This window comes from Simochromis diagramma, unplaced genomic scaffold (genome assembly GCF_900408965.1).
Source record: "Simochromis diagramma unplaced genomic scaffold, fSimDia1.1 OVJJ01000271.1, whole genome shotgun sequence".
In the NCBI taxonomy this organism is placed as follows: domain Eukaryota; kingdom Metazoa; phylum Chordata; class Actinopteri; order Cichliformes; family Cichlidae; genus Simochromis; species Simochromis diagramma.
This window is the reverse complement of record NW_024386909.1, coordinates 288,973-410,868: the sequence shown is the minus strand read 5'-3', so window position 1 is coordinate 410,868 and position 121,896 is coordinate 288,973. Positions and strand designations below refer to the sequence as shown.

The 121,896-nt window shown below is 41.4% G+C and overlaps 10 protein-coding genes across 19 annotated transcripts; 5 read left to right on the top strand and 5 right to left on the bottom strand.

Annotated features, from left to right (window-relative positions):
- The first annotated feature begins 1,865 nt into the window (after positions 1–1,865).
- On the top strand, positions 1,866–9,290 carry LOC120736220 (crystallin J1C-like). Its single transcript, XM_040036205.1, has 10 exons — positions 1,866–1,981; positions 2,506–2,572; positions 3,023–3,202; positions 3,870–3,968; positions 4,505–4,597; positions 4,676–4,832; positions 4,910–5,025; positions 7,218–7,295; positions 8,205–8,344; positions 8,936–9,290. Exons 2-10 carry the CDS (start codon positions 2,506–2,508, stop codon positions 9,032–9,034), a joined length of 1,029 nt encoding a protein of 342 aa, XP_039892139.1. The 5' UTR covers positions 1,866–1,981; the 3' UTR covers positions 9,035–9,290.
- A 1,965-nt stretch (positions 9,291–11,255) lies between these two features.
- On the top strand, positions 11,256–20,904 carry sh3glb1a (SH3-domain GRB2-like endophilin B1a). The gene is made up of 9 exons (XM_040036204.1): positions 11,256–11,477; positions 11,897–12,038; positions 12,664–12,792; positions 14,174–14,307; positions 14,687–14,779; positions 17,417–17,506; positions 18,512–18,612; positions 19,113–19,347; positions 19,694–20,904. Exons 1-9 carry the CDS (start codon positions 11,415–11,417, stop codon positions 19,799–19,801), a joined length of 1,095 nt encoding a protein of 364 aa, XP_039892138.1. The 5' UTR covers positions 11,256–11,414; the 3' UTR covers positions 19,802–20,904.
- Positions 20,905–24,485: 3,581 nt separating this feature from the next.
- On the bottom strand, positions 24,486–30,734 carry nrros (negative regulator of reactive oxygen species). Its single transcript, XM_040036203.1, has 3 exons — positions 30,408–30,734; positions 28,976–29,090; positions 24,486–27,834 (listed from the first exon to the last, which is right to left on the bottom strand). The coding sequence occupies exons 2-3, from the start codon at positions 29,075–29,077 to the stop codon at positions 25,879–25,881; spliced, it is 2,058 nt and encodes a 685-aa protein (XP_039892137.1). The 5' UTR covers positions 29,078–29,090; positions 30,408–30,734; the 3' UTR covers positions 24,486–25,878.
- A 5,987-nt stretch (positions 30,735–36,721) lies between these two features.
- fbxo45 (F-box protein 45) lies at positions 36,722–39,679 on the bottom strand. The gene is made up of 3 exons (XM_040036197.1): positions 38,824–39,679; positions 37,830–38,186; positions 36,722–37,741 (listed from the first exon to the last, which is right to left on the bottom strand). Exons 1-3 carry the CDS (start codon positions 39,148–39,150, stop codon positions 37,556–37,558), a joined length of 870 nt encoding a protein of 289 aa, XP_039892131.1. The 5' UTR covers positions 39,151–39,679; the 3' UTR covers positions 36,722–37,555.
- Positions 39,680–39,897: 218 nt separating this feature from the next.
- Positions 39,898–44,492, top strand: fam168b (family with sequence similarity 168 member B). Its single transcript, XM_040036198.1, has 7 exons — positions 39,898–40,024; positions 42,014–42,105; positions 42,210–42,293; positions 42,599–42,741; positions 42,840–43,038; positions 43,122–43,246; positions 43,330–44,492. The coding sequence occupies exons 2-6, from the start codon at positions 42,036–42,038 to the stop codon at positions 43,232–43,234; spliced, it is 609 nt and encodes a 202-aa protein (XP_039892132.1). The 5' UTR covers positions 39,898–40,024; positions 42,014–42,035; the 3' UTR covers positions 43,235–43,246; positions 43,330–44,492.
- Positions 44,493–45,280: 788 nt separating this feature from the next.
- On the top strand, positions 45,281–51,577 carry rbbp8 (retinoblastoma binding protein 8). 4 transcript variants are annotated; one of them, XM_040036188.1, is made up of 19 exons: positions 45,281–45,408; positions 45,863–45,989; positions 46,101–46,143; positions 46,240–46,335; positions 46,658–46,749; positions 46,965–47,037; positions 48,375–48,556; positions 48,645–48,728; positions 48,809–48,885; positions 49,004–49,071; positions 49,178–49,466; positions 49,581–49,746; positions 49,862–49,950; positions 50,280–50,388; positions 50,477–50,614; positions 50,735–50,774; positions 50,873–50,960; positions 51,043–51,184; positions 51,338–51,577. In XM_040036188.1, exons 1-19 carry the CDS (start codon positions 45,406–45,408, stop codon positions 51,433–51,435), a joined length of 2,004 nt encoding a protein of 667 aa, XP_039892122.1. In that variant the 5' UTR covers positions 45,281–45,405; the 3' UTR covers positions 51,436–51,577. The 4 variants fall into 4 exon arrangements, with proteins under 4 accessions (XP_039892122.1, XP_039892123.1, XP_039892121.1 ...); XM_040036189.1 differs by having other exon boundaries at positions 48,375–48,559; positions 48,636–48,728; positions 49,217–49,466; XM_040036187.1 differs by having other exon boundaries at positions 48,375–48,559; positions 48,636–48,728; positions 50,738–50,774.
- An 88-nt stretch (positions 51,578–51,665) lies between these two features.
- Positions 51,666–55,653, bottom strand: LOC120736211 (transmembrane protein 241). 5 transcript variants are annotated; one of them, XM_040036194.1, is made up of 15 exons: positions 55,385–55,653; positions 54,932–54,978; positions 54,667–54,744; positions 54,491–54,572; positions 54,312–54,389; positions 54,188–54,213; positions 54,047–54,098; positions 53,924–53,972; positions 53,673–53,718; positions 53,508–53,543; positions 53,161–53,195; positions 52,655–52,733; positions 52,294–52,387; positions 52,114–52,178; positions 51,666–51,871 (listed from the first exon to the last, which is right to left on the bottom strand). In XM_040036194.1, the coding sequence occupies exons 1-15, from the start codon at positions 55,454–55,456 to the stop codon at positions 51,808–51,810; spliced, it is 903 nt and encodes a 300-aa protein (XP_039892128.1). In that variant the 5' UTR covers positions 55,457–55,653; the 3' UTR covers positions 51,666–51,807. The 5 variants fall into 5 exon arrangements, 4 of the variants coding, with proteins under 4 accessions (XP_039892128.1, XP_039892127.1, XP_039892130.1 ...); XM_040036193.1 differs by having other exon boundaries at positions 54,188–54,216; positions 55,385–55,647; XR_005696437.1 differs by having other exon boundaries at positions 51,819–51,871; positions 52,663–52,733; positions 54,188–54,216; positions 55,385–55,645.
- Positions 55,654–56,189: 536 nt separating this feature from the next.
- nsmaf (neutral sphingomyelinase (N-SMase) activation associated factor) lies at positions 56,190–71,760 on the top strand. 2 transcript variants are annotated; one of them, XM_040036184.1, is made up of 31 exons: positions 56,190–56,319; positions 58,820–58,906; positions 59,897–59,975; positions 60,277–60,338; positions 60,647–60,683; positions 61,558–61,608; positions 61,974–62,045; positions 62,147–62,194; positions 62,532–62,584; positions 62,758–62,887; positions 63,009–63,080; positions 63,180–63,288; positions 64,360–64,536; positions 64,658–64,737; positions 64,819–64,909; positions 65,321–65,384; positions 66,651–66,702; positions 66,793–66,913; positions 67,001–67,132; positions 67,219–67,261; positions 67,349–67,515; positions 67,921–68,032; positions 68,361–68,419; positions 68,605–68,672; positions 68,767–68,834; positions 68,921–69,044; positions 69,501–69,584; positions 69,810–69,960; positions 70,264–70,366; positions 70,452–70,561; positions 71,118–71,760. In XM_040036184.1, the coding sequence occupies exons 1-31, from the start codon at positions 56,282–56,284 to the stop codon at positions 71,210–71,212; spliced, it is 2,739 nt and encodes a 912-aa protein (XP_039892118.1). In that variant the 5' UTR covers positions 56,190–56,281; the 3' UTR covers positions 71,213–71,760. The 2 variants fall into 2 exon arrangements, with proteins under 2 accessions (XP_039892118.1, XP_039892119.1); XM_040036185.1 differs by lacking the exons at positions 68,921–69,044; positions 69,501–69,584; positions 69,810–69,960; ... (1 more) ...; positions 70,452–70,561; positions 71,118–71,760 and adding an exon at positions 68,875–68,899 and having other exon boundaries at positions 68,767–68,819.
- A 137-nt stretch (positions 71,761–71,897) lies between these two features.
- cngb3.1 (cyclic nucleotide gated channel subunit beta 3, tandem duplicate 1) lies at positions 71,898–79,001 on the bottom strand. 2 transcript variants are annotated; one of them, XM_040036192.1, is made up of 15 exons: positions 78,559–79,000; positions 78,160–78,459; positions 77,869–78,077; positions 77,737–77,787; positions 76,449–76,535; positions 76,292–76,356; positions 76,096–76,218; positions 74,658–74,799; positions 74,411–74,570; positions 73,839–73,936; positions 73,565–73,648; positions 73,300–73,418; positions 72,915–73,067; positions 72,632–72,764; positions 71,898–72,522 (listed from the first exon to the last, which is right to left on the bottom strand). In XM_040036192.1, the coding sequence occupies exons 1-15, from the start codon at positions 78,746–78,748 to the stop codon at positions 72,502–72,504; spliced, it is 1,935 nt and encodes a 644-aa protein (XP_039892126.1). In that variant the 5' UTR covers positions 78,749–79,000; the 3' UTR covers positions 71,898–72,501. The 2 variants fall into 2 exon arrangements, with proteins under 2 accessions (XP_039892126.1, XP_039892125.1); XM_040036191.1 differs by having other exon boundaries at positions 71,898–72,764; positions 78,559–79,001.
- A 3,014-nt stretch (positions 79,002–82,015) lies between these two features.
- Positions 82,016–98,734, bottom strand: LOC120736230 (cyclic nucleotide-gated cation channel beta-3-like). The gene is made up of 16 exons (XM_040036220.1): positions 98,630–98,734; positions 98,162–98,216; positions 96,619–96,775; positions 93,163–93,323; positions 92,509–93,020; positions 92,380–92,430; positions 92,209–92,295; positions 92,041–92,105; positions 90,547–90,669; positions 88,832–88,973; positions 87,940–88,099; positions 87,682–87,779; positions 87,501–87,584; positions 84,924–85,042; positions 84,638–84,790; positions 82,016–82,709 (listed from the first exon to the last, which is right to left on the bottom strand). The coding sequence occupies exons 1-16, from the start codon at positions 98,732–98,734 to the stop codon at positions 82,385–82,387; spliced, it is 2,397 nt and encodes a 798-aa protein (XP_039892154.1). The 3' UTR covers positions 82,016–82,384.
- Positions 98,735–121,896: the final 23,162 nt, after the last annotated feature.

The following is a 121,896-nucleotide window of genomic DNA, read 5'->3' as shown; positions in this document are numbered from 1 at the left end:
ACTCCTGTTTTAGCCATCCTGTATGTGTTACTCCGTGCTGTCAGCATTCACACCCCTTACATATTGACACTTAGCTAATATTGACATCTGCTAACTGAGTGGCATCTCCTCCACTCCCCACTGTCTTGCCAGATGATCAGAGCACCCAAGCTTTAGCAGTACCCCGAGCATGCGGGCGTTGCAGCGTTGTTCACACTCTATCAATATCATCTTGTCCGCCTGTAAATTATGGCGCTTCAGCCCTCTCACTGTGTCACTTGATCTAGTGACAGCATGTGATCTGTTATGTGCAGCTCTTGCATCCCCTCTGTGAAAGGTGTGCTAGCTCCCTGACAGAGAAAGCGAATGCTCTCCATTTGCCTTCTGAAGATTGATCTATCTGTGGCTCAATATATTTACATGAATTCAAACGGGCTGTATGTGTTCATTAAACCGCCCTTGTTTGAAGCCTCTTATCTGAGTGAATGTTTTACTATATGCAATTCCTCATTTCATTCACTGTATAAAAGGTACATTTAAACTTACTTCAATGATTTCCAAATCTTATAAGCTCCCACTATTACACAGATGTTGTGTTGTAATGGTGAAAATGAGATATTTCACAATTTCATGAAAATATTTGATGATATATAATATATATAAATAAAACTGAGTTGAATTGAAAACCTTTGTAGTAGAAGAGTCCCGGTGCTGAACTGGCCTGTCTGCAGTCCGGAGCAACTAAAAACATCTGGCACATCATGAAATGAAAAACTATAACAAAGAAGACCCAGGACTACGGAGCAGCAAGAACAAGAACACTAATATCCAAAATATCCAGCAGCTGGTCTCCTCAGTTCCCAGATGCTCACGGACTGCTTTTAAAAAAAGAAGAGGGGACGCTACACAGTGGTAAACATGGCCCCATCCCAAGTTCTCTGAGACATTTCATATGGTTTCTCTATTCTATTGCGATTACATTTTACACAGCGTCCCAGCTCTTTTGGAATTGGGGTTGTATAACCCAGAGGTAACACTGAAGGCGACCGTAACAACGGCGGCAACTGTAACTGGTATTGATTGTCTGACCTTACCCTTAGCACTCTATTTTGCTGTTTTAGGAGGCCAGAAGAGAAATCAATGCCCTGGGATACCCATGAGAGGTCTGGGATAAATGGAGACCGGCCAGGCTTTACTGCAGCAGTGCAGCGGAGAGGATCAGCTGGGAAAGTGTCAGAATGGAGGCAATGGAGTGGAAGATACATAGAAAAAGAGCATACCAAATCAAAGTGACAAAGAGAGTCTATGAGGGCTATTTTCTGCAGGGAGCAATTTGCCAGGCGGTATTGGAGTAGAGTTTATTAAGTGCAAGTTAACCAAAAAGAAAAAAAAGAGGTTATTCAAACAGTTTTGAGTTTAAACACATGCAGTCAAATGAGGAAACTCTATGCGTGATAAAAGAGCCAGACTGAGACGATGAAGGGTGTGACCCCCAGTGTTAGGTCTGCAGAATGTGAAATGTGTGTTTCCTTCCTCTGAAAGTGTACTCTCACTTCTCCTTAAATACAAAATGACCATGGACTCATGAGATGAACCCAAATTATTCAAGGTTGTCTAGTTTTTAATTGTGTGAAGTAACTGGATGGCTTGCTGGAGATATTTGTAGTTTAGTGATTCTCACTATATGTACCATAAACTCGACATTTGTGCAGCTCTGTAAGAAATCAGTCTGTCTATCTATAATGGCTGGATGTTTTACAGCAATCTTATTAAATGGCTATCTTAGACTCTCATCTCATTTGATAATGTCATTAGAACTGATGACATTATCATCAGCCTCCCCGTGTATTCCGTTTATACTTTTCTTTGCATTTCAACGTCCAGTTGGCCTCCAGTTTTCTTGAGTTGCCATGTGCTTATCATTGCCCTCCCCTTATCCTAAACTGTCAGTGACACAAGAGCACTTAAAGCGGTATGGCAAAGGGAGAAGACTGGACGTAAGGTAGGAACCAATAAAACATTTTCTTGTTATTAACAGAAGTTATACTTTATGATGCAGCATATACAGTAAATGCATGCTCTCCCTATAGATATAAAGTCTGGAATAGACATGAATACCTCTAATCTTTTCACCAGACGTTACATAATCACATATAGTCAATGCTGTGTTGTGTAAGTTTACATGGTAACGTCTTGTTCTTGTCAAAATAGGTGGCATTTAAGTCCATGAAGGCAAGTTTGATCCCATTATAAAAGATCTATTTGTGCATCTGGATTTTCAATAGCAGCATTACCCACCGAAAGCAGGGAATTAAAATTAAACATGTCAAAGCATTTTAGTTGCTGGCAACATAAAAGCATTTCCAACGTCACGGAGAAACATTCCTGTTTCTTTAATGAAAATTACAGACATTTCAGACAAGAGTCGCTTTTTATGGCTTATGCTTTATTATCATAAGAATAACCATTTTATATAAGAATGCAGCATTTCCTGTTTATACTGCTGTTTGGCTGTAATGAAAGCAGATGTCCTCGAGTGTTGCAGACAGAGCCATTGGGGCCATTATCGGGGCAGCAGTGGCAGATGCAGCAGGTAAGATAAACCGAGTGCAGATACCGGGAGTGAGTTAATTAGCAACAGAGTTTTACATATTGCAGATCTTTCTCTTTTAGTCCCCCGAATCCTAATAATTCATAGGCCTGATACTTTCACAGGGTTCATGTTGAATTCATGTTTATTTCTTAGAGTAAAACTGAGAAGCCTTTATACGTCACATTTTCTCCCTTGTTTGGTGTTATGACATTTCATATCAGTACAATTAAGCAACATCTGTATTGACTGATAAAGCACAGGGGTGGTGCCTGGATGTCATCTTCACCCATGATGTTATGGAACCAGAGTTTCTGCATAGCAACCAAACACCACATGCTGCCGTTTGCCATTGTTAAAACATGCTTGTTATTGTAATGCATTAGGATGTCTGTATTTTCAATAACTCTGGGAAATAATATATCCATTACTGAATGTTCCACACACATACAGCCCAGCCCATGCACTGGATCTACGACCTGGACAAACTGAAAGAAGTGCTCCGTGATCTGGAGCCCTGTCCAGAGTTTCGGCCTCAGTCAGCGAATCCGTTCTACCGCAGGACGACGGGCGAGCAGACCTGCTATGGAGACCAGGCATACGTCCTGCTGGAGTCGCTGAGTCGGTGTGGAGGTAGTGAAAGTCGCTCAGACAGGCGGCAACTGTGTGTCATACACCTGCCAGCGTGTTTAATTTAGAATTTAGAATAAGATGGTAACAAATCACGTTTTTACTGTAAGTAAATGTAGGTAGTGTGCAAATACTTTTAAGTGATCATTAATAATTTTATATAGTGTATGGGTAATTTTAAGTTCTGCATAACTTGAAAGTCTCCTTTCCTGTAAAACACCTGCAATTTAGACGAGGTAAACCATAATATGAAAATTTAGCATACTTATGATGTCATATGGGGAAATATTACGAGGAAATTATGCAACATTTAAGATTACTTAAATAATATATTTCTGCCCCCTTTCTTGTAAAAACCCAAAAGTCATGTACTACTACTTAAACAAAAATGACTTACATACTACTTAGATTTTCCTCACAGTGTAATTATGTCTTTGTTACCCTCCTTGTCTAGTGTGCCTACCTTTAAGTATTTATAGGTAACATAATTGCAAATACATTTAAATTCCTTTTAATTATTGGGGAATTGTGCCCTCAGTCATCAGCTGTGTTATAAAGTGTTACCCAACATTTATATTATTAGATTATAACATTGTTAAACCATGACCTTTTAACGTGCAGCCTGTGACAACTACTTACACTGACGCAGAGTGTTGCCCTGTTTCGACAGGCGTTAATGTGGAAGACTTGACCAAGCGCTTTCATGAGTTCTTTGGACCGGGAACGGTCTACGATCTGCCCCTGAATGATCCATACAGAAAGAAAGGAGGTACTGTGCTTGTGTGGCTGCCATCTATCAATTTTGCAATTTCCATGAGTTAATCACCAGCTTAACAGGTGGTGATTAACTTTGTGGGAGCCTGTGTTTCTGGATGATAACTCTGTGCGTGCTGTTTTTCCTCCTGCTGATGGGGGCATTCCCTTTCCATGAAAATGTTCCACAGTCAGACTTCCTTTTTTCTTCTTTAGTTGGTTTTTGTCCAGCACTTTGAATATTGGCTGTTTTTTCTGCTGTCAGGGTGTCGTATAAATATTGTTGTGCAGTAAATTGCCACAGCACCACGGGGCACTTTGGGTACAATGAACTGCAGATGGTTTTATGTCTTCTTGGAATAGTATAAGAAGAGCTGTGTCATCATGGCCAGCGATAGTCATCATGACTGAACAGAGAACAGAGCTCCACCTGCAGAAACTTAAACAGCTCCATCAGGACATCCAAGGGAATGTTTCTTTTCCTCTTCTTCCTGCTGTATATCTACCAATTCTTCCCTCCCTCATAAAGCAGCTGTTTGTTGCATTTGATAGGCCCTAAGGCAATTCTCCCCATCGATGGCCCATGGAGGAATGCGAGCCTGAAGGCTTTCATCAGAAATGTCGATGCTGGCAAAGAAGAAACTGGTAAATATCACAACTGCGCAAAGACTTTTCCATGCCCTGATTTACAAGGTTGTAATCGTCATGTGTTTCGTCTTTGAGGCTGTGACGTGGACTGTCAGATAGACGGTGTCACTAAAATCGCTCCTGTGGTGGCTATGTACGCCGGGCGACCTGAGATGCTGGAGAAAGTGGAAAAAGCCATTCGCGTGACCCAGAATAATGACATGTGTGTGGCTGTCACACTGGCTGCAGCGAGGTAAGTGGATACGTCATGGCAGGCTAGGGAATTGCAAGCCTCTATCCATCTGTCTGACTTTGTTTGTGCAACATTAGGTTTTTGGAGCATTTCATTGTGAATGGTCCAGATCCCAACGCTCTGGATGCAGTTCTGGCTCAGCTGAATGACCCCGATAGACCGACTCCTCAAGAGCTGGACAAGGCTGTCATTGGTAAGGGTTTGAAGACTCATTCAATATGGAATTTAAAGGAATAATGCAAGAAGAATACAGGAGAAGATTGATGCTACTCTTAAATAGAAGGATCACTATAAAAAACAAGAATGTTCTGGGTGAACCTTTCTGGGTGGATTTTAGCATGTTCTCCCAGTACCTGTATGAGTGTTTCTGGTTGACTCGTGAGTCTAAATGGCCTTAGCTCTGAATGACTGTCCTTGTTAACCATGTGATAGGCTCTTGTCCAGTGACAGCTGTGATAGGCTGCAGGTTACTCTTGAACAGGAGAAGCAGCCGTGAAAACAGACGGATGTAAATATAAAGCTAGAACCAAAGTTTGATTAGCCTGCTTTGGTTTGGCATATGAGGGAAATGGCTAGCTCAACTCTCACTAAATCTTATAAATGGCCCAAGAGTGAGCAGTTTAAACAAACAACTAATGAGCTATAGAGCTGCTGATTAGCCGATGTTTTTAACCCTTGGACAGAGACAGTATAAAAGAGCTACAGCAAAATCAGCCATTAGTTTCCAAGTCCTGCTTTGAAGCCTCGAGATAAGTGTTTCATCTTTGTTGCACAAAAGGGAAAAAAATGAATGTAACAGTGAGAGGAGGATCTGGCTATAAATTTTGACTGTAAACATTGGCTAATGACTAAATTCTTAGCCAACTAGTGTGTAGTTTCATACCATATTTCAAAACAAAGTATAACTTAGATTTGTTCAATTTTTACTTAGCATAGCTTAAATTGAGTGACTGAGCCAGGGAAATCATCCAAAAAGTGTTCACAGAGAGCGAGACACAAATAAATTTCCCATAGATTTCTATAGGACGTTTTTGCCACCAAAGCATATCGCCATCTGGTGGCCTTTACATAGAATGCATTGGCTTCATTTTTCTGACTAGAAAGCTAAGTCCATCTTTGATACTGTCTAAAGTTTCCCTTTAAGCCTTTATGTTAAACCAAGGTTAGCAGTTTCTAGCTTCATAGCTTTAGATTCAATCAACAAATGTTTGAGTGGCATCACTTTTCTATTTGACAGTTAACATTTCACAATAAAATGAAAAGGTAGTAGCATATTTACTCATAGAAAATCACAAAATGTCAAGCTAGCTTTGACTCAGAAGCTAGAAAAAGGATAAAGATATTAAGCTTTTTGTCCATATGTACCAGTTAGCTTAAGCTTACTGGTGCATCTGTTAGTTTATGCTAACTGGTGCATCTGTCTTAACTACTAATATTAACACACAGGATGGACTGTCTTTAAATCCTTTACTACAGCAAAAGTGCTTATGCCTCACTTTAATCATACTTTACAATAATTGCATTCACAAACTTAACAGGAAAAAGTAGAAAACATTATTAGCATGTGAATTTAAAGTATGCTGCATTCATGGTTTTGTTGTATTTGACTGCTTTATTTATGTTTACAGATGTTTTAACTGCTTTAACTGTGAGAACCACATTCCTATAAAGTCAGCTTCCATGAGCTCAAAAAATAAAAAGTCTTGCTTCAGCTTTATCGCATTTTGCAGCTAATCCAAGAGGGTTATGAAATATTTTGTTTAACTTAAGTTTCCAAACCCATGAAAAAGCACCAAATGATTCAGTTTATCACAAACATTCATAATCACCGCATTTGGAGATATCCAGCTTGCACTGGGCAGAAATGGCATGAAAAGAGTGATAAAACTGCATTAAATCAAACCTTAAGTTTGCACTTAAGTGCAGTGATTAATTGTAGCATTAGTCACAGTCCACCACTATCTTGACATAAGCTGCATTTATCTTTTATAGATATGATTTGGTAGGACAGTATAGACATGGTCAGGAAGGAGGCAGCACACTGTTATGTGGTGTGATCTGTAGCCATGAACAAGTCCAAGGTCACAGCTGACTGAAGCCTGTACATTGCATACCTGTACATACAGTCCATGTAAGGCACTATCGTAGGTTTTGTTACAAAAAAGCTGCATATTGGTGGTTCTCTTTGCATTACTTCTCCATTATGTCCTTTAAATAAGCATGGCGACAGAAATCAACTTTTCCTTTAAGACTTGAAGATATTGCATACCAGGACACGGTTACATTTAAAATTGTCAGTTTGTATTTCAGAGTCAAAAGTAATTTGTTACAAGAAAAACAATAACAAACAAAAATCTCATCTCTGTTCCCGTGTCTCCACTCAAGCTCATATCAGCCAGGTGAAGGACAACCTCACCAAGACATCCCAACAGCTCATACCTGCCGTGTTCACAAACACATGAGGTAAGCTAGCAGGCAGCAGCAGGACCCTTCCTGTCAGTGTAGCGCTCCAGTCTTTGATCTCCTGACTAATGGTCTCCCTCCTCCTGGCTTTTCATTCTCCCGTTCCCGCTGAGTTGAGTGTCTCAGGTTTTACAGGGCTAAAAGGGTTCAGATACTTAATGCACACGTGGAAAGTTCTGCTTGCCAGTTCACACCATTAATATAATGCACATTTTAAGTATACTGTAAAGCCGCTAAAGACCTCATAGTATCTTAATATGCTAACAGGGCACTTCACTCTCAGACTGCAGGCTAACTTGTGGTTCCTAGGGTATTTAAAAGTAGACTGGGAGGGAGAACCTTCAGCTTTCAGAGCCTTTCTCTTTGGAACCAGCTCCCAGTTTAGAGTCAGGAAACAAACTCTGTCTCTATTGTGATAGAGCTTTTACAGTTAAACCCTCCCTTAGTTACGCTGCTGGAGGCTTCCCACGATGCACCGAGCTTTTCTTCTTCACTTCCTGTGTGCTTTTATACCACTGCTGTACTTAACTATTATCAAACTCTGTCTCTTTCTTCCATAGTGTGCCTTTTGTCCTGTCTCTCTCTCTGCTCTCTTTTCCCTCCCTTCTGGTTCTACCAGAGGTTTCATCCTGTTAAAACATAGTTTTTCCTTCCCACTGTTGCCAAGTGCTTGCGCACAGGGGGTCGTCCAATGGGGTTCTATCTAATATTGCATTGTTATATTGTCTTTACTTTACAATATAAAGCATCTTGTGTTGACTGGCTGATGGGAATTGGCACTATATAAATGAAACTAATTTGAACTGAATTACAGCATAGTGTGGCGTCATAAGGAAGAGTAAAAACATTAAAGAGCCCAGTAACGTGGATATTACAACCATGTGCCATTCATACTGGATCTGTTTCCAGCTTTGCCCGGTGCGTTCCAGGGAGCGCTTCATAGAGTCCTGACACTCAACCAGCTGGACGAAGCAGTCAGAGACACCATGCGCTGCGGGGGATGCACCGCCAGTCGAGCCTCCTTCATTGGAGCCTGTTTTGGGGCACAGGTACTGTAGGAACATGGTTGTTGGATACGTAAAAAGAGCCATGGGTCACTTATCCAAATTAGTGTATGACTAGAAAAAAAGTGTTTACATTCAACACCGACACTTTTTACATGTTGCTCATTGAAAAGATAAGGCAACATGGAGTAAGTGGATACTGTTGCTACTTTTGTACAAACAAAATCAGCAAAGTCAGAATCGGGAAAAGACATTAACGGCACCTCATACAGCTGTGACACCACCAGAATGTGAAGACATTCAACTGCGAGCTCGTCAGCCAGACGACATTGAACCAATACCAATATTTGCACAGCTGTAGGTGGGATATCACCAGCGTCAGAATAGCCACAAGCTTCCAGCACAGATGTGAGGTATACAGCACTAATGGGAGAAAATATTCTACTTGTTTATTGCCATCAAGCACAATCCAGTCCAAATGTATCTACTCTGCAAGAGACGTGAAAATCCATCCTTTGTTGCATGTTGTTCTGTGCACTCCTGGAGCTCCTTTGATGAGTTTCACAGTGAGCTCAGATATTCGGAGAGCTTTGTGCTTGCTTGATACTTTCAGCTGTCATCTCGATGTGCTTTCAGACCGGCCTCCGGGGAATCCCAGAGTCTTGGAGGAAGAGGACGCTCAGATACCCTCTGCTGTTGGAGCTAGCTGACAAAGTGCTCAAAAAGATTCAGTAATCATAGTTCAGTTTTAATTTTTTTGCCCCCATAAATTCATCATCTATGTAGAATTTGTGGATAATTGCATTTTAAGAGACTTTCTCAAGTTGCAGATGTACTTTGGCACAGCCATCCATGACAGTTGCATTCTAAAGTCTTGCGCTGAATGAAACTCGAATCTATTGGCTTGGTCGAAGCTGCATCATGTAAAAAATAAATAAATAAATAAAAGCTTGTGTAACCTATTCTCAAATAAAAACTTGTGTTACTGAGACGTTTGTATTTGTCTGCTGTTTGCTTTCCTGCGGAGTGGAAAGTAGGGATTTCCTAATCTCAGGAAGCATGTCTGATGAGAGAGAGTAGTTTTGCTGAACCATCAGAGTTAAGACAGAAGTTTCTGTCTTCTTACTCCTTTGAGAACTTTCTGTTATTGTGAAGTGAAAGAGCAGATACACTTTACTTACTACTGGAACACGCAGAGACTGCCACTTATTTCTCTCTCACAGGAGCTGTTCTGCCTTCTTGAAAGTGCTGACATTAATATTCACATGTTTAATGCACCCGCCCCAACACTTCTGAAAGTTAGCCAAACATAAGGCAGTGCCAAATCCTTGATATCTTTGACATGGGGTGGGTTTAGTTAAGAAAGAAATCTGAGTGTAGGCTGCCGTTGGAGACTCTGGGTTGCTTTTCCAGTCAAAGTTTTACATTCAGAGATTGACTGGTTAACGCAGTCAGTCAGTGTATTTAAACTGGTACTGTTTGTTATCTTAGCAAAGAAATAAAGGGAGCTATGTGTGAATTTAAGCTATGTTTCCTAAACACTGACTGCACTAATGTTTGGATGAAGAAATCTCAGAGCCAAGGCTTTGGTGAGTGGAAAGGTTGAGGCTGACTGTGCGTTGGTAGCCTGCAAGGGGAAGTCATTTGATGTCTCCCTCTGCCTGACTTCCTCCCACACAGCAGGTAACAGGCTCACTTTGGCATAATCACATCCAGACCTGAAGAGTGTTTTTGTTATTCCAAATTCTGCTTTTGTTAAGATGTTTTTGGAGAAAGGGCTGATGTTTGCAAAAGATATTGTGTTACTGATGGGGTACAGCACATGTGTCAGCAGATTTTATGGAAAAAGTGTACTTAACAGTTCTGTGTGTGCACTAATGTGCACTTTACTTTCAGTGGAATTGCAAATTAATTTATAGGAGGCAAATGAGCCTCCACAAACCCAAACAACACCACCTCCTCCTGTTGATGTCAAACATAGAAATAATGTATCCTTAAATAATAATAATAATAATAATAATAATCATTATTATTATTATTATTATTATTATTATTATTATTAACAACAATCTTTTGTATTTGTATTTATGGTATAATAACGAAAGATTCACAGAATAGTTTCACACAGTTACCAAAGGCACATGAGAAAGTAAATGGCAAAGGCCTTAAAAAAGAAATAAGGTTTTTTTTCCTTACTGTTAGCACCCTGATAAAAACTTGCCCGCGTTAAAACTGGATTTTTTTTCCCACATGTCTAGCTTATATTGAAATGTTTACAGAATGAGTGAGAAGTATAAAATGAAAAAGTTGTTATAGTTTAGAAGATAAAAAATAGTTTATTTTTCCCAAAGGCTGGGACATTCCTGTGTTGCAGGAGAAAATTAGAATAAGTAAATAAAATAAAAGGAAATCGGGCTCAGTTAAATTAAAAAGCAGAATTTAAAAAAAAAGACAAAAAATTAAAAATTCGCTTTTTTTTAAGGAGTACGAAATCAAAATAAATACAATGGCGGCTAATGTTTCCGTGTGACGTGAATGCATCCAAAGATTACTTGTAAAGCAAGAGAGAAATCTCTTACTCGCTACTGTATTCCTTTGGTCATACGGCGACCTTTGAATATTCAGGGTACTGTTTGGCTGTTAGAACAAAAATCACTTGCTTCAGCAGTTGCATATAATTTCAGGCAAGTGCTGTCCCTCGCATCGTATCACGATAACACTTTCGTTTCTTTTCATAACATCTAAACTGCATTTTCAACGTCCCCACCCATCGTCGTATATTATTATGCGCATTGGCAATATCCACTGACAAGTTAGAGAAGGGCCCTGCGACAGACTGGCGACCTGTCCAGGGTGTACCCCGCCTCTCGCCCTATGACAGCTGGGATAGGCTCCAGCGCCCCCCGCGACCCTGAAAAGGATAAGCAGAAGCGAATGGATGGATGGATGGATGGAAGGGAGCATCTTGTCACTATACTATCTTTGCCTGGCTCAACAGCTGGGTGGAACTTGGACAAAAAAAAAGTTGCTTCAATGACATTTTGTATAGTGATGGCTCTTTGAGGGCGAGACAAGCCAGTTGTTAACATTAAGTGTTTATTTTCGCTGCTGTGCCATGGATTTTAATGTAAAACGGCTAGCCGCAGACGCCGGTACTTTTCTGAGCCGAGCGGTACAAGTAAGTCTCATTTAGTTCATAGGAATTGTTGCTAGCCAACGTTAGCCACTGTGAGGTAACCTTAGCTTCCTTGCTAAAGAGCTAACGTTACCGTGATTGTTACTTTGTAGCTTAGCAGTTACACCTAATTGTAACTTAATTTCTATAATTTGCATTGTAGGATGTATTTAAAAAGCACGTGCGTCACCCAGGTTGTGTTAACACTAAGCTATTTGTTCAACTTAACTATCATTGAAGGCCTCAACACCGTCACATGAAGCTATCAACAGCAGCTGGCAGATAGCGCTAACCTTTATTTTCCGAGCTTAATAACGTTGCTTAGCTCTTTACTCTCAGTCATCTTGTGTGTATCTTTGAATACATCTGTGAAAGCTACAACTCACATGCGCAATGTAAACGCATATTTTTTAATTTTTCAGTTTACAGAAGAGAAGCTTGGTCAGGCTGAAAAGACAGAATTGGATGCCCATTTGGAGAAACTTTTGATCAGAGCTGAGAGCACCAAGCAATGGACAGAAAAGATTATGAAGCAGACAGAAGTCTTACTACAGCCCAACCCCAGTAAGATCACTCTTTTTGACTTTCGAAGGACTGACACTGACATCTCTAAGCAGCACAGGGCACCCACCCACACAATGTTCTTATAGACCTGCAACCTGATATTCAGGAATCAGGAATTCCCTGAAGAGCAGCTCAATAAAGATGAAAGATTTGTCGCTGCCACTAAGGCTCACATTAAAAGCTTTACTTCTCAGAGAGGGTGTTTGACTTCCACGGGTATGTAGGGTGCCTGTGAAGTCTGTAAACTCAGCTGTGCATCCTCCTCACTTCACACCATGATGTCGCATCTCTGCAGCCGAACACCAGCATAGGCACAACAAACACAGACCGACCATCTGGCGGTTGCAGTCTTGTGCAACCGTCATAGACATGGTAAACGGGATTTTACTGTGTTCACGTTAAACACAGCACAGATAATCTTTCACGTGATGTAGTAACATGAAACAAATTACAGCGGTTTCCGAGAGACGCTGGCTTGTAGTTTGTCATAGCTGTCACAATGAAAGCTTTCAGTGTGGGTCTTTAAGTCGGGCTGTCTGAAGCATACTAAAGTCACTCCCTGCATTTGGCTCGCTCACTGTAGTCCTGTGACTTTGTAATTGAGTTTTCCCCTTGCGCTCTGCAGATGTCCGGCTAGAAGAATTTGTTTATGAGAAACTGGAGAAGAAGGTCCCCACACGTATGAACAATCATGAGCTGCTGGGACAGTCCATGATTGAATCAGGGAATGAATTTGGTCCTGGAACTGCCTATGGTGAGTGCCACGGTGAAACACTAACAAGTACTGGGGCTGTAGTCGTTCAAGAAGTCTGTCTTTGCTCAGGGAAAGAAAGTCTGCACATTACCTCCAGATTAAATAAATCAGCTACAGAGCGGCTAGCCCAGTTAGACTGCATGAATTATAAATACGCATAAAAACCTAATATTTGCACCATATTTAATGATTTTCACTTTGTTTTTTTGTATTAAAATGGGAAAAGACTTTGAGCCAGGTACTCTGCACTTGCACATAGTCTCATGATATCTGAATAATGCTAATAATAATGCTAATAGGCCTGTCTCAGCTGTGGCTGGATGCATCTGCCGTTAGAAAGCCGATAGACCAAAGCTACTCTGGCTTTGATTTGTTCACTCACAAAGCTTCATACATTAAACAGCAAATCTGGCAGAAAAACCTAAATCATGCCCCAGTTTTCCCAGGTAGTCTGTTCCTTTTCCAGAAATAATTAGCTACTATTGATTGAGATTTTTTTTTGTCCTTCTTAAAGTAATGTTGTTGTGAGTTTAATGAGAATTTGCACAGTCGGAGCAATCAACCTGAGATAACCCCAGTCCTACTGGGAACACCAGCTGAGCTGAAACTTTGTGGTCTTTATTTTGCTGATTTGAATCTTTAACAAAAAATTAGTTTAAACCCTACAAAGGCAACTAAAAGAGGCCTTATAGCAACTCAGGTCAGAGTAGCTGTTTGATCATTAGCAAGCCTCCTGACATTACACAATGGACAAAAGACTAAAAGAAATTACGGTCGCTCTAGATGTTCAGTTGTTAATAGAATATAAATGCACGATTGACAGTGGGAAGGAAAAACACCCTTTTAACAGGAAGAAACATCCCACAGAACCAGGCTCGGGGGAGGCAGTTACTTGGTTAGCAGGGAGGGGAGGGAAACAGGACAAAAGACACACTGTGGAAGAGAGCCAGAGATTAATAATAACTACTGGTTACATGCAGGGTGGTGTGAACAAAGAGGAAATGCAGTGCATCATGGGTCGCTCCCAGTAGCCTAGGTCTGTTGCAGCATCACTAAGGATCCAGTCACCTGGTCCAGCCCTAACTATAAGCTTTATCAGAAGGAAAGATTTTTAAGCCTAATCTTAAAAATCTCTAAATATTTCTCAAAACATCATCAGCTTGTTTGGTATTCCAGTATTCTGTCTCATGAAGACGTGTAAAACAGAGTTAAACTCTGGTTTGTTTGCTTTAAAGAACATTTTGATGATTTGAGAACCATCTTCTGCTATTTTCAGTCCCAGCCAGGCCCTTTATCAGTGTCAAGCTGAAACAATATCACCATTCTCCCTCCCAGGTTTTCTGCTGGCACTAAACTTTCCTTTTGCTGCTGACCATTGTAGGAAACGCTCTGATAAAATGTGGAGAGACGGAGAAGCAGATTGGTGGGGCAGAACGGGAGTTCATCCAGAGTGCCGCCATCAACTTCCTGACACCGTTCAGAAACTTTTTAGAGGGCGACTTCAAAACTATTCTGGTGAGTTGGACCCGCAGGCTACCTGTCCTGAATCACTTTCGCTTTTTCCCGGACTTTGACCTTTAAATCTGGATCTCATTCACAACAGTGACGGCTGCAGAGGGTCAACGAGTATAGCTTTAATGATTATAGCCATTATTTTACAAAGTACTGAAAGATCCTGTTGAAGTCTGTACTTTATGCTCACTTTAGTTTAGAGTCTAGTGTTCAGACTGTCAGGTGTGGGCAAACTCACACTGTGATTATAGAAAACAAGCCCTTATAATCGTGTTATAATCTAAAGTAAACACCTGATGAATGAAGTAGAAGCCTTGTTTACACTGTGCTGTGTCCATGTGTCGTTTATCTGTGAGACCTTTGTGTTGTGATTTGTGTCCAGAAAGAGAGGAAGCTGCTGCAGGTTAAACGCCTGGATCTGGATGCAGCCAAAACCAGACTAAAGAAAGCCAGGATGGCTGATGCAAGAGCTGCGGTAAGGACACACACACACACACACACACGCTGATAGAACAGCTTAGTGAATTCTGCTTTTAGTACATTCACTGGCTAACGTCTTCGCTGGGGAAGAAAATCTATCGGGCGTGTCCCACTGTCACTCTGTCTGAAGTCACACAAGTACTGCCTGACACACTATGTTACACAACACAAGGCTGACCATTTTATTTCTTGTGACATGCAAAGAGTCACATGAGCCACCATGGGAAGTTTTAGAGTTCCCTTTTCTTAATTTAATCTCATGCTTTGTGTTCATGTTCTTCAGACAGACTGTTGAAACTCTTGATTAAACCAAGTGTGGCAACAAAGCATGTCCTTATTCTGGTTGTGAGGTGGCCAGGTGTGTGTGGGTGTAGGTGTGTGTGGGTGTGAGGAGCATGTATTTGTCCTTGTACCACATGGTGTGCCACAGTTTGCGCGTAAAAGCCTTGTTTAATATATAAGCTCACTGGCCAATTGATTAGGTACACATTGTTAGTATTAGGTTGGACCTTCTTCTGCCATCATAACCTCCTTAATTCTTCCTGGCAAGCATAAAACAAGGAGCTGGAAACAATCTTCAGAGATTTTGGTCTATAATGCAAATCCACAACATCCCAAGGATGCTAGTTTGGATTGACATCTGATAACTCTGTGTGAGATATGGTACGTTATCCTGAGCCATGTTAAAAAAGGTCACTGAATAGTTTTAATGCTCATTTTAATGCTCTGTTTGAACTTCAGCGAGGCTATAAGCCATCAGCTATGTGATTGGCTGATTTAGGTTTGTGTTAATGAGTGGTTGAACCTAATAAACTGTCCAATGAATGAAATATGAGTGGTGATGTGTTTAAAAATATTTTTTTACATATTCGCTCTTAGTAGAAACTGTTGTGTTCTTCTCCACTGTTGTCACATAATTGCGAATTAACAATATAACATTAAACCGTATATGAGGAGTGCATATTTGGCTGTAATGTCCTGTAATGTGTGTATTACTACAAATTCAAAGCTGCCCCTATTGTTCTCTGCTCTCCCACTCAAACTGAGCTCAGAAAGTTGTTTAAACATTTAAGTTATTAAGTGCTAAATATAATGGTATGTATTCATTTTTAATCTACGTGCATAATGTGTAGTGCTCAACTGTTTTTGTCTACAAGCAAAAAGAGTTTTCTGTAATGTTAATGGGTATTTATATGCTTTGATTTTGTTTAAGGGGATATGACTCTCACAGCTGAGACTGTCTGAAGATGGTCTCACTAATGACCTCAGTTTTTTTTATCATCTAAGGCTTGACTTAGGCTTGAATTATTTTCAGCTTGCATCTAAAGCATTCAGGTTGTCAGTAAGGAAATAGGTTAGATGTGTCTGAGCCGGTGTTGCTGTACAAATACTGAACAGAAGCAGTACAGTATCATGTAAGAGCCGTAGATGACAGTATCCCAGCAGTCCCAGTCTTCAGTGTTTCCAGAAAACATTCGTATCTTTTGCTCACAGTTTCCCTTGGGAAGAAACAATCTCACTGAAACAGAGTGAGCATAACTTCCTCCTCCTTATGATCGTCTGTTCTATTATCTCTTGTAGGATATTTAAAGTGTTTTAATGTAGCATTTTCAAACAGCACAGTCTAGTGAGTACTGTTGCTTTAATTGTGTGTTAAATCTCTAAAAACAGCTTTTTGTATCCACATCATCTGAGTAAACATGTTCACTCATGAGTGAGAACACTGTAAACTAAACATGTGAGACGTAAATAGTCGTTTCTCTAATCTTCAGCTGAATCATGGTGTGACATAAGGAGGGTAGCACACAGATCAGCGGGCGTCTGAGGAGAAACAGTTGATGTGCTACATGATCACGGTGCGGTTTTGTCAGAGCATGCCACTGTTGCACTTTCGCACAAACGCAGTGTGTACGCTTGTTTTGTGTTGGCTGTGGCTGTGCAGCAGCTGGAGCTCTAACTACTGTGTCACTGTTTTTAAAACGCAAAGCAGCAGATGTGAGCAGAGGAAGTGACAGAGGTGAGTGGAATGTTGGAGCCATCTTTGAATTGAACACACACGCACAGACCAAGCCTCCTGGTAGTAGTGTCAACAGCTGCTGTCGATTTCTCCATCTCCTCCATCACACATGCTGTGATACCTCATGGAAATGAAATCCTTGCAGACAAACCTGACAGGGACCAAACACTGCAGAAGCTTCCATCCTCCACAGCTCTCCCTCAGCCTGTGAAGTAGGCTGTGGCGCGCGCAGGACAGCGAGGCCATTGTCCACATGTTTATCGGACCTCTTAGCCATCCCAGCAGACCTCATATTGAATTGGCTTGCTCAGTATACGGAAAAGGAAACGTCATGTTCAGCTGTGTCTTTGTCCCTGTTTATCCATACTGCAAATCGTGTTATTTTTCCTTTTTTTAAAGACATCTGACTCATTCCATAAAAGTCGTATATTGTGAAAAGCACAGATCCACACTCTGCCAACTAAACCCATCTTTTTTTTTTTTTCATCTTTAAATCATATTTCCTTTAGCCTCGCCTACGCTTTTCCTTATCTGTGTCATCTTTGTCATCCATAGCCTTGAAAGTTTTGAAATGAGGTTTTTCTGTATATTATAGTTTCCTTTCTTCATTCACAGGCAGAGCAGGAACTCAAGATGACCCAGAGCGAGTTCGACCGGCAGGCAGAAATCACCAGACTGCTGTTAGAAGGCGTCAGCAGCACCCATGTATGTAGTAAGGATGTTCCTGGTGACTGATTTCTTAGTTCTTAATTAAACTGACTGACTAGTTAGTCTACAAACACTCAGATATCAAGTTAGGTTTCAGGATTGAAGGATCCTTTCATGTACAATGTCTGTCTAAACAAATCCATTTGAAACCATTAACCACATTCTTCAGTAATGAATCCTAGTTTCAGTGCTGGTACACTGTGTGGCACCTCACACTGTGCATAAGGAACGTTGCACATTGTGAACATTTCACATAGACGATGAAGAAGAAAAAAAAACCTTGGAAAAAAACTGATGTTAAACTTGATATGAAGCCCAGACCTCGCTCTCTACAGCCATCTCCTCCAGCTTATCTGGGGGGAACACAGAGGCGTTCCCAGGCCAGCTGAGAGATGTGTTTTCTGCAGCGTGTCCTGGTTCTACCCCAGGAGGAAACCACCTCAACTGGCTCCTTTCAATGTAGAGGAGCAGCAACTCTACTCTGAGCCCCTCCCGAATGACTGAGCTCCTCAGCTTATCTCTAAGGCAGAAGCCAGCCACCTTTCGGAGGAAGCTCGTTTCCACCGCTTGTATCATGATCTCATTTATTTGCGTTCAAAATAACTAACAATAATAGGCTTAACAAATATTTATGGTGTTTTTTTTTTTCCTACAACATGTGGAGGCTGCAGCTCCATCTTGTGGAAGATGGAGCCATAACTTTTAGGACACAACAATTTACCAGCATTGGGCTTCAGTTAAAATGTTAACAATTAGATTACACGACTAGTACATGTGGTACCTACTAGTAAGAATGGCAACGATTAGTCGACGTGTGGCGTACGGCCCTAATATGTAGCCCAGCTAACACTGTTACTGTGTTATAGTGCTGCTTTCTGTGCTGCTGCCTGTCTGAAAAATGAAACCAAGTAAATAAAACATTGTTTAACACTGGGAGGACTGCACTCTTCTTTTCCTCTTATTGATGTTTCACTAATGCCGTCTCACCTCGTGCGTTTCTAGGCACACCACCTACGCTGCTTGAATGACTTTGTGGAGGCCGAGACTACTTACTACGCACAGTGTTACCATTACATGGTGGATCTCCAAAAGCAGCTTGGCAGGTGAAATACTACTGCTACGTTTCATTCCTTATGTCAAGAATATATCTTACTCTGCTGTTAGAAAACATGAGGTTTTTGATATCAGCGATGATACGTAGCTGTTCTGAACCACACGACTGGAGCATCTGTGAAAAGTGCACAAGCAATCCTCATCAGTATTTTTCAAACGGAACCTGTGTTTTGTTATTACTCATAATAGTTTTAATGTACTCTGACTGTAAAGAAGAGGAGTCATTTTGATGTTATTCACTTTTAGAGCCTGACTCATCAAACAAAAGTGTTTTAACGATGTTTTTGTCATTTGTGTTTGTTAATATCTAAGTTAGCAAGTCTGAGGAGGGTTGCAAAAAATTTCCTCCCTTTGAACTGTAAAAAAATGAAAGAGTAATGCTGACAAATTTAATTGAGAGAGATAACACTGAACTTGAACTCAAACACTCATTGTGGTTCTGGGGTTCCCCAGCAGTCCACAGTTGCTTATCGTCTCCTCCTCCCTCCAGTTTCCCCACATCATTCTCTAACAACAACCAATCGTCAGTGTCGGGCGGGGCCAGCATCTCAGTGCCCACCATACCAATGTCCGCCTCCCTGCCCAGTGTGTCTGCAGGCCGCAGCAGCTCCTCGGCTTCAGGTGGATTCAGTGAATTGCGCAGCTCCAACGGCAGCCGGAAAGCCCGGGTCCTTTATGACTACGATGCTGGCAACAGCAGTGAGCTTTCCCTGCTGGCTGATGAGGTGAGGATGAAATATTCACTGTTCCTTCTCAGTTTAACTTCATGCAAGAATCCAGAAGATTGAGAAGCCTATTTTATAGTCATTTTCTTCACGTGTCTTTAACCACATGGTCCTGGAGCAGTTCCTCTATCATAACCTCTATTCAGCAGAACATAGGCCACTCCTCTTCCTTGCGGTTGAGTAACCATGAAGCAAGATTACCTTATTTTACATTCAGAAAAAACCCCAGTCTGACGCTGCAATTGTGAGCTAACGTTGCAGCCTGAGCCGCCTGAAAATAACACTATCTATAACAAATGTGCATCAGATGTGATCATTTAATGCAGTTTTGCATTTGTGCTTCCAGGTGATTGTAGTCAGCAGCGTCCCAGGCATGGATTCAGACTGGCTCATGGGCGAGCGAGGCAGCCAGAAAGGCAAAGTGCCAATCACCTACCTGGAGCTGCTTAACTGAGACCCACAGTCCCTTCTCTCTCTCTCTCTCTCTCTCTCTCTGCCCCTCTATCTGTCCAGCCCTCAGTAATCAGCTGTGATCTCATATTTATATGCAGGGGCAGGCGTCATTTTCTCCTCCATTCAGCCGTTTAGAATGAGTTTTATTTGCAGGAAGGAGGCGTGCCACTTGTTGCAGACATGAATTGGGATGAATAAAATGGAGAGAAGGGAAAGCAAACTGACCCATCCTCTCATGTGTATGCCATACATTTGTAAAACCTGCTTCCTTGCCTTTTTTTTCTCTTTGATGCCATACGACCTGAAACATGTGCCAGAACATCTCCCAAACTGTAACTTTGGAAAAACAAACTTTGTTTACAGCATATATATATCTCAGATGGTGACCGTCATGTTTTTCCCTTGCATTTTTGTTCTTGTGTGTAAGTAGTGATACAGAGAAGACTTTAATTTGGTAAAGTAAAAAAAAAAAAAAAGCACTTCAGTTTGAAGTGATGCTGATCTTCTTAAAGTCTTATTTTATAAATGATCTTGTGATGCAGTAGCAGCTGTTGTGGTTTAGCCTGAATATGAATTGTTTTTAACAGTGTTGTCAGTCAGCTTTACTCACACGGAGCCTCGAGACAACATGTGCCCTCTCACAGTCAGTGCCTTTTTGCAGCTAAACCAGCAGTATTGAGGCTGTCAGATAAGCCTCCTCTACAAGTGTTCAATCCTGATATTTGTACTCGGCTCATGCACAATTTAGGTCGAATATTTATCATCCACAAACAGCGACTGCGTTTGACACATTGGTGATTTTGGTCAGCTTGGTGTTTGATTTTTTTATTTTTATTTAAAGGCCTGAAAGAAAACATTTAATTTAACATTTAATCTACCTTTTTTCCATTACTAACATCCCTCATCAGTTTCCCATAAACATGCATTTCAAACTATTATGTAGACAATTTCTCCAAAATATTTTGTTACATTCTGGGAGATTTCAGTATGCTATCCCTCGGCTGCTTTTTTTGTTTTGTGCGTGTAACTGATAAGATGACACAGTTGTAAAAAAGGAAAAAAAACCCCAATAAGATGCATAAAATAAAGTGTTTAGAGACTGGATGCGTGTAAATTTGCTCCCCTCACTCTCGAGTGTTCATGTTTACTGATGGAACCACCAGAGGGCAGGACGAGCAGGGAACACACACAGTCTCGAATCAGCTGGATGATACATTTGTAGCAACTGCTTCCTTCTTTTATGTGCAGAAGAACATACTAAACAGATTTTTGTTGAAGTAAAAATTCAGACATCGGAAGACTTATTTCAAAAGCGTTCTTTGGTTTGAACACGTGCTACCGCAACAGTATTTACAAGGCAGTTACTGGGCCACAACTGGGAGGAGAGGTTGAACCCGAGGACTAAAATAAATTCATAATGTCCACTATACTTTAGAGCCAGCTGTTTCGATCACTGCAGAGATTTTGTTAATGTAAAACTGACCCCACTGATTCTCAGTATGCTATATTTTCAAATTAAAGTAGCCTATCTTTACCCCGGTGTTTGGGCTCTCTCCTGACCTATTCTCCGGTGACTTCCACATCTCCCAGAAGAGCCTCATGCTGCAGCGCTAGCAGCTGTGGACCACAAACCTACCTACAAATCCCCAGATAATAACTGACCCAGCTGGACATAATCTCTTTATCTGAAGATGATTTAACAGGTTAGCTAAATCCTCTTGGTCTGTGTACATTAATCTGTGTTGTAGTTTTTGCCTTTTTGACCTTAACATGTCACAGTAATTTCATTAAATGAGCCTGTAAAGTTGTCTCTAGCTTCTGTTAGCCAGATAATCAAGAAAGCTCTTTTCTAGCTCAACAGTAAGTCCAGCACAAAGGGGCCTCATCCTGGCCTTTCAGAGGAGCAGGAAGGGTTAAGAGGAAGTGGAATTTTGCAAACTGCCTGTTGACTAAGAAGTTGCCTCAACATTAATATACACAGGGCAATATTTTCATTTTCCAGCATGCACTCATCAGCGAAACTTCAGACATTAACTGCTTCCCTTTGGCCTCAGCAGCCTTCAGTAGCACTTACCGAAAGGGTTTTTTGAGTGTATTGTTAACACGAATTACTTAAACGGTGAAGGAGAAAATCTTCTGACAGTAAGAATAAGATCCGTTGAATCATGTGAACTCTGAACTGAAGCAGCAGCCTGACAGTGACTCACTGGCCCCAGTAAAACCACAGCAGTTACATTAACTCGTCGGTTGCGCAGCGCTCAGTGCTCCCTAACTCTGCATTTATGTTTTTCCAGATCTTTCACAATTCATATTGTTGCCTTTCTAAAAATAACCCACACACTTCATGCAGATGATCAGATGAGTGATAGCCTGCCAGAGAAGAGGCATTTCCTCTTTCATCCGTCCTTATTGACTTTCAGATGCTGCACTAAAAGCACTTGTTAACATCTGCCATTTCAGCAGTGGATCTCAGCTTGACATCAGACGGTTTCATCTTTTTGACAGATGCCTCGACAATATCCTGTATAGGGGCAACAATGTTTTTCGAAGTGCAAAAAGTCACGTATTTGTCTGTTTTTATTGGCAAAGGTTGGCGCAGGAAAAATCAGGGTGAAAATGTGAAGTGTGATAACCTGAAATGCACCGATGCTCATCTGGTACATCTGCTGAATAAGCCAGTTCAGATATGGCAACATCTTGGCCACATGTTTTTGCCACGCAGCAGCTAAATCATACAGATTGGAAGGGCAAGTCAAGTGCACGAACCTTCATGAGATCTCTCCTGGATGTGTCAGAGCAAAAATATGTACAAAGGTTATATCTTATCTACTTTCGCTGCTGACGTTTATGACTTTGAGTGACAATAGCTGCAGATACTGAATAGATTAGTCAAATGTGACGCAAATTTTTGTTTTCTGGATAAAATGGAAATGTCTGTGGTGATTCTTAAAGGTTTCTTCTGGTGCCACACCAGGTCAAATGCTCATTGTTTTAATTAACCAAAGACCTGAAAACAACCTTACTGTCAGTTGCCAAGGAAGTCTTGCCACTCGGGGCATCCTGGTAATTTCTCTGGGCATTACCTTTGAAACCTGTATATAAATGAAATGTGATAGAGACATAACTGTAATTGGTCACGAGTTAATAAAATGGTATACAAATGGTAAACTAGCTAAAAGAAAGCTTCTAACACACATCCGTCCTCTAATGGATACATCAGGGGTTGTAGAATTGATAAACTGCAACAGTAACTCAACTATTCACTCCTTACTTGTATGAAGAAGAACTTATCTGAAAGCACAACACAGTGAACCTCGAAGCAGATGGGTTACACAAGCAGATGACCCCAGCTGGTGCTGCTCTGCTGAGAACAGAAAACAGAGGCTACAATTCTCGCAAAATTAGAAAACAAAAGACTGGAAAAATGTTGCCTGGTCTGTTGAGACGTACAGATAGTAGGTTTGGAATTGCTGTAAACAACATGTAAGCATAGATCATCATCTTGCCTGGTATCACTTTTTCAGGAATGTTTCCTGCACTTTGTTGAATCTGTGCAATAAAGCCTTGAGGCAAAAGGAGGTGCAACCCCGTACTGCCAAGGCGTACCTAATAAAGAGGCAGATAATTTTCTATTTGAATGTTGATTGCTGGTTCAGCCTTTGGAGAGAGAGACAGACAAATCCCACCTTGGTGCCTATCGATTCCTATTGAGGATGCAATTATAGGACGTTTTACATTACCTTTGCCAAACACCAATAAGTGTTAAAAGTATTAAATATTAGAGTTTTGTATCAACTATTGTATCAAGCTGTATCAAGTTCAGATTAAGAGTGCAAAAAGTGGTAAAAGGCAATTAAAGCAGCAGTTATAGGAAAGGAAATTTTGATGGGGCACATTGAATTATTCATCTGGGAAGACTGATCTATATGACTTTGGCTTAAATTCTGTTTGTACTGTTTACTTGCTCAACTTATCTGTGACATTTGAATTGTTTCATGATTTGTGTGGCAGTTAACAACTGGAAAGAACTACTTGGGTTTTTTTAAAACTTTTTTTGCAGTGTTATTTCTGCAACAACTCAACAACAACGAAGAATATCAAAGGATTATTTGATAGTCCCTCTCTTATAATAGTTTCTCTGCTTCTGTTGGCCTGCAAAATCTAAAAAACAAACCCCCCAAATCTATATGCATACTCTATGTTTAGCATGCTTGCTAAAAGCGCGCCAAACATGCTAAAGTCAGCTTGCTATTTGTTTAGCATGCTAAACAGGCTAAAGATGTGAAGCCTTTAACTGAAAATGCTATACCTATATGTGACAGTGTGCACACCTGCATTAGCCCAATCCAGTCACGTGTCACTTCTCTTTTCACATTTCCATTGATTAATCTGCAAGAAACTATGACTATGAGAGAAGAAATAAACACACGGCACTTTCACTAATTCACACTTGCTTGCCCGTGTGACGTACATTTGGCAACTTACCTCAACTATGGACCCCGTAACCACAGCTGAGCTGTTTTGCAAAGAAAACGCAGCTGCATGAATGCGTGTTTGGCAGCTTTGTAGTATGGTACATGCCTGTGGCTAACCTGATTTCATATACTGTATATGTGGTCTGAACATGTCTTAGAAAACTGAGTCTAGCTGCGTTTGTGAATGCCCCCTTTAACCCCCTTTTTTTCCCTGTCCTTTAACTTTTAAACTGTTATAGCTGAGTAATCAAATAAAGTTCCTCTTGGTCAGCAATCTGCAACCAGTGCCAAAGTGCCTTCCTCAAATGTATTTTTCAGTGTAATCCAGCCCTTAAGCCATTTTGTCAGCCCAGTTTAACCACTTCATCATGGAAGCAGGAAGGTCTACTTCCTGCTTCCATGGAGATGATACATCACTGCTATACAGGAAATATATAGGTTTAATTGGCATTCCTAAAGTGTCTGTCAGTTTTGAGTTCCAGATACCTGTGGAAATTAGTTTGGAAATCCAAGAGAAGTCGTTGTTCCCAACCATTATCTGTGACTTAATGACATTCAAATGAAAAGCCTTCGAGTAATGAATCTCTCATCAACGACTTCAGTTCTTAAAGCTTTGCATATCTTAAACCAGTTTTCATCAATTCAAATGAACAACAAAGGAAATAAAAACTTCATTCAGTTTCTCTGCAACTGATTTACTGGCAACTTCATATCATAGAAGATATGTCAATATTAATAACATTTCGAGGCTTTGACAAGGCTTTACTCTGGTTTCTCTTCTTACGTTCCAACCACCATGACCCTGAGCATCACCACAGCGGTATTTTGGTTACTTTCTGGTTAGGCCTCCAGCACGCTGTACAGCTACACAGTAATCTACCAGCCTTCCCACTCCTACGCCCCTGAGTACTTACATAAAACTCGAAGAAAATGCGTTAAATGCATTGCACATATATATATAAATATGTGTGAATGTGCGTGTGTCTGTGAAGGCGTATGCATGTTTGTGTGTTTGTGTGCACCCATTTGTACATGTGTGTGTTTGTTCGTGTGTGTACGTGCTCCCAGCACAGTAAACTGAATCAGTCGTGTGAATCAATCATTTTTGGGGGGGGTCCAAATCATTTCCTGACTTACTGGAATTTCACACTGATGATGCTTCTTGGTCTCACTGATAGGAAGGAAACCTCAAACCCCTCCTCTTTGAGATACAAAACTGGGCAGTTGCTGCACATCTTAGCAAAACAGGAAATTTCATGTTTCCTCTGCTGCTTATAGCAACAGCTTGCATCACAGTACTTCTGCATATCTTCACATACAAACACACATACACATATACGCCCACACACGCTCACACACTCACCAAGTCAAGTCCCAGAGCGCAGCCACATTTTTTACATTGGGTTATCAGGATGAGGGCCTTGTTTTAAACCACACTTCACTGAACCGAGCAATCTAAAAAAAAAAAACAATTGACCTTTTTCTTTTTTAGATACTTCATTATCATATACTCACACACCTTTTCGGTAAATGTATTTATTTCAGATATGTATTCGGCTACATTTCTAAATAATGTACTGGACAAAATACAGTTATGGTGACATCAGTAAGACGTTGGCTTCAAACACTTCTTTTTGATGGACTTTTGTAGCAGTGTGGGCTTAAAGGTGAGGAGAACAATGATAGAGACTCCTGTGAAAAAAAGAAAGACCGGGACCAACAGCAGAATGTACCAAAAGATCGACTCCCCGTCATCAAAGCACAAAAACGACTGTGGATTCTCCACTCTGTGTGTCCTTAGGAAGAGATCCTTGCATGTGATGGCTGACTGTTCGACCATGTGGATGGTGTTTGTTGCTTCAAATGTCCTGAACCATTCGGTCTGGCAACAGTTGAATTGATTTCCTGTGAGGAAAATAGTCTGCAGCTTTGGGGCTAATGCATTAGCCTGACCAGAGGGGATGGTAGAAAGTCTGTTGTCCCTCAGATCAAGCACTTTCAGGTTGAGGTTTTGAAGTGAATGGGGAAGATGTAGCAGAAAGTTCTTTGAAATGTTTAAAGACTTCAGACTCTGGAAATGGGAGAAGTCAATGTCTTGTATGTGAGTGTTCCCTAAACCTAGATGCTGTAATGTTGTGCTAAGACTTTGTATTGATTGATGGATGGTTACTCCGGGGTTATCGGATAGCTCCAAGTGCGTTAGCGACAACCCCGCAAATGCAGTGTTTGGAATTATTTTAAGGTTGCATCCCTTAAGGTAAAGCTGTCTCAGGGACATAACATTCTTCCAATTCATGCAAGTTGAATTAGTGTGCATACTGATCTCAGCTTCCTCAGAAAGGCAAATGTCAATGTTGTTGTAGCTGAGATCCACCGACCGGATGCTTTGCAGTGAGGAAAATAATCCCATGGGTACCCACTTAAGACCATTCAGGCTCAGGTTAAAGTATGTCAAATTGCCAAGAGTGGTCAGAGTAGCTTTATCCGCTGAGATCTGGCTTAGTTCATTGTTGCTAACATCCAGCTCATACAAGCTATGAGAGAACTGCTCAGATGTTAGATTTAAGGTTCTCAGGCAGTTTGTGTGCATTTGAAGTCTAGACAGGGTGGGCATTTTCTGGATGAATCCTTTAGGGAAATACTCCACAGAGTTCCCTATCAGATCTAAAGTCTCTAGAGAGGATATATCACCGTGAAGGTTTTCGTCCCACAACTGAGCGGTCACATTATTGATGTCCTTGTTAAAGTTGTAGAATTCCACAGTTTTTGTTGAGTTTGGGAACATATCGTTGTCTGCTAAGTGTTCGTAGAATTTAATGGCGTTGTGAGACAAGTAAAGGTACCTTAAATTACTCTGGCTGGGCAGGAAAGGAAAGAAAAGGAGTTTGTTGTCTGATAAGTCGAGAGTCTCTAGCTGGAAAGTGTCGTTGAGGTCTTGCCTTGAGATGAACCACTCAATGAAGTTGTGGCTGACATTGAGGACCTCCAGCTGAATCATGTGGAAGTCAGTGAGACAGGGCAGATAGTTAAAGGCCAAGTTGAGTCGCTGTAGCTTTGGACTGCTGTCAAAAGCATTATCAATCTCAAAAATCAAATTCCTTTGTAGGTCAAGTTCTTTAAGCTGGTGCAGATCCCTGAATGAGGCCTCATCCACTCTCAACAAAAGATTCCCAGAAAGATTGAGGTACTCTAGTGACGTGAGATTTTGAAGAAGCAAGGCAGCCATTTCATCTGTAAGCTTATTCTCAGAAAGATCTAGCGCTATAAGACCTGATAGCTTTCTTAATGCAAGGCTGGTTTCTTCGTAGCTGTTATAAAGACTGTTGTTTGCTAGATTGAGGCTTTTTAAAAGTTTTGAGTCTTGAAAAGTGTTCAATTCTATTTTACTCAAATTGTTGCAAGCTAAGCTCAGGGCGGTTAGTGAAGGGTAACGGAGAAGAGAGCCATTCTGTAGTGTTTCAAAGAGGTTGTAGTTGAGCTGAAGCTCTTCGATGTTTTCTGGAAGTCCTTCAGGCACAGATGTGAGCTGACCATTATTGCAGCAAGCCGTTTGTTGTATCTGCAGAGGGGGTAAAAAAGCACATGCTTTAACACTTGCATACTGGTTGCCACTTTGCAGTGTTTCGGCTTTTTAAAAATCTGGCAGACGCTGGATTTCTTTCTTGCACAGCAGATACATTTTAAGATCGTCATGAATAATATCCATGTGCACTTAAAATATTTTATTGTGGGAAGATTACCCTCTTAAATTACTTCTCGTGTGGTTATTTGTAAACTATGCTAGCATGCTAAACTAAGTTAATGAGCATTGCCTGCAGTACATTAGCATCTTACTGTTAGTGGAAGCATTTTAGCCTTCCTGTGTTTCGGGATTTAACTGAAAATACTGTTACCCACTGTACAGGCTCACAGAAAAACATGGTGGGCTGTAGTTTCTTATTCTGGTAGGTCATACCACAGCTTACCAAAACTTCATTATTTCCTTGACAGATCACTTTTCCATTAGCATTCTGAGTCACTGGACCACTCTAAAAATACTTTCTGGCTATACGCCTTTAAAAAAAAAAAATTGAAGTTTTCAGTTTAAATAACTTATCATTTTTCCCCTCTAGGAGTTTTATTGGTTTTATTGCTTTAGATGTTTCATTTCTAGAATCATTCATATTTATATTAATTTATATGACTGATAAACACTCAACAAGAGAGATTTAATTTCTTTCTCATAATCGACATCCGCTTCCAAAACCCTGCATCAGATATTAATATTCACAAGTTTAGACTTTTTGTGGCTTATTGAAAAGTCATTAAATCATTAATACAGTGTAGGAATGTGCCAATGGATTTAATCTGGATGGATTTTGATCTAACTAAAGTTATAAACCACATATACAGCGTGCTTTTAGAAGGTGGGTCCTATTAGGGACTGGATCTTTGGTAATAATACAGAACTTTCCATATTTCAGTATCATTACTTGATGCTTTTCTTGTTTACACATTTATGTTTGAGTGCCTTAGGAATAACTTTTTTCTTTTTTTTTTTAGAAATTTTAGCTTTGTAGTTGTCTTACCAAAGTCTCTTTTTAGTTTTAACTAAGCCAAACATGAAATCGTTTGGCCTTTTCCATGTGATACATTGTGAAATTTCCTCAATATTCCTGAAACTTGCTCGGGAAAAGCTAAATGAAAGAAGAGCGTCTTACCAACTGACATCGACGGTGCTGCGGATGACTCGAGACTGGCGTCAGCGTTCTCCACATATGCAACAAGCAGAGAAGGATGGGTGTGAGCCTGTGGACTGGCATTTTCTCATCCTTACTGTTGAGAACACAGAAGAAGAAGAAACGCGTGAGCCTGTTTGTGTCACATACTTTTAGATTTTTTCCCCTTTGCTGAAGTGAGCAGGAGCTGGTTGTTCGATATAGGCCTGACAACGAGCTGTGATCTTCCTCTGTTTTAAACCATAGTTATTACTATTTGTATATGGTGAAAAACCTTGTATGAAAAAAATGTGTCTTTATAAACTTTGTCTTAAAATGAATATTTGTGTCTGAAAATGGACGAAAGCAGCTTGACATTAAAATGCTGAAACAGACAGAAGGTCAGAGAGCAGACAGGGAGTTTACAAATTCAACTTTAATAGCCGAGATTCATTTTCACAATTATTTGAAAAGCTTTGATAGTGTAAAAGTCTATAAGACTATATTTGACTGTCTCAGGTGAGAGTGGAGCTCATCACTTTTTACAATCTACTCATATCTAAATTAAAATTTCTGTAAATAGTAAGTACAGTAATATAATCCTTACAGCGTTTACGTCAACGTCATGTACTCGGTTTCATTTTTATTATATGTGAATAACTCTGATTTTTAATTTTTGACTTACAGTCTGTCTCCAGATGTTGGAAGCGATGGCATATTTTATCCTGAAAACATCTGCTGTGTACATTTTGCAAAAATTTCCCAGATTTCAAATCAGACCACTGCGTGACTCACTGCATGATGAGGCCGTGCGTTTCTTTTTGGCTTGCATGTGTTGTTGGCCTATCCATTATAACGCAAGCATGGTTTCTAAAGAACACAAAGGTTTTCTTGAACATTTTTTATGTTTCTTTATTCATCTAACCGATTTATTACCATTTTTATTTTGCATCTGCGTAGCTCACATTGAGTAACTGTGCCACCACTTTCATTATGATTTCTAAACTATGTTCCTGGGGAAGAAGTTAAGCTCATGGAAGAACATATATTTGCAGAATCTTGCTTTCTCTATCTGATGCAGCCTATTTTTTTTTTATTAATAAGACCGTGCACTGTGTTAAAAAGACACGCACACTTACTTTGCGCTTGCATTTATGCGCACTATATGTTTACATTCATCAGGCAACATCTAAATGACTCAAACATGGTCTGAAAGCTGTTATGCTGCGCTCACATTCGTTTGTCAAAGCGGTGCGCTGGTGTATGCACACATAACACTCAGAAAATGGAGCGTATTCAGAAACAGATGATCGTTAAAGTATCTTGCTCAAATGCACCGACTGCAAAATGACTTTAAATTAGGAATTCCTCATTTAGGCGATGCGCTTTGCTTCATGCAGCAGAACACCGTGCAGTACAGAGTTCATTTACTTACACTGGTGGTTAGGTGTGGATTTGCCAAGCCACTGACGGTTGCTCCCCTGACCATATCGCTGGTTGATTCGCTGTTGCAGAGTGCGTTCACATGTGTGTCAAGTTCAGCTGCTCTCCCCTGCACTGACTGAAGCACAGATGCCCCTTCTTTACTATTCACGGAAGTAGGCAGGCAACGGAAACCGAGTCACATGGACAAGCTGCAATCAGGCAGGTTCTCAAGCTCGGGGCCACAGGAAGGCGAGTGCAGGCTCAACAGCTCTTAACCACCACTGCGCAAGTGTTTTCTTTCTCTTCTTTTTTTTTTTTCTTTTTCTGCTTCACAGCTTCACAGCAGAATAACGTTATTATTCAGACAACTGATACTGGTAGCACAACTGCTACCACAAAAACCCAATGAGAACACACCCTTCACACCCTCTGCTCGTGCTGATCAGCCAAGCTCTCAAGAGGAAACCACTCAATGCACACACCCTTCCTGCCTTATTTTCGGCCTGTCACTGCAACAGACAAAACACACACACACACACATATATATGTATATGTAAATATATATATATATATATATCTACACACACACATAAACGGACATTTAGCGCTCTTTATAAAAACATACCTTCAACAGTTACAGGGATTCTGAGTCAGATAAGGCACAAGGGCTCAGAGCATAACTGCAGAAACTAAGCAATCTACTCTGTTTGGCTTTACTGATTTTATTTTCATTCTCCAGCTAATAAATGTACTAAGGTCGCTTTCAACATTTGTGAAACTCCAGCTGTTAGCTTGTATCTTATTTGTAATGATGAGTGGGTGCAAGAATGGGGAATTAGGAATCAGGAAGTGATGGTGCCTTCTGTGGAGAGTTGATTGGTCAGGCATTCCTTCCTGTTTTCACACAGGACGTCTCACTTCTGACTCTGTTGCAAGGTTGGGTGGCAACAAGATTTTCTGATCCATATGAGTATGTGTGGGTGCTGACTTTGTTGTTTGTTTGACACTCGTAAAATCGAATAAGGTGGCTGCTTATGAACTACGAGAAGCTCCCACAGGGCACCTTTAAAAGTTACATGTGATGCATAAAAAAAGAGATTTAAGACTTGTTGTTCTTACTACAGAAACGCCTTTGCAGTTGAGATGAAATCTATTATACATTCACTGGCCATTTCATTAGGTACAGCTTGCTAGTGCTGCGTTGTTGCCTGCAGTGCAGCGTTAATTCTTCATCACACTGTTGCTGCACATCCATGATGTGAATCCCAAAGGTGCTTGGTTGAACTGAGATCTGGTGACTGTGGAGGTCATTTGAGTACATTGTACTCACTGTTATGTTCAAGAAAGCAGTTTGAGATGATTTGAGCTTTGTGACGTGGTCACAAAGGTCACATGGTCAGCAGCAATATTCAAAAAGGCTGTGACAGTCAAACCATGCTCAACTGACAGTAAGGGGCCCAAAGTTGTCTGATGTTGGGGAACCCGTGTGAATTGTAGCCTCAGTTTTCTGTTCTTAGCTGTGAGGAGTGACACCCAGTGTGGTCTTCTGCTGCTGTAACCTATTTGCTTCAAGGTTAAAGGTGCTGTGCGTTCAGAGATGCTCTTCTGCATACCTTGGTTGTAACAACACCTTCCTATCAGCTTGAAGCAGTGTAGCATCTCTGCAAACTCTATAAACCCTAGAGATTGTTGTGTGGGAAAATCCCAGTTGATAATCAGCCACCAACAACCATACCAGCTTCAAAGTCACTAAAACAGCCTTTGTTCTCCATGGCGATGCTCAGTTGAACTGAGTTGAGCTCAGTGAACTTCGGCGGCTCGTCTTGACCGTGTCCGAATCCCTGCGTGCACCGAGTTGCTGCTGCAATTGACTAATAAGATATCTGCACAGGTGTACCTAATGAAATGGCATGTGTGTTCACCTGTTAGCGACGTGACCTACAGTGGCTTTAGGTGCATCTTTACATGTGGCCTTGCTCACGTTCAGTTGTTGCAGCGTGCAGTGTGAGGCAGTGTGTGTCAGTCTAAGCACACTGGGTGAGAGCAGCTCCTGCACTACACTCACACAGTGTTGTGAACACGTGCAGTGCAGTGTGTGAGCACTGGTTTTTTTTGTCTGTTTCAGCAGCTGAAGCCATTTTAAGACATGGCACACTACTGATATTTGCATTCTATTTTTGAGAGCTGCAAAAGGGTTCTAGCAGCGGTGGTGTAAAAAAAAAAGTCCCACGAGTGTGTGTGTGTGTGTGTGTGTGTGTGGGGCAGGGTAGAGGGGGGATGTGGGCAGTTGCTATTTGACGAAACAAAAGGGATGGAGACTTAAATGTAAACACTAGAACACTTTCTTAGTTTTTGAGAAAGTTTTTGTTTCTTTTGTTTCTTTGCTTAATTTCTTTAGATATTAAAAACAGCTTCTATAAATATTCACACAATTCCCGTCTTCCTGTTAACGCCTTCAGAGCACACGGCGCATACATCAGCGCACCTCAGTCTTCTGTTTAAGGCTGTAGGTTGTGAGAACAGATACAAGCAGCAACAACAGTTGACGTTACACTAATGTGGGAAACCTCTATCCTCTCGAGAGGCTTTGCTCCATATCATCAGGCTTTCTCTGTGGTGAGACGATATTTGCATTGCATGCACAAAACCGTCACTGCCCTCTTGTGGAAACATCTCGAGGATCAGCGGCGTTTTCGTGGGCCCTTAAATCTCGGCTCTGTCGAGGTCTCCCACCAGTCAAACATTGCATCGGAGGGATTTAGAAACCTTTGAGAAGGTGTAGATGTTACTCATATTGCTAAGTTATACGTGTAAATGCAACTTTCCTTAAACCAAGGGAAACAGAGATTTACATCAAAGTGAGGCACTGGCATCCACCAGGATTTAATTTCTATTGTTGAACTGATTTTAAAGGTTTTCATTCTCACAAAATCATTCCCACTTTAATTTAGTTCAGAAGTCCAACTTTTATTTTGACATTTAAGTTAATTCAAATGTTTATGTTTTTTCACATCTAGTTTCAGTTTGTAGTTTAGTTTTAGTTAACTATGATAACCTTGACTTTTAAGTTTTGGAGATGTTTTAAAGGAAATATTTGACAAATGGAAAGGTGCAGTACAGACACTCCTATAAGTCTATGCATTCATTTTAGTGACTGAAATTCCAGTATTTCATTATTATGTTAATGGCTGTACTGTCAATAGGCAGCAACTAAATAAAGATTTAAAAATGAATTAAAAATAAATTATATATAGTCAGTATCCTTTTTCAGATTCCCTATTAGATTATGTGTGGACAAAACCAAGGTTAAGCAGTTATACAGCAGGTTTGATGGTGAACGGGAGGATAGCAGCCCTGGATACAGACAGTGAGACGTGCAAAGTAAAAGTATCAAGGATGGAGAAAGTGACTTTGATAGACAGTCCGGCAAACAGACATTCAAGGACAGAACAGAAAGTGGGGAGTATTAGCAGGTACTCTAACAGGCAAGCTGTAAACTGGAGCCACAAATTGGCAGATGCGAAGCAGCCAATCTCTTTGCCTTGGCATTACATAGACAGTCAATCATTCAATGAATTCTCTCCTTCACTGCTGAGACGCTGTCCAGCACTGAGAGGCTTTTCCCCTGAGTCACGCTGAGCTGATTTTAGTGCATTGCAAAACAATTTCTGTTGGCACTTTTTGAGATGTAAAATGTATCTTTTATTGCAGAGTTGCCTTTAAATAAATACTGACAGAGAGCAGGAAGGCAGAACTCGACATCGCTGTCATGTCAGGTATGTTAGCGATGTGAAAACAGCATTTCACACCTTTACATTTACAAAAAAGAGAAAAGTCAAGCTTGAAAGGTTTTGTTTTGGATGAAACTCTCAGAGGAGGTCAGCTGAGGTTATGAGCAGTGCATTGTGGTCTTTAAAGATATTTCACTAGCCGGGCCCACGTCCTCATTTTAGGTTTGACGGCGTTTTAGTAGATAAAGGTGAATGCTTGGACATGAATTGAGCTGCGGTTTGGGGAAGGCCTCGAAGGGGACTGGCGACGGCTCCCGGGCCTGACAGATCCCCGTGTACTAAATAGGAATGAAGAAGTTAAAGAATTGAGAACAAGGAGGGAGGGTGGGGCACGTAAACGAGAATGAACAGTTTGCAGAACTGGGGGGAACTTATATAGATGACAACCGGAAAGAGCGTGTTTGGAGGCATGGTCCCGCTCCTGAAATTCCGATACATAATCTCCAAATCCCAACTTTCCCTTGGATATGTTGCTGTTTGTCTGAGGCCTTTTGCATGTTGAAATTTGAAATGTGCATGTTGTTCACTCACTAGCTAGACAGACAAGACCAAAGTGGTGCCTCAAAGTAAATCAACATGTTTAAGACATTACTCACACACTTCTCTTGAGATCCCACCACAGCATTTCAATCAAGTTGAGGTCTGGACTTTTTATTCTTTTGCTGCCATTCTGGTGTAGATTTGCTGCTGTGCTATAAAACATTGTGATTTTGTCTCATCTTGTTTCATGTTTGACTCTAGAACACTTTGACCCCTCGAGGTGTTCATGGTTGACACAATGACAGCAAAGTGCTCAGGTCCTGTGGGTGCAAAACAAACCCAAATCTTCACTCCTCCACCGCCGTGCTTGACAGTTGGTGTGAGGTGTTTGTGCAGATATGCTGCGTTTGGTTTTCTCCAAATGTGCTGCTGTGCAGTAGAGGCAAACCATCTCCACGTTGGTCTTGTCTGTCCAAAGGATATTGTTCCACGGGTCTTGTGGTTTGTTCAGATGCAACGTTGGAAGCCATGCTGCTATGTTCTTTTCAGAGAAGAGGCTATTTCCTGGCAACCCCTCCAAAAAGCCATACATGTTCAGTCTTTTTCTAATTGTACTGTCATGAACTTTAACAGTTAACATGCGAGCTGAGTCCTGTAAAGTCTGAAATCCAACTCTTATGTTTTTTTGCAGTTTCACTGCGCATTGCACAGTCTGCTCTTTAGGTGAACTGGCTGACAGGTCAACTCCTGGGAAGATTGGACTACACCTAAATAGTCCAGACATGCAAACCACTAAAACTTCTGCTTTTATAGAGCTGCTCATACGTACTGATCACTGATGATCAGCTAAAAGAGTGCATTTGATTAGCGTCACCTAGCTAATACTTACCTCCCCGATTCCTGTAGAAGCAGTTAGGATAGTCCTAGTTTTTCACAGGAATGGATATAGCCATGTGGAGTTTTGTGTCCCCACATGATTGTATGTTTTGTTTTTCTTATTTTGCTAATAATTTATTGCATAACCAAGTCATTAATCCTGGTAAAATGTTTTGTATTTATAATGGTTGATCTTGTATACTGGATATTGTCTTTGCAGCTTGTACCACATACTAATCAATAATACAGTTGTTATGGTAATTACCTGGCTCTTGTTAAAAAACAGAAGAAGAGCCAAGTTTTTAGATTTGCAACAACACTTTGTGAAATAGTCCAATGGTAATAAAGCAATCAAACTTAATAATTTAAATGTATTGTTGTTTATTGTTAGCAGCTGAGTCTTTTGTATAAAAATCCAAGAAATCTGATAAAAGGATTTCCAGAGCGAACCAGCAGATTTTATTTAAACAGTTACTTTAGCACATTTAATGAAGCCTTGGAAAATTTTACTTTCATCAAAGTATATAGCCCAGCATCACAGTATATTATCATTTCAATAGCAAAACTGCTCAGGTTTAATGTCTGTGATGCAAAGTAACTGGAACAGGGCACGTGCCAAGTTACTGTGGATGATTGATCTATTTTGTTTTTTTGACGAGTCGCTAGATAGAAACTCAAGTTTGGGTTCATATCCCCATGAGTGGTTGGTTAAAAACAACTTAATAGTACATGAAAGGTTTCCCTTTTCCCATGTTTTGATACCAGGCTTATCTTCTAAACCATGAATGAAAATCCACTTTTTCTTCAAGCAATATTAGCATAGCTTCTTTAAATATATAAGTTATTGTTCTAAAAAGCTGATTCTAAGAGAAATGTTTGTTTTTTAATGGAATAGCCCAGATATGCTAGTCTGTGCATCATAATCATACAGTTCATGGCTGAGCTTGGCAGCATGAGCAAGATCCTCTTGTCCAAGTTCCCTTAAAAAAAAAAAAAAAAAAAAAAAAAAGGCCAACAATTATAAAGCGCTTTGAGTACTCCGGGAGAGTAGAAAAGCGCTATATAAGAATCAGTCCATTTACCATTACCAGTTGATCAATAGCTGACAGTGTGGTGATGGTCAATCTTTCAGACCACCTGCACTCTCTTCACTTATGCAAACAAACATCAAACCGTCTTTACTGTAGGAGTGGCACCATGTAGACTTTATTTTCAGGCTTTAAAATCACACAGTATCTATAGTACCATAGATAAAACCAGGAAATAAATAAATCGTAATACTACAGTAGCACATTAAAAAGACACATTTCATGTTACAGGTTTAGTTTCCACCGTTACTGAGTAAGTACTTGAAAGGGGGAGATGTTTCAGTGCATACGCAGCACAACAGTGCGCATGCATGGACTGCCACACACGTGCCATGGACGTGGCCTATGTGTCCTTGAGGTTTACCTACGCCAGAATGTTACAATACATCTCACATGTTTCATTTCACTGTAATGCAGTCATTCCACAATGCGTTTGTCCATTAACTCACATGTTAACGACTGTGTCACATGTTAAAAATGTTGCGTTAAAGTATTCGCCACTTGGTTTAGAGTAGCTTAGGCCTCCTTCAAGCAGACAAAATCTCAAGTAAATCTTCAGCACGAGTCCAAAATGCGTGACATTAAATTAAGTTTCCCCTGTAAGGTGAATAATAGAGTTCAGCAGCTAAACTGTAAAAGTGGACTTCTCCACGTAGATACACAAACAGTCCCTGCACATTCCTTTCCCCCTGTTGTTTGTCCAGTTTGAAGAAAAAAAAAAAACCTTCGCTTTTTTTTGGTGAGTCGAAGTAGATTGCAGATTGTTCTCTGTGTGCTTATGGAAATAAGGTTACTGTGTTTGGAAGAAATGTGACCATTTACCCTCCAAAACCTTAAAACATTACAATAGGGAGGGAATCAGCAGTCTGTCTGCACTTGACAGGAACGTGTATGATTTCAGGGTGGCACAGGCTGATCTGCATCTAGCCGTCCAGAGGTTTTCCCAGGTACACCATGGTGACTTCAGTGTTGCCGTATACTGCAGACACAGCAGGGAACAGGCAGGTTTTGGGCAGTCCACGGAAAGCCACTCCGAGAAACTCAAAACCTCTCTCAAAGGCTAACGTCTTGTCATCCATGTCTAGAATCACTCGTATTCTCTCCCCGATCTGTGGACAGGCACGGTCACATCAGGAGTTATAATCATGTTTTCACTTGTACTCTTTACACAATTTCCTTTCGAATCTCGACTCCTACCTGATATTTAGGTGCATTGTTACACTGGGGGAAATTCCCGTTGACTTCTCCGTTGTGAAGCAGGTTATTGTCGACCAGGTTCCAGCCCCAGCTCTGGTCATCGCTGCCCAAGAGGGCTACGTAGCCCTGGCACTGCATCTGCGCCCGCTTCGTAGCGATACCTATCACTGCCACGGTGCCCAGGGGGCCCTCCCACCAGATTTCCCAGGCATGTCGCCCTTCCGAAAAGCCGATTTTGCCCCGCGCGCCGTCTGTGCTCTGGGCAATAGGGTTGCGGTGCAGAGTGAAGCCGTTCTTCTTCACGTAAACGTTGCGGGAGCAGTCGTGGGAGCTCAAAGCATGCTGAAAGGCCTTGAGCTGCACAGGAAGACAGTTACAGTTAACAAAATCACAGACACTTGCTGGGAAATCTAAATATTTGTAAGGGGAAAAAAGTTCTGTGAAGCATGGATACAGAAGAAGAGACATGCTACTCCACTTTCCATCTCGCAGGACGCTCATTGCACCATTCAGAGGTGCAGAGCTCAAATATTTTTCATAAGAATGTAGGTCGTGTTTCTAAAAACACTTTGGAACAAATGAATGAGCGTCCTTAGATTGGCATTGGACACAGACAAGTTGTTCTCATTCAAACCTTACTTTCATGTCATCAACACTCCTATAAACAGTCTCCATACACAGACTTAGAACAGGTTTTGTTCTATTATGCAACAATAGACTGGAGAGTCAATTCAATATGGACTCCAGTGATAAGCCCAATGGCAACAAAACATCTGCTCTATACCTGCTCAGTGTGATCACCAACTGAAAGACAATAATACAACAAGCAGGATTCAGTTTTATGCCCATTTATGTCTTATATTTCATTGAATACGTTAAAAAGCACTAGATTACGCTGACATTCAGTAATGTTTATGGCTACACTGTCCCTTTGTGTAAAGGCATAATCAAACAGGTAACCCCAGGATAGAGGGATGTGTACTGGTAAACCTACTTTGCCCTTGTAGGTGGGCAGGTTACAAAGGATGTCAGACCGCAGAGCCTCGTCGCTCAGAGTCCGGCTGCAGAGGCTGCGCCACACCTCGCTGTTTTCATCCGCCAGGATATTGTTCCAGTGCCAGCAGACCAGCGAACACCGCATCAGGTCAGTCAGCTCCAGGTAGGAGAAAACATGCTCCAAAACCCTCGCTGGTAGCCTCCCCGCCACCCCTGCGCCTCCTCCGGCTGCAGCCGCATATGGAGAGCCGGTGGAGCTGCAACTGGCTGCCGCTGCTGCGCCCAAGCAGGAGGAGCCTCCTCCCCCACCCGCCGCTCCAGACATTATACCCCTGCTCTTCACCGACGACGCCAGCTGAGCGAGTAGTTTCACCGTACACCGCAAGACGGTTCCTAATATGAGCTCGGCAGCAACATTTTTAACCGGTGAAAAACCCACACGTAGGTCGCGCTAAAACCACAACAGTATACGGACCCGACTCTTCCCACTTCAATGGCTGAATGGAAACGATGCGTCAAGGTCCTCAAAGGGCACGAAGCACTAATTGCCCCGTTGTCACAGAAACGCGAAAATTATTTCGGAAGAAACAGTGGTCAGTTTAAGAAGTAAGCAAAGTCTCCCGAGTCCGGAGACGACGAGATATTAGATAAAGCAACAGTCACGCTCGAGTCAAATAAATTTTACCGCCTGCAAGGACCGCAGAGCCGACATAATGAGTTCAAGGAGGGTTGCTACACAGTACTGTTGCAGTGTTGCGATACTGGACGTTACACCGCTGCAACGTCAAAAGTGTTGTGATTGTGTCGCAAAAAATACGAACCGTATTAAAAGACGATGCAGTTGTTTACCAATAAAAGGCGTTATCTGACCTGTTACGTCATGTTGGTTGGATTTGATAATTTTTTCAGATCGTGTTTGACGGAAAACTAATGATAATAGTTTAAAAAGAACTACTGGTGTTTTCATTGTTTAACATGGGATTTACACGTTGTTGAAAGAAAACAAAACCGGCATCTTATATAAAGTAGACTATATTATTTTATTTTTTAATTTGTATACCACGTGACACCACGGAAGTGACGCGGGGTGCTCAAAAGAGTTAAGCAAAGCATCTGGGAGCAAAACAGCAGTTAGCTTTATTTCATTTTAACCCACAAGACCGGAGAAGGTGACTAACTGACGGTCAAAGCAGCTAACAGTAAGTTGTTGTGGGTTTTTGTTATCGGGACATAAAGATATGCGTGTTATCTGGTAACGGGACAGGCTGCACCGCTTGACACAGCTGTCTGGCTGCCTGCCTCCTGTGCTATGCGGCCTGCTTGACGAGCTGTCCCCCATCTGTCTGCTGTCCGGGGACACTCCGGCGGCTTCGCGCGGTCAGACAGGTGATTAGCGGGTCAGCGTGTAAAGCAACGCTCACCTACGGCGCCAAACAGGCTAGGCTAACTGCAGGTGGTGGAGATCGTGAAGCTTGTGAGCTAAGCTAGCTGATGGTAACAAAGCCCCGCTGCGTTCACCTTTCCAAATTCTTCTACTTCAGGTTGCCATCTTAATTTTTGCAGGCGACGTATCGAACGTCATGTTTTGAGAGGGCACATGTTACTGCCGAGGGTTTGTGCTTGGAAGGCGAAAGCAGCCTTTAAGACTTACCGATGAGCAGCACGTATTTAGATTTTAGTCTAAGAAAACCTCCAGGAAAAAAACAAAAAAAACAAACAAACAGAAACGCATAGCTTCACACCTCTCTCGCCCCTGTCGTCCACTGTGTTTGGGTGAAAGAGTATAGTTAAAGTAACACAAATAAAGCCGAATTGCTAAATGATGTTGTTCCTCTCTCTCTCTTTGAAAATTTGAAGTTTTGATTAATTTCAGTTTCCTATAGAGTCAGCCTATCAAATAAACTGGCGTTAAATCTGGATTCAATTGTAGCGTGACTGTGCTTATAGCAACCCGAGTAAGTGTAATTGTGAATTTATATTTACCAGAGTCCATTCACTTTGAATGAGCACCTTGTAACGAGGTGGAAAGGGTTTTTTTGTGTTTTTGTTTTTCATGCTTAAGTTTTTATTTTAGCTACCGCTAGGTGGAAGCACAGATGCATTAAAATCAACCCAGGGACCGTCATGGGAAGCAAAAGTCATGGTTTCTTCGGGAAATGCGCTAAGAAAGCTGTAAAATGTAATAACAATAGTGATGCATTTTGTTTCAGGCGCCTTTCAAAACACTCAAGGTCACCTTACACACGGTTTAAAGAGATGTTCTGATGCGAGAGGGAGTTAGTGATATGGATATTTGCTGGGAGGGAATTCTAGAGGCCGAGAGCAGAGCCAACTCATGATCGAGACCCCATGGTAGAAGGAAGAGGAGGAGATAGCATCATGTTAACGTGGAGTAACATCTCTGAGGAATGTTTATAGCACCTTGTTAAATTTAAGGTTTGACCCGAACAACAGAATGGCATCAAAAATGCAAAATGAAAGGTCTAGCTGAGTGTATTAATTTTCCAAAAATGTCTTTTACAAACTGCTCACGAACATTGTACAATGACTAGTTGCGCTCATCTCTTTCTGCTTTAGACAGTGCTGAGAGCATTAGGAACCATGTTGACACCATTTTTAAAAATAGCGCAAGCACCTTCTCTGCGTTATGTTTATTATCAAACAGAATATATAGTAATGCCAATACAACTGTAATAGGTGCACGTCAGCACACAATGTCAGAAAATGCTCATTAGTCTAGTCTTTGCTTTTTTGTTACCGTGACCTTGCAAGGTCATATCATGCAGACCGCTGTCAGTCAGCTGTGTCGTTGGGTAAAAGTAGTAGTTTGTGCACATGCGATGACATATAAACGTAATGAAATGTGACGAATGGGAAAGCTACAGTAACAGCAGTCTAATAAATGGAGAGTATGTCAAAGTCTAAGCTCTAAAGAAAGCACACCAAACCAGTTGACATGCTTAAGGTTTCTGAAAGCAGAACTGAAGGTTTTGTTTAAACATTCTGAGGAATCTTTTCACAATCACTGTGCTGTTTTTGGAACAACAGGGTCACAATCGACAGCAACAGAAAGCTTCATATTCTCATGTCCATCCTTTCCACAAGAGCTCTGCTGGCACACAGATCAGCAGTTGGTTTCCATGCATGATTGCATCATTCCAACCTGTCTGTGCTTCTCTTATTTACAGCATCTGCAAGTAGACAGCCACAATGAACCCAGTATACAGCCCTGCACCAACAGGGGTCCCCTTTACCAACACTAAGGGTATAGGTTATCCAGGTAACCTGAAGCATAGTGGTTTAAGAAACAAGCATAATTACAAGAAAATATCTCCCAGCATTGAGAATACTATTATATTCTTGTTTTGTTTCTGGTTTTGGCAGCTGGATTTCCTCTAGGATACGCAGCAGCTGCTCCAGTGTACACTCCCAACATCTACGCAGGAGCAAACCCAGGCTTCCCTAACGGTGAGAAGAAAGTAACGATGAAATCTGCCGGAGTTTATCTGATAGATCTTGAAACACATCTTCCTGATGCACTTCAAAAGAGTCAAATTGTTCCAGCTGACTTCTTGATTTGAATTAATTATAAACATAACGTAATAAAGAATAAAAGTTCCAAAGAGACTCTTAATAACCCTAAAAAGTGTGTGCGCTTCTCTTCTATGAGGGTCCTGTTTTACTGAGCTGCACAGCCAGTGTTTCTTCCAAGCTTCAGCTATTTTGTCCCAGAACAAACGGCCCTAATATGAGCCGTCTTCCTCCCTCTCCAGGCTATGCTCAAAGTGCTCCCTTCAAAGTGTCCTGCTCTCCCAGCACAGGGACCGTCCCACCGTACTCATCCTCCCCAAACCCCTACCCAACTGCTGTGTACCCTGTCAGGAGCACCTACCCCCAACAGAACCCCTATGCACAGGTCAGTCCTTGCTGTATGTGTATATTTTTAATAACACGCTGCCCCTCTTCATCCAGTCTCAGTGCTTGAGCTGTAACGTGTGGTTGTTTGTCCACCAGGCACTAATACCTTCACAACAACAAGGCCCTTACTACACACAGGCTCTGTATGCTCCACCGCCTCATGTCATCCATCACACGACAGTGGTCCAGCCCAATGGGATGCCTGCAGCGATGTATGCCCCGCCTATCCCTCCTCCCCGCAACAACGGTGTCGCCATGGGCATGGTAGCCGGCACCACTATGGCCATGTCAGCTGGTGAGCTGCAGCAGTTTATTGAATCTTATCCAGGATACAAATGTGTTCGATTTGTAGTTTTACCTGTGGCTTTCACTCCTCAGGAACTTTGTTGACAACTCCATCACCAGCGCCCGTCGCTCCCCACCCAGTCACGATGCCCACATATCGGCCTCCTGGCACACCCAGCTACAGCTACGTGCCCCCGCAGTGGTGAAGAGAGAGAAGTGTGAGTATGTTTTAAAAGCATCACAAGTTTGGTCAAAGGTGCAGATTAAAGGTTTACGTTTACACCCGGTGTTCTCTCTGCAGGTCCGGAAGATGGTAGATATGCATTCACACTCCAGTGTTTTTCTCTCGTGGTGACGACCTGCCCCGCCCTGGCAGCGTCCGCTACCAATTCTTCTTCTTCCAGCATAATGTGAATCTAAAACCCAACTACATAGAGTCCCATTTGGATAAGCAGGGGGTGACAAATAGGCCCATCCCCACAACCCCTATTAATGGAATAAGGCTGCATTCCATACCCCCACACCCCCACCCCCTCAACGCCAGCACCTCTACAAACCTGCTGCATATCTCACATCAAACTGCAAAGCCTCCATGCAAACTCTATGTGGACTCTCATGCAGGTTTTTATAGCTTAAATTCGTATGTAGTGAAAAAGGAGTTTGGAATAGTTTTTTTCTCTTTAATTTGGGGGATTAAATATGATGTTGAATGCATGTGTATATATAGATTTACAAAGTAATGCTAGCTCAATTCTCCCTGCTGTGACAGATGCAAATTCAATAAAAGGCACAAATCCAAAGGAACTAAGAAAAAAAAAAAAGAGTAATAATCTGCAATGCTGAATCACCAGTGACTATGTCTTAAATGTGAAAGAAAAAAAAAACAGACGAGAAACGTTTATTCATGCAAAAACATACCTGCGCCGTCCATCGCGGGCCAAACTGTACTATTTTTCACCGCTTTGTGTTTAGGTAAGTGGTTTTATCGTTTTCTTTCAGTGATGCAGTGTTTGCATAATGTCTTACCATTTTTGTATTGTAGGAACAAAAGATGGGACTTTGAGTTTGTGCCTCTGTGACTGGTGGCCATTCCAACACTTTTACTGGCCTGTTAAACTTCCTTTTTTTTTTTTTTTTTTTTTTTTTTTTTTTTTTTTCTTTTAAACAAATGGTGTTTCAGTTTCTTTTTTTCCCCCAAAAGTCTGAAGCTGCTCCTGCTTGGGTGATATATGATGTATTCACTTATTTTAGCCAGAAGTGTTCTTGGTGGGGAACAAGTATAGGAAGTTATTAGAAGTCAATTGCACCCATTTAATAAGAGTGGATGAGCAGGAAGTGTGTGTGTGTGTGTGCATGTGTGTGAAAGCGGGACTCGAACGGAAACCATTCTGAATGGTGCCATACAGTGCAACATGCTTAGAATTTTAGACTTACATGTCACTCTAATGAATTTACTCTTAGGCAGATTTGAAGCACTACATCATTAAATCACCGCTCAACGTGGACATGTTAGGGCACCGTAATGATATTAAACTCCATTTGTGAATAGCACTACTGAATGAAGGCACTAATTCCAAACGGTTTGTAAAAGGTATTTGACTTTTTCCGACATCGCTCGCTGTCTTACCTCAAGTCTCCAGGCTAAAAATCCACCAATGTCACTGTTTCAGACATGCTTTTCTATGTTGCCTCGGTCACCTCAGTTAAACATGTTTTGTAAATGTTATTTTTGTGACTTTGGTTGCTGTTTTGTATTCTAAAGAAAGACCAAAAATAAAAACAAATATAAGAATAACCTGTGTTGTGCATGTCTTCTCACTGGGTGTGTTGGGGCAGCCAGAAATGATGACAAAATAAAGAAGAACATGAAACAAAATATATGCTGGACGATTCAAACCGGTTTGAAAGGCAATATTTGGTATGACAATTTTTTTACGACCACATGACATGCCACATTTTCAGGTAATGGCTCTTTGGGAATTTGTATTTTAAACCTGGAACTCAAAATATAAAGAAAAAAGGGCCGACTCAGGACTTTTACACAGTTCTGATTATGATATTGTACTGTAGTCCCCATGGCTCTGTTCTATATTATAGATTTTAGACATTTTATTCTTAAAGCTACTCATTGGTAATTGAGGTCAAGTCAAACAACTTTCTGTAACTTAATTTCATAAAACAATATTTTAAGTATTCTCATTATTGTTGTTGTTTGGAGAGAAGTAGTAGCATAAACCACTGGCTGCTGTTTAACAGAGGATGGCGTCAAAGCTTTCCTACCTCAATTGGAAAACGAAGAAGAAGATTTCCCAGCTTGCAGTTCGGCGCGCGAATTTGGATTTTGTTATGGTCAAGCCGTAGCCTGTATGGCTCAAACATGGTACTGTACTGTTAAACGTTACTCTAACCATTTTTCTCTTTGACAGAATATCCTAGTTTTTATTCTTTAGACGTGTCGGTGTAAGTCTGAGTCTGTTTGTGGCTGTTTTCTCGTGAGCTCGTGTCATTAAGTCTAAACTTTGCATTTATTTCTTAATTGTAGTCTAAGTGGTTATTGGGAGAACAAGCCAAAAGACAGAGGTGAAGTTTTATTAATGCTTGTTCTGAAAGCCAATAAACAATAAGTAGTAAACATTTGAGTGTTGAGGGGGTGAAAGTTATTATTACTATTTAGCTAATTAGCACTAAGTTTATGCGCTCGTCTGCGCGCGCCATGTAGCAAAGCTAAAGTAGGCTTACATTGACAAGTGCGAATTAACATTAAGCAACACTAAAATGAGCTGAAAGAATTAATTTATTGTTGTGAGGCAAACACGGTTGATTTGCGTTGGCAGGAAGCGAGCAGAGATACGCTGACAGATAGTTTTGGAAACGACAGGAGCAGCGGGACAGCCAAATCAGCTGATCGCTTTCAAGACTTGTGGAGGCAACTTGGAGAGTGTCACCAAAATGCACTTCAGGGTAACTGACAGTTTGATGTCACCACGTTCATGCTGGCTTTCATATCTATAATATGAAGTTCAGAAGCTAAATGAAAACACATGTCATCATTGCACTTGTTGCTGTTTCTAGAATTGGAAGCAAAAGTAAGCAAGCTGAAAAAGGAACGTTGCCTGTGAGTATGTTGTGTCACTTTGCGTTTAATGAGAAAGACACTTGAGTCTTAGTAAGTTATGTATGAAGGGTAAAGTGATGTGTTTGTCCTCTACAGAGATGCGCAGAGGCTTGAAGTGTTTTACAGTCGAAACCAGCAGCTCAAGGAGCAAAATAAAAACCTGCAGGATGCCATGGCTCTCCTGGAGGAAAGGTAAATTACCCAAAGATGAATGCACGTGCACTCCACTGTTATTCCCTTTGTAGCAAATGCTTGTTTGTTTGTTTGGAATATATGTGTCTCGTTGAACCTGTTAAATTCTAACTATAACTTAGGATGGGAGAGCTGCAGTTTGGCACTGATGTGGGATTTCTAATTAACTGGAGCAACATGATACCAAAGACAAGAATAACCTTTTCTGATTCATTGTATGGATGCTTCAGATTCCCCCCAGACTGAAAGTTAACAAGATTTAATGTGTTGCATTAAAACGGTGTGAAACATAAAGATTGCCAGCAGTGCTTTCCCTTTCCAGGCTTCGAGCAGCAGAGTGTGATCGATGCTCCATCTTAGAGGAGAACATGAAAAACGGTCAGCAGCAGAATCTGCGTCTTCTCGAGAAACTAAGTGAGTGTTTTCATTTCAGTTTCCAACGGCCATTAATAGCCCTCTCTGATGTGCATACGCATATGCAGATGCAATCTTTCACAACAGTAGTATGTTATATAATATGACGAGTAATATACTAGAATAAATGTGAAAAAACCCTAAAATTTCTTTAAGATTCTCAGTTTGTTTAAGAACAGAGAAAAACATGTTCTTTGCAAACCTTTGTTCCTCAGAAAATGAAAGAAACCTGCTGGAGGATGAAAACAATAAGCTGCGAGCTGAGCTGCAAAAACTGAAGAGTTCTCGGTAAGCTGTGTTGCATTAATGTTTTTGTTCACGAGAAAAATATGAGAAATGTTTTAAAAAGTTAAAGCAATAACTTAAAGTACTTTGAAGTTTATCAGTATCTCGCATCATGGAGGAAGTTTGACTCTTTACAGACTTGCTTCAGTTCATTGAGGTCTGGATTTTGACTGGGCCATTGCACAACACCCTGACTCTTCTGTTTTTCAGCCATTCTGTTGAATGTAGATTTGCTGCTTTGATTCAGATCATTGTCTTGTTGCATGAGCCTGTTATTGCCAAGCTTTAGCCGTCAGATGGATGACTTAGAATACTTTGGTATATATGGGAGTTCTTGGATGACTCAGACACATCAAATCATCACCACTCCACCACCGTGCTTTGTGGTGATGTATTTGGGTTTTGCCAAACACATCCCTCTGCATTATACGTACACGTCTTCAGTTTGGTCTCATCTGTTCCAGAGGTCTTGTGGTTTGTTTGTGAGCCTAAGCTTTGCCTTCATGTTCTTTTTAGAGAGAAGCAGCTTTCTCCTGAAAATAAGCCATCCCTGTTCATCGTTTTCTGACTGTGCTGTCATGAACTTTAACATTTACACACTGAGACCTGTAGAGTCTGAGATGTAACCCCTGCTTTCTTATTTTATTGTATTTCTTTTTACAGTTTAAGCAATTGCGCAGTCTACTCATCAAGGTGTCTCTTGACATTGATACATCTGTCTCACAGAGACTGTTCTTCATTTGGTTAGATATTGTGAACGGGTTTTTCTTAGCCAATCATCCACTGCGCTCATGTACTTAAGATGTCTTCAGCTGTCTTTCATGTGTTTTGGTGTTGCTGAGCCTGGTTTGTGCATTTATTCTTTTTACAAATGCAAGTTTATTCTACTGCTCCGATAGGTTTATTTTGGTTTTATGGCTTCTTCCGTTTGCGCCCAGATTTTAATTAATTAATTTTTTAACCTCATATTAAAAGTTCCAGTGAAAAGATACTTAATAGATTTTAAATATTTAAAATGGGGGACTGTGTCATGATTCCTGCAAATAGCTGTAAACAGTGCAATACTTTTGTTAAACCTCTTGAATTAAAGCTTCTATAAAAATGTGTATCACCTACATTGGTCAGACATTTCAGGAGTGAACAATACATTTTCCCAAGCTGCTACTCAGTATTGTTATTTTTATGTGTTTATAAGCTTTTTGGTGCTAACAGTCCCAGTTTCTTCTGTGGCCCCTTGGGAAAATAAATTTCCCTCCTGCAGGAGGCTTGTAGGTTCAGGTTCGGTAAGTTTTAAAGTTTCAGTTTCCAGTGAAGCACTACACGTGTGCTTTTCTTTTCAGGTCTGAATCCAAGGAGGCCTCACCCGCAGAACAGGAAGAGGGCGTTATTCCAGACTCCCCGATCTTGCCCAGCTCACTGCCCGTGGTAAACAGATTGAAGAAACAGAAAAATAACGACCAAATGAAGCGTGTGCGCTATGCAGAGGTGCCTCTACCACAGTCTAACAATTCGCTCTTCAATGGTCAGTCCTCTTTAAAGTAGCTTCCTCTTTCGTCACCTGTCTGAAGACACAAACCAGTTTTCTAATCTAAATTCTTTTTTATACAAAGATCTTGAGGGTGCCACAAAGAATCCTGGAAGAGCAGAAGTGCTCGTCCCTAACACCTGTGAAATGGACGCGTCGCAGATCTCAAGTATGACTTCATCCATTATTGGTCTTCCGTAGATGCGATCATGAGCGTGCTGCTGTTAACATGTCTGTTTCCATTTTCAGACGATGTGACTGAAGATGAAGAAGAGGCAGCAATTGCAGAAACTTGTGGCCTTGAACTTATTGAAAAGCAGCAGATGGTGTGTATAAGCAGGATTTGAAACAAATGATGATCTAATAAAAATGTAATGTGATCAGGCTTTAATAAAAACGAATCTTAGGTCTGATCAAACAGATTAGCTCTCTTTCTCACCTTAGAATCTCAGGAAAGCCCCAAGCCAGCAAAGAAGCTTCAGCACTCTCTGGAAGCAGGACGTTCGTTTAAAGTAAGCATTGAGACATCATCTTCTGCTGTGGCAGACACCTCCATGTGGAAAAGAGAAAAAAAAATAACAGTTCGGTGCTACAGTTATACTTGTTTCCCTCTTCAAGGCCTTGCTTCTTGTCCTCTTCATCCACACTGATGCACAGTCCAGACTCAACATCTAAAGGGTCCCCATCTCTTCTCCCACGCATCAAACGGTTTGCAGAAGGCGGCAGTGTTTGCAGGGCAAAACGGGTGAAGGAGGGAAGTCCAGAGGTACAGGAACGCAGTCAACGAGGACTCCAAGAAGACGCGGACAACCAGGAGGAAGGCGAACGCCTACAGCGTGAACAGATCAGCCAGACTGCCATATCTGTGAGCAATCCAAGCATCAAGAAGGAGCAACTAGATAGGAAGGCAAGAGAAGGCAGTAACATCATTTTCAAATTTTAACCACGTTTAGTGTCCAGGCTGTTTAATTAAATGTAAGACAGAAATATAGAGTTTCAAGGTGCTTTTTATATCACACAGGTACAGTCAGGACATAATATGAGCACCAGCCAAAAGCCAAGCGCTTCTTGTAGCAGTCCTGCTTTCAAGAAGCCAAAAATGAAGGTTAAACTGGATGCAGACGGGAAGAAAAGAACCCCTCTGCAGGATCTGAATGCTTCACAAGGCCAGTGTGAAGCTAAAGACGGTGATTTCTCTTCAGCAAAGTCACTTGAAGGACATGCGGATATTTCTGATTGTTGTACAGTTTGAAATGCTCCTCAATAATATTCAGTTAACTTGAATGTGGCTGTGTGTTCCAGCCGATAGGAAGCACACAGTGGAGCCTACATGGAGCGTCGATCCTGCGCTCGCTCTCTCCATGTACGACAGCGAGTGGAAAGGAGACGAGGTATAGTCACGTGATCTGCTCTGCTGAACAACCTTCACCCTCAGCATGCACTATACTGTAAGCTGGCTCGGGGCCTTTGGGCTTGGCCATATTAGGAATATCCTCTCTTATTAACATCATCCAGACCTGGGAGTAGAAATGCGAGTGCTGAGGTCGATCTGAAGCCTGAGTTTTTATCTCACGGGGGTTACTTGTACATATACTGACCTCATTATTTTAAACTGTGTCCCTATTTAATGTGAGCGTTCATCATTTTAACATTATTTAAACTAAATCTATTCATTGCACACGTCGTTGTAAGAGTCTAACACAGGTTTTGTGCGTTCCAGGAAATTGATGAGCGGCAGCATCATGTGGAGATGGCAGATACAGACTGCACCTGGGTCAGTCACAGCTTACTTCAGCGTCAAAGAGAGAAGGACCGAGACAGTGTGTTCGGTGAATATACACGGCAACACTTTTTTTCTAAAATATTTAAAATATGCTGATTTAAACTGTTAGTAATCTCAACTGTCCCTACTTCAAGGACTCGGTGAAAAAGCAAATGACAGCTTGGATATGATGTTCGACACAACGGCTTACGGGGAGTACAAATCTTGCAACAGTTCACATCTAGGCCAGAGCCAGCCCTGTGACCGTGATGATGATGAAGAGGAGGCCATTGGTGAGCTTTCAGATTGCACACATTTTCTTTCAATCTAGATCTGTATTTTTAGATATCTATTCGTAAGGTAAACCCTGTGTTTTTTTGTTTTTTTTCCCCCCCCTAAATTCTCCAAATAAGGAGATCCTCCTGAAGACGGTGCATGCCAGTCTAAAGCACGGTAAGAAACTGATCAACCTTTTCAGGTGTTTATCTGAAGATGATCATGTTTGCTGGTCATTGTCAGTTTTCCATAACCTAGATCTGTCTCTGGATTAGACACCCAGCGTTTGCACATGTAGCAGTCGTTCGCAAAAAGGATGAGAGAAGAAAACTGAAGGGCACTACCTGCAAGGAATGTGAAATTGTAAGTATTCTGAGTACTTGAGTTTAATAAAACTGACACACTGCTAACACTGATCCTATTTTAAATAATTGTTTACCTGCAGTATTACGCCCATCTGCCAGAGGAGGAAAAACAGAAAAAGCTGTCTGCTTGCTCAAGGCATCGTTTCCTGTACGTTCCTCCATGCACACCTGAAAACTTCTGGGAAGTTGGATTCCCATCAACGCAAACGTGCATTGAGAGAGGTAATTTAACAGTTATGCACTGTAGATTAAAGCAGTAAGGGCAAAACATTTGAACCCATTTCTCAGCAGGACCATTCTTCATCCTGTCATGCTTTTCAGTGCACGAGAGAGGATTGTACTGTCCTTAATACTAGGATGTGTCCTTTGTTGTAGGTTACATCAAAGAAGAGAAGAATCCTGAGGCGCGCTTACGGAGGAGGCAGCCATTAAATGCTCTATTCTCACCGAAGCGAAACAAGGAGGAGAAATAAAAATGTCCATCTGTAAAAGAACTGATGCTGTGAAGAAGGTTGCCGTTGTTTCCTTTCTCCCCTTCAGTCGTTCTGACTTGTGTTTTGTTTTTTTTAAATGTTTTTTGTGCGGATAGTTTGGATGAATAAATAATTGTGTTTCTATGGAGTGTTGGGATTGTCACAGTTCATCTACAAATAAGTAAGTAATAATATGCAAACCTTCAAATTCTGACCCAGTGCAGTGAGGACAGTTTGTACCAAACTTTTATTTGGTCAGGAGATCAGATAATAGACAAAGTTATAAAATGAATGTAGAAAAATAGAATCTGCATCCCCAGTTAATAAAGAAAGAGTCATTTGAGGTGAACTCGTCTAAAGTGCTGAAATTCGTCACACGTGAGTATCCCTCTCAGAATAGATCAGCAGAGCCTCTCCGACGTGACTGACGACCACACTGCAATCAAAAACAGATCAGGGCTTTCATCAAAAATCCAGCGTCACGAGAGTAACGTGTATTAAACTGGAAAACAAAAAGCATTAAAAGTTGGACATAAACCTGCAACTGACAAGAATTCACGTACAAACGTTCACAAACGTGTTAGAACAAATAAGACAGATGCAGAAATCTGAAGCATGGAAAATGAACATTTGTTTTTGTGCTGAAATGAGCTGGAAACAGAAAAGTTTGGTACCTACCACAAAAGAGACGAAGCATTAGAGTTCACAGAGAAAATAAATGGAGACAGGAGCATGGCAGTAACCTGACAGGACATAATCCAACAAGTAAATCGCATCAGTTTGACTTTGACGATCAACACGTGTGTGTGTGTGTGTGATGAACTGTGTGTTACATGAGTTTAACATATCTGAAGTCACCTTAGATAAAAAGATCCAAACCCCAAAGTGTTCAAAGGACAGTCCGCTTTTTAATTTGACTGTAGCCAACCGCAGCAAAAAGCCCAGCAGAGCGCTGTGAAGTGAGACACACAACCAGTAAGAAGGACACAAACCTTCCTCTGTCCTATTAAACCTTTTACAGAACTGGAACAGGAGTCCTTGTACATAAACACACTAAATATGCCGTTATTTAAAACTTTCTAACAAAGATCTACTTATTTTATAACCAAGTATAATTAGAACGGACTCTGAAGGCTTCAATTTGATATGAACTCAAAGGACGACAGCTTGTTTTCACGGCTAACCAACACAGATCCAATCAATATTAGAGAAAACTGACGTTTTCACCTGGACACAGCAGCCACAGTGAAATGTGTGCGACTGCAGGGACGGGAACTCCAAGGCACCTGTGAGGTCACCTGCACAGGGACAAGAGGCATAAATTTTATATACACACACACACACACACAGACATATATATATATGAAAATGAGCTGGAGACAGTGGTAGTAACAGAAAGACAGGAGGCAGAGCTGGAAGTGGAGGTTGAAGATGTTAAAGTAGGACAGCAGAGTTACAGCTCAGGTTGAGCGGTTTGGAGAGAAGAGACAGTGGACAAATTGGACAAAGGAGTTTTTAAAGTGGAGATGCCAGGCAGGAGGAAAAGAGGAAGACCTCAGAGGAGATCCATGGATGTAGTGAAAGAGGACATGCAGGGGGGTGGTGTGACAGAGGTGGAGGGTCTGCTGTGCTGGCTCCTAAAGAAGTAGAAGAGGAGCTACAAAATGAGCAATAACAGAAGTTTTTGTGAGAATATTTGCAGAATCTGTGTGAGGTCAGTCGTACCTGTCGGGTGAGCAGCAACAGCCAGCAGCAGCACGCTGTTGTTCAAAGGGGGGAAGCTGTTATTAGGCACTGATAATATCTAAATCTGCTTAACGTGAAAGGTTAAAGTTTTGAAATGAATCCGACTGAATAACTTAGACATCACTATCCCGTATATTGACCCTTAATTTTAAGACTTATGAATGGCAGTCGAATAAGGAAACTAATAAGCTTTTTTGGATCATGTCTAACGCATCAACACTTGGGTTTATCACAATTCTTTACACGTAGTTTAAGTAAATTAATACTCTCACGTTAGAAGACTGAAGGTTCAGCCTCAGATCAAACAATTTAGACTTGAATCTTACCTGAACAGGTAGTTAATGCACTGCTGCTCAAGATCACTGCAATCAAATCACAAAAGCAGCGTCTTCAGCCTCTGATGTGCAGCAGAGCAAGCTGAAGCTGAGAAACTGCACCGCATGCTAGACTAGGAAGGCGCTCATGTGAGCCCACCAAAGGCTTTCACTCACCTCAGGTTGACGGACTTGTGGTGAACTTGAAAGACTCTATATGCACCTGCAAAGCAGTGTTGTTGTTTCAATTTCTGCTGCTGTTGCAGTCGCTTATTGCCATTAAAAGATTTAAGCCTTAGGGCAAAATCGATCAGCTCAAACACAACATCACCTCAAACACTCGGCCTTATCAAGGCTCAGACATCTTCATCATCATTCTTCTCACAGTTAAAAGTGTTTTTAAAATCATATTACGATATTAGACTTACCAACACAGGCGAGATGGCAGACGGCCCACAGGTAACCGCTGTGGTCCACCTGCACGGCAAGGACACATGCTAACTAACTTGATCTACGGCACCGGCAATAAGCGAACCAGGATTGTTAATTACCTGAGGGTCATAAAAGGGAAGGTTGAGGGCTGAAAGCAGCATGAGGCATAGGCTGGAAGAGAAGGGGGGACGTTTACAGTCAGGCTGTTGAGTGAAATGTGTGAATCTCTTTTTAAAAAAAATAATAAAAAACATCCATACCTGATAAATTTCAGCCACTGTATCTTCTGCTAAAAAACAAAAAGCAGAGAGAGCACATTAGGAGCAGGAGTGTGAAGCACATGACTGAACAGATCAGTTTACAGCAGGCGGTGAGCGCACTTACCTCTCTGCGCATGACCTTGAAGATCACGTAGCTAAAGGGATGAGAGCAGTTCTGAAGAGTGAAGAAGAAGGGAATGTCCTGCGTGGAGGAGACACACTTATAACAAGATTGTCACAGTAACAAGAAAAATCAGCACATGAATGCACTGCGATGTTATTTTAAGTGAACTGTGCACTTACTAAACGTGATAATGCCCGGGAACCAGCGTAAATGTTCCCCACAAATAGGAGGGAGCCCGGAAGCCAGGACAGAGCCGCAGATCTGTAATGCAATATTAGAGCACGTGGATCGTGTGGAAATCTCCCACGCGGCAGTATAATATCAAACCCAGCAGAATGCAGTGCGGTGACAGTACCTGGTGATGCGGTTTATTTCCACCCATCCCAGCTTTCCAGACACTAGAAGCAGGATAGCTCCAATAAATGTCTGCCATCTGGAAATGTGCAGTTTGGTCGTGTTAGTGAGAACAAACACGAAGTTATTCAGGTATCACACAACAGGGTGCATAATTAAACTAATGAATAATTCCTTTTACTTCTTTAGATTTATTGAAATGTATTCTACTCAAAGAAGAGTCACTTCACTAGATACATATTCAATATTTATTTTCAGTTACTCACCCTTGAAATAAGGTTGGATAGGTGAAGTTTAACACTGACAGGACAAACTACAAAAAAAGAGAAGACAGTGAGCTCATTTCATATGCAGGCAGTGTGGTATTAATCATTTCCCTAGAGATGCTTCATTACTCCCGCCAAAACCCATTGAAAAGTCTGCCAATTAGGTTTGTACAGGTGTCTCTATAAATCTGTACGGGATACAACACGACTCTAACTATGTGATATGATCGAGTTTTCAATTCGGCATAACTGTGGATCCTATTCACACTTGGTCTTTGTACACTTCCTGCACTTATTTCTACTCCCTGATACCAAGCGCTAATATTACCCTTTACACAGCTGATGTCTGGATGGATTCACCTGGGATTACTCAAAGCATCTCCGCGGAATCTCTAAATCAGTAACCTCCTTTTCAAACTAAAATTTTTGACTCGTATCCTCGCTAGTACCTACCTTGTTCGTGAAATATGACACAACAAAAACAAGGCTAAAAGCGAGGCCGGTGACGTGTCTCCTCCACTGCATGATGGTCTGCAGACACGCTGCAGCTGGGACATGATGAGAACCAACAAAAATAATAAAGCTTTTAATACAGCGGCTCCTTTTTCAAACTGAAGACCTCTCAGGATCAGAAACTTCCCTCACTGTCACCACACATGACGCGTCAAGACGCAGGCACACCGAGATCGTCTATGCGTGGGCAGATGGTTCACTGCGCTGTCTGTGTGTCCCACACACAGCAAGTGTACCACCACATGTACACTGATAAGATACTATTGTTTATTTAGTCTGTCCTTTTGGATTTGGGATAAATTCTATTTTGTGTGTGTCTTACTTTGTCCTTATTTTGCAATCGGTCTGATTGCGGCAGGAAAGACGGTGCATGCTGTATGTTGATTGTTTTTGTTTGAGGGTGTGACCTGGATGATGACAGTCTCTGGTGATGTGCTGTGCTCTTTTTTTAGCGGTTTTGTGTAATCCACTAATTTAACTTTTAACCAATTTTCAAGTGCATTTGTTTCTTGGTTTTCTGATTCAAATAATAAAAATCATGAAAACTCCCACTATTATAGCAGTGAAAGTTAAATTACTCTGTTTGTGGTTAAAATTACAAAATATTTGTACCGACAAAACAAACATATTCAATTTTATTTATAGGGCACTGACGCAGACGCAGTGTTGGTCCTTGAACGTGCCAGCAGAGTGACGTCTCCCTCCGCTGCTCTGTGCAGACCGCTCACCGTCTGTCTTGGAGTGGGTCACGTGGTTTCCACCAAGTTTCCGTGTTTACAAAGCTCGGGCTGTTGTGGCTTGTCGGTATTCAGTTTCTGAAGAGGATGCTGTGCGGTCATGGCGTTTTTTCTGGCGCAGGAACGAACTAAAGAAAGGTTGGTGTTCTTCCACCTTCTGTTAGCGGGTGGTTATTTCCCTGCGTGGTTTTGTTGGGAGCTGAGCGGCAGCAGCGGGCTGTTTTTCCCGACTGTGGCCGCGTGTCATTGCAGCGTGAGGCAGGGCTACTTAGCTAATGAGGCAGAGCTCCACTGTCAGCTGGGGGATGCGGTCTTATTATTGAAGTGGGCTCTGGTCTGCGGTGCAGACCGGTTACTTTTACCCAGAAGGTCCCGTGTCTAGAGGACAGTAAAACAAAATAACGCTTAAGTGAGAGTGTGGAGGATATAAAAGACTGTGACAGAGCTTTAAACTAAAGCAGCTGCTTTTTCCAGCAATTCCAATTCTGAGCCTCCTAATGGAAGCGGCAGACCTTAGCACATGATCTATGCTTCAAACTGACCACCAGAGTGAGCTCTTAAAAGCTTTGAAACGATCTCCTGCGTGGTCCCAGTCTAGAGCAGGGCATTGAATTTCCACAGTGCACTTTGATACTCAGCATGCTGGGCAGGAAAAGTATGAGGTCACCTCTGAACAATACAGGATGAACAGTTTCTTCAGCGAGTGTGAAGAAGTGCTTTGTACGCACTGGTGACTCGACTCATTAGAGCCTGTCTGATACTGGAGTTTTGGACCTCAAGCTACCACAGGCCTCTGCTTCTAATGTGTTATGTTCGGTCAGGGAGATGAATACAAACAATTACATCAGTCAGGATCCAATTTCATCAAAAATAAGCTTTCTTCTAACAGTCTGGTTAACATAGAAAGCATTCTTCTGTACTTAAAAGTCAGGTAGGATGTGGCAATTTAAATCATGTTCAGTGACACTAAGGAGACCAAAGTGTGCCAAGGAAATATCCCCCTAAACCAGGGGTGTCGAACTCCAGGCCTCGAGGGCCGGTGTCCTGCAGGTTTTAGATCTCACCCTGGGTCATCGCACCTGAATCAAATGATTATTTCATTACCAGTCTCTGGAGAACTTCAAGACATGTTGAGGAGGTCATTTAGGCATTTCAATCAGCTGTGTTGGTTCAAGGACACATCTAAAACCTGCAGGACACTGGCCCTCGAGGCCTGGAGTTCGACACCTGTGCCCTAAACCATTGCGCCACCAGCAGCAGACTAAACTAGTCATACAAGCAGACAAGCATTCATCCATGCATGAAGAGTTTGCAGCTCTTGTGTAAATTGTAGCCTCAGTTTCCTGTTCTTAGTTGACAGGAGTGGCACCCAGTGTGGTCTTCTGCTTCAAGGTGTGGCGTGCTGTGTGTTCAGAGATGCTCTTCTGCACACCTTGGTTGTAATGAGCAGTCATTTGCATTATTGTTGCCTTCAGAGCAGTCTGACTATTCTCCCCTGACATCTGGCATCAACTAGGCATTATCAGCCAGACAACTGCTGCTCACTGGATAGTTTGTCGCTTTCAGACCATTATCTGCAAACCCTGCAGATGTTTCTAGATTGGGGCAGATGCCAGGAGAGTAAATGAGGTCATTTGGCACCAACAATCATGCAGCACTCAAAGTCGCTCTTTTTCTCCCATTGCGATGCTCAGTTTGAACTTAAGCAGATAGTCGTGACCATGTCCTCGTCCACCAAATTGCTGAAATGGGATTTGTTAATTAGACATTTGTGTTAACGAGCAGTAAACAGGTGTACCTAACAAAGTGGCCACTGAATTTAAGCAAATCACTTCCTTTTTTAGTGACACATCCTTCTGCCTAATCTGATAACTTTTGCTTTCAACAAGCAGCAGTTCCACATAAAACCTTTCAATACCCTTTGTCGGGTTTGTTAAAGCTGCGTACGTAGAAGACTGTGAGCTGCACCGGACTGTTTCTAGTTCCTGTAGGTCCAATTACCGTGTGTGTGTGTGTGTGTGTGTGTGTTAGTTAAAACATTGCTCTGGCATGAAGTAGCTTCTTAAATATGTCAGCAGTTAACTCCTTTCAATACTTTTAAACATGTTAATGCAAGTTGAGCAAAGGAAGTGCATGCCACGGTTTCTAAATCCACATTACTGCTCACAGTGGTTTAATGTATTGATTGTCAGTGCAGCAGTAAGCAGAAATATTACACACTTAAGCTGCAACATTGCTCACAGCTGAATAATCAACTATGAGGCTCTCTCTCTTTTAGTGGTCACAATTCTAGCCTACAAAGTTACATTTTCTTAGATTATTTAATGTGTGTAATCCTGACAGAATCATAACATGATGCATCAGCACTGACCAGAATCTGCAGAAACTTGCTGATTCTAAGATTCTAAATGTTTAAAAAGTGCACCAAAGAAAGTTTTCAGCAGGATGCATCATTGCCTGGAGTCACACTTATGTGTTAAAGAGCCACATTTTCCCCTTTATGGACATTAATAATGTGTTGTTTACTGTTAATTTATTAATACAGTACTTTTTTAAAAAAATCTGGTGACTTGACCCCACCAGTCTAACCCCACCATTGCTCTGATGTTTTCTCAAGCAGCTGTTTGCTCCTTTCCAGGTTTTCCCTCTTGCTGCTGGATTTGGAGGAATATTATTTTGAACAGCACACCGCGTACCATGTGACAAGCACTTTAAAAAAGCAGAGGTAAGTTGGATAATTAAAGGCAACGCTTCATCAGCATCTAACACCTTAAATCGCTGCACCATGGAAGTACTTTATAAGCTTGAGTACAAACCGTGCCTTCACTTTCCTCTAAAATTACAAAAAGCTAAAGAAGTCTTACACTTTGAAATGCTTCTCTCTGTTTTTATTGGTGCTATCATGTACTCATGTTTGTTTAAAGCTTTTAGGGTTGATGGTAATTGCTCTGCCTTCTGAGGAACAACTGTTCAAACACCATTTAGTTCTGTGATGAAGGCTTGTGTAAACCTTTTTTTTTTTTTTTTTTTTTTGATCAAACATTGTGAACTTTTCAGTGATAATCATGTCCTGTTACCTACCTACTGAAAAAGGAGTGAACAGTAAATACACAAAACACCACCTTTGCTTTCTTTGTCTCATTTTGAAGATTTCTGTCCTTCAGGCCATTTGGACAACATTTGTGCCATGTAGCTGTTTTCATTTGGTTTATATTTGGCAAATATGTGATGAGCTGTGGGGCTAACGCTGGCTCTAGGCTGGATGTGAGTCAAATTCTGTTGTTTAGGCTAAACGTTTATTGCCATGTGGGACGACTTTACACTGTAGCTCTGCTCTGTAACATTAGCCTTGAGACCCATCAATTCAAAGAAAAAGTAATCTGTTGTTTGAATTTATTTCCGGTTTTGTCCCCCCCCCCCCCCCCCCCCCCCCCGAAACACGGCCGATTGGGGGGGGGGGGAAAAACCCCGGGAAGGAAAATTGATAGAGGTTGCTAGCCTGTAATTAGCATATTTCTCCTAACATTTCAAGGGGTTTTTTTTTTTTTTTGTTTTTTTGTTTTTTTAGTTTTATAAATGTCTATTGACTTTTTTGTGCAAAATATTTACTCTTGTTTGTTTTGCCAGGTTTTTGTGTGTTGTTTTGTTTGTTTGTTTTTTGGGGGGTGGGGCTAGCTATTACTTAACAAGCTAACATCAGCTTTTTTCTTTCCAGAAAAATCAGAGGTTCATTCAAGATTTGTTCCAAATCGATCATATTTGATCCAGAGGAGCTTGCAGAACCAATTATAAAGGTTTGTTTTTATAACATTCTTTAAAAAAACAAAAATAAAACTACAACCAATAAACATTGTGGTAATGCTGCTAGCTAAATTTAAAATTGTGAATTTTAACATTAAAAAATATACATTGGTGTCACAGGCCTGTCTTATCTTTGCTGGGAGATACAGTTACCATTATGTAGGCAGGCTGGATATAATGGAGACAGCCTTGTATTGTACATTGTTTGTGTTTTTTGTGTACAAAATCTATGAATCATGGATTTTGTAGTTACGCCACCACGTCTTTAATCATAACTGCTCACTCTGCTTTCAGATTCCTCTGCGAGATTGCAAGAAGATTGAGTTTGTGGAGGAAGAGAAGAACTCTTTTAACAAGTGAGCACAGTAATATCTTTGGCGTTGCATGTGCAAGTCACATGCTCATCTTTACTCAGTTTGACAAACCGGTTTGGTTACTTGGAGTGCAAATGTAGCCCAGCTGTACTTGAAAAGCAGTTTTGTAAGTAGCATCTGCAAATGATTGGGCTTCATGTGATTTTTGAAAAATAAAAACGTGTGCACTACTACTTTGGATGCGGCACATGCTAATGGTGATTATTCTGTTTTATTAATCTTAAAAGTAATTATAGTTTTGATGTCATAATTCTTATTATTTACTATCTGATTGGTGCATGTGCTCACAGACCCGGACCATCAGCCATATCTATTCTCTGCAAGCAGGTGAGTTATGGAGTTATTACTTTTGTAAACGTATTGTTCTTCAGAGAGGCACCAGCCCTCGCAGCTTTTTCTCTGTAATATATGGTATTTGATTGTTCAGGTTGATCCTCTTTACTTTCATCGTGTCTTTTTTGTCTAAGGCTACGTTCACACTGCAGGCGAAAGCGCATCAAATCCGTTTTTGTTTGACCCTATGCGACCCATATCCGAACATGGTATGCCAGTTTGAACGGCACAAATCCGATCTGGGTCACTTTCCTATGTGGTTCTGAATCCGATATATATCCGATGTTTTAGAAGCGACTGCTGTTTGAACGGTCATGTCGCATTAAATCCGTCTTTTACGAGACTGACACAAGACAGACGCCAATTATCAGTGCCGGAGAAGACATCGCGAACACTTCCTGGCCATCCAGTGTAGATGTCAGTCAAACTGTTGGGAAGACAGTGTGAACATTTTATTTGTACTGTATAATCTGCAGATTCTGACAGAAATCTGCAACTATCCTCTGAAGCACCGCTCCTCTCTAAAGCAGCAATAAGGATAATTATTAGGTTATTTACAGTATTATGTAAATAACAAAATAACTTCAAGCAAAAATTGGGAAACATAAAGTCCGAAGTCTTTATATTAAGGGCCGTCATTCAAACAATATTGTTTGCTCTGGGTCTAAACGGAGCGCGTTGTGTGTGACGTCTTCTTTTGCGCATGCGGGCCGCTTTGAGCGTTCACACTAGAGCGCGTTTGCTGTCACATTTTATTTGTAGTGTGAACAAGCAGACAAAAAAATCGGATTTGATCAAAAGATCGGAATTGAGCATTAAGACCTGCAGTGTGAACGAAGCCTAAGTAAATCCACTCCTCCATTTTCAGGTGATATACATCAAAGAAAGCAACGTTATTGCGCCTTACAGAAATGAAAGGGTGGGTGAGTCAGCTCAGCATGAGTGTCTTCTGTTGTGTATTCACAGAGACTTGTTTGTGCTTAAAATCTGGAATGTCACTGTCTCACAATAACTGCTGCTGGCTTTTCCTTTTATTATGAAAGGGTGAAAACGGAAGGTAAAACTTTCTTACGATGAGTCAGAGCCCAAAGATCACAGCCTCTGGACACATGTGCATTTGTTGGATCCATTTGAACACTATGCTATATAATGACCAGTGTAAAATTCTGGAATGATTGTCTAAAAACACTGAAGTACATTTTTAGGACAAGGTTATAAAACCAGTGTGTCATTTTATTCAAAAGAAACTTTCTTTTGTTTTTGAATAAACTTGTCTGATCACAGGAAGAAAAGACGCTGACCTTTCAGTTAGAATTCTGCAGTAAAACAGAGGATGTTGTCCAGACGTTACTTCAGGTATGTCGCTGGTACAAAACAAAATACTGTGGGGGGAGTTTTGTGTCACGTGCGCGGTGTGAGCTGCTTTCATTCCCTTTAAAATCTGTTAAATTTTGCAGCTCCACAGGGCCTCCTGTCTGGAAAAACTTGGAGACCAGACTGCAATGGTAAGTCGATCATTACTCTCAGTCCACAGTAAGCCTCGAAAGCAATGCCCCACTTCACACACTGACAAAAATCCACATCATAAAATCTAAATAAAGGTCCAATTTGTAGTGGCTTCATGCCACAACAGTGTGGTCCATCTCACATTTGTAGACCATTCCTCAAAACCCTGAAGATGAGGAAACGATGAAAAACAAATGCAATGAAACAGTGAAAGTCTGTTGCACTTCCTGTATTTGTCCCCTCTTACTCCTTCCTCTTTATGACCTTTAATTAGTTTAAAATTGTAAGTAACCATTGCGTAACCAAAGACCAAACCCACATTTCCTTTATTTCTAGATTGCTGCCAATCTACAATCCCGAATGGCGAGGTCATCGTTTGACAAAAACTGGTATGTAGATGTCAATCAGATGAGTATTTATATGCTTTTTCCCAACTTTATTTTTAAGCCTCATTGGGTTTGTGTTATGCGTGACTTAAACTTAATATAGTGATTATTATATAAGGTTTAGATGTACTAGAGCGTGCAGCCAGACAGGACTGTGGTGTTAATGTGCTGTGAAGCTTTCAGAGTGTTGCTGAAAACCCTCACATGGAGTGTGCAGTGGAGATGGTCATGCCTCTGGTGTGCAATCCAGGCCATGTCTGCGTAACAGATAAAAACCTCTACTTCCAGCCTCTCAATGGCTATCCGGTGAGATGACAAAGCAGGCAGTGGGAATGGTGTTGGTGTGGCTGTTTGTTCAGATGCTGAACACCAGTAATGTTTCCCAAACAAATGAATTGTAATTGGTGTGCACGTCCTCTCCCTTCAGGAAAATGTGATTCAGATAAAGCTGCACAACGTCAGGAGAATCTACAAAAGACGGCTTGGTCTTAGACCCCTGGTGAGTCGCAAGTGCCACTAAAGGTAGCTTTAGTATCTTTCTTTACTGCAGTTTATTTGGATGATCTCATGGGTTCATGTGTTCGGTCTCCCTGCTCAGGGTCTGGAGGTATTCTGTTCTGAGAATGACTTCTGTTCAGACATATACCTGAAGTTTTACAGCACGACCGACAGAGATGAAGTCTACTACTACATCGCAACTTTCCTGGGTGAGACGATACAAGCCTATTAATAAATGTCTGATTTATTTTATCACTTCTTTAAAATATATTTTGCTCTAAAAGCCTGAATTTGTGGCCTCTGGGTGCTGTTTTCACACATGTGCTGTACTCCTGAGCTGTTTCTGTCAAGAATACACAACAAATTGCTTTAAAATCTCTTTAGGATCTTTTTCTTCTTTTCTTTTGTGTTCATACCTAAATCCTAAGAAAGATCGAATGTGTACCCATTAGGATACGGATTTGTTGGTGTGCGGGACTCATACATGCACAAAAATGTGACCACACAACATGCAATTAATTTGCACAAATGTCTTTGATACGCTGCGCTGAGATGGGGGTGACTCTCAAAGCAGAGCCAATGAGAATGGATGAGGATTCAGAATATTTAAACTCGTATCAATTCTCGTCCGTATTGTGAACCCAATAAATCTAAACCAAGTGGAGTTTTTCAGAAGTAACAACATGTCTGTCTTGGACAATCTTCAATACAGCAGTGTACCATGCTGCTTCCATTTGTGATACTTTGTTGATCATGCAGCAGTTCTGTCAGTAAATTATCAGAATCACGACTCACTTGTTTTGTTGAGATTTGTTGAACAAATTGAATGAAAGTTAACCGACCAGCAGTAAAGATGCAGACCCGTACAGATAGCTCCAGTCTGTGCTGCGTGTTGAAAGAGCATCTGCAGAAAATGTTTTCCTCAACATTGTGTGAAAATGATTAACAAGTGAATCCCTGTTTGCGTTTCACTGATCAATGATTACACGTGAAGGTGTGCAGCAGTGCACTCGCAGACATGGGTTTAAACAATACTGGATATAAGTGAGATCTAAATGTTCAAGGATTTAGGAGCAAACAGTGTGCCACTGGTAACCCTCAGCTACAGCCATCAAGTGATCACTAAATAGTCCAAAGCTGCAAGTAAACCTGGTGTCTGTGTGACGCAGAAGCAACGTATGTAAAACTGCTGTTGTCTTTATAAAGCAGTGCCACTGATGCTTCATTCTCGGTGATTAACGGAACCACGTACCTGTGCTGTTTTCGCCTTTCTCGCTCAGAAAACCACACGATAGAGCACACAGCAGAGAGCTACATGTTGCAGTGGCAGCGTGGTCATCTCAGCAACTACCAGTATCTCCTCCACCTCAACAACCTGGCTGACCGCAGCTGCAACGACCTCTCGCAGTACCCAGTCTTCCCCTGGGTCATCGCTGACTACACCAGCCCGCGGTTAGGTGGGTCCGCAGACCTTTGCCGCTTTCTCCTGTCAGAGTGATGTTGGCTGAGATTTTGGGTCTTGCATCTTTGTAAAGATGCTGTAGTTTCTCACTGTCGGTACTTCGCTTTGTTTCTCAGACATGACAAATGCTGCCACATTCAGAGACTTGAGCAAACCTGTGGGAGCCCTGAACAAAGAGCGACTGGACAGGCTCCTGGTGAGACGACTGCCTGATCCGTACTGTTTGTTTTTGCTGACAAGTTCCTTATTAACCACAGAGCTCTCCTCTTGTCCACAGGCTCGATACAGAGGCATGCCTGAACCTAGCTTCATGTACGGCAGCCATTACTCATCTCCAGGCTACGTCCTTTTTTACCTGGTCAGAGTTGGTATGTCACACAGTTAACATTACTTATCATCTACAAGACGTGTGGAACCAACAGATGTTATTTTTGTATGTTTTATAACTCTGAGGTTTAGCCTGCTGGTCACCTAGGTGACACAACAGTCAAATATAACACTACAGTTAAAAGCACAGCACAACATTTTCAGTCTTCATCTTGACAGTTTGTGATGATGCTTGTGCGAGTCAAGCAGAAGTTTAAAGACCAGTCAAATGCAAAATTGTCACAGTAACTGTGACTCACATTGTGACTCACGGCCTTCAGAAACTGCACACTGACATTTTGGTGACACATAATTCTGTTCTCCTGATTACATTTGCTAATGCTTTTTGAAGTAACAGTAATGATATAATGATTTCTGATCTTTTAAATTCATCTGCTGTCCTCTAACTGCAGCTCCAGAGCACATGCTGTGTCTCCAGAATGGCCGCTATGACCACGCTGACCGAATGTTCAATAGGTAAATTATTTCCCCCGTTGTTTTAAACGTTATAATGGTAAAGTACAGAAATTTGCCCACTGGCTGATTTCTTTGTCATACTTGCATGTTTTAGATCAGGGTGTCAAACTCCAGGCCTCGAGGGCCGGTGTCCTGCAGGTTTTAGATCTCACCCTGGGTCAACACACCTGAATCAAATGATTAGTTCATTACCAGGCCTTCTGGAGAACACGTTGAGGAGGTCGTTTAGCCATTTAAATCAGCTGTGTTGGATCAAGGACACAGGTTTAGAGGGGTTTATTTTTGTTTCTTTGTTTTTTGAAAAATAACATTGTGATTATCTCCAAGACAAAAGCTTAACTTTTTTTTGAAAGGTTTGAGTCTCATTACATCTGATCTAAAACTAACACAGCATTTCATAAAGACAACACCGTGGCAACAGTCAGACACGGTGGTGGTACAGTGATCTGGGTGATTTGCTGTAACCATGACTTCAGCTCTCTACCAGAAACTGAAGGAGAATGTCCAGTCATCAGTTTGTGCTCCGAAGCTCAAGAGCACTTGGGTTATGATCTGAAACACACCAACAAGTCCCCCTCTGAATGGCTCACATTGATCGAGATGCTCAGCGTGACCTTCATGCTCAAAAACCCTCAAATGTGGCTGAATTAAAACAATTCTGCAAAGAAGAGCAAACCGAAGTTCCTCCACAGTGAAAGACTCGTTGCCAGTTGTCACAAAAGCTTGTTGCCAAACGTGGTAACCAGTTATTAGATTTATGGGGCAATTACTTTTTCCTCATTAATAATTATTTATGCATTTCTAAGGGACGATGTACAAAAAATTTATTTCATGTGAGAACAACACTGAGAATTGCCAGCTGACATTGGCGCAGGTTTACCTACAAGCTACTTTCAACTAGCAGGTAAATGTAAACAGAGCTGAGAAGTTAAGCTCATCCTAACTCTGACTAAAATAGTGCTAATCAAAGAAGTTTGACACATAGATGTACATTTATCTGTGCACACTGATCCAGTTTAATCATGTGGGAGGAATGGATCCTGGATAGGTGTCCAGCCTATCACAGGGCAAACAGAGAGCGAAGCAGTCATTCATGCTCACATTTACATGCACTGTTGTACAGGAACAGCATGCAAGCAGAGTTTGCAGTTTGTGAATACTGTGGAAACAAGTTTGAACACGTACACAGTGTTTTCTGGTGAAGATGTGAATGTTGTATTTCACACTTTGAAGACGTGTTTGGTGACGTCTTGTGGTTTCTTACAGCATAGGTGAGACGTGGAAAAACTGCTTGGAGGGAGCTACTGACTTCAAGGAGGTAAAGCTATTCGTCTGTTATCTGGTGTTGATGCTGTTTCTGTCGAGGAATGTCTTTCTTGACACGTTGCTTTTCCTCGTATGTTTGCAGTTGATCCCAGAGTTTTATGGGACAGACCCCAGCTTCGTGGAAAACAGACTGAGTCTGGATTTGGGCAGACGGCAGAACGGAAGTTTAGTTGGTGATGTCGTTCTTCCGCCGTGGGCCACAGGTGAACTTCCTGTCGACCGGTTGTCTGTGTGTCTCTGTAATATTAGGAGTCACGTGAGGAAGTAAGGTTTGCTGTTTCTTCCTCCAGATTCCAGTGATTTTCTTCAAAAGCACAAAGCCGCCCTGGAGAGTCAGTATGTGTCAGAACACCTTCATGAGTGGATTGACTTGGTGTTTGGCTTCAAGCAGAGGGGCAGTGAAGCTGTGGCGGCTCACAACGGTAACATAAACAACAGCTACTCTGAGTACAAGAGGCGCGAAAACATGCCAACGATTAATATTCATCTCATCGTTTTCCTTTCTAAGTGTTTCACCCACTGACCTATGAGGGCGGGATCGACTGTGACAGGTACAGAAAAGAAAATCCAACGAGAATATTTCCAAATGCTCATCCCGCCTCGTTGGCCTAACGTTTCCCCTCTGTCTGTTTGGCAAGCATTGAGGACACCGATCAGAGAATCGCCATGCTGACACAGATCCTGGAGTTTGGCCAGACGCCCAAACAGCTGTTCACCATCCCTCACCCTCAGAGGATCACCCCGAGGTTTCAGAACATTACGCGAAGCTCGAGCATCAACTCACCCGACGCTGAGCTATCTCCAGGTAACACCGCACAGCACGGGAAGTGTGTGAGAGCCCTGCAGCTGCAGAGCTTTCTCTCTCATTGTTCAGGCTTAAGTAGCTAATAACACGATGCAACGGCAGCTGTGAGAGCTGAGCAGTGTTTCTAAAGCCCACACAGTTATGTGTTCACTACTCCTCTCTGGGAGGATGGTGCATGTCTCAGTGAGTGAAGCCAATCAACACAAACTCAAGATTAAAAAGAGTCACAAAACGATGAATTATTAATTTACTCCTGTTTTTTGTTCTGGTTTTACTGAAGAAAATAAGTTTCATTTATGCACTTTCGGCTATATTAACTGCATTTTAATGTGTTTTGATATATAAAATGTTTTTCATAACCATAACAAGTTAACATGTAGGCCGGATCCCTGTGTTGTTTTGCAGCCTCTCAGGGCGAGGACTCGTCTTTCGAAGATCTCACCGAGGAGAGCAGGAAGTTGGCCTGGGCAAACATGGAAAGTCTGAAGCCCGTTTCCAGCCACAAGATCCATAAAGAGTGAGTCAGGAGCTGCTCGGTGGGCTGCAGTTACAGCAGAGTACAAATGTAACCACATACAGCAAAAGTGAAAGCCCTGCCTCAAAAATGAGGAAGTGAATTCAAAGAAAGCAGGTAGCAGGTAGCAGGCAGCTGCAGGAGCTCCACACCCCTTCAGAAACTTAATACTAGTTTCAGGACTAGTTCCTTCAATAACAGACTGCTGTGTTATTCTAAACAAATTCTTCATTTCATGTGTTTTTTTTAATTTTATTTTTAATTTTTTTTTATATATATATACGTGTATATTTATGTTTTTTAAGTAACTTTGTTTCTGCTGTATGTGCAGAGCTGTGACAGGCATTGCTGTGTCTCGAGGTGGATCGGCTGTTTTCTCCACATCTAAAGGTTTGGAAAATGTCTAGACTGAGAAGAAATGTAGACGACTCAGATCTACTTGGAAACTCATTTTGTTTTCTCTTTAATTAAAAAGCCGTTGAGCTAAAAGGATTAAGAGAATGATGAATTACGGTTTGCTCCGTTCTGTCAGTGGAGACGTGTTTCACGCTGACCCCTCTCGCTCTTTATTACAGACTCGACACTTAAAATGTTTTCCAAAGAGCTGAAGGAGTTCCAGAGAAGCATGTCGTTCTCTAACATGGTACGCTCGCCCGTTCAGCATCTCCTTCCTCGGATCTCTTCTCCGAATCTGTTTCATTTCTCTGTAAACAGTAAACCGCTCGACTGTTTTTCAGGCCTTGTCATCGTGTTTGATACTGGCGGACAGTAAAACGGTGGTGTGCTCTTCGTGGGACAACAATGTGTACGGACTGTTTATTCATTATATTTAACGTGGTTTTCAGAGAGTTTTGACGGCTTCTCGCTGACCTGCACGCTCCTCTCTCTCAGGTATTTCTACTCCGTCCCGTATGGCAGGCGGCAGGATACGCTGATGGGTCACGATGACGCTGTCAGTAAAATGTGCTGGTTTGAGGACAAACTCTACACAGCATCCTGGGATTCCACTGTTAAGGTAAAGTATTGTCTCTATAACCCTTTTCAGACATGGGACATGTTACAGTGCTGGACTAATGGATTTACTGAAGGGAGAGAGCTATGCAGTATTTGTCATATGGACCAGATTGGACAGTACATCACATGATGAATAACACACGAGGTCCCTTTACTAATAAATAAGAGGCAGCATCGTAGACACATCAGACTCACACAAACGGTAAAATGATATCCTGAAAGCGTTCCCTGGACAGGAATGAGAATACTGTTATTGCATCGTAGCTCGCACTCGTGCTGCGATGACAGCTGAGAGTCCGGCCTGGTCAGGCTGCATGAAGCTAAACCTGGGTGCTCGTTCTGAAAAGAAGCCGGCTTGTTTCAGTGCCAGCAGATGAACGCAGACTGAGGAAGACTAAGGACTCCATGTCAGAGAGAGGATGAACCTTTAGCGTTGTTTTCTGTGTGACCTTCACAGGTGTGGGAATGCAACTCTGACAGCTTTTCCACTCACAAGAGATCCCAGTTTAATTTGCTGGGTGAGTTGGAACATGATGCTGGGGTGAGTGACAAAACCGCAGCCACAGGTTTCATCAAGATCTTACAAACTTCATGTGGATTTAAATGTATCATAGTAACGCTGTGTGCATGTGTTATTGTTGGAAAGACTCTGACAAATAAAATGTTCATATTTGTCAAACACTGAGGCATTTTAGCAGCGTTAAAAACATACGTAATAAAAACATGTTTAATAAAAACGTGTTTGCTCTCTAACATTCAACTTCAGGTGAACACGGTCAGTCTGAACCCAGCTGGGACTTTGCTGGTGTCTGGATGTAAAGATGGGACCGTCACCATCTGGGATCACAGCAGCCAAAGGACTCTGCAGCAGATCCACTGCCACAGTGGGACCATCCACCAGACGGACTTCAGTCCTGGTTTGTGTGAACGTGGAACTTTGAATTTTATGTTTAACATTTTAGGTGATCAGATCTGCTCGTGGAAGCTTTGAGTAAATAATTCCCTTAAGCTTAATGTTTGGCTCAGTACAGTTAAAGTGCATGTGGAGAGCACTTCTTCAGCTTTCTTTGAAGTGGCTGTTGGCTGCTTGATTCTTCTGTGTGACTCAAACAACCCTTTACTGCTGAGCAGGAAGAATTTCTGTTGAGAAATTACAACTCCCAGACTCATATGTATTATCCAAAGACATGTGTGTGATTATACCACTTTTGCATTCTCAGATAGCCGACACGTTCTCAGCGTTGGAGCCGACTCCTGCATGAAGGTTATCGACGTCCAGACGGGAATGGTGATCTCCTCTGTGAAAGCTGAAGAGGAGCAGAGGTTTTCCTAGCAATCCAGAACTTTGTATTTCACTTGTTTCTTTGTGCTATGTTCAAAGCATTTAGCAGCATGTTTGTGTGTGCAGGTGTTTCTGCTGGGATGGAAACTGGGTGCTATGTGGGGGCCAGTCTGGTGACCTCCTCCTGTGGGACCTTCTTACCAACACAGTTACCAAGAGGATCCCTGCACACTCAGGTAGAGCTCATCTTCAGTAATCATTGGGTGGAGTTTTTACCCCCGTTTTCAAACTTCTGCTGCTGCTTTGTTTATTGGCTGTAAAACCAGCAACAAGAAGGAAAGAAAATCTGTTACATTTGTGATTTTTATTTACTGCCAGTTGAACGAATTGGCAGGAATGAATAAACAAATTTACCAGGAACTTCTGCTAATTCATTGTCCTGAATGACCTTGAATCATAACATAAAGTTGTTAGTAAATAACAGAAAATGGTGGGCCGGATTGGAGCCTTTGCTGGTCGATTCTGGCCCCCGGGCCTTATGTTTGACACCCCTGTCTCTAAAGTATTGGTCAGATTTCTGTGAAACTTGCACAGAATAAAAAACACACAGTTTACTAATTTCTGCTAAATCTGTAATATTTGATTCAGAAGATGTCACTGGATGCTAATTTGGCTAATATGTTTGTGCCACTAATGTAGTAAAACCTTAAAATGTACATGCGTTATAATAAATGTATCAATTAATAACAATATAGACTAAGGAATATTATACATAAATCCATGTACACACAGGTGCTGTCACAGCCATGTGGATGAGTGAGCTGTGCACCACAGTGATCACAGGTGGAGAGGACCGACAGATGATCTTCTGGAAGCTCCAGAGTTAAAGTTCTGTCTCTGTGGGGGAGATGAAGACTCCCAGTGCAATATCCTGGACAACACAGGCCAAGTATCCTGCTGACTGCCTTTGAAAGAGACTCACAAAGGACTTGAGACATGCTGAAAACATACTCTAAATGTGCAGCATCTCAGAGGAGTTGGCTCTGAACTGTTTTTAATCCAAAACCAAGCAACAGGCCACACGCGGTCGTCTTAGTTTTCATTGATGTCTGCATCTTGGGAGAAAATGTCTACTTACAGTTTCGTGCATGAGAGACGGAAGCAGAAGTGTACGTGCCTGATTTTTCACTTCAGTTTTTAGCCTGTTATACATACATACATGTGGACTTTGCCTAAATTTATTAACTGTTAAACATCACGTAGCTAATCTCTTCCTAACCTCCCTCCACAGCTCCGTAAAGGATAAAGCAGGTGTAGTTGGTGGATGGATTGTACCTTGTTTTTAAATAAGCAATCATGTTTCAGTAGCTTTATGTGAATTTTAATTTTGCAGTGGATTTACAGTGTCTGTCAGAGCTTTATGGTGCTCAGGTTTTATTAATAAATCATGGTTGCCTCTAAAACGTCTCCTACGGATCATCCTGTATTTTGCAATATTTCCACAACAAAAAAAGAGTAAAAGTTTAATAAATGCTCATGCTTTTGGATTTCATGTCAAGAGGAAAGACAACTTTAATCAATATATCAGAGGTATTTTGGTTATTTACAGTGTCAGTGATGTTTGGACATCCAACAAACACTGGGGCTAAACCCAGACTACCCAGTAACAAACAGAACCATTTCTATATTGATATTTGATACTCTTGGTTACACCTCTTGGTCAAAATTCAAATAGACTACAAGTCCAGCAGCTCAGTTAACAGTTTAAAGGTCACTCAGCCAGTAGGTGGTGCTCTTTGCACAGAGAGAATTCCAGTCAGGGATGGAAGAGCTTCGCATCACCCTGAACACCTAATAATGAAACTGAGGATAATTTTTGCCTTTTTCTTTTTTTTTTAATATATAAAGTCGATCATTTGCATGACACAAATTTCCAACAGTTGTCCTCTCCTGTTACAGACGGTTCTGTGTATATTGAGTGTGGGGGAGATTGTTAGTGCTTTCCGATCATAGCACTTTGCTGCTTCCAGCAGACGTTTGAACTGAAGAGTATCAGGTCACATAAACCTCTGAATCACAACAGCTCTTCTGGTCGCTGTAGACCGGTTCCATTATGGGTCTTTTGGTAGCAATGGAAAAGTAGAAGACACTCTCAATAACACTCCACATCCACTTCCTATTTCGTCTCTTCCATTTTCTGTGGACAACAAGACAAAGTGATGACAGGACCCAACATCACAAATACTTTAGCCATCAGTGCTTTTAAACGGCCTACAGCAGAACACGCTTCCCCACATCACGTTTACCTTGAGTTTTTTTATATTTGCAAAGGCTCTGAGTAGCTTGGGCGTTGGTGGCTTTGGTCCAAACAGAGCCAGTCCTTTCTGCTTCTCCTCATTACCTTTAGCAGGTACAGCTCCTTTGGCTTTGACTAGTTTCCTTCACAGTGACAAAAACACCACACATTTTTAAAAGGATGCATATTTAAATTTCATTTAACGTAATGATTTGGATGGAGGTTTGGAGGGTATATGATACTTTTAAATTTGAATGAAAATACGGTTCCTGAAGCACTAATAAGCGGCTCACCTGCCCTTCCTGGCCAGCACCTTCTCAGACTCCGGGTAGTGGACGAGGATATCAAACAGGTCTTTCTTCTCCAGCACAAAAAGGTTAGCGAAGCCGTGAGCTTTTACATTGGCTGTGCGCCTGTTTCCTCCATCTTTAGCAGACTGCAGTAAACTGTGGTTGGATAAGCAGACAAAAAAACAATATGGCCTACTACTATGGCCAAAATAAAGCAACACAACCACTGCGCAATGTACACAACTTCACAAAAGCAGCATTAAAGACGTGATAAAAACTGCTAGATTTTTTTTTTCCTTCTTAGATTATCTCCACCCAAAGTTAACGTGACATCATCGTAACAAAGGTTTCACAGCATCAGCTGTCCTTCCTGATGCTGCAGACTTACCTGATTTCCCCAAACACGGAGCCGGCCTTCAGCGTCACAAACACAATGCTGTTGTCGGGTCCTCCCACCACCTGCACCGCTCCACTTTTGATGATGTACATCTCTTTACCGATGTCACCCTGCAGAGGACAGATCAGCGCAGTGACACTCAGCTCAGGTCACCTTGTTGCTTCATGATGATCAGCACAGTTCAGAAGTATGTTGCTTGCTACTTTGTAGCTGTGTCGTTACCTACAGACATGTATACACATATGTATGCACCAACCTTCTTCACAACAAAGTCTCCGGGTAGATAAATGATTGACTTGAGCCTCAGTAACATGTCCACTAACATCTGCTGGTCACAGCCCTGAAGGACAGAGTGTAGTGAGTACTGACTTTCACTGAATCACAGAAGCTCTGCTTTGCTTTACTCATCTCTGAAAGCAGCCAGCATAACTTCATTACACTTCACTACAGTTCATTATCCATCCACTCACACGCCCTTTCTCTAATACACTTTCTATGGTACTAGAGCGCTGAAGCTTAAGCAGCCTCACCTGGAACAATGCAATCTTCTGGAATGTGGCAAGGTTGATATCCACAGCAATGGCAATTCTCATCACCAGAGGCATCTTGTCCAGGAGCTCGGACTCATCTGAGAAGGACAGACAGTGTGATTCCATGTGAGCACATTCCAGATTTTTAGTCTGTGCATTTTTGCGGCTCATTATTAGTCATGCTTGAATCCTTAAGGAATGGCTGAGTCTTTTTCATTACCTCAGCTGTAACGTCAATTTCAGCTGCATTTTGTTATATAGCACCAAATCACAACAGCTGTTGTCTCAAGATGCTTTATATTGTAAGGTAAAAACCTCACAATAATACAGAGAAAATTCTTAACAATCAAACGCCCCATGAGCCAAGCCCTTGGTGACAGTGGGAAGTAAAAGCTTCCTTTTAACAGGAAGAAATCTCCAGCAGAACCAGGATCAGTGGCCACGACTCGTTTTCTTTTGTTTATTTGTTTTTATATAGAAATGTATTTGTGTGGATGAATATTCCCTGTTCCCCATTTAAACTCATCAGCTTCTTCCGGTGAGGACACAACTGAGAGGTATACATTTCTCACCCAGCATTCCCTGAGCTGCCCAGGTGTAGTTGTACCAGGTGCGGACTCTGTTCTGGACTAGCTTGGGGATCGTATAGGTGTTCATGTAGGAAACACATCCGTCCATTGACGCCCGGAAGTATGTCTGAGCTGCTGTAGCTGCTCCTATGACATCTCTCATCTGAAAGAAAGGCAGAAATGTAAAGTGTCACAGAGAAGTCATAGATATTAACAGGTGGAATATTAACATTGAAGAATATCCTCCTACCTGTCCGATCAAACTCGAGAACACAAAGACACCAATAAAGAAGTTAGCCATCTGAAAGGAAATCTCAAAGGTGGTTACAGGTTCCGGTAAACCCCCGATGTTGATCAGACTGCGAACTGCAAAGTAGTAGCAACGCAGGTACCTGCGCAGGGACAGGAGTGAGAAGACAGGAGTTATCCACAGCTACAGACGGCATGTCGTAAATCTTTTAGTTTACTGGGATCAACAGGAGCATGGTACGCCTTTATGCTGTGTAAAGCTCTAACATGGTCCTAAGAGACAGGCCAAGAACTTTAACCCTTTCATGCATGAATTATAACAACTTCAATCAGGATTTTTTTCACAAGTATTTTTATTCATCTTTAGGTATGAAAAAAAGATTTTTGAACTTCATTTTTTTTAAACATGTAGTTTTTTACATACTTACTTACTGGCTGACCAGTGGGTGGCAGAGTATGTAGTGACACATCAGTGTCCAATGTTTATGTGCAAGTATACCATCAACACTGACACCAATACAAGAAAACAGCCTTTGAATAGCTGTGTCCACTGTAGTGACCACTATGCATGAAAGGGTTAAAGAACGGCGTTACCACAGATGAACATAAAATATAAACATTTTTAAATACAGGAGTATTAAAACAAAACAATACGAGTTCTTTAAACTGAATTCAAAAGTGAGCAATGTCAGTCAGGACTCTCTGTAAGTCAGCCGACGTCACTCAGTGAACAAAAAGTCAAGAGCAAGTCACTCTGTCAGCATCAGTATGGTTAAACTTCCTCAGGAGCACCGCATTTGATTTGCATAACGCTGAAAATAATTATTAATATCAGAGAGTTTAATCAATCTGCAGTTAATTAATGGACATTATTTAGAATTGTAGCTCCCAGCTAAGATGAATGCCAAAACACAATTCTTAATTAATATTTAAAAAAAGGATAAAGCAGAGCTGGTCTTTGTTCAGGAGGCACTCTTACAAAAATCACGGAGCATGCTGTGCACGTTAGGATACAACAGAGGGCGCTGCTGATCTCCCCAAGCACACGCAGCACGGTAAATAATCATCTTCATCTGCATACTGCATACCAGCAAGCAAAAAACATGTGCATATGTGTCATTAAATAATGAAATAGATTTGGTTTTGGAAACACCAAGTTATAATATTCTTGGTAACTGATGAAACTTTTGTTTCACCGTGTCACAACATCGCTACATAGACACAGCTTGACTTGGCCTTGTTAAGCTTGCCTTTAAATAGAGAACCCCTGCTTTCTGCTTTGTGTTGTTTTAGATTATTTATACACATCTCTCTCTGAGTTTTAAATTGTTTCATTAAAAGGAAAAATGAAATATTTTCTTTTGAAATGACATGTTTCAGTTCCACGGTGAACTCCAGAGTACAGTGTAGAACTTTAGGTCCCAAACTGGTGTACATACGCTGTGCCATTCCCGTCATACACCCATGTAGTTGTGGCAAGACCCTGGTGCACTGAGGCGACGTAGTAAGCACAGGCGTTGAGGTGAAGCATGAAGAGCAGGTAGCCTGTGGTGCGGGCAACTCTGTGTCAGAAAGACAGAAATGGTGACGCTAAAGCTACAAAACAGTGACACCATGCGATTCACGAGCAGTCACCTCCAGATGTAAGCTTTGGCCATGACACTCTCAAGTCGATCACTGAACTCAAAGAAGGAACCAATCTAAAACACACAGGGGGAAAAGTAAAGGAACTTATCAGAAAATGTAATGGAAAAAAAGTACAATAAAAAGAAGTTAGCATCCTCCTGCCTACCCTGATGAAGCGGTTCAGTCGGTAAAACGAGGAGAATTCAAAGTACAGGCAGAGCAGGTCGAAGGGGAGGATGCTGATTATATCAGTCTACATGGAACAGAATACAAACATTTGTTAAACTTTGGATTTTGCTGCAAAGCTCACAGATACGAAAGAAGAATAAAAACTGGTTCAGTAAAAATATAAATATAACAATGCAAAAAACAAATGCAGTGTCACCATCTATCCATCTATCCAAATCTATATATTTAATGTTGTACCACTTTATAATACGGTCTGCAAAAAAGGGGGAAATTCCCCAGTAATTACAAGGAATTTCAGTTTTTTTATTTGAAATTGCAATATAATTATATTTACCTACAAATACTGAGAATAAAATGGTAACAAGTCAGGTTTGTAGAGAAAACAATGAAATAACTAGATTGTAAGTAAGTGTAAGTACTGTGTGAGTCATTTTAAGAAAGTTTTGCATGACTTCAGGTATTTTACTGGAAAGGAGACATAAAATATTCTGTAAGTTATTTTTATGTATTATGTAATTTCTTAGTAATATTGCACAAAAACAAACAACATTTCCCATTCTTACATTGCAAGTGCACTTTACAGTCTTTATCACACATATATTAGTAAGATAAAAGGACACGTGAAAAACAGAACATCGATCGTGCACAGCAACATAATGAATATTGAATAAAGATGTAAAAAGGTAAGATTAATCCACTCTATAATACGACCCACGCCCCAAAAACTACAGCGTTTGTATGATGTAGAAAAAGCGTTTTTCTGCAAACTTACCATGAAATTGGACACAACTTAAAACTGCTTATGCAGTACTTAAATTTACTTAAACTATAATCATTTCTTTATTTCCTGCAAACACTTTAGTTTTAACTTTCTTGTTCTAGTGTGCCTACCTGTCAATATTTGTAGGTACATTTAATTACAACGTAATACCAAATAATACATCTTTAGTCGCCTTTAGTGTTATAAAGTGTTTAATTTAATTCAAACCATTTAATAAATAGGATTTTATTTATTTATTTCTAATATATGCTCATTCCATGCCAGTGCCAGTGCTTGTTGTTTTGGACATTAAGGCACTCATTTATGGAGTCTTGGATTTGGAATATGTGTAGTTTGGCTTTATCTTGCTGAAATAAGCAAGTACCACAATTCCTGACATTATGTTAATTGTGTTATTTTTCAGTTGTTGAACAAAACTGTACTTAACTGGAGTACTTAAGTAAATGTATTTAGTTACTTTACACCACTGGACACATGTTCTCACCTTAAATTGATGTGATTTTCGATAATGTAGCTTAGTCAAAGCTCTGTCTTTCTGCAAGCAACAGAGGTGCGAAAGTCAATTAGACTATTAAAATGTTATCAGGTACATGTGACTGAGTGGTTTGTGACTTACAATGATGTCTCCAGCTTTGACAAACTGAAGGCGAGGCTGCCAAACAACGATGTCTATTATATTTACAATGTCGCTAAGAATGTCGAAGAATATCCAGTAGCGGTTGGCAGTTTCACTGTGGTAAGGGAAAGCCAGCCTGGCGGAGCAAAACCAGACGTTGTAATTGTACGCCAGTGCCACGAAGCTCAACCAGGAAATGTACCGACGATCTGGAGAGAGAATGACAGAAATGTCTGTCAAGTATTTAAAGGCAAATACAAGAAATTCATTGAGCTTAGGTGTGATGCTTACCTGTGAAAGGATCAATGGTGGTCCCCAAGATGACATCCATTTTTTCCTCCACTGGATGGAAGAGGACGTCAAAGCAGGAGCAGCTGATTTGTGGGAGGATCCTTTCTTTCTTCTTGGCCTCCTCTGCCAGTCTCTCCTCCTCGGCTTTCTTCTCGGCCTCCAACCTTTTCTCCTCATCTTTTTTCTTCTTCTCTTCTGCCTTTTTGGCCGCTTCCTCCGCCTTCTTCTTTTCCGCTTCTTCCTTGGCTATGCGCTCCTCTTCCTTCAGTCGGATGTAGTCATCCTTTCTCAGAATAGGTGCTAAAAGGCAAAAAAGAAGCATACGATGACTTAAGACATTAGTTTGCATGTTGTTGTTTTTCTCTCTAAGCATGCTGGCTTGTTTTTGACCACACTTACTGACAGGTGGTGTGACTTCTGGAGATGTGGCGTAAGGGTCTATGGCCTTCTCTTTGAGTATCTCTATGCGTTCTTTTAACTTCTTGGCTAAAAATCGGATGGTGTCGTCTGTGTAGCGGGAGTAGACAACAGGTGGAGGAGGCGCTTCTTCACTAAAAACAGATAAATTAGAATAAAACACGCAACTCATAGTTTTAGGTAGACACCGGGAGAGACGACAGCAGCGCTGCTTTTCCACTTGTTAAACAGGCATTTGTTACATTTCTATGACATTAATATATTTCCTCAACATTCCCTTAAAATTCTATTGAAGCAACTCCAGCTTGCATGAGAACACAGGCAGATCAATCTCAGTCACAAATACCACTATAAGCTCCTAATCTTCTTTCCTGCTTTTAGGTGTCACATGCTGCAAGTCACAGTGTTATCACATCTTGAAAAGTAAGTGTTGAAGGTCTCCAGAGACCTCTCTCATTGGGGAGGGGGTGGGGACTCTGTGGAGTCAGTCCTTACTGTTAGATACCTGTTAGATATACCTGTAACTATTCTTGTCCTCAAGCGGCTCAGAGTTCATGAAAACAGCAGAGCTAAAGGAGAGCCAAGTTATTCCTAGTACAGTTAACGTGTCCTGGTGCAGTGCCCGTACAGGGACAGCGTAAACCGGGTTGTTCTACAGATGCCCCTAAATGCCTCAAATGTAGGCAACTGGTTGCTGTGAATACTAACAGACACGCACATGATGTTCGAGGGTGTTTGGAGAATAAAACCAGCTTTAAAACACTCAGGATGTGTTTGATTTACTTTCATCTGTAATTCAGGGGGTTTAACAAAAGTATTACACTAACTGTTTAGGAGTTGCAGCAAATGTTTTATATAGTCCCCCATTTTCAGATGCTTAGAAGTAATCAGTTAACCATAATTTTAAAATAGTTTTGTTTCTAAGACTGGTCTGGATGTCGTCAAATACCTTGTTTTTGCCCTTGAGTTGCTTTTACGGCAGCTGTTGCTTGTTTGTGTCTCTCTCTGTATTCAGGTTTGTATTTAAGAACTGAAAAGCATGCTTGGGTTGAGATCAGAGGACTCACTTGGGAGTTGAAGAATAGCTCATTTCTTTACCTTGAGAAGCTCTTGGGTGTCTTTTGCAGTGTGCTGTGGGTCATTATCCATTTGTGCAGAGAGTATAGCTCTGAACACTTCATCCTGCTACTTCTATCAGCAGCCTCATCGCAAATAAACACTAGCAGCCCAGTTCCACTGCTAGCCGTACATGAGTTGCTTGTTTCTTTCTCCATACTTTTCACTTCCTATCATTCTGGTTCAGCTACCAAATACAAGCTCAACACTTAATTAATTGACTCCAGATATTTGATCTGCTCAATTTGTCACGAAAATAATGGAGCTGAGCTCATCTGGCCATGAAACAAATGTAATTGGACAATTGACTGGCAAGCGCCAGTCAATTGTCCAATTACATTTGTGATTCTAATGATGGAGGGTTATGTATAAAAATGGCTGTAATTACAAAACTAATAACGTAATAATTGTTAATGCCCTTAAATAAGCCGAAAAAGGAGTACAAGCATGATGAATTCTTACCCTTCAATGTCCTCTGGATTGGCAGGAGCAGCAGTGGGAGCGGGAGCAGCAGGTGCCTGCGCAGGAGCTGGAAGAAAAATATAACATCATTCTTTAGCTTTTCATTTCTATGACTGTTACAGAACCCCCACTGAAAACCTTCAGATTCTATACTGTAGAAAGATATTTAAAAAACAATTCAAGTGCATAGTTCAACAACCAGAGCAGCACCATGCACCGCATGCTTATTTGACATTCAGCCCTCTATTCTTACACATCCCGAGGGATGCTGTTCTTATTTTAAACCACTGGTACACGAGGAAAAGATCACCACAGCATGAAGGAAGGCTGTTTCTTATTGCTTACTTTAGTACAGCAGTGGGAACCTAAACCTTCCCAAGACAGTGCTCACTGTTTGTGATACAGGATCAGCCAGATGACACCAATCCCTTTGTCTGTGATTCACAGAGAAACAGGGAGCAGATGGACAGTCTAACAATCCACTAAAAGACACATTTAGTGAATCTACAGCAAGGTCAGAGAGTGTGACATATAACAGAGCGAAACAACACCTCTCACATCTGTGGACGATGGTACATACTGACCAAAAAACATTCCCTTCAAACCACTTGACCATCACCCTAATAACAATGTAACTGAATGTGGAACTCAGCTCAGATAAACACGCATCTCACCTGTTTTTGGCTCCTCTTCTTTCTTCTCCTCCTTTTTCTTTTCCTCCTCTTTCTTTTCTTCTTCTTTCTTTTCCTCCTCTTTCTTTTCTTCTTCTTTCTTTTCCTCTCTTTCTTTCTTCTTCTTTTCCTCCTCTTTCTTTTCTTCTTCTTTCTTTTCCTCCTCTTTCGTGGGCTGATCTTCTTTTTCTTCTTTCTTTTCTGGCGGCGTTTCTTGCTGTAAATTAAAAACACAGGCAGAGGGAAGAGAACAAATAGCAGTGATTAGCCTGCCAGTGTAGTATCAACCTGTGCAGCACCAGCCTATGTTTTGAAGAAGAACCAGTGACAGCTCCTGTCCATATTAGTGTCAAGCTGCCTCAGAGGCTTTCACCTCCTGTTGTGTATTTTAATACAGCTCAGTCTGACAAGCTTGGAGAAGCCAATGAACCTGATTAATGTTTAATTTGAATGGTGTGTCCACTGGATGAACACAGTGTTTGTCAAATTAAAATAAAGGGAGATTTAAGCTCTTACCGTAGCCGGTGGAGCCGGGGCAGAAGGCGGAGCGGCAGCAGCCTGGGCAGGACGAGGCTCAGGAGCCCCGATCAGCTTCTTTAACCTGCTGAACATGGCCAGACAGAAAAGAGTCTGACCTTTCCACTGCTTCTTCTGCAAACTTCTTTTTTTTAGATGTTAGGTCTTTGAAAGAGTACCTGAACTGCTTGTTGTGGAGTCTTTACCTCAAACCTGAACAGCAGACTGAAGCAAATAAAATTCTAGGAATCAGTAAGTCCCTCTAGGCACTCCCCTTTCTCCAGGAGCCAACAGCAGCTCAACGAGCTGAGCCGACAATCACTGCCAGCAGAAATAATGGTTCTCCTGGAGTTGTGAGCACAGCACAGAAAAAAGACTTTTACCAAAAAGCACCAGTGCTATTTTTTAAATATGTTAGCGAATTTATATAAAAACCTATACCTGATCAACGTAAGCTGGAGGAGACGGCAGGTAAAAAGAGTATAATCAGTTTCTGAATATCCTGTATCATGGATAACATTAAATTCACTGCAGTAACCATCGGTGCTACAATGAAAGTAGCTGGTGTGCTAATGCTTGGTTTATTTTAGTCTGTGGGGCTCACAAAAACAGAGGCAGCTGAGTTAATCGGCCCTCGTACTGTCACTGGCAGGTGAGGATTAGCCTGGATGTGACCTCCTGCTCTCACAAACACAAGGCTAACAGAGAAATACAATGAATGCAGTTCAAACATATTTATTTATTAAAACTCAGTCAAATAATATAAACTGTCAACATTATTGTCACCATGCTTCTTACTGACTGATAATCTCAGGCAGGCTTCCACGCCTACAGCGGGAAAAACGACCGATTATACTGTATAAAAACCATATGAACGAAGTACATACATAGCAGTGTCCACTAGGGGCAGTAGTTGAGGTACACATGGTCTTGGCTTGTTGTTATTATTAAATTAGACAGGATGACACACAGAGCAGTAAAACTATCATCTGAAAGGTGCTTTCAACAGAAATGAGTTCATTTCCATGAGAGATACATTTTCTTCACTCCAAAAAAGGAGTTATTAAAAAAAAAAAACTTTCCATGCTCCTTATTAGTTGGTACTGGAAGTCTGGGGAAACAATAAAAGGAGACAAACACAAACTGAGAATCAGCACAATGACTTTCATGTAATAATCACTTGGGGTGCATTTATTAGGACAGAACGGTGTAGTTACCTTCACTTTGTTGATAAACGTTTTGTTAATTGTCCCGCCGAAAGCGCGCAGCAGTTTGGGTGTGGGGGGTTTGGGTCCAAACAGCGCCAGTCCTTTTTTCTTCTCTTCTTCAACTTTAGCTGCTGCTGGACCTTTGGCCTTCATCAGTTTCCTACAGAGGTACAGAGGTTTGTTTACTACAGCAGCATTTATTATTATCATGTGGAAACTTCATATCTCAGGGATTACATGTGTATTTATGCGTCACACTGACAGGAAGGGGAAGCTCACTGTTCAAAGGTATCCCAGCCTGATGAACATCACCAAAAGCCCTTTTTCTGACGTCCACATAACACTTTTCTTTTCGCTTTGTTTGTAATCATGTGTTGTGTCTTTAAAACAACACAAACATGTGCTGTTTTAAAGATCAGGCCTTGAAAATAAAAATAGGTCCACCCACTAACATGTGATTGTTTTCCTTGTGTGTAAAACTACCTGACTGGAATTTTATCTTAAAAATCGCTACCATTTATACATGTTCACATACTTCCCCCCTCACAGATAGTGTATCATTGGTTTCCAGTATATAAACCACCAAGTACAGAAGTTATTTTGTGAAATCAGCAGCAAAAAATAGTCTTTGGCTCTCAGCGAAGGCGGTCGCACTTTTTCTCCTCTCCTCCTCTCCCTTAGCTTCCCTGCTTAGCCTCTTGTGTCCTTGTCTAGTCTCGTGTTTTTTTTGTATTACTTTTCCCTGGAACACTCTCTCACAGTCTGTTCTCTAAAACCTAAAAGAGGAATTATGGATTTGATCAACTGGTCTCTGAATGCAATTGACACCCCTTCTTAACGAGAAGTCTGGGCTCGGGTGAGCCTGACTGCTGAAGATATCTACCTATTTGGAACCATGATAACAGGGTTCTTGCTGATCTGAGCTGGCTTGGCCCTGGCTTATCGAAGAATTAAGGAAGCGGAACCGGCTGTTCAAACCCCCACAAGGCTGCCCGCTGGGATTGAAATGATGGGACGAGGCGTGAGTTTCTAAAAATGGGCTCATTGAGTGCAGCACGGAGAAGATCTTGGAGAACGCTGCTGTGAATACTCAGAACAAGACCTCTGAGTGAAAAACTGGATTACATCTGGAGGGGCTAGCTCAAATAACACCTTTGAGAGCAAATTCGATCACATCTTGGGGAAGTGCACTGCGGTCGTGAGTTCTCAGAATCGTCTCTTTGAGCAAAAAGAATGACAACATCACGGAACGTAAGTTTGGATAACATCATAGAAAGCTCACGGCTCTCCAACAGGAGATTGAGAGACCAGTCTTGGACTGTTAGAACAGCTTTGAAATTCATATGAGTTGTTCGCACTAAAGTAAAAACTATCATCACTTCATGCGGAGACCCCTTTGGCGCCAGCTGCGGCCTCAAGGCTGGAGCTGAACAAAACACCCTGATAACGACTGTGTTTAGACTGTTCCCCCCATTCCATGCAAGGCCATCTGGGTTGGCTGGAAGACTGTTTACTTAGCCTGGCGGGGCGAAGGACACTGTCTCAGCTGAACTCTGGACACACACACACACACACACACATACACTGATATGCACACACTGATCCCCCCTCCCTTTCCAAACGCCTTCGATGCTTGTGCTTGTGCTTGTGCCCTACCGGGGGCAGTCGACTGGACCAGCTCAGACATGCTGCAGGACCGGATGTGCTGTCTACACTGGCTCTCTCTTACCCTTTACCCGCCCCTGTTGCTTGTCTTGTGTTTCTATGGTGTATTGATAGTCATGTGCTTTTTGTGCTGAGGTGTTTTTTCTGTTATCAAACTGTTCTCCCACTAGGAGCTCAGTCTGAGTGGAGTTTTTTTTCTCCTCCTCTTACCTCATGTTATGTATTTTCGTTGTTTTTTTCCTATCAGCCTACCTTTCTGACATGTCTCCCCAATGTGATGTTTGTGTAAAGTTGGTCAGAAGGTTCCTTTGTAAGTGCGCATGCGCCATTAGCGTGCTGCCTGCTGTAACCCTAATTTCCTTCGGGATTAATAAAGTATTCTGATTCTGATTCTGAAATATTGAGTCAAATCCTTTGACTCACCTGCCCTTTCTGGCCAACACTTTCTGCGACTCCGGGTAATGAACCAGAATATCAAACAGGTCTTTCTTCTCCAGGACAAAGAGGTTGGCGAAGCCGTATGCTTTGACATTAGCTGTGCGCCTGTTCCCTCCATCTTTGGAGGACTGCAACAGACTAAGAAACAGAAAGAGAAAACATTTTCTCTTTGAATATTTCTAAATGTTTTTGTAAGTTCACTGATTGTGATTAATTGCCTCTGATATGATTAATTATCAGTATATATTTGTGCGCGTGTATCTGAACTCACCTAATTTCCCCAAAAACACAACCAGCTTTTAGTGTCACAAACACAATGCTGTTGTCGGGTCCTCCCACCACCTGCACCGCTCCACCTTTGATGATGTACATCTCTTTACCGATGTCACCCTACAAATAATTTACACAAATAAATTACTGAAGGGATGTTTTATGTGTATGTGCTTATAAAGGGCATTTTAGCTTTAAAAGAAGCCTGTGGTGGGCTTTTATATACACAGAACTTCTGAGATTAAAGTCATAAATTCAGACCTACAAGAACTCGGACATTCTTTGATATTAAAGTTGTAAATTTTGGAGGAAAAAAAAGTATTAACCTAATAAAAAATCACTGTCATGGGCTGTTTCCTTTGATCCAGCATTTTGAGTTTCATTCCTTTTTGTATTATGATGTTCTTGTTTGTGCAGTTTAGGCTTCAGCCAGTTCTGCTGATATTGAGCTCTGTTTCCCTATCCGGTCGCTAAGTGATGACGTGACAAATCCTACTTCCGGGCCTAAAGTAGTCTGCGTTTAATATGGCTTTTGTGTTGTTAACATGTTTAATGTTTTGTATTTTCTTCTATTTAATCTCAAAAAGCTCCTAAAACAGTCAGTGATCCCTGTTGACCTCCCTCGGCTTTTATTACCGCTAATCATTTATTTAAGCTCAGTTTTTAAAACCTTAGGATGTAACTACAGCCCAGCCCATGCAGCAGTATATGAATGACTAACCTCGTATTGTGGATGGATTATCTCAGTTGTTCTCCTGGCTGAAGTTTGGTCCTTTTACAGCATCCTGCCATGCGATTACATTTGTTCCTGACCACCGAGAACACTCACGTTAACTTTTATCGAGTGGAAAAAAAGTTAGCTTGTTTATATTATGCTAACATAGCTGTGTCGCTAGCGGTCACGTAGCACATCATTATATACCAGCTAGCCCAACTTCAGTAACCCTACAAACGTCACTGCTGTTTAGTTTTCAGTCTTCATTTATGTTGGAAGTGGTAACAGAGCTGTACGTTTTAATTTGTTTCCAAAACCCCGCAGTCAGGACATGCGATATTGTATTTAGATAGAAGCTAGCGAGCTAACTTCCTGCTAACTTCTGACTCCGTTAAATGTCATAAATTCCGTTTTCAGGGATGCCTGGATGTTAAACTCAATTGTTACACCTGGTAGAGCAGAACGCTGATCATTTTATTAAAGATGAAAGACTTTAGACAGTTTTTCAACTCTCAGTAATGCCATAGTGATCGTTTGATATATGGACCTGCAGCGGAGTTTAGTGACGTCAGACTTAACGACTGGATTTAGCTCTCGTCTGTCTGGGTTCCTCCCATGTCCGTGTCTTTCCACTATGTTGGTCAGTGTGCGTCAAGTCTCTGTGTTTAAGTCTCCCTTGCCCATTGTGTGTTTCAGAGATATCTTTGTCTCCCGTTGTCTCCCCTGTTTGTCATGTGTAATCTCCTTGTCCATTTAGGTTCCCCTTGTGTCTCTGTCCTCTGTGTCCCTCCCTCTGTGTTTATGTGCATGTGTCCCTTTTCCATTCCCTTGTTCCCCCTCCTTGTGCTCTTTCCATGTCTCCTCTGTCTGCCATGTTTATCCATGTTCCCTCGCCCGCTTCTTAACTGTCACCATGTCAAGTCCGTGTGTCTTAGTCTGCGTGCTTCCTGTTTTATTTTGACGGTGTCATGTTCCATGTTCCATGTGTTTAGTTTTGCTTCCCCTGTGGCATCATGTTCATTTGTATCAGCTGTTTCCCCGTGTGTTTCCACTTCCCCTGATCACCTCCTGTCTATATATAGTCTGTGAGCTTTCATTTAGTCTTTGTCAGGTCGTCTGTTGAGTTGCCTCCTTGTTTCCAGGTTTTTCCATGTTTTTCCATGTTTTTCCATGTTCAAGGTTTTGATCTTTGTCTCTTTTTTTTAGCATGTAATTTCTCCCAGTTTAGTTCTAGTTAGTTTTGCCTTAGTGTTCATCTGCCTTTTTTTGGTACCTTTACCCAGCCACAAATAAACCGCTCCCCCTTTGTTAAATTATAGTTTTGCTCCAAGTGTCTGCATTTGGGTCATCCTACTGTCACCACACGGTCTGCCAGCGCAGACCCTGACAATGAACTATTTTATAAGATTATAAAGTCATTTTTCCAAATTTAAAAGTAAAATATGCAACGCTGTCTGAGGTTTTATCATAATTCTAAATTTTAGAGAAACAAAACTTGGATATTTTTGACGTTAAAGTGGCAAAAAAATAAGTTAGCTAAAAATGTACTCGACAATGGAGGATATGCAGTTGTAACTAATGTAAAAATCTGTCATCACAATGAAATAAGTGTGTTTTCCTCTGCCTCTTTACAGTCTATATGCTTGTCATCATACGGTGAATCAGGGCTAAAATGAGTATCTCCTTATTGCCAAGTTTGATTACACAACATCAGTTTATCCTCCCCAGCACATTTTTACTTTTTTGTATTTAATGTCCCTCAATTGTTGGCATAAAATGATGATAAACTTAAAAAAAATTAAGTAATTTGTTGTGTTTCATTCACATTTGAAGTTGACGATGATTGTGTAAGACTTAACACACCTTCTTCACAACAAAGTCTCCGGGCAGATAAATGATTGACTTGAGCCTCAGCAACATGTCCACTAACATCTGCTGGTCACAGCCCTGTGGAAACATATGAAGATATTTAACTGACCAACCATCTCCCAGTCTCCCAGTTACTGTCTGGGGTATATATTTATTTTTTCTAATGAGTGTGCACCTTGAAAAGATCAATCTTCTGGAAGGTCGCCAGGTTGATGTCCACAGCAATGGCTGTTCTCATCACTAGAGGCATCTTGTCCAGCAGCTCGGACTCATCTGAAAACACGGAGATGAAGAATTATTATTTAATTCAGTGTTAAAACTTTCTGCACCTGGCACAATAGTAGGACTGACGTCTGATTTGTGTCCTATAATTAAAGCGTTTCTCACACACTCTTAAAGACTGAAATGAAGATTTTATCCAGTGACTACTGACCCAGCATGCCCTGAGCGTCCCAGGTGTAGGTGTACCAGGTGCGGACTCGGTTCTGTATCAAAGACGGGATGTGATTGGTCACCATGTACTCCACAGTGTTGTCCATGGAAGAACGGAAGTAAGTCTGTCCTGCTGTCGCTGCACCAATGACATCTCTCATCTGAGACATTATGATGATAAGAAGAAAACCTTTGTTTAAACTAAATAAATGCTCCTCTCACTTAGACAGTAGAATGAATGTGCTTTTGTTGTTTTTGACAGTCAAGACATCACAGGGAACCAGTGAAATACTATAGACAGAGTAATCGATACTGGAGTATTGCAGGTTTATTCATCTATCTACATAAACAGGACAAGTGGGGGAGAATAAGAGACAATCGTTTACTACTACTAGTACTACTTGCAGTTAATGATGCTAAAAGGATGCTAATCAGGACTCCAGATGAAATAAGGATGCTGGAGGCTGTGACTCATGCTATGGGGCAGAGTGTCCTCTGTGTTACCTGTCCAATCAAACTGGAGAACACAAAGACGCCCATGAAAAAGTTAGTCATCTGAAAGGTAATCTCAAAGACGGTTTCGGGTTCATTAAGACCCCCGATGTTGATCAGACTGCGGACAGCAAAGTAGTAACAACGCAGGTACCTGTGGAGAGTTTTGGGGGGGTGTGTCAGAGAGGGGTGTCATAAACTGTATTGGATGTTTTGGGGTCGTGTGGGGGAAAATGGTGTTTGTTTCTTTGTTTTGCATAAAATGGCAGTGGTGGGTTCTGGGCACGTTTGAGCGATTTCCTTGATGTCTTGCTGAAATTGCTTTAGCTTCCTAAAGAGAAAAAAAATATTAAAAGAAAAGAGAAAGTAAAATAACAAAAATGCTACGAGAAAGAAGCTACCTGGCCAAGCATGGTGGACATAAAGAATGCCCCGAAAAGGTAGTTGGTCATCTGAAAGATCAGCCCGAATGTGGTGTCAGGAGTTGGTAACTCGGCGATCAGTAGCAGGGACTTCTCGGCATAGAAGAAGCAGCTGAGGTAACTGCAGCCACAGCATCAGCAGCAAACATGGGACATATGAAAGATTTTGACTGGATGCTTTGTGAGCTGGAACTCATAACTCTGTGCAATAAACCAGAGACTTTTTTTTTAGGTAATTTTGTTTCTCTGCTATAACTTTTTGTTATGCATTGCTAACATTATCCTCCTGTGTGCTCATTTTCTACCTTTCTGTATCATGTTGGTGAGTGAACATGTTTAATATGGTCATTTGTGAGTACAGATGTTCCCCTAGCCACTGTTTTCAAACCATCAGCCAATCATTAGAAAGTTGCACAGAGGGAGGGAAGAAAAAACAGTTTGTTGTAACTGTGACTCGTGCACAGTGTTGGGGAGTAACAGAATACATGTACTGCTGTTACGTATTTAAAATACAAAATATGAGTAACTGTATTCCATTACAGTTACCGTTTAAAAAGGTGGTATTCAGAATACAGTTACTTTGCTGAAATAAAGGGATTACACGGCGGTATTTTCCTGTTTGATATGTTCGCCTATGCTCTCTCTATTTTGGGTTTCCCTGCCAGTGGAAACGCAAACAAAACACGCATTAAGAGGCTCAAATGCCTGTGCCTCAATCTCGCATCTCATAATGATGTGAAGAAATATTTTAAAAAATGATTTAATATGAAGGCAATAGGCAGAATGCTACAGGCATAGCCCTAAAGAATGTAGCCTGATGGGCAGTGCAGTCCGTGCTGCAGGGAGAATGGACTGCCATACCCGTTATGTGTCTGTGAGCGAGGGAGGGAGAAAAAGGAAAAGTACAAGATGTCATCGAGCAGAAACGGGAGCTGGAAGCATGTAAATATAATAATAACAACTGCAGCCAAGAAGAGTGCCTGATGAGCCCAGTTGTAAGTAAGCTATTAAGACTCGACTGTACACTGTGTTCGTGTTTTCCTCCGAAACAATAAATTCGGTTGGAGCAGCCTTTCAACGCCTCTCTCTGTCTCTCGCTAGCAAAGTTGACCCAGACAACAAAGTAAAGCCAGTTTTCAACTACGAGCGCAACACGAACCCAACGTATTAGCCAGAGGTCCCTTTATGGTTTTACGCCTTTACGGTTCAGAGCCGCGGACCTGTTTTATATACGCGGAATAGTTTTCTATACGAGATCGCTGCAAAAAGTGCAGTTACCTAATGTCCACCCTCCCTGTTACTCATTTTATATTTAGATTTAAAAATCTAGTTGGTATTGGTATGGCGAGTAACCTTCAGTAATAGTAATAAATCACACAGCAATAGTACATTCATGCAGTTGTAAAAAAGCATGATAATATATTAAGTAATCCAAAGTATTCAGAATACGTTACTCTCATTGAGTAATGTAATGGAATACGTTACAAAAAAATTTTGGGGCATGTATTCTGTAATCTGTAGTGGAATACATTTTAAAAGTAACCTTCCCAACACTGCTCGTGCAAAAGCTGCTCTATCAGAGTCTCAGAATACAGTATGAGCATGCTAGGTCCACATCAAGAGTTGGCAGAAAAAAAGATGAGAAAATCCCTCCAACTCAAACACAAGTGGCTGTATAGAAGTGCTGTACTTACGCGCTGCCTAGGCCGGAGTAGACCCATTTAGTTTTACCAATGCCCTGATATTCTGAGGCCACGTAGTAGAAGCAGGCATTAAGGTGGAGCATGAAGAGCAGATAACCAATTGTGCGAATCACTCTAAGAGGGGTATAAAGAGAGTTATTGATATGGCCACATTTTGACATTTTTGCTATCTCAGTTAATTGCATTGTATACTGGATAGATCAGTGGGTGGATGGATGGATGGATGGATGGATGGGTCGGTGGATGGATGGATCGGTGTATGGATGGACGGATGGGTTGGTGGATGGATGGATGGATGGATGGATCGGTGGATGGATGGATGGATGGATGGGTTGGTGGATGGATGGATGGATCGGTGGAAGGATGAATGGATGGATCAGTGGGTGGATGGATGGATGGATCGGTGGATGGATGGATGGATGGATGGATGGATGGACGGATCGGTGGATGGATGGATGGATGGATGGGTGGGTGGATGGATGGATGGATGGATGGATCGGTGGGTGGATGGATGATGGATGGATCGGTGGATGGATGGATGGATCGGTGGGTGGGTGGGTGGATGGATGGATGGATGGATGGATGATGGATGGATCGGTGGATGGATGGACGGATGGATCGGTGGATGGATGGATGGATGGGTTGGTGGATGGATGGATGGATGGATCGGTGGGTGGATGGATGGATCGGTGGATGGATGGATGGATGGATGGGTTGGTGGATGGATGGATGGATGGGTTGGTGGATGGATGGATGGATGGATGGGTGGGTGGATGGATGGATCGGTGGATGGATGGATGGATGGGTTGGTGGATGGATGGATGGATGGGTTGGTGGATGGATGGATGGATCGGTGGATGGATCGGTGGATGGATGGATGGATGGATGGATCGGTGGGTGGATGGATGGATGGATGGATGGATGATGGATGGATCGGTGGATGGATGGACGGATGGATCGGTGGATGGATGGATGGATGGGTTGGTGGATGGATGGATGGATCGGTGGATGGATCGGTGGATGGATGGATGGATGGGTGGGTGGATGGATGGATGGATGGATGGATGGGTGGGTGGATGGATGGATGGATGGATGGATGGATGGATGGATGGATCGGTGGATGGATGGGTTGGTGGATGGATGGATGGATCGGTGGGTGGATGGATGGATGGGTTGGTGGATGGATGGATGGATGGGTTGGTGGGTGGATGGATGGATCGGTGGGTGGATGGATGATGGATGGATTGGTGGGTGGATGGATGGATGGGTTGGTGGATGGATGGATGGATGGGTTGGTGGGTGGATGGATGGATGGGTGGGTGGATGGATGGATGGATGGATGGATCGGTGGATGGATGGGTTGGTGGATGGATGGATGGATCGGTGGGTGGATGGATGGATGGGTTGGTGGATGGATGGATGGATGGGTTGGTGGGTGGATGGATGGATCGGTGGGTGGATGGATGCATGGATGGATGGTCTTACCTCCAGATGTAAGCCTTGGCCATGATGCTCTCTAGACGATCACTGAACTCAAAAAATGTGTCCATCTTGAAAACAGGTGAGGAAATGTGAGCCAGATGAGAGCCAAAGTACATTTAATAGGTGTTGTTTATTGTCTCATTCATCTAAACATTATTTAAGTAGATTTACCTTCAGTAGACGATTGAGTCTGAAGGCAGATTTGAATCCAAATTGGATGTACAACAAGTCAAATGGCAAGACTGACACCACGTCTGCCTGTGAAAGAGACAGACAGCTGTAAGGCCGCTGACTCTAATTAAGTACTTAACTTCAAAGCTCAAGGGATTTAAGTGATCATACCAGGAATCTCTCTGAATCTCTGTAGTGCTTCTTTGTCATCACTCTGTCTTTCTGCAAGGGAATAAAAGTGACTTTGTCATTCAGGCCAGTGTTATTCTCTGTCAGCAGTCAGGATCATTTCCCACTTACAATGATGTCTCCTCCTTTGACGAACTGTTTGCGGGGCTGGGAGATGACAGAGTCCACCAGGTAGATGATGTCAGCCAACACATCCAGGGTGAACCAGTAAGGGATGGAGATCTCAGTGTGGTAGGGGAAGCACAGGCGGGCCGTGATGAACCACGTGTTGTAGTTAAAGGCCACAGTCACCAAGCTTAGCCATGCAATGTAGCGGCGGTCCGTGAAAGGGTCTATGGTTTGCCCAAACACAGAGTCCATCAGGTCCTCGAGTGGCTTCAGCACAGTGTCCACCACTGACCACATTGCCTCGGATATCCTGGTTCTTATACTCTTCTTCTCCTCCTGCTGTTTGGCCTCTGCTGCCTTTTGTTCTGCTTTCTTTTGCTCATCCTCCTTTTTCTTCTTCTCCTGCTCCTCTTTTTTCTTCTTGTCTGCCTCCTCCTTCTTTATCCGTGCCTCCTCTGCCTGTTGTCTCCTTTCCTCTATGACTCTGTTGTAGTCGTCTTTGCGTAGCAGTGGCGCTGAAAGGATAAAGGGGCTGAGTGAGCAACAGTTAAATATTAAGAATTAGTTTCCTTACTGCCCCATGAAAACAATAACATCCACAGATATTAGAAATATTAGAAAATCTGCAGCACTGAATGGTTTTGTGTTGGCACTCACTGACAGGAGGGGTTATCTCAGGGGATGAAGCATACTGATCAGTCACTTTCTCCTTGAAGAGCTGCTTTCTTTCTCTCATCTTCATGATTATGGCTCTGAGGTGCTCATCTGAGTACTTGTTGATGACTATGGGGGGAGGTGGAGGGGGGACTCCCTCCTCTCTGAGGAAGCAAAATAAGAAAGTTGCGCTGTTATTGGCAGTGAGTGAGTTTCTGATGTAGCGAGGATAGAAAAATCATAAAAACTCCTAAAAATTCCTGATGTGAATGAGGAATTTCAACCAATTAAAAAAAAGGAACAAATCAGGAAAAGTTGTGTAATAATCATTAATGCCACTCGGCATTAATGATTCAACACCTGTTCTACTCCAGCATTTAAAGTTGCCTAGAGGTAAGATTTTACTCTGAAAAATCTGGAACTTTACTTTAACATGCATTAAGAGGTTTTCTGGTCATATATCTGCAATCCCAAACTAGCCAGGCTCACATTCTTTCAGTTTAGTTTTATTTGTGTAGCACCAGATCACAACACCAGTTGTGTCAAGCTACTTTATATTTTAACAACCCTACAATAACAGAGAGAAAACCCCAACAATCAAACCCTATGAGCAAGCACTTGGCGACAGTGGGAAGGAAAAACGCCCTTTTAACAGAAAGAAACCTCTGACAGAGGGAGGGGCAACCATCTGCCATGTCCGGTTGGAGTTCACGATGTAAGGAAGACGGTCAAAACTCACATAACTTGAGTGGAGTGTTCTTTTAAATTGTCTTATCTGGACATATATAAAGTACAGTGTTGGGCAAGTTACTTTGATTTTTCCTCTACATTTCACCTTTAAAAACTATTTACTTTGCCTTGTTTGGTATCATCCTTTTCAGCACAACCTCACATGTCTGAATTTACAGTTATGTTTTCATTTTGACATATTGTATTAACATAATTGATCTAAAGTCAGACAAAAAACATAAAATCTGAGTAGAAAAAGTTATATTTTTTACCATAACAACAACAGACATGTTTATTGAATCATATTTCATAAGTAATTAGTAAAGTAACGGGATTACTTTTTGGGGGGAAGTAATCAGTAATTAGTTACTGATTACTTTTTCAAGTAACTTGACCAACACTGAAGACAAGACATTAACTACACGCTCTCTCTCTCTTTTTCTGCTGTCTTTCTTTCTCTCTCTTTCTCTCTCTCTCTCTCTTGCTGTCACTCCTAAAACTTCACCCTTTTCCTAAACAAATATAAGTTTTTGATTGGTCAGCATGGTACATTTTTCCACCAACACGAACGGGCTGTTTTTGTTTAGGTTTTTAATTTTTTGGTCATAAGCAGAGAGTGCTTGCTAGCGCTGTCCTTAGACGTTAACGTGACGAAACTATTCAGGAAAAAACGCAGCGTATATATTATTTATCAGGATTCTGGTTTTACGTGGCCTATCTGCACAATTTAAAAACTGGTATATATCACCCTGTTACTTTGTCATTTTGAAGTGGTCATGTGATTGGCTTACCACGACTACTTTATTCTTCCTCAGTCAAACAGCAGCACTCATGCGATTGTTTTGCCCCCCTGAGCTCCAGGTGTTGTGCCAAAAAGTGATCGTCTGCCAGAAAGTGATTGCCGTCCGCGAGAGCGCTCGCAGCTGCTTAAAGCTGTAGCGCCCAGATTACTTACGTAGACAGCTACTTCCGTGCAACTGATATGAGGTGCAGTAAGCTGAACACAGCTTCAACTGTCTGTTTGTTGAAAAATAGTAACGCATCCGCGCCGCATTTTCTTGTTAGTAACAGTAACTGCGTTGTAACGATAGGAATAGTAATTAGTTAGATTACTCGTTACTGAAAAAAGTAATGCCGTTACTTGTAACTCCGTTATTGCCATCACTGATAAAGTATAATACACATTTAAGGTATATAAATGTAGAAATATTTGATTCAGTGCATTGCGACCATCCTCAGTGTTTATTTCAGTTTACAATCGTTCCCTTTTCATTCAGGACCCAGCTCAGTACCTGTGATTTGAAATGCTAAAAAGAGTGAATCACAGAGAGAAATAACTTGTGACATAAGAAGGATCACATTACACGGATAAATGCAATCAGCCAAGTGGTGCTCACTGCAGAGCCAAATGGATGGAGTCCAGCTTCACCCGTTTGTGGTTAAGGTTAGGGCACTTTGGGTCAGGGAGGACAGATCTAGAGGTCAGGCCAGGCTAGGCCAATAGCGGTCTTCCACTTCGGCCGAGCTGTGAGAATGATGGATGCTCTCCCTCTAGTGGATAAAATTCTGTAGTGCCTTTGACAGAACAATACACCATGTTTAAACTGACACATCCTACATGCTGAGATCAGGCCCTGCAGTCAAATTAAAGTCAGTACATTTTCACACTTAATTGTCAGGTTGTTTTTCCATCGTTTCTTTCATTGTTTTCAGTGTGTAAATGGTACACTTTGCTGGGTTGGAGTACCGCCCCTGGTTTGTGGAAACTAAATGAAAGAAAGTTAAAGAAAGTGAGCCAATGCCGTGGTGACACCGGTTCTGGTAGGAAGCCTTTGCAGACTTAATCAACCCTAAAGGCGATGCAGCATTTCATCTCACTAATATGCCTCATAAAAGAAGAAGGACACATACTTGGGCGGTTTATATATGAGAAGGACACAGAGTAAACCACACACACTTCAGGTTTTGTGTAGCACTGGCAGTAAAAAATCCCAGTCTAGCTCTTCTGTAGAGTACCTCAGGATCCCCTCTGAGCTCTGACACTATTTATTCCACACATTACTTAAGCTGCTGGCTGACACTGACCCCACCACCACCACACACACACACACACACACACACACACACACACACACACACACACACACACACACACACACACACACACGCACGCTACCTGTCCTCCACCTGGAGCCTCTGGCTCTTGCCACCATTGTTGTGTCATATATATCATATCCTCGTTGAAATCCAACCTGTGCTTAGAACTACGAGGATCAGCCGTTGCTGCCTCTATCTGTCGCCTTCATAGTGTTTATTGAGGGACCAGAAGCAGCTCTGGTGAGCTCCTTAAAACCTAAAGAACTGAAAATCTTTTAATCCACTTTCAGGCCATCCCTCTTTTAATATGCATGTTGCTCCAGCGGGTAAAGATCTCACATGCTGCGCTTATCTCCGTGGGCACCCTCCCTCCCTCTCCGCCCTCTTGCCAGGGAATCTGATTAATTAGCGTCCATGGGGTGATTACTTTGATATAGGTTTGTGGTGTCACTTGGCAGGTGTGTGTTTGCAGTGAGCTAAAGTGGAGTTTGGAGGCTGGGCTGATATTCTGAGGATAAACACACTGTAACTAATCTCTGTAAATGCTTTTGACTGTCGGTGCACCCGCTTTCAAATGAAATGTGCCTGGAAAAAATTAGGTAGAAGAAACAACACTGCAAGCGCAGGTCTTACCCCTCAGCTCCAGCTTGATCGGGGTTTGGTGGAGGAGCCGGAGCCGAGGCTGGGGCTGGAGCTGGAGCTGGGGCAGGAGCTGGTGCTGAAGCTGGTGCCGAGGCCGCTGATGGTGCTGGTTCAGGGGCTGGGGGTGGTGCCGGTGATGGAGCTGATTCTAAGAAAGGGGAAAAAAATCCTACGTTTATTTTGGCTTTTCAAGATTGTTAGAAATGGTCCTCACCTCCTGGAAGAAGAATAAAAAATGTTTGATCTTACCTAATTATTTATTTTGCATCGTTTGTTTTCCTGTAAAGCATTTCTTTTAGACATCTTTATAAAAATATTACACATTTAGAAATATAACCGTAACAATACATTAGATTAAGTTTTATATTTATAATGGTTTCTGTTTTCCCATTTATTTCTTTTAATTGCTAATTTCCTCATCATTGTATTATGTGTTTTCCTTATAGTCCCTTTAGTCTTATAACTGCTTGTCATCCATCTGTGAAGCAACTACAAACTGTAAATATGTTCATCCTTTTTTTGGCATCTTTGCTGCACTGGTTATGTGAAACCATTTTTATTTAGTTCATCATATATTAAAGATACCTGTAACATCTGTAAAAGAGAGAGACAAGACGCTGAATATGACATTTGAGGGATTGATTATTAGCTGGCCGTGTTTCTGTCCGGCTTTCAGACACATTAGGCAACCGTGGGATCAGCAGAATGAAGTAACAGAACCTGGATGGATGATGGAGACAAACCTGATGTTATTCACTCCGACTCCAAAAGGCCATTCAAACTTTCAGCAACACAATCAACAAATCAGTGAAATTCAATTTCTTGTCGAGCTCAGCAGTCGAGGAAACTCAACTAAAATGGAAACGGTCAGCAGGCACGAGAGAAGTCGTCCAAGGCTGAACGTTTCATATTGGACATTTGTCCAAAGGCTTTCTCTTATTTTGGTCCCTTTTTGTCACTCGTTTGACTGTTTGTGCTTTATAACTATGATGTATCTGAATCCTCATGATGCTCTACAGCTTTATACAAATAACAAGAATAAACAGAATAATACTGAAGTGTGGAGGTGTTTCAGTAACACTGTGTTTCACTGCAGTATCTAATTAGCAAATACATTTGTAAAGAAGCTTATTATACAGTAAAACGTTACATACTTATTTCCCTTGTAATGGCATAAACAAGTGTTGTATTTATGTGGATGGATATTGGTGGATTTAGATGTGGGTGTTTGGCCTATTACGTTGATTTGTCAGTTGCATTTGTATTAGTATGTCTTTTTAAAAAAATGATGATGCGTATGTTTCTATTTGCTCGATGACCTGTGCAGGGACAACAAACCCTTTGTCATGTTAGATGAATTGTTTTTGTATACAGTCCCTGACAAATAAAGAGGGAAACCAAAATGAAGCGAAATTTAAAATAATCCATATTTTCTCATGTTCCCAACATATTAACAGTCAGTCTTGTTTTAATTTCACAGGATGGGACAAAAAAAAGGAACTCGGCAAACTTTTCAGCCGTTAGAATGACTCACCCTGTGGTTTGTCCACTTTCTTGTCTTCATTCTCCTTCTCAGCTGGCTTCTCCTCCTACACGACAAATCAACATTTTTTTCTTCACAAAATCTGACGCCTGGCTCCATTTGTCAAACAGTGGCCATTAAGAGTGACGCTTTAATTTCAGTGGCAGTTTTAAAGAATGGTGAATTCAGCGTTTGACAAATGACTGCCTCCCCTGATGGACACTTTTAAAAACAGGCTGCGTTCATGATGAAACAAATTTCAAAGTGCCCGTTTGGGTAATGAATGATTTCAATGAGGTAGTGAAACAATTTTATTTGTTTTTTTTTCCTGTTTTGCTGCCAGGGTACAGACCAGCTGGTTGAATGATAGAGGCAGACGAGACGCCACTGCTCATGTCTGTAACCAGTCAAAAAATCTGGTTGACAATAACGATTTATTATAGTTAGTCTAATAACTGAATATACAGGCGGAACACATACCTTGGCTGGAGGTGGAGGTGGAGCTGGGTCAGGGGCTTTGCTAGTAGTCCCAGAGCCCTCTGGCACCTGCGGGCCGCTAAAGAGACCCTTCAACTTTGCAAACATGTCTAAAAACCTACAAGTGCATCAGCCGTACTGCCTGCTGCTTGTATGAGGGGAGTGTGGCGGGAGGCAAGGATCAAAACGATCCCTCAACTAGCCTGATCCCCTTCACTCCGCCTACCTTTTCTTCTCCACCGGTTTTAATTCAGCGTGTCCTCATAACCAAATTGGCCCTAATTGCATTACTGTATTTAGCAGGACTAATACTCTTGCACCGAGCATAGCCCCCACCATCAGCAGTGACATGTCAGCCCATCCCTCAATTGGCTTAGGGGTGACCACTAAAGCAGGGAGGGCTGCTTAAACAGCATGCATGAGTGTGAATGTCTGTGGAGCACACTGTCATTCTTCTTATTGTGTGTCACTTACACACTCGAGAGTGTGTAAGTGACACACTCTCGAGTCATGATACACTTTAAAAAACTGCCATTCCCGTTGAATGTATCATTGTAAAAGGATGGAAGACAGTGATCAAACAAAGTCCACATAGTGGGTTTGAATGACCCAACTAGATATACACCAGCTCACTGAGAGGTCAAAGTGACTCTGTCCTTGTGTCCTTTCACTGAGTTAAAATGTGGTCATGAGTGCGTCATGCCCGCTGCTCTCATTTACTCACTGTAGTACTTTGCTGTCTGAAGCAGGGCAGGAGGGAATCAAACAGGCTGATCCGCTTCTCATACAACCAACTCCAGTCTTGCCGCGGTCTCAGTGCAGGTAATCAGCTCATGTCCATGGCCAGTTTGGAGATGGCTTACGTGTGGACCTGGGAAACATTTTTAGAGCTAAAAACAAAACTTAAAAGTTGTTGAGAGCTTCTCTGGGCTAAGTGTGTGTTTAATTTAGTCTGGGAGTTGTTGTTTAGTGTGCAGTCGGGAGTGCAAGGCACAGCTCTCGCATCATCAGCACTTTTACTAATCTCTCTAAACAGATACCTGCAGATGGCCAACGGCAGCAGCACTGCAGCTTGCATGTTGGCTGCAGGGTCAAACTATTCATAGCATTCAGCAAAACGAAGCAGTGATCGTGATGCTGTTGTCTTCACTCTGGCTATGAGGAATTCTTTCATATTCTTTCACAGCTAAACTTTCAACATGATGAGAGGTCCACTGTTTAACAGCTTACGTCAGTCACAGCAAGACTGAAAAGACACTTCAAAGTAAAAACTGAAAATGATTGTAAGTGTATGATGGCGCTGGTTTGTAACTGTGCCACTCTGAAGTCTTTTTCTTTCACATTTAGAGCTAAATGTTACAGATAACCATAATTATAATGGTTCATACTTCAGAGCTACAGTGCTGTGAAAAAGTATTTTTCTTTCCCCTTCCTGATTTCTTAGGTTTTTTTGTGGATATTTTTCACACATGTTCCAGATCATCAAACTTTAATATTAGACAAAGAGGGAAAAGCCACCCAAACCTACCTGTCATTGTGTGAAAAAGCAACTTCCTCTCTTTTTAAATTAAATATTAACTGTGAGTTTTGTTTCAATAGCACTCTGAGTTGGTGAATTAGCAAATCACTTAAACAGAACCTGTCAGACAAAGTAAAGTAGGCTAAAAGATCTCTAAATGTAGCGCACCACACCGCGATCTAAAGAAACAGCTGAGTCACCAATATCTATCAGTCTGGAAAGGATTACAGAGCCAATTCTAAGGCTTTAGGACTCATGAACCACAGTGAGAACCATTATCTACTGAGGAAGGTTTGAGTCCCGTTACATCTGGAGTAATTCTGCCAGAGGTTTCTTCCTGTTAAAAGGGAGTTTTTCCTTCCCATTGTCACCAAAGTGCTTGCTCATAGGTCATATGATTGTTGGGTTTTTTCTCTGTATGTATTATTGTAATATAAATTGAGGCAACTGTTGCTGTGATTTGATGCTGTAGAAATAAAATTGAATTGAAAAACTGAATTAAAGCTGAAATAGACGCACTTCCTCACCTGGCCTACAGATGGCAGTACTATGAGACCTAAAACATTAAATCCACTGCAAATGTCTTGTACAGTCATACTAACTGAGTCGTTCCATTATATTTTTGTTGCAGTAATGAGAATCTGCCTCAGCTATAACCAGAATTCCTCTGGTTCAGCAGCCACCAGCCTGATTTAAGAGAGCAAACCTATCTTTAACTTTAACCCAAACATAAAGTCTCTGTGTTATTCGAGGCCATGCTAAAGACATGTGTTTAGGCTTCTTGTAACTTCCTGTTGGGATGCAAGAAGGATAAACTCAGAGGCGTGAACTTCTTTTCTTAACATTTCTATTTCCACATACTCAATTTTTAAAAAAGATTTCCTCCACATTTTATGTGAAGACATCATGCAAAATGTCCAATTTAGTTTTATCTCACAAAAATACTCAGTCCAGATCTGAAACTATATTTTATTCCAAAGTTAATCGCATTGAAGTTGGGCCAAGGCTGACCTCTGGTAAATTTTCATGCAAATCAGTCCATAACTTTTTGAGTAATCCGCCAAACCAATTACCTTCCTAATAGGGACCTGCTCATCGGAACACTGGGGCCATCCTAAATGCAATAAGCTGATTTCATAGTCACTGGCACTTTTTTGGAACCTGCAGAAATATGGTTATTTTCACCTACAGATCTCACTTTATTGTCATTGTCATTTTCTTTCATGCTTTCCTGTTTTCATTTAGCCCTTATTACAATGAAACATACACACTCTCAGTTGTCATTAAGAGTAGAATTGCAGCACTATCACCCACTCAGCTCATATTATGCTTTTCTATGCCTGTTGTCACGCTGAGGAATGACCCACAAAATGCCAGCGTGATGCAGATGGTGGCTTGACTCAGTCACGGGCTTTGTGCAATGTATTTCTGAGCGGTCTGAAGGACCATCGACTTCGTTTGAGGTACACGAGAGGATTTGGAGTTCAGGAAGGTGTAGATGACTTTTTCATGCCCTCTACTGTCCATTTATACAGGGAGATGGGTATTGGTATCTGCTCCTTTTCCATTAAACCAAGAGAGTTGGGCCTTTAGCCCTTAACATTGTATTTTTTTTAATTCAAGGGCATTATCCTTAAAACACAGTAAAATACAGCAATAAAAGGATGCTTAATAACATTTAATAGCGGAATAAAATGCCAGGCTGAACCATCCAACACACAAACACACATTTACTCCTGTCAGTCAGCAGCACAGTGACAGCATACCTTGTCAGTGAAACAGCTAGAAATAGATTTATAGCACAGAGTGGAAGCGGCTGAGTTGCTCAGTGTCCAGTCACATATGACTCAGTGTGCTAATTGGTGTAATACAGAACAGCTCTCAAAAGGGGGTCTAGAAATGATAAGAAGGCCTAACTGAGGGAGGCTAGTTCAGAGAATAATCACTGTGAGAAATGCCATCATGATTACTCCTTTAACAATGCCATAAAATCTGTTCTGCTACTACGTGAGGGGCCTCCATTCAGTAGGAGACAATAAGGCAACAATTTGTTCCAGCGAACGAGGCTGTTTAAAAGACTGCTTCAAGTTAATGAAAAAAAACTTATTCCACTGTCTAAAGTAGTAGAGATGTTGTGTTACTGATTTGCCTGATGACATGGAAAATTAATAGAAATACACAGAGAGAGGGTGCAGAATACTTATACGTACATACAGCAGAGGCAACCAAGTAGATTTATTTTTGAGAGCGAGTCAGTTAAATATTTCATATGTGTTTGCCTTAAAAATTAAATGCATTGTGATATAAGCAATCAATGCCTCAAATCACCAAAAAAGTCATTAGGTACAGCAGTGCTGGGGTGGAGGAATATTGTTGAACATATATAAATTTAGTTTGCCCACATGCACTTTGCTATATAAAGATGTAGCTAACATTGACTAGCTGGGACCACACCCTTATTTTAGGTTTGACAGCATTTCTAGAAGGGGGTGTCATACATAGACAGAACCGGAAGGGATGTGTATGGAGGTGTGGTCCCGCTCCCTGCATTCAACAACTACCTTGTTTTAGTTGTGGTAGCAACCTGGGTTATGTGCCACTTCAGCATCTTCGATGTACTATTGCTGTGTGATTTATTACTATTAATGAAGGCTGCATTACAACCTGCTAGCTGCAAATAATCACGTGCAGTTCTGAAAGCAGATAGAATGAAAACATATTACTGATAAAGAAATAGTTTTCTACACCAAACCACTGCAAAAATTGCAGCCTTACCTAATGTCCAGCCTACTGTGACTCATTTTATATTAAGATTTAAAAATCTAGTTGGTATTGCTTTCAGAACTGCACATGATTATTTGCAGCTAGCAGGTTGTTAATGCTGTCCATCAAGTCTAACAGTCTGCGGTCTATTAACTAATCTCAGCTAACGCCAGCTAACAATGTTAGCTCAGTGGCGAGTAGCCTTCAGTAATAATAATAGTATTCAGAATACCTTACTCACATTGAGTAACCTAACAGAATATGTTACAAACCAGATTTTGGGCCATGTATTCTGTAATCTGTAGTGGAATACACTGGTAATACAAAAAATGTACATACATTTACATATGGTCTTCAGAATTTTTTGGCAGCAGTGTACTAGACACTGATGAGGACATAGTGGAGGAGTGGAACTTCACCATCACTGACTTTGGTAGCTTGAACTTCTTCAGCTGCCGCAGGAAGTAGGTCCTTGTTCATATTTTTCAGGAAATGTAAGGACTACACAGTGTCCACTGGAGAGTTATGCAGGAAGACGAGGTCCTGTGAGGTTTTGTATGTCCTGTTCACAATCAGCTCCGAGCTGTGGTTGATTGGAGATGGGACAGCACAAAGCTTTCAAACTTTCAGTTATTTCCATAACTACAGAGGTCAATGAGATGCGTCTGTAGCCATTAAGGCTTGTGAGCCTTGTTTTTGTGGAAACAGGAATATTGTTAGAGGCCTTGAAGCAGGCTGTCAAATGACATGTCTCCAGTGATGTGTTGCAGATGTCAGTGAATTGTGGAGACAGTTGATCAGCACAGTTGCTTCAAGGTGGATGGAAACACCAAATCTGGTCCACGTGCTTTGACAGGGTTTATCTCGGTCTCAAGTATGGAGAGAGAGGTGGGTGGGGGGGATAACAGCTCTGTTCCACCGCTTGTCGAAGCAATAGTAGAAGCTGTTCAGGCCGTTGGCTAGGTGTGAATTGTAGGTGAAGTGAGGGGCTTTAGGCTTGTACTTCGTTAAGTGAGTATCAGTAGTCAGCATGACCTGCTAATGGAGCCACTCGACTAACGTAATATGCTAATGTTCTCTAATGTGTGCCTTTCTCTTGGTTTTATATATACTTCTCTTGTTTGCCACTGATTCCTGCTCTCTACTATTTATATTTTATTCTTGCACCATGTCATTGTACATGTACAATGACAGTAATTCTATTCTATTCTATTCTATTCTATTCTGCATCTTTGTTTTCCAAAGTGCCCACATGTCGACCATAGGTGTATTTGGACTCTCAGGATCTAATGCATGATTAAACTCCCCCCAAACCCAGTTTTGGTAGTGAATGTTGCAGGAGTCACTGCTAGGTTAGCTAACTGTCTGTGTTTAGCTAGCATTCACTAATGCCAAATACTACCATTGCTAGGATTTCAACAGCCCAGAAGTCTCTTATTTTGGAAGGCTCAGCCAGTTTGATGGGTGTTAAAATAAATACTGAGAAATAAATACATTATTAAAACGATAAATAGAAATATCTAACTTGCCATTTGCCCTTTAAGTGCCTTGAGGTGACTGCTGTCGTGATTTAGTAAATAAGTATATACAGTGTTGGGGAGTAACGGAATACATGTACCGCCGTTACGTATTGAAAATACAAAATATGAGTAACTTTATTCCGTTACAGTTACCGTTTAAAAAGGTGGTATTTAGAATACAGTTACTTTGTTGAAATAAATCAATTACACGGCGGTATTTTCCTGTTTCATATTGTCGCGGGTCAGGACTGTTTGGGGCGATCGTGGCTCAAGAGTTGGAAGTTCGCCTTGTAATCGGAAGGTTGCCGGTTCGAGCCCCGGCTTGGACAGTCTCGATCGTTGTGTCCTTGGGCAAGACACTTCACCCGTTGCCTACTGGTGGTGGTCAGAGGGCCCGGTGGCGCCAGTGTCCGGCAGCCTTGCCTCTGTCAGTGCGCCCCAGGGTGGCTGTGGCTACAATGTAGCTTACCATCACCATTAAGTAATCCAAAGTATTCAATATATGTTACTCTCATTGAGTAACGTTACAAAATACATTTTGGGGCATGTATTCTGTAATCTGTAGTGGAATACATTTTAAAAGTAACCTTCCCAACACTGAGTATATAAATAAAATTTAATTGAATTTTCAGACAGACGCAGTCATTAGCTGGAAACTGGTTTCTTTAGTACAGTTGACGGCCTCTGTCACCATCTTGATAAATCTGCTCTTTAACATCATCTAGTGACTCTGTCCACACTCCAAAATGCTTCCTCCTCATCCAACCTTAGCCTCCTTACCTTAGCTGTGAGCTTGTCATTATTATAACTCAGCGTGGTGGGAGATAGTGTGCAGCTGTCCTCACAAGAGCCGATGGCGTCACAGCATCTGTATACTCATCCAAACTTCCCAGCCAGTGCAGTCCAGACACGCCTGCAGATTCTCCATAGCCTCATTAGTCCACCACCTAATGTATCACTACAGGTTGAGAAAGTTTTAATTTCTGCCTATATGTAGGGTTCAAATTGGGGGTGTTTCGGTGTATATACTCATAGTGGGTAGTTTTCCTGTTTTGCTTTGACAAAGTTTGACTTTCTTTGTCTCTTTATTCACTGCACAACGCTTTTGGAAAATGAATGCTGCATCAGCACATATTACCGTAAATCCCAGACTACAGAGCGCACCTGATTAAAAGCCACATGCTCTAATTTTAGAAAGAAAATCAATTTTGTACTTGTACAGGCTGCACCGGATTTTAAGCCGTATGCGTTTCACTTGTAATATGAGATATTTACACAGAAACATTACACGTGAGGATTTTTAACGTTTAATTTAATCCGTACGGTAACATAAACATGGTAACATAAACATACAAAAATACATACTGCAAATGCTTTTTTTCTTCGAACAGCGCCTGTAACACGGCTACCTTTAAGTATACGTACGTATCAGTAACACACAAATTACGTTGCTTATGGTTTTTTTATGGAACAGTGTACAAACAACATTACAACGTCTCTTAACAACCGGTAAAAATATATACCGTATATATACTACTCATCAATTTTATTAGTCTACTGTTACCAGGCAAAACGTTTTTGGCTGCATAAAAAAAATATGCATTAGCCGCATGTCTGTATAAGCCGCAGTGTTCACAGTGTGGGAAAAAAGTAGCAGCTTATGACCCGATGCAGTCTTTAGGTCTTCACAGTGCACATATACTTTTGCACAGTATGACACACCGTCTCTGTAGTGAGTGCACACTCTTTGTATAATATATTGTTGAATTTACAAGCAGGAAAGTGGTTTTAATTCCACTGTAATAAGTGCTTTTTGAGCATTCCTCTGCCGCCTGTACTATGCAATCTGCCTGGGAGTGGAGGGTTTAATCGCCTGCATCTAAATTATATGTCGGTGTTTAGCGTACCTTGGGAGTAGTACAAAATTTATCTTTAAATATCTAGTTACTGAGTGTTGGTGCTTTATAAGCTATCAGTCCTGGATATGCTCTCCTGCCTTTCTGTCTGCTACCAAATGGGGGCAGAGCAACACTTTGTATCTCCTCTTGCCTCCTCTCTCCAACAGATGATGAAACAATTTTCATTAGAATTAGCCAGATGCTGTTGAGAATTACTCCAAGCTCCAAGAGAAAAAAAAGATAGACACCAGCATGACTTATGAGCATTTTAAAGACAGCAACATCTGGTGCCACTACAGAACTTGCCCCAAGAAAATAAAGAGTCACTAATTTACTGTCAAACCCCAAATCCCAAGGAAATAATAATTAACATCTGATTCTTATAGATGAAGTATTTTGGGGGGCAATGAGTAACTTTAATTTTAAAATGAATTTATACACTTCACAGAAAAAATGTATCATTCTTCATTAACATTAAGAAACCTTTTTAATATGTTGATGTTCTTTGAGTACAGTTTCTTCTTCTTATTTGTTACCAAAGCTTAGAAGTGGAAAACACAACACATATGAGTCTTTAAGACCTTCTGTAAAACAGGCACAGTGATGCCATCGTTGGATTTTATTCAGTAATTTGTTTATTATAAAGAATTGGAGTTGAAATAAACCTTTCTTGGGCTTTTCTCGGGGAAGTGAGTGTTTGTGTTCTGAGTGCACATCCTCCTGAGTGACCATGACAAGCCTCCGTGCAGGATATTGGTATGTGTTTCCAGGTGTACAGCAGTGAGCCACAGAGCACTGAAGTGTGTCATTGAGAGGGCCTGTGGGGCTTAATGCCCAGCCGCTCGGTGTGCACATTAATCTGAATGAAGGCACAAAGTGACAGGCCTGAGATTTTAGACTGCCCATTAAAGCTTACAGTCACATGTTTCTCACTGTCACAACCGTGGGGCTGGACCAGCAGCTCAGGTGCATTCAGTGGTTGTCCAGCAAACACAGGGAGCTGTGTGGATGGTTGCTTATTAAACAACGATGTGCTAACACCATTTCACATCAGTCTCTAACATCTCGTGCCTCGATATGTGTTTGCATTGTTGTATTTGGATTCTCCCAACACCCACATGCTCTGGAGTTAATCAAGAGTGGCATCTTCAGTCAAAGACTGATTGCACAAAAATGTCTGAGCTCCTCAGGTCTTTTATCAATATCCAGCAATGACAGCGTGATAATTGATATTTATGGCTCCAGAGCTTCAATAAAAGTATTTGTTTTGTGCGTGTGTATCTGGCTGATTACACACTCAAGTGCTTTGAGAGGTCAGGTAGAGTAGAAACCAGTCCATTTACCATTAAAGTTAAATTATGGTGCTTGAATTGGTTGTGAGCTGGACAGTTTTAAAATAAGGAAAAGATGCAAAGGATAAGAGAATAAGAGGAGGGGAGGAAAGGGAGGAAGTAAACAAGGGGAAGTAAAGGAAAGAACAGAAAGGGAGAGACGAAGGATTGGCAGCAGTGTTGGTCAAGTTACTTGAAAAAAGTAATCAGTAACTAATTACTGATTACTTCCCCAAAAAAGTAGTCCCGTTACTTTACTGATTACTTATTTTCAAAAGTAATTAATTACTTAGTTACTTAGTTACTTTTTAAAAACATGATTTACAACCTGAAGAGGTGATAAAGCGATAGATCTTTCAGCCCAATTCTACTTTTTCTACATAATCCATCATACAAAATGTAATCAAATGGAAAGGTCTCTTTTTAAAACTTGTTTTATTAGTTTTAATCTTTTAACTTTATGCATCAAGCAAAAATTTAATTATATGCAACATTCTGTGACTGGAAGAAATTTGTTTAATATTTAAACCTATTTTCTGCACATTCCAGCACATAAAATAAAATATTTTTTGTGTTTACACCTCACTCTTTCAAATAGATGCAAGTAAAACACAGCAGAAAATAAATAAAGTCAAAGACTAGCGGTCCTGTTGCTCTATTTTCACCTGTAAAGCAGGAGTGGGGTAGGCGGAGGTTTACCCTGGTGCAGGTGTGCCGCAGCGGTCAGTTGAAGAATCCGTGAGTTTCTCTGTGAGTTTCCCATTACGTCGTTGCGCACTCGGTGCTTGCTTGGAAGTTTAGGGGTTTTTTTCGCTGTAAAAAGAAGTTTTCTTCCCACGCACAACGCTAATGGACGCTAATGTTTTTGTCACTTTTTATGGAATCAAACTCAAAATAAGGTCAGTACTTCCACGCTTTAAACGCTGCACGCTCATACTCTCACCGCACAACACCATTGTTGATCTGCAGACAGCTGTTGTCACGAACGGCGCACTCGCTTACGTCACTGTCATTTGACATTCTCGCAAAAAAATCACGGTTTTAGTAACGCAGTAACGCAGCGTTCCTACGGGAAAGTAACGGTAATCTAATTACCGTTTTTGCAATAGTAATCCCTTACTTTACTCGTTACTTGAAAAAGTAATCGGATTACAGTAACGCGTTTCTGCCCATCTCTGATTGGCAGAATGGAGAGAGTGAAGGAAAACAAAGAGGAAAGGATGGGAAGGAAGGAAGGAAGAAAACAAGATAGATTTGCATCAGAAAGATGAATGGAAGAAAGATGGTGAGTGGAACAGAACAGAGCGGTCTGAGAAATGACAAGTGGATGCTCTCCCTTTGACACCGTGATCATTTCTCATGAATGTTGACAGCCCCATATCTTTTTTTCCTCTTTTTTTACATCACTGTCTCACACACCCCTTGGCACCAATCAAATCTTACATGACAAGGCTGTCAGTCAGCGTTAAGCTACAGGTCTCCTCACCATAACACTCTGAGCCTGACAAAGGTCAACTGTTGCTGAAAAGTATTACTCCCTGGGTCAACACTTTCTGAATTAGTTACAGTGACAGTGACACATACAGCCAGATGAAACTCTGATGTTTCTTGTCAGTGTGGACATTATAGCGGCAAACGACTCGAGGATTAGTTGAACTACATCCTAAACGTCCGCACTACCGAATCCAATTAGGGTGAATCAATAAATGAGTGAATTAAAGGACAGCAAAAAAGAAGAAGGAAGAAAAGTTGACTTTTCAGATGCCAGTTAGAGTTTTACCATTCTGTTTGCCAAGAAACCGTTACAGTCCATATATCTTCCAGTAAAAAACAATTATGTGTGTTTTCCTCTCTGTGTTAGCTCACTATGTTAAAGTTTTCTTCTTTGTCTTAGGACTCAGTGACACCATAAATGGTGCAAAGGCAAACTCATGCACAAGTATATAATATTAAATCTTGACTTGACTTACAAGGATAAGGGTCAAAAATACAGCTCCCACTTTAAAATTGTACAGACGAGGTGATGCGTCATATACAGCTGATTTTCCCGATCTGCATTTTGAAGTTTATCATTGGTATATTGGGTGCAGGTCACTTTTTGGAGCCAGTAGTGGTCCTGTTTGCATGACAACACTAAGTAAGCTGTACTCAAAAATCTCCTTGTAAATGCTTTGATTGCTTTGGAAAGTTGGTGTGGAAAAAAACACCTGCTCACTAAACAGGACTGAAACTGTGAAATGTGCAACACAAACTGGTTTGCACTGCACAAGTTCCACTACCACTCGGTGAGTACATTTCGAATGTTTACAGACGTATTCCCTACAAACTACCAGTGACCAATCAGCCAATCACATGGAGTTTTTTGTTGCAGCACCGCTTTGGCAATGATTTCACCCAATGACAGCCAGTGCCAGGTGACTGCAGGGATCTCAAAGCTGTCCCTAGGTCTGTGTGACTGAGGCCTAACAGAATAAAAAATAGAAACACATACTTCTTTGATGGTCTGTGCCACATGTCAAACATTTTTTGGATAATTCCATCAAAAATGACCCAAATGAAACCAACAGTGTCCACACGTCAAGAGATGCAGTTAGTGAATTGAATTAGTGGAGATGAAGCATACAGCACCCCTGTGTTAGCACCAGTAATGCATACACACATGTATGAGTAGTTCATTATTTTTTTTGAGTAATGACCCCAACACTGGGTGGCGCGCATGTCAATCAAAGCCACCTCCTCTCCTCTCTTTTTAAGCCTTAACAGATGAGTCTTAACAAATGATGGTTGGATGAGTTTTTAAAAAGGGTCCCGATGAAGACAGAAAATAATAACAAAACATCAAAGCTGGTTTTTGGACCAGGTTGTTAAAAAGGAAGTGACAGTTTAACACAGAAATACACTTTTCAGCCTTGGACGTTGTGGCTTGGTTTCCATCCATTTTATTCTCTGTAAGTTTAACAGCACCACTCTGACCGTGTTTTATCTGGCATCTAATCACACAAACGCAAACACGGGCATGCACATGTGAGAACAAGCAGAGGAAGGTGAAGGTTAATTAAAGGCGTGTCTCCCGTCTTGTCTTATGCCACCCTCCACAGATGGAGACACTGATTATATCCTCCCTTTCCTCTCTGAGCACCAGGCTGCATTTTGGCCTCCAGCTGCCTCCCTGCAGAGCACCACTTCCTCTGGATAAGAGTTATAGAACCAACTATCTTCATATCTAGGCTACAAATACCAGCTGTAATCTGTGCACGTGTGTGTATACAAGTGTGCTATTTGTGAGCAATGTAGGACAGTCTGCATGGGCCTGGAATACTGGAAATGATAAGTAATGTAACAGTAATATCTTAAAATAGCAAATACAAGCTGACCTCAGCTGAATATGTCGTATGTTTACAGCAAAAAAACAAACCCTGTACTTAAAAGTGACAAAAAGGCTTTACTTTTGGAACCCTGTGGATGTCATACAGACATGTATGTCAGCAAAAGTGGTTTTATTTTACTGAATTTTCATTCATTATCTTTTATTTATTTATTTTTGTCAGGAAAACTACATTAAATGAACTGGATATGAAACTGGAAATGAAATCAATCTGTGTAGATTTGTGTACATACCTTACATGTAATTTAATATATTTCTTCAAGGTTTCTTAAAGTTTTCTTTAAGCCCCTCCCACCCCGGACTTACTGTATGGTAGCTGGGATAAGCTCCAGCTTCCCCACAACCCCGATGAAGCGGAAGAGGATGGATGAATGGGATTTGATTGACTCCCCTCAAGTGGCCGTTTAAGGAACTGCAGTGTTTGACACTCGCATTGGAGGCTGGAGGTCGGCAGACGGCAACAGCAAAATTATGAAGGAGAGAAAGACTGAAACGTTAGTGTCGTCCTTTAAACTTAGTAATCTGTCAGTTTCATTTCTCAGACTGATCTCATTTTGCTTGTTTGTAATGCTCCTCTCAAACGAAACCCTAGTCGAACGATTAAATCAACGCCTTTTGGGAATTTCTGAAGATGTAGTTTGGGGTAGTGTAGGTGGTTTTATTGTTGCTGTTTATTGTCTCATGATAACTGCCAGATGTATTTTTTTGTCTGTTTATTTCAAATGAAACAAAAGCTGTAAACACATCCCTTCCTGTGAGCGATGGTCTGTCATAAAAACCAACCATGGTTAATAACAAATGTGAAAGCTTACATGCGTGTTGTACAGCAGCAGAGAGCAGCACACGTCTACCCACTTCTGGGAAGACTGGGGCATTGTGTTAACACAAATCTGAACACAAGCTTGAGACCAGCAAAATGCCAAAACCTCTGCTTATAAAGCTGTTAAAGATAAAGGGTTTCCCTGCAACACCCTTAGTCAAAGCTTCCTCTTCCCCTCACTCTTGGGACAAATCAGATCTTCTTCCACTGCCCGTCCTCCACCCTACGCCCACACTTTGGCTCCTACTTAGCCCACAGCACCACAGAGGATCATTTCAAACTCTGTTTTCTGAGCAAAGATGAGACAAAGACGGCCTGTGTCTTTGAGGAATACTTACCGACAGAATTTAATGAAAATAGATAAATAAATAAATAAATAAAAGATTTAAACATAGACGACTAATTTCTAAGGATTTTAGGACACTTATTACCTCGACGTGTGTGCATACTGTGTATTATGAACACTATGAACAAGCACATTTTGTGTACCCACTTTTCCTGGAGCCCAGAAATCGTGCAGCTGGACATTCTTATAACACTACCACATATCACATTTATATACACCTACAGGCAATTTAAAGTCTCCATTTGACCTTACCCCCATGCCTGTGGAGTGCAGAATTATACTGGAGGAAAACCACACAGGCATAGAAACGTATGCTGACCAAAAATCTGAATATAATTTTAATGGATTTTATGATTTCAAATAAGCAAGTCTGCAGAATTTTTGGATCAATGTGTTTCATGCAAGGCAGAGAGGGAATTTGGAGATAATGTGGCCCAAATTGATCACTTGACTTTTACAGCAGACCTGCTGAAAGGCATTTAAGATGTGTGTATATGTGTGTGTGTCTGTGAGTGTGTGTGCACATGCAGTACTGCTGACCTTATATCACTTCCAAGTACAATGCAGTTTTTTTTCCACCTATGCCTGCTGCCTCACCAGATTTTTACTTTCAGAGAGCCAGGGAGTCCAAATAGTGGCATGTACACACACACACACACACACACACACACACACACACACACACTCTCTTTTTCCTGTTCCCTGTTCCCGTGAGAGCCTGACTGTGTGCCAGACAGGAATTGCATACATTGTCCCTCCCCACCGTCCTCCTGCTGGGACGCAGCACCTGCCCCTCCACCTCAGCCATGTCGGGCGATGCGTCTTTTCTGGGACAGGATGGGACGGGTGTCCAGCCGCAGTGCTTATGGGTAAATGCCAGGGGACAAAAGCCTTGGTGTGTGAGCTCAGCGGAACTCACGGCTTGTTTTCTGAAGGAAGACAGGACTCCATCTGCTTTGTCTGCGCTTTCACACAGTTTCCCTTCTGATTCTGTCTATTTATGTTTCTTTATGAATCAGCTCTCTCTTTCTTCCCACACTCTCTTTTTTCCCTCTGTTTCATTTGCTCTTTCAGTCTAATATCAGGGTAGTAGATGGACAGGCTACTTGGAGAAATGTCATTGTTTCTTCCTCTGCTGTCTTTTCTTTGGTTACTACCTTGGCCAAGCTCAATGTGTCTGAGTAACCTTCAAAAGCTGTAAATCAGTTTTACCACTATTTTCACTCATGAGTTCACAAATACCAACTCCTTCAAATGCACAAGGACAGTCCATTCACTGTGTTCAAGGTCTTGTTAAGGAACATAAATAAAAAGAAATCTCAGAAAATGCTCGACAAATTAATCTTCACTTATAAGTGTAGCAGTGCAAGAACTCGATGGATATCCATGGGGCGAGGGTTTGTGGGCGAGATGGAGCCTATCCCAGAAGACTTTGGGATCCATTCTGGATAACAGAGCCACTCACATTCAGATATACGGCCAGTGTAGAGTCATAAATTAACCTAACATGCACAACACTGTGTGTTTGAAAAGTTAAGTCATTTGCTGGGCATGTTTCTCCATTTGTCTCTCGGTAGCCATGGTGGTGAAAACAAGTGAGCACCAGCCGTTGTAAATATCGAGACAGATTATTGTGACTACAGGCTCTGGACACAAACGTGCCACTGCAACATTAGAAACTGTGGCCCATGATGCTATGAGACGTGTTACAGAAAGGTTTACATATTCATCAAACTCAGAAAGTCTAATGTTGATCTCAGTAAATGGAAAGAAATGCCTCCTTCCCTTTACAGATATTAGCAAATATAGTTTTTAAAAGTGACGCAATGTTCAGCAGGAAAGCAGAAAAAATCTTTCATCAAAGCCGACTGTTTACTGTAGCTTTTGGGCTGTGTTAAATATTGATATGACGTGTCACAGCTGGTGAAATGATGCTTAGTGGACAGAGATTTTTATTGTGGCCAGCTGGTCATGGACATAGGTGGGAGGTAACAAAGTACAAATACTTTGTTACTGTACTCTTTGGAATCTCAGGTTGCTGTAGTAAATGGTAGAAATGTGTCAGCACCACTGGTGTGTGAAATTACAGAAAAAGTAACAATGCTCTAGTGAAAAAACAGGAACTTTTCTGTCATTTCATTATTTATCTATCACTTAGTTACTTTGGTGTAGTATGACCCACTGCACCAAATCTACATCAGATCTTCCAAAGCCATCCAGTGGGCCGGACTGGAGTCTTAGGTGGGTTGATTCTGGCCCCGGGGGCTTATGTTTGACACAGTGACCTGATACATTGACCTTGCTCTGGTGATCTTTAGAAAAGTTTTTAATCAAGTAAAACTGCTAGACTCCTTGTTTTGATTCAGTGCCATAAGTGACAGACTGATCATGTATCTGAAAATCCAGAATCTGTTAGGAAAATGTTTAATCGAATTCATGATCAAGCACCTTTTCCTCCACCTGACAAGTCAGGTGCTGGTGCAGCCAACTCCCTCTGTAGCCTGGTTCAGTAATGCTACCACTGCAGTTCTCCTGTCAACCGGTCCTCATGGCGTTACCATGCAGGACTGCATCACCATCACAGCTGCTTACAGCTCAGTCTTTGCCCCAACCATCAGTATACTGTTCTCAGACACATGACATTTAACATATGTGACATATGATGTAACTGCCTAATTTTTTTTTTTTTTAAAAAGCAACATACTTTGAAACATGTATAAAAAACAATAATGAAAAATAACAGTAATCCAATCCATCCTAATGGCACAGTGATGCATTAACATTTATCTTCAGTGTCTTGGTTTACTGCAGCAAGATGCATTTGCTGGATAGCTTAAGCTCACAAATAAATGTCAGAAAATGTCACAGCATCCCATCAAATACCTGAAATATTTCTTTCGCTGCTACAACTAGAGAAAAATGTCTACTTCCCATGTCAGAATAGGAATATTATGCTCTCTGTTACTCTGGTCTGATCATCACGACTGATGTGACCTCACTGATGCTGATGCCTCACCAAAGGGACCATGGAGAGGCTAACGGAGAGGACAGAGAAGTGAGCAGCTCAGCCTCGACTCTGTTGCCTGGATGCTGCTGCTGAGTGTCACAACAATCTGAATGAGTGAAGACCTGTTGCATGGTTAAGAGAGGAAACGAAGGAAATGTCTGTGTGTTGAACACTGTAAATACTGACAGGGAAGACAAGCATGGTCACACATGTTCTCATGCACACACACACCTACACACACAGACACACACACACACACACACACACACACACACACACACACACACACACACACACACACACACACACACACTTACCAAAACTATTCATTTCCTAATTGTTCTCCCTACTAAGCCGACAGCTCTGCTCTTCTTAAAGTCGCCTATTATCATTATCCATCTATTGACCTCAACACCATTATCCGAAGATCTTAACTCCTCCTATATGTTCCATCATTACTAGAAAGTAATGGCAAGTGGTCTGACCAAGAGCAAATGGGGGATTTACGCAGCGCTGGGGATCCATATTGGAGAGATGCAAGCTCAGGGAAAACTGCAGGAGCTCAAGCAACAAGGTATTTATTAGCAGCCATAGAGACGAGCGCAATCAATAGGCACCATCATGTTAGAGTGGAAATGGAAATTTGATAGCAAGCCTGCTGTGGCTTTGTGTCTGTGTTTGTCTACTAAACTAGGAGCTGTGATCAATATGCAGCAAGTCCTGAAGCATCAGACAGTGACTCATGTCCTAACAGCTCATTGACTGTGCCAGCGTAACCCGATGGCTGCAGCGCTGTCCTGTGAACAGGCAGGAGCTGTGTCCGAGCCTCAGATATGAAATATCGGAACAGATAGTTTTATAGTATTATGGCTCGGGATATTAGTTTTTGTAACACCTGTCATTCCCCAAATTGTTAGACGGCACGTTCCGACACGTGCCGTCTAACAATTTGCTCTGAATTCTCCAATCGTGTTTAACTGGGTCGGGGTGTGGTGACCGTGAAGGCCATAGCAATGTTGTTTACATCATTTTCACCCTCATCAGACCATTCAGCGACTCCCATGAGGACAGAAATATTTCATCGGGGGATAAAGGCAATGATTCAACACAATTCTGTATTGATTTGCAGTGACCCTGCCCTATAACAGGATTAGCAGACCTAAACTATACTAGCAGCAAAATGACCCCAGAGCAGATACATCTGCTCACAGTGGAGGTTCAGATCTGGAGCGTTCTCTCAGTGTATGCCACACATGTGCTTGTCCGCTTGTCAGGAACATAGGGATCTAGGGAAGGACGACTCAAGTGAGCATCTAACTTTAATTCTACATCACTGCAGACCAGTGCGACTGAACTCTCAAATGTGCACTTGTCTTTCCGACAAGTGCAACTGTCTCCCAGCCTGTTCTTGCCGACACTGTTGGTTTACAACATTTTCAGTCACCTGAAGAAGTGTTGGTCATTAGCTTTTTTTCTAGACTTCACACTCATGCACAGATGTGTTTCAGTCATTAAATATGGGCTGTCGTCCAAAATATCTGACACTATGATGACACTTTGGTCACTGTTCTTCGTGAAGCTGTTCATCCAACAGTGAACCCACCTTTCTGTTTGTTGTTTTTTCTTCTTGTAATCTTGGTATAAAATCAGAATCACGTAGAGTCTGCTCAGCACTGTACATACCACTGAGCATGACTAGATGTTAACTGCTGAACTTTACCACCTTGTGTACATTTGTGCAAGCATTCGTGTAATGCTGCACGATGAACACCCAAACAGTGCATAGCTGAAAAGTCTGGCAAACCCTTGAACACCCTCTGATTATGGCTGACCTCCTGCTGACTGGCAACTTTATTCTGGCTGCATTGAATCTATAGAAAAAAGAGCTGTCATTGGTCATTCCTCCAAAATCTCTGCACATGTGAGTACTGCGTTCATAGATGGTGGGAAAGAGCACATTTTCCAGAGGACCACACAGGCAGAACTGATTGCACGAGGCTTGACTGATGCACTGGACTAAAGGGGTCTGAATGAAAACAATCAAGTATGCATCACCACTGACAGCAGGGCGAGTACAGTGAAAGCCACTTCACTTAACAGCTGGTCTTATAGCTGAGTGCAAGCGGTGGCCAAAACACTGTAGCGACTGGTGAGTAGCTTTGGCTTTCAGTAGCTTTAAAGTCATCCACTGACAGATACTTGGGCTGGATTAGTTACAATAAAAACACAATTTTCACACACGGTTACACAATGAAGACAAACAGAACGTGACACATTTGCGAGCTTTTGGAGTGTAAATTTCAGCAATAAAATATACAAACTGGTAAAAACTGAAATAGATTAAAAAAACGAAGTTGTTCAAAATCACATTAAATTATTTTTAAGTGTCATTTTCAATGGACTGTAGAGAATGAAAATAAAAAGATTTTGTAAAGCTTGCGTGTCTTAACTGCGACGATTGAACATACCATCTTCCTTTATTGGCTTATTTCTTTTTAATTTTTTAGTGCGGCACTGAAGGGTGGAAGCGTGGGTCTGCTGGCATCTGTGACAGTGATGGCAGCTTTTATTAACACTGGTTTAAAAAAAAAAGAAAAAAAGAGAGAGACCTGATGGCACCTCAGGAACAACCGTATCTCCCCAAATGCCAGCTTGTTACAGAGTGACCAGCAACATCGGGCTCATCCCAAAAGAAGTGGCAAGAGTACTGGAACAACAAAAGACTATTTGTCAAGACATGGCTTTGGACAGAAACACAGACATGTGGTGCCAGCGTTGAAGCACACCGATGTCCCAGAGTCTAAGCGTGAATTATTAGGCCGTAGTTTGTAGATTCTGGTATACCTTGATGAAAAATATGCAGACAAAGTCATTGATGACATGAGTGACATTGTTACCAGAGTCAAATCAAGAATGACGGCTCAGCACATCAAGCCAGACAAGATAAAAACTATTAAAACAAGAGCATTGTCTGAAGTGATAGATGACTTCCAAGGCCAGGCGAGAGCTTCAGGTACAGAAGAAGGTGCTGTTGATGAAATACAACTTCCATCAGTGTGAGAAAGAAAAGGAAATATTTGTGTAGTGAGAGATTTCGCCTTTCAAGGAGGCTGAGGAGAGGAGCATCTCTGCTTAAACTGCTGGGGCAGCAAGCGACCTGGACTTGGATAAGTGTCATAAGCCTACAGGTCAAGTCAATACTATATTGTTCCATATTTTTGTTTAGCATAAGGTTGTAGTTGGGATGTATTTTTAACTGTGTACTCACACATATATAATAGTAACTGTTAGCTTTAGTAAGAGTAAATGTACTGAACTGTTACTTTGCTTTAAGATTAATTCAGTTCAATTTAGTTTTACTTATGAAATCACAAAGGTCACATCAAGGTGCTTTATGTTGTAAGATTAAGAACCTAAAATAATATGGAGAAATCCCAACAATCAGAAGGCCACCTATGGGTAAGCACTGGGTGCAAGTGGGAAGGAAAAGCTCCTTTTCAACAGGAAGAAACCTCCATCAGAAGCACCTTTGGGCAGGTGTGGCCATCTGTTAGAGGTGAGGGGAAGGAGACACCGGCTCTTACTTCATTTTATCCCATCCCTTGCCATCATAGCTGTATATCTTTTTTAAATGGACAAGTAAAGAGTCGAGAGTAAACTTTGCAGAGGTTTGTGTATCAGCATAGTAACCAAAAAAAACACAGTAAGCTAATTTGTCTGTAATACGATGTTCTCACAACCTTCATGTTTAATGCTTTAGCATTTGAGTGAGACCAGAGAATGAGAATTAGTAATTGTTTAATGTCTGTTGTCTGACTCCAGCTTAAAATCACAAGGATAAAATGACTATGCTGCAAAGCTAGCAATCTATCTATTAGCTAAGGCCAGCAGCTGCGCACCGTGACAGATGCGTACCTGACAAAACAACATGCATCTGTCCCACCCCCTAACACCACCACCAACAACGATCAATCCAGTGGTTTGAAAAGAAAATTTCAATTTCTAGCCAGAATTTCCTACAGCCAGATTTTACTGTGTACAGCAAAATCAGCCGTATGGTCCTCTCTGCTCATTTCATGCTATGCGATTTCTTTTCACCAGTATCATTGCATTTCCAGATCTCGTCTTTCCTTTGCCTCTTTGCGGCGATCACTTTTTTATTATCGTTATTTTTTTCTCCCGAAACGAGACACCTACATGACAAAGGGGTATGTTGAAGTATTTTATAGAGATTGTAAACACCCAAAGATGTGAGGCCAGAACTCTGGGTGGGACTGATGCCCTGTCTCATGAGCAAATGATTTAACCATCCTTCTCTCTGCTGAACCGCAGCCTTGCAAAGAAGGGATGTTACATGAATCAAACCAAGGAAATGAAGTGTTTTCATAATTCACCGTATATCAAGACACTGTTGAACAGATGATGTTTTCGCACCCGGCATGATAGTCACAAACACAGCTGTCCTTGCTAGGCTCAGATGTAGTAGAAACATGGTTTAAATGTAGCAGTATATGCATTGGAGAGGATGTGTTTAGGAGCTGTGCCAGCTCAGGAGATGGAACAGATAGCTGTAAAAGTCTCTGCCAGCACTTTGCTTGCCACAGGAATGATGAAGTGTAAAACACTGGGAGGCAGAGCGTCACTCTCCAATATGAGACAGGTGCTTGGAAGCAGCTTTGTAGCACCGAGGCACATCCAACGATAAAATAATCCTGCAGTCGTACAGTGCTGGAAATACAATTTCCCTCCAGATTACTTTCCCCCCATTATTTTTACCCTCTTGCTTCATTTTATACCCATCCCTTTTTTAAATTTAAATGTGTCTGACACACTGCTGGGAAAAGGAAAAGAAGCAGGACATAAATATAACCCAAGCGCTCATCGTGCTGTGGAAACGTCAACACCGAGGAAAGAGTGGACAGACATGAGCTGCTGAAGGAAGAAAGGAGGGAAGTTCCCCTCTCATCTGGTTCTGGCAGAGGAGGAATGAGTCATCCTGAGGAGCGCCGCAACACTAAATGACTTTTCCTTTCCATCCCACTCTGAGGGTCAGCTGAGGTAGAGCGTCTTTCAGAACTAGTCAGGTGCAAATCCTACACAGTATATATACTGCCAGGCAAGAAATGCTGTTTTATTTCACTTTTCTGGGCTAGGCAGTGATTACAGTACTGAGTAAAAAAGCCCAAGGATCATTCATTACCAGCGCATGAACTCCTCACCCTTGCAATTGCCCATGGAGTGCATCCAGTTTGGTGGTGAAACATGACAGACTGAAAGTTCCCGAGGGCACGGAAAATTACAGATCAACTCAGTCACCTAAGAAAAGAGAGAAATTGGGCAAGGAAATTTTTTTTTAGGACAAGTAAAATAAGATTCAGCACAGTCACCATCACCTGGAGTCGCAACCCAAAGCGAGTGCTGCACATTTTTTCTTATTTTAATATGTGGCACATACAGATCATGTGTGTTCAGTAGGAATACATAAGCTTTGGCTTGGAGGACAAGCGGGAAATCCTATAATCTCGTTCACAGCCATGGCTAGTAAAGTCCATCTTTCCTATAATAATAAATCATATGAATGTAGAAACATCCCCGTGTACAAGATAATGCTGCAGTTTTAAAGCAAGATGACTGTTCAACAGTGTTAAAAGCTAGCACATCACAAATTAACATCTGTGCCAAAAAAAACAGTAGTAACAGAACATTAATGCCATAATGCAGTTAATACATTTTGCACTATACTTCTAGTTTCTGAAATTTGTAGTTCTGAATGGCCACTTTGTGCTGAACCCTAAAGCAAATCAGTTTTCATAGGCTCTATATGTTTATGGCTTGGAAGATAAAACAGTTTTAGCCCTTAGCTAGCTAAGGTAAGTAACTAATTCTCTTCTCGTGTGTGGAGTTGATTTGTTTATTTTCTTTTTTTGTTGGTTTAAATTGTATTAAGACTTTAGGCATTACATTTAAAATATGCATTAAGACAGGCATCTTTATAAGCTAGCTGTCTGCTAGGCTTGAGCTAGCAACAAAGTACAAACAATACTGCATCTGTATTGTTTGTACTTTCTGGAGCACTTTTAATGCTAAATCTGACAAATGATGTGGATTATTGTGCAGTTCATTTTATTTTTACAGACCATGTAAGACGTTTGTGCTCAAGATTTTCTGATAAGCGAAATTCAAGTACTGTTATATTTATATGGCAGCAGTAATCAGCACTATGCTGCTCTTCCAAATATAATCCTTTCTGGTGCCAAAAAAAGGTGAAAGCCAAAAACTCGAGGCTTCAACAAGGTATATCATAAACTAATGGTGGCATCATGGCTGCTACCTGAATATTTATTATGCAATCTATGCGTACTGCCCAAGCAACACCAGAAAAACAAAAACTGCACAACACAAGCAGCTATGGAGGCATCGGTTTTTTGTGTCCACTGTTCAGAGGTGAGAGGGATTGGTCAGATATAATGATTAATGGTAATATTTTCACCAACAATAGGTTTGGAGAGCATATTGGCATCAATAAAATATGAGTAACTGATGGCAAAACATTTTTAACAATGCAAAGCCTCTTCTTTGATCCGTTGCTTGTTGTTTGATTGAAAAAGAAAAACTGAAAAGTATATTTTATTAAATTTGAAAAGGCAGCTGAACCTGGTATTTTTCTTGGCTGAAAATTTC

Bases quoted from the DNA above. Each gene is read 5' to 3' on its own strand.
- rbbp8 (XM_040036186.1), top strand. The intron at 47,038-48,374 runs GTAAGCTGTGTT...TTTTCTTTTCAG, and splicing joins CAAAAACTGAAGAGTTCTCG to GTCTGAATCCAAGGAGGCCT. The intron at 49,951-50,279 runs GTATAGTCACGT...TGTGCGTTCCAG, and splicing joins GCGAGTGGAAAGGAGACGAG to GAAATTGATGAGCGGCAGCA.
- LOC120736211 (XM_040036193.1), bottom strand. From the start codon at position 55,456: ATGCAGTGGAGGAGACACGTCACCGGCCTCGCTTTTAGCCTTGTTTTT. The intron at 54,573-54,666 runs GTACTGTCACCG...ATTGCATTACAG, and splicing joins GAAATAAACCGCATCACCAG to ATCTGCGGCTCTGTCCTGGC. The intron at 53,544-53,672 runs GTGAGTGAAAGC...ATTTGATTGCAG, and splicing joins CACAAGTCCGTCAACCTGAG to TGATCTTGAGCAGCAGTGCA.
- nsmaf (XM_040036184.1), top strand. From the start codon at position 56,282: ATGGCGTTTTTTCTGGCGCAGGAACGAACTAAAGAAAG. The intron at 62,888-63,008 runs GTGAGATGACAA...CTCTCCCTTCAG, and splicing joins AGCCTCTCAATGGCTATCCG to GAAAATGTGATTCAGATAAA. The intron at 66,703-66,792 runs GTAAAGCTATTC...GTATGTTTGCAG, and splicing joins GAGCTACTGACTTCAAGGAG to TTGATCCCAGAGTTTTATGG.
- cngb3.1 (XM_040036191.1), bottom strand. From the start codon at position 78,748: ATGAGTTGCGTGTTTTATTCTAATTTATCTGTTTTTAGTGAAGAAGCG. The intron at 78,460-78,558 runs GTAAGTGTGGTC...TTTGCCTTTTAG, and splicing joins AGAAGTCACACCACCTGTCA to CACCTATTCTGAGAAAGGAT. The intron at 74,800-76,095 runs GTATGTACACCA...GTCCCTGCGCAG, and splicing joins TATGACGGGAATGGCACAGC to GTACCTGCGTTGCTACTACT.
- fbxo45 (XM_040036197.1), bottom strand. From the start codon at position 39,150: ATGTCTGGAGCGGCGGGTGGGGGAGGAGGCTCCTCCTGCTTGGGCGCA. The intron at 38,187-38,823 runs GTAGGTTTACCA...CTTCCTGTGCAG, and splicing joins TGCCCACCTACAAGGGCAAA to CTCAAGGCCTTTCAGCATGC. The intron at 37,742-37,829 runs GTAGGAGTCGAG...GCCTGTCCACAG, and splicing joins ACAATGCACCTAAATATCAG to ATCGGGGAGAGAATACGAGT.
- LOC120736230 (XM_040036220.1), bottom strand. From the start codon at position 98,734: ATGTTTGCAAAGTTGAAGGGTCTCTTTAGCGGCCCGCAGGTGCCAGAG. The intron at 93,021-93,162 runs GTGAGTGCCAAC...TTATCCTTTCAG, and splicing joins TGAGATAACCCCTCCTGTCA to CGCCACTGCTACGCAAAGAC. The intron at 82,710-84,637 runs GTGAGTCAAAGG...GTACCTCTGTAG, and splicing joins GTGTTGGCCAGAAAGGGCAG to GAAACTGATGAAGGCCAAAG.
- nrros (XM_040036203.1), bottom strand. From the start codon at position 29,077: ATGCCAGTCCACAGGCTCACACCCATCCTTCTCTGCTTGTTGCATATG. The intron at 27,835-28,975 runs GTAAGACGCTCT...CCCCCTCTGCAG, and splicing joins AGCACCGTCGATGTCAGTTG to ATACAACAAACGGCTTGCTG.
- fam168b (XM_040036198.1), top strand. From the start codon at position 42,036: ATGAACCCAGTATACAGCCCTGCACCAACAGGGGTCCCCTTTACCAAC. The intron at 42,106-42,209 runs GTAACCTGAAGC...TGGTTTTGGCAG, and splicing joins TAAGGGTATAGGTTATCCAG to CTGGATTTCCTCTAGGATAC. The intron at 42,742-42,839 runs GTCAGTCCTTGC...TTTGTCCACCAG, and splicing joins AACAGAACCCCTATGCACAG to GCACTAATACCTTCACAACA.
- sh3glb1a (XM_040036204.1), top strand. From the start codon at position 11,415: ATGGATTTTAATGTAAAACGGCTAGCCGCAGACGCCGGTACTTTTCTG. The intron at 12,793-14,173 runs GTGAGTGCCACG...TGACCATTGTAG, and splicing joins TGGTCCTGGAACTGCCTATG to GAAACGCTCTGATAAAATGT. The intron at 14,780-17,416 runs GTAAGGACACAC...CTTCATTCACAG, and splicing joins TGGCTGATGCAAGAGCTGCG to GCAGAGCAGGAACTCAAGAT.